Source organism: Echiichthys vipera (assembly GCF_963691815.1).
Source record: "Echiichthys vipera genome assembly, chromosome: 18".
NCBI lineage: Eukaryota > Metazoa > Chordata > Actinopteri > Perciformes > Trachinidae > Echiichthys > Echiichthys vipera.
Genome location: NC_139843.1, coordinates 8,727,393 through 8,849,765, shown reverse-complemented (window position 1 = coordinate 8,849,765; position 122,373 = coordinate 8,727,393). Strand labels below are relative to the sequence as shown.

Below are 122,373 nucleotides of genomic sequence, written 5' to 3'. Positions count from 1 at the left end.
CAAAAAAAACAAAAAACAGCCCCCTCTTACAAAATTGTAGAACACATTGGAGACATGTCGCAGGGAAGCCACTTTTCTTTTTTTTTTGTAGTGGTTTCAAGCCTCTTCAGATCGGCTCAAAGCTACTGTGGAGTGTGTTACCCTTCAAGAAAAACCCCACCGGGCTCCAAAATGTTTTCTCCGTTCTGATCTGTCATTGCACAATACTCTTTTTTCCCCCTAACCCTTCCTGTAGTTTACAGAACAAAACCATCATCTGATAACCCATTCTCATCCCGACTTGTCACGTATGGCCGCTTTGTCAGTGCCCCTTGGTGCCACTTGTTGACATATTGGGTGTGTGTCAAACTGTGACGCTCCATTATGGTCCTCCTATGGAACATGTTGTCAAAGTTGTGCATTCAAATCAAAACTAGCTGGCTAGGTTTAGGCAACAAAACCAGTTGGTTAGGGTCAGGGAAAGATCATGGATGGGGTTAAAATAAGTGTTTGTAATGTAACTACAGTGACACATGGGACGCAAACTGCATTCGCTTGGTTGAAAGTCCTGTGTTTGTTCAACCCATCCTTCACCCGACCTCCTCCCTACACTGACCTCGTCGGTCTTACTTCTGAAGTACTTGCTTTGAGCATCTAATAATGCCGCTGATGCGTTTGCGGTTGAAAGACTGGTGTGTCTCAAACACATAGGGCCGTGACAAAACGGCTGTATTTGACCACCTGGGACTGAGAATGGGCTGAAATTAAAGGGTTCCCTTCATTAAAACACATTTCATAAAAACATTTCTGCACTCAGAATTTCAGTCTCTGTCACTGTCCTTAATAGACCAGTTGATGAGAAAGAAAATTGTGAAACTGATGCAAACCACAAATTAAAAATTCTAAGTTGCTACTGTGTAGTGTAGTAAAAGTGTCTGGCACAGTGCACTGCGTGGCAATAAATACAGAATATAAATACTTTACATGTACCTGAGCTCAGACTCGTAGCACCATTCAGGGACAGAGCACCAAAGGGACACGGCAAATCTCCTGATCAAAAAATTCAAGAGAAGCCGCCATCTATTTAAGGTTTTCAGAGTTTTCATAGTGCAAATTCTTTAGTGTCTTATCACAACATTGTCCCTTTTGGCCAAAGTCTCAGCTGCTGTATTTGAAGTTGGCAATTATGCAAGGCTTTGGTAGTGTTGGAGGTTGTTTGGGACTGGGTCTGTAAGAGGGAGAAAAAGAGATACAAATATGTTAAAATAATCTCTCAGTTAGGACATTAGTGTTTTTACAAAAATCTGTTGAACTCACCGGTTGGGGTGTGGGACAGGGCGCAAAGGTCTGGATACAATGTGTATTGGTGCTGGGCCGCAAACAGTTGATGGCCCTTGGACAACAGAGGGACTTCGACCTAGACGGGAGCTCCTTGGATCGGCAGGAAGGGGTTTCTGAGGAGGACTGGGCTTCTCCAACTCCTGACAATGAACACACACACATACAAATAGCAACTGAGAATCTCCACCAGGTGGCAGTCACAGCTCAGGCCTGCATGCCGTGTCCTCCTCTTTCAGGCACCAGGGCAGCCCTGCCCATAGAACTTGCCATGAGAGGAGTCGTCATGTGGTTTCAATCTGCTGCAGACTGAGATCATGATAAAGGCCTGCTACCTAGCCCCCCATCTGGTCTCCATTCCCTTCCTCCTCTTCTCCTTGGTCGGAGAAAAGTCTCCTCAAACATCACAGGTTAAAGGAGCCAAACAACTGAACCTCAGACCTCACTCACCCATTGAATCAGGTTTGCAGATTCAAAACACCATTCCTATGTCAAATTCAAATATAATACCCTAATTTAAAGGTACCATATTATGCTAATATTAAGGTTCATTCTCGTATGTTAGGTTTCTACTTGGGCATGTTGTACATGCCTTCATGTATACAGTCTATCTCGATATACCTGAATACCTGAGTGATTTTCTCTTTGAACCCCCCTCCCGAAAAAGCCCAGCCTGCTCTGATTGGTCAGCATTTCCAGCTCTTCCACATCTGCACGCTCTCTCTTGCTCTTTCTCACTGTCTCTCTCTATCCACCGTCATTGCAGCCGGGGAATGCCTGTAATGGCACTGTAGCAGCACTTCCTACCTATATATAGTATAGTTGTGACATCACAACCATACAGAAGTCCTGAGGGCTCATTTAAAGGCACAGTTTCACTAGTTACATTCTCAGTATTTATAAAGCACTTGAAAAAAATCTCACTTTTTACAATATGGGACTTTTAATGTTTTCATTAAAACCTATATGCTGTCAGGGAAGTCTAATGCAGGATATGTCTCTGCTTTAAATCCATAAGGTCAAGTATCATATCTATTGGAATACTGTTGCTATTTCATCACAATGAGGGCCATTACTGTCATGCAATGGGGCCGACTTGAGCTCCATCCAAAAATATCAGAAGAGTACCAAATGCTAGTGATGTGAAATACAGGCAAATCAAAAGAGCATGTCTGATAAGGTGATTACACAAAATGTTACTTAGAATAACTAAAGTCACTAAATCAGGTGAAGCTCTCCCATTGGAGCGTTTCACTGTGGGAGGAAAAAGGCTCTGTCAATGTCTTGGAGCTGCCAAACAGCTGCTAAAGATACTGTCGGTGAAGCCTGCTGCCAACAGGCATCCCTTTCAGTTTCACACTTTGACATTAAATAGGAGCAGCTGAGAGGGAAAATCAACTTCATGAAGTCAAAACAGTGCCATGGGCTGCTGCACATTACCTGTTATACAGGTGTATGACAGCCAGGAGCTTTTGTAAAACTACATGGAGTTACTTCCTGAAGTGGCTCTGAAAAGTGTATATTCTGAGGCACTGAGCACTTAATATACTTTTTTTTAAAGAAGATCATTTTCATTTATGATGTATTCTGCTAAAATGTTACCGTGAATATTAATGTGCACTCTTCCTGGTAAATAAATAGTGTCAAAATATGTAAATGCAGTGATAGAACATTATGAAAACACATCAGTGAAAAATGAAGGAGTAATTATGTGAGGCTCTTTATGGAATGCTGATATTCCTTCAGATGCTGTCGTAACATTTATGAGATCCTCTGTGACCTCTCCATTAATCTGGACAAGACTATAAAGTCATTATCTGTTTAAGACACCTCTAATTGACACTGGCGTGGCATGGCTCTGACCTCAGCTCCCCTGTGTTATCATTTTCAGTACTGTCCTTAAAAGCTTTTTACACTCAACCCACGCCTGATTTTTCATCCACGTTCAGTCCTTCTCTTTTTACATATTCGCTAATTTGCACCTTCGTCTAGGGCTGCAATTATTTTCATTAGTGGTTCTTTTGTCGATCTATCAATAAAAATGTCTGAAAACTTAAAATTGCCTGAACAATTTCCCAAGGTGACATCTCCGGAGCTCTCTAAGACCAATTTACAGTGATACAAAGCACAAAAAGCAGAAAATCCACACATTTGAGAGCCTGGAACCACATTCAGATAGAAAAATTACTTAAAGGGCAAATATCATGCTACTTTGCAGGTCCATACTTGTACTTTGGGTTTCTATTAGAACACGTTTACATGCTTTAATGTCCAATAAAAAACATTTTTCTCATACTGTCTGTCTGAATATACCTGTGTTCACCCTCTGTCCTAATCGCCATTTTAGCACCTGTCTCTTTAAGCCCCCCTTCCAAGAAAGAACAGTCTGTCCTGATTGGCCAGCATTTTTTGGACTTCTGCATCTGTGCTTGAGTCATGTCTGCACTGTCATTGCAGCCGGGGAATGCACTTTCTACTTATATATTATATAGTTGTGACAACCGTACAGAAGTCATGGCGGCTTGTTTAAAGACACAGTATTGAATACAGCCTGTGTGCATTTCTCTCTGGATTGAATGTTTTGTTGTACATAGCACCTCCACCTGTTTTATCATAATTAAAAAAAGACATGAAAACGTCCCTTTTTACAATATGGGACCTTTATAGTAAAAATGAATTGATTATATTCTCCATTTCTCTCTTTGCCTCTTGATCACTTTGTCTCTCTGTCTTTTGGAGCGTCTCTCTCTCTCTTTGGATCTCTCTGTTTCACTCGCCCAAAGGGTACAACTCAAACCAGATTAAAGCGAATCACTGAGTGAGAGGGATTTAACACCGGGAACTTCTGCCTTTCTCTCCCCCTCAACTTTGACAGCCTGCAATGCCAGAACTAAACTCAATGGAAAACCAGTGGTAGCAAAATTACCACCCTGTGATATATGGACATATTTGCTCACTCCGGCTGCTGTTTCATCTTCTCTGTCTCCACCTTCTGCAAGTCTGCCTCCATTTTCATTATTTATGTGTTGGTTTGTATTGCAGAATTGGAGTCTCGCTTGGATGACGCCAACTCGATGGTTAACCTCATTATTTTATGAGACTGCCCATAACTGTCAACATGGATATACTTTAATAGGACACAAAAGAACCATGAAAACGGGGGACATGATCACCTGTCTAAAGGTGCAGAGAATAACATAATTTCCCTGGTTAGGTATTATGGGCAAGTAGTAGGGAGTAAAAGCTGCAAAAACCAAACGTAGAAATTACAGTGAGTAACATCATCAAATAAAATGTTTCCAAGCGAGGCAACTCACTCACCATGACCATCCTGCAGGAGTTATGGCGTGACACATTGCGAAACGACGCCCCCCTTGTTGCAACGTGGATATGAGGCGGAGGCAATGGGGGTCTCGGCAGTCCGGGGCCAGGGGAGAGGGACAGGGTAACAGAAAGAGGGACAGGGTGGCTGAGGTGAACCGGAGGGCACTGGGGCAGTCTGCGCAGGCCGTGGGAGGGGTAGGGGGCCGGTGTGAGAACCGCCTCTGGTCCCCGGTGAGGAGGCTGCAGGAAGATGAAAGACAGAACCAGAAGAGTCAAGAGTATGCTTTGTATGAAAGCAGACAGAAGAGAAACCGTCTGCTTCTTATCAGAAACAGTCATGTTAACCTCCTCCTCTTCCTCTGCCGTTCTTCCTGATGCTGTCAAAGATGAATAAATCAAACGCTTCTGCTCGCCTGCTCACTATTCCCCAAACTCCTCTTCAGGTAACCTATCAAAGAGAAAGACCAATGCTGGGCTTTAAGCACCCGCTTGGCCTCATTCAAAGGTGGACGAAGCTAAAGAGCCCACACACACTCCCATTGAGTCACAGAATAGAGCCAAAATATGAGTGTGCCTGGTATTTAGAGCTGGCCAGATGTGCACAACTCAAAAACACATAATATAACACACACAAATGCACACACACACACGCGGCGGTTAAACACAACTCCCGACATTTGGAAAATGACCTCACCTGCACTGTGCTGACATCAAACAGCCTTACATCCTTTCTCCTCTTACCGTTGACACCAAATGAAAAACACATGCTCCTAACTGAAAACACCAATCTCATGGTAATGCACAGCAGCTTGCCTCAGTCGTGTGCCACCCTGCAACACGAATGTCAATTGTGACACAACCCCTCTTATTTCAGCACCCCTGTCTCAATCGATCACATGTCCCTTCCCATTACAAAGCATGTCATGGCAATAATGGAGAAGTTAAGGCATACAGGGATGTGGACACTAGAGTCATTACTACAGAAAATCCAGCTCTGTCTTGCAATTATCAGTAACAGGATGATTTTTTATCTCAGGTAAGCCGCCGCATAAACAGTCTTCATGTGAGAAAGATGCAGATAAATCCGTTTCTCTCCTAACAGACAGCTGTTAATGACAGGAATTCTATTCAAGTGTTGTGAACAAGCTGCTCACCGCAGACTCCATTATCACTACCTCCTCCACATGTCCACATAGAGGAATGATTTAATTGAATTTGAATGAGCTGCCATTTGTGTGAAAACAACACGTCAATCCTTCTGAGAGTTTTTTTCTGCTAACGAAAGGGGAGGGATATTACAAAATATGCAAAAGATGTCTATCAGTGTGTTTGTAAAGGGCCTGTCAAGCAAAGGCGTGTGATTTAGTGACCTTGAAGATGGTGGCACTGTGTGGCAGAGGCGGGGCCGGTCGTGATGGAGACGACGTGCTCAATGATGGAGGCTGGTTCAGAGCTGATGGTCCGCTGATTGCAGCGTTTACTGATCTGGAATTTAAAGGTGCAATTATATATCTCTAGTTATACACTTATTTTTAATCATACGATAGTTACAATAGTAATGTTTTAAATGATGAACTCAAAACATTATACACATAAATCAGCTTCATATTGTGACCAATTGGCAGCATCTGTCACAGATGTTTTTTTTCTTAACCATTTGCAAAAGCTGCTACATCAAAAAGAAAGAGAAAAGATTGTGATATTTATTTTTGTATGTTCAGAAAAAGCACCTGAGCTTCTCAATTGGGTTCTTTTTACTGTTGAAGAGCAGGCCCAGTAGGGTTTTTCTTTTGATGCAGAGGATCAGACCAGCTCCCAGGACAGTGAGGAGAGCCACCAGGATGCCAACTGTCAGATTCCCATTGTCTGCTCAGAAACACACAAGGAAACACTAGGTAGTCTCCGAGACGGATGTCTTCTAGTACTGAAAACATACCGTACTATATCTGTCAACATTTCTGCAGTTTTTTAAAATCAATTTTTAATGGTCCCATTATGTGACAACTGAGATTTTCGTTATAAAGCAGGTCGCAGATCAGAGCAGATTGGTTTTTTTTTGGGAGGGGGGTCTTAAAGAGGTATATTCAGACAGACAGTATGATAAAAAAGTGGGTTCTTTGTACATTAAATCATATAAACATGTTCTAGTAGAAACCCAAAACACACATATGAAGCCTGAAAATAAGCAGAATATGGAACCTTTAATGTTTGTTATTTGAAATTATCTTCTTTAAATAAGACAGATGTCCGTCCTCCACAGAGCTGGGTCTGTCTGATGTTCCTGTCTGTAATAGGGAAGGTTTTCGTTGCAACCATACTCTACGGGGGCACTATAAATAAATAAAATTGAATTGAATTAAAGATTTTACACCAGCATTTTCCTACCACAAAACAATAAAAAAAACATAGTTTTGTGGTGAAAACTATAGTTTAGATGTGAAGTAATGGTCATTAATATATCACTGTTGAAATGCTCATACATTCCATGACCAAGACCTTTAACATAACATGACCCTAACCACGATAAATCAGCCATTTGATGTACTTGAGTTGCAACTTACTTGCTAATCTGATAGGGCCACTTTCCACACTCCCTCCGAAACCTGTCTTGTCACAGAAGGGAGGCGCCCAGTGAGCCTCGCAGTGACAGTTCTTATTGTTGTTGCACACCTGCAGTATATTAAAAGGACAATTAACCGTTAGATGAGCCCAAAATGCATCATCAGCATGTCTTTTCACGCTACATTTATTTGAGTATTTGCCCAACACCACACTCCTTTAATGTGCAGCTCCTGCACTCATCAGGCTACAGAGTGAAACATAATATAATATATGAGAAAAACAGCAAAACCTCACATCTGGAATCAGTAAATATTTGGGCTTTTTGCTCGATTATCAAAACTATTGTTAATTCATTTTCTGTCTCGGTTGTTTCGGCACTTGGTACCACAGTCAACGAACACTCACATGATGCAGATGCTCTTGGTGCTGAATACAACACAGACACAACTTCCAGCCAGCAATGTTATGGCTCCATATGGAAAAGATGTCTGATTTAAAAACCAGAGCAGACTTTTTGCATTATACCACTCTTATCTTCCTGTCTTGCAGAGTGGAGGAATGGAACCGTCTAAGAGGATTCCTCACCAGGGTAATAAGGAGCAGGTGAGGGCCTCTTTCCAAGGCAACATCTTGATCTAATCTGTCCATGTAGGGCTGCCCTGTCTCCTAGAGGAGCAACAGCCTTTTATTCCTGTGAGTAAAACAGAGCTTTATAGATATGTCTTAATTTGACCTAGACAAACAAATATGGCCGTATAATATCTGGAGATGTTTCATTTTATGAGGCAGTAAAAAGTGTTTCTTCTGTCGCTTTGATGAAACTTTACCAGTGATAATCAAAGCCTTTGAGACCTGCCTGTGAATTTAAGGGTAATACCACAAAGCCACATATTTCACCTCAAACAGGACCACCCATAGACAGACGTTTGATGGGTGGCATTTTAGAAAAATCCAATATCTATGTTCCACAGCTCAAAGTCAAACTGCGTGTCATTGCTCTTAGCATTTGGCCAAATAAAGCCTGGCCTTTAGATTTCAGTTTTTGGGACAAGGACGACTGCTTGAGAGTATGATGAATGGCGCTTAAAGCTGAGCATAAATGAAGCCATTATGTCTAATTGATTGAACCTTTCAGCATCCAGAATGATTGATTGCGAGGCATTGTAATGGCGCTCTACCCCCGTAAACTGGGCATTTTTAACATGTTACAGCCAAAACGAGCTTCTGTGTGAAGAAGAAATGGCCGATTAAAAAAAAACAACTCATCTGGGTGTGGGGACTGGTTTGAGATAGACAGCTATCACATCAGGTCCTCACATCACCGAAACGGCATGAAAGGTGCTTTACTCACCCCTCGACCGCTGCACTTGGACGAGCACTCATGCACACCAAAGACACTGACGTTCTGGCACTGACGGTTCAGACACATCTGAGGCAGACAAAGACATTAAAAATTGACAGTGAGAGCTCAAAGAGCAGATTCAGTAAAATTCCAAACCCTTTCATCTTTTAAAGGGGAAAGAGCAACAGATCCAGCTTTATATTTCTTTTAATTTGCCACTGACAAAATAAATATCAGCTATGAAACAGCATACCATGAAATATAATGAAGTAAACACTGGGATTTTTCAAGAACGTCTTAAAGCAGCTTATATAAAAAAAAAGTAATATGATGTGGACTTTGGCCTCCTTAACAGCACCACACCCAAATATATTCCGGATGAATGTGAGGATCTACTTGGCAGCACTGGGCACTGAGAGTAATGCCAAAACCCCTAAGAGATGAGGGCAGAGTCTGGATCCTCTTTAAGGGTGGAGGCTCATAGAGAAGTAATGTATATTAGGCTAAATGGAACCACTGTACTGTATCATTGAAGTGACCAATGTCTGATTTGATGACCACTGGATGATGCCAAATAGACTGAATAATGGTAAGTCGATTAAGTGTCTGAGGCTTTGCAAGTCTGAAATGACAAGATGACACACCCCGAAGAACCTCTTAGAAAGTCTTAGTCATGGCCTGTCACTCCACAGCACTTTTTTTTTCATTTTTATTACCCAGAATTTGGGCTTTATATCCATAGTGTGCTTTTACAGTCTTACAGAAAGCTATTGCTATTGAGAGGTATTCAAATAGTTCACTTAAAGGATAAGTTCACAGTTGTTCAAGCCTGTCTTAAAACAATGCTCGCATGCCCATACAGTATGTGTACTGAAACAGTTTTGGTTGCTGTAATGGGAAGATGGGGGACAACATCTGCAGTCCTCATTCTGTGCAAAATTGTATCCCAAAATATTCCATCTTTGTGGAAATAGCCCTGCACTGAAGCTCAACAAGGAATTACTGTCCAGGGAAACACAAAGAGGTACTAAAAAGACAATTAAAGGGATATTTCTTTCACCACCAGGCCATTAGACTTCTTAACTCATGAACATATATACTCAACATCCCATATCTAATCACCTACTGTCTGCACTTTTTACTGTAAACATAAAAATGCACTATTATCCTTTATCTAATTCATGTTTCTCATTACATTTGTGCGATACTGTTGGAAAGTGTCACTTTTCACTGTTAAATTACACTGAGCTGTTATTCCTGTGTGTATGTTAATCTACATACGACCAATTAAACTGAAACTTAAGTACAGGACTTGGATACATTTACTCTCTTCCTTTCCACCACTGCCAATGAGTCAGTGGATTGATTTGTGTGTTGCATGTGTATTTAACCGTCACAGGCCTCAGCTCTCACCAGTCCATCCCCACACTTTGTCCCCGTCAGGACCAGGCCGGGGTCGGGCATGTCATCACCCAAGTAGACATGCGTGCCTCGGCACAGAATCCTCCCCCCGTCCTGCATGGGGATGTTTGTCTCTATGGAAACAGCGTTGGTACCAATTACTGGGCGGTTAGCGCCCCCTTGACACTGGATTTTGCCACATTTAGCATCTCTGTAAACAGAATGAACAACAGGGAGAATAACAATGTGATAATTGAATAACATGGCATTGTTTTCCCAAATGTGTAGATATGCAATTATTTTCTATTTCTATTTATTTCTCTCACTCTTGCTGTCCAATTAAGGAAAGTGCAGAAGAGGCAGCTTGTTTGTGCTGTTTTCATTCGACAACCTGAGAGATTTTTTGTGCATCTCACCAAGTCACTCTCTAACCGTCAATTAGGGCTGCAACCAATAACTATTTCCTTGTTTAACGTGTCAGTTTTTCTTTTTTTTGATTAATAGTCGTTATAATGTAAAAATTACAGAAAATTATGAGAGAAGCACATTCTCAGTTCCCAGAACCCGTAATGTCTTCTAATTATTTATTTTATCTTATGAACAGTTATTCAAAATTATACAAAATCAGGGAAAATGGAGCAAATCTCAAATTTCAGAGGCTGGAGCCAATTTGGCATTTTTGCTTATTTAACAACCACTGAATCAACTGATTGTTTCCTCACTGGTCAATCACATCCAATCTAGTCTCTGTCATTGAACCAGTCCTGTCATGTAAGAGTGTTCAGTTATAGAGCAGGATAATTACAGTATATACCCTTGACTGCATTCCATGACTGACAATTAAATGCATCCATTGGTTTCTATAGGAACGTCACATCTTACCGTGTTTCACATTTTGCAAATGAGCCTTTGGAGTCCTTGCCACAGTTGCCATAGGGGTCCCCTGCTGAGTTGACCCTTTGAAAGCAGATGCCTGGAGCCGCCTTTGCTCCTACAAAACACAGAGACACATGAAAAAAGCTGGCGACCATCTCTGAACCATTCACAGAACAGTGTGAGCCAGCAAGGGGGCCCTGCATACCTTGGCCCCACAGTGTGATGCACTGCTGCTCGTGAGTCTGGCAGATGCCGTTGTAACAGTAGCCGTCTACATTGTGGCAGGCGTGGCCGTCATGCAGGTAGACGTTGGAGGGGCAGTGAGGGCTGGTGCCGGTGCAGAACTCGGGCAGATCACAAGAGTTACTGGATTCACGGCATGGAGTGCCCGCTGGCTTCAGCTACACTCAAATGTTGACAGCAAGCAACAGTCATTAAGACAAAGACCCAGAGTGAAGCTTAGACAAATATTTGGGGAGCTCTATGTCAAGTTACCCGTGAAAAAACAGCGTCACGGCTGGCTAATCATTCTAAATCCTACCTGACAGTCCTGGCAGCATTGTCCGTGTGCACAAACAGCATCCCCCTTCAGAGTGCAGGTAGTAGCATTGCAGCAGGGATTCATACATTCCTACAGATGGAAAATAATGGAAAAAGAAGGCAAGCATAGAAATGGGATGTAAGTGAGGGGGGACAAAAGTAAAGAAGAACTCAGCACAAAGCGATCATATTTCACCACAGAGCAAATACTCAGACATTTTTATCAGAGGGGATGCAGCCCCAGCAGGACTTTATTCTGCAGCAACTAAGAAACCTGACAAGGGAAACAGCCGGTTCTAGTTCTCAAAAAACAACATTTCCATCTGACAAGACTCACAAGCTTATTTAGACTGCTGGAACCATGAGATGAATGGTGAGGAAAATATAAAAGAGAGATGAAAAGAAGGACACAATGCAAAACAAATCCCTCCTACAAACAAGTAGCAACAAAAAAACTGCCAACGGGGTAATCCAGCCGTTACATCAGGCATTATCTGACCTTAAAACTAGACATCATTATTATTGTTATTTTAATATTTTATATCTTTTTATTTATTTGTTACATTAAAACCAAGTGTAATTTTAAAGGTCCCAGATTATAAAAATAAGATCTCCGTGTTTATTATGAAGCAGGTCGAGGTGCTATGTAAATACTGTGACAGTACTGAAACGCTCAATCCACAGAGAAATGCAAACAGCCTGTATTCAGAAAATTTGCCTATAAATGAGCCGTCAGGACTTCTATACTGTTGTGATGTCACAACTATTATATAGGTAGAAAGGACCGTTGAAGCGTACAGTGCTGTTACAGTCATGCCACGGCTGCAATGACGGTGCAGAGATGCGGATGACCCAGAAACCCTGACTTATTTAGAGACAGGCACTAAAATATAGTGTTTCAGACAGAGGGTGAATACAGATATATGCCAACAGACAGTACAAGAATATAAAAGTGTTTTTATGAATTAAAGCATGTTCTAGTCTAAATCCAAAATGTAAGTATAAATATAAGCTGAAAATAAAAGAGATCAAAAAAAGAGAAAGACAGTTGTACAGTTGCAACTGTACTATGCTGTATCTGTAACATTTCCCATCTCAGCATGGAGGCCTTTATCATGAGCCATGCCCCGCACCAATCAGCAACACTCTGTCTTCTGATACAGGTTGAAGCTCACATTCAAGCGAGCCTCAGCGTTTAAGATGTGCCTGCGTGTATGCTTGTGCATGTATGATCTCACACAAAGGCAGGCTGATTGGCCTATGGAGGGTCAGCTCTCTCCCTTTTTCCGCAACGGTCTGAGCATACTGTACAGCCGAGTGCAGTAAAAGTCAAGAGGAAGTAGATGGACCGCGCTGGCATGGGACACAGCTGACACGATGGGCCTCCCAGGACTTCTTTCAGCCTGAAAACCATTAAGGGCCTTTCCCATGGTCCCTGGGGCCAAAGAAGGCAGAGGAGTCCTACTGAAAAGTAGCAGCCTGTGATTGTGAGGAACAGGACCCAGGATTTTTAATGAGGCTTTTTAATGGTGGAGAGAGGTGCTGTCTGAGCGCTCTGATCTGGCCTTGGTTGGCATGATGCAGCTCAACTCTGTGGAGAGCTTTATTATCGCTGCTGGCTCAGGCCTGCAGGCTTATGCCAGTTCTTTGTTTTGAAGGACAAGGCCACTTTCAGCCTGACCCTGGTTGAAGCAAGAGGAGCTCACAAAAAGACTTGCTGGCATAAAGGTGTAAACAAACTGCGGGAGACAACAAGGCATTCTATCACGTAGGCTATTATATAATTCAAATAGCTTCCAAATCATAATTGATGTCGCCTGTATATTTCATAATTCTGTTTTTGTCAGCCTGCCTCTGCTGATTGTCAGCTGCATCGTGATTAACTGTTTTATCATCCCACAGTCGCAGCACTTAGCATCGTGTGCAACCATTACGTATGTGCATGCCAATGCAGCTTCATTTAAATAATTCACCGGCTGACAGGGTGAGGCTGTCAGCAATGTTTCCTCTCAGTGAATTGTATCACAATCAGACAACGCTCCTCCCAAACACATCTTCAGGGCACAGAATGAATAAATTCACACTCATGTCTCTGAGCATTTTCAGAAGACTGTTTGGATTACAAAAGCTCTGCGGCATTAGATTTGAAACTGAGGTGAACTGTTTGTTTTTACTTTTGGAAATGTTGGTTTGTGGCGTGCTACTGTCAGGAAAGCTACAGAAACCCTCCACTAGCGCTTCTGCTTGTTTCATTTCTCAAATGTGGGAAACGTTAACAATGATTTATGGGTGGCAGTTAAGACAGAGATCTCAATTTTGACAGCAAGAATGCTGGAGAATCATATGTCTATATTGCACACTCACCTCAAGTTCTCCACAGTCACACTCCTCTCCCTCCTCGACATAGCCGTTGCCACATTTTTGCCCACCGTAGAGCACCTTGACCTCAGGCATGTTGAAGAGACACATCCCGACGCCTTTTTCAAAACTGGCTGTGAGGTCCTTCTTGCTGCAGCTGCTGAACACTGTGGGGAACGGATACCTGGGAGTGAAAGAAATATTTTGTGCGTGACACAAATGAAGAGAGATAGGAGGAAGACAATTGAGATTCCCCACAAGGGTCCACTTCAGTCTGATGTAATCAGTGCTAATTGCTGCTAATCACAAAATCAATTAACCACTAGGGCTCAGCAGCCTCTCCAAAGATCCTTTAGCATGCGAACAGCACAGGGACCTGGTGACGTCTCCCTCCATGGAAATAGGGAGATCTGATAAGACATATTTTATGAGACAGGGGATCATAAAAACTCAGACCAGAAAGTGCTTCCTTCACAAGACTTGCAACACCTATAAATTTGGGAGAAAAAAAGGGATGGTGTGTTTTTTATATTGTTTTTGGAGCGGACAGAGAGGGTGGTCTGCTCTGTGGGGAAAGCACACAGCCCAGGGCTCTGCCTGCCAAAAGCTTTGTTACAGGCCTCATGTGGCTTTATTTCACTGATAATATAGTGTCTTAGATAACTCTGTGTGTGTACGTGTGTGTACGTGTGTGTACGTGTGTGTGTGTGTGAAGTGTGCAAGTGTGTGACTGTATCTCTGTCTTGATTTTAAAAGAAAGCACCATAAGAGGTTTTAATACCTCCAGCTACACCATGTAAGTCAGCCTAATAAGGTCAGAATAGGTGAACCTGTATGTAATATTCACACTAATCTCAGTGCTTATCTTTGTGCACACAGATGAGTGCATGTATTAGACAATATGTGGGAGATCCAGGTCATATACCATGCTTCCACCACATGGTACGGCCCTGCTTTACTCAATGCTGCATGCTTTTTTTCTTTTTGCTTTCCATTCACAAAGGTTGTGGATAGTGCCTGTGTTTTTTTAGTACCATATTGGTAGCAGATTCTAAAAGTTGGAGTTAAAACACTGCAGACCACTGATTGGTCACAGAAAGTCATCACTAGCGACACGAAAAGTGGCAACCCACGAAACTATGCATTCCAATATAACAAAGATTCTCTGAGTCTATACTAAAGATAGCCCATTTCCGGCATCGCCAATGGAATTAAATGGTAAACACTTCCTGTCTCCTAAATGGGCGTGGCCTCGTTTGAAAGTGTAGTAAACTTCATGTGGATGGATTAAAAGTAGCATAATTTATTTTGTTTGGCTTTATATTTACACAGCTAGCATTGAAATTTTAAATTACAAATTTGTTTTCTGACGCAGAAACAGTTCTCAGACAATCTCCTCCTGATCTGTAGGTCTGAAAAATAGCAATTCGGTGTCAGAATGTTTAGGAGATGTGGTTTGTGAAACAGAGGTTGAATATTTAACAACACATATGTGACTATGGGCTTAAAGCAATGGTCATGATCTATGTTAATCAATACACTCAGGACCTGCCACTAGTCTCCTAACGAGATGGGGCAGTGAAGGTACATGTGACACATAAAGGAAATAACCGGAAGTGCAGACGTTCCTCTGTTTGGTTGCTGATGAAAGGATTCAGCGAGCGTTACACTGAAGATGGTAGTTAGCCTGTGAAGTGTTTCTGGTCTAGAAAAATAGTAGCTATACAGAGTTTAGTGTTTAAATAGGACAGCAAACATTTCATTATAGCAGCACAGTTGCAAATCTTTCAAAAGTATATTTAAAGCTTGTGCTTTAGGGCCAATTCCTACACAGCCTGAGCTGCTGTGGCATCAGGGGTAACAGGGATAAGTCATATAACGGTCTTGGGCAGCCCGAAAAATGCAACTTAGAGTTTTCTGAGTGATACACCAGGTGTGGCGGAGCCGTCAATTTGTTTTCAACTACAGGATGAGGCTGAGCCTTGAAGTCAAAACCATTATGGACACAGAAGCTGTGAAATAATCACTTTCTCTCTGGAGTTTTTCATCTAGAGGTATTTCTATGTAGCTCAATGTCGACAAGACTCAATGTGAGTTTTTTCTCTGATTGAGTCTCACATCTAATATGGCTCTAAATGTGTCATGACACTGTTTTGACATGACCTCATTCTCGGCTTGCCTTTGATTTCCGTCATGTGTGGAGGTGGCTTACATCAACTCCTGCTGCTGACCCCCTCCCCAAACACTCAACCCGCTGCTCTCTAACGTCAACACTATCCAGAGGTTGTGTTAGGTGAAAGCTGGGTATACCTCGAAGCAGATCTCTGGACACTCTGAATTAAAGCAAAAGATCAGAGTGGATTTGTCACAACATGAAATAGAAAATAGGAAAGAGCCATGAGGAAAGCTGTAATAACAGCCATTATTGCGCCCTCTTTTTCCCTTCTTCCTAGCCGAGCACCTCAGGGGACCTTGCTATGATGAGCAGCTGTCAAGGTTGCAGCCCACTTCCTTAGCAACTGCTGTTGTTGATTTCCTCTTTGCCCCCAAAACCCGAGCCAAAATTGCTTGCTCATGTTGCACACCCTGTTTTTCTGCATTCATTCAATTTCCATGAACTCAGCCCTGTTCTTCAGTTACCAGCCCATGCAATCCATAACAAACACTCACAAGCCTGAGATACATGAGCAGCTCAGGATCCAGCTGTTCTTTATGAGAGGCAATACCGAAATAATTGCTCTACCCTGCAATGGTGCAGGGTTCGGAGGAGGAGGAGGAGGAGTAATGGCTGTGAAAAGGCAGATTCACCAATAGAATACAGTGGATGGCATGTAGCAGCTGCAGGCCCCAGGCCAAGTAAAGCTGTGCCAGGGCCAGTCATCGTGGGCACATCTGGGGCTCATGGCAAACTAAAGACATCCCATGGGAGTCTGGGCCTTCACCTAAAAAGACTAGACGCAGTATGACTCTGTGACCTTCAGGCTTGTTCTCATCCTGTTCTGGCATCATAAAGGATGAGCCGTTTTCAGCTCTGCCTGGTCTTCATAACTGCTCCTTGTTCGGCCTCATACTGCTGCATTGTTTTCCACCTGGTCATGCTCCAGTTCCATTATGTGATCAATGCTTCTCTGCTTTCCTTTGCTCATCTTTGACCTACAGTAAGTGTTTGACAGTTGGCTCCACAGCTTTAGAGGTATTGCAGTTGATTGTTGATAGAGTGCAATCGCAAAGCAATCGCTGTCTGCAACTAAGCTAAAGCCAGAGAAGGCTTTAATGGATCTGTGCAGGTGATAAGGATTCAATCCCAGATCCATTACAGACCTCTATGACCTGCCCCACACTATGATAATACTATAGTGCTGAAGGCTTTCAAACATCTCAAAGCCCTGCAGCTTCAACACGGGGGTTGATGAACTGTATCATAGTATCATGACTTAGAGAAGTCATCGGTGAAGGCATTCAAAAAATAATCGCAAACAAAACAGCATCCATTTCTTTTGCCGCTGTTCCTTTTGTTCTTTCTCTACTTTGCACTGACCTGCCTTTTCAATATAATTTTAAGACTCCAGACAAATAAAAAAAATCATTCAAGACAGAAATGCTTTGGCCAGAGATCCATGGAAGGAGCACAACTATTTTATCTCAACAGATTTGTTTAAACTTCCTGCATTGTTTGATGACACTGAAGTACAATTATGCGGCTGATTAACAAAGTTCAGTGTGGAACATGCATATCTAACAAGCTTTTACAGGTGCAGGAACAAAAAACTCAAATTGAAAGCAGAAATGAATAAAATGCGAGATCAAGAGGTTGCTCTACTAAATTAAATATATTTGGAGCAGTACCGTCAGTACGGTCTGACTTCAGTAATGAAGAAAATGACTCATTTCTTGGACCAACACATGGAGGTCATGCGTATGATGCTGACTATGATCGGAAATCCAACCCTATTTCACCAGTGATTATGATACGCTTAAGTCAAAGTAGCACATTAATACACATAGTCCTTTAACCTTAATTTAGCTGTCCTTGTGGTTCAGATCACACAGAACACCGGGAAACCTATCCAGCACATCCAGCACAGCCAGTTTATGTCACATCTTTTCAGCCATAAAAGACTTGATGGCTATGAATCAGAACTGCTGGCCGTTCCGATCTGCCACAACATTTTAGGCCATCCTTGAGAACATTTTTGGAGAAAATACAGTCCGTGCAAACACTGATTGTGAGCCTATCTTCATTCTGCTATCACAGATGCATTACATTTTGGAAGACCTTGATCTTCTGGCACACGTGCGACTAAAAGTTAATTCAAACCTGACTGTGACAACTGTAACTATAACATATATTTCATACTTGCTGAAGTAATTCAAAACCACAGTTGCTTAACTACACATTTAATATTAATTTTATGGTTTCCATTGAGCGTGTAGAAACTGCGCTCTGGGGGATGACATTAGGTGATGTGATCTGTTGTGGCCTTTGGTGCCTGGGTGTCTGGCCTACGTTGTAGATACTGAAGAGCATTTCCACTTTGATTTCCCTATGGATCCAATTAAACAAGGCATAGTAGAGAGTTCCTGTTCTTCAGTGGGGCATGGGTCACATTTCCATGGCATGCCTTCGACTCACTTTCTGTGATTCCTGATTATTTTATGACAAGAGAAATATATCAATTTCTCCCTGACGGTGATCACACTCTGGGCCTGACCCATGAGTGAATGAAACCTGACTTAATAATATATCTTGGAATCTATCTGTCGACTCTCTCAGTTTGTTTGACTGACTTAGATAGCAAGAGACTGTATGTATATTATAATAGGAACATAAACATATGATACATATATCATATATCATGGCATTTATATATTGTCTGCATACACCTGGAAACCATAATCCAGTTTTTCTAAAACCTTTGGTACAAATTTGTTTTAGCCAAATTGTGGTTCAGTCAGAATGCAATTTGTACCCTGACATGGAGAAGACTCATGTGCAACCTTTTCTCCCCTGGAAACCGAGGTAAACAGCCACACTTTAGTGATGAAAGAACTAAGCAAGAGACTTACCAAGAGACCAAGCACAGAACCCCGCAGAGTTCCTGTCTTAGTCTTTAATGGAGATTAATATCTTATGTATATGTTGGTGCACATATGTATGTTCCTTTGTCCATCCAGCAGCAACTTGGTTGATGTGTGTGTGTGCTCCTGTGCGTGTGTGTTTGTGGTTTAAGGAGTTATAATCTGAAAGGGCGGAGACACCAGCCTGTTCTCATTTAGAGCTAATGGGGACAGAGTGAGACGGATGGAGAGGGGGACGCGACAATTGGCCGTGACCAATCTGAGCAGGAAACAAGCAGTGCTCTGTGCAGATATGCAGCTGGCAGTGGGACAGTTTAACTGACCCCCACCACCTACCCCTAACCCCTCCACCCTCTCCACAGCATAATCATGATGAACTGGATCCTATTATCCTAAGCAGCAAGGCCAGCAGAGCTTGACAGGCATCTGTCTTTACATATCAGCGACAATGAAGACAGTCCCGTACTCTATTTGATTAAAATGAACAGCAAAAAAAAACAAAAACAAAACTCAAGGCACTCCTCACTGAGTGATAGGCAGGTGCTGTCAGAACTTTCAATTATTGGATGCAGGAGCTGGTAATCAGCGGGGCTTTTGTACCAACACATCCAAGTCCTGGCCTTGTGAAGAGGCATTCTGTATAATCACATTGTGTTTTGAAAAGAGCTGATCGCCTGCCTAGAAAAACATGGCAGTCAATGCCATAAACTAAAAACTGTAGCTACCGGATGATGAACAACATTCAAGTCATTGCAACAAAGCCCATGTGTGTGGCCACATGGTATTTCAAAGCATGGGGGCTTGAGGACTCATGGGAGGTTTAGTACTGCCTCAGGCAGAGAGTGTATGGTGCTGACATGGAACTAACTGAGGACGCAGATTGAGACAATACAGAGTTCCTGAACATCCTCATTTAAATGTATTGCTTCCTTAATCCTGGATTAAATGGCAGAGGCTTGATATGGTGCAATAAGAAGGTGCAGAGGGGATTATTTTGAAGCCAAGGGCTAGATCATTTCTTTGTTTTATCAGATTAAATGAACAAGCACAGTATAAGTAGAGAGCAGAACAAAAGCTGAATGTTGATGTCTTTTATATTTCTCACAAGTCTATGTTTGGTACAAACTTCATTCTTTCACATTTAGAGAGGTTCGTCACAGCTGTTTAAGACTTCAGATTGAGATATTTTAAGGCAGAGGTGATTTGCTCTACATAAAAATGTTACAATAGACAGTTTTAGAGGTATTTAACTATTTATTTGGAGAGGCAGAGACATTTTCCAATATTAAAGTTGCATGTATGTCAAAGAATAGAATCCCTCTAACTGGCTGTGAATAAGGAGGAAAAGGAGAGAGCCAGGGAGAGACTGACGGAGAAAGAAACGTAACAGTATTTCTTGCTCTTTTTTATTTGTTCATCTTCCTGCCAATTTTAGGATAAAGTCCTTGACCAGGGATACCCTCAATCAGGTTTAAATATAACGCTACATCATGCTGCTGTGTTGTTTTATGAGCCTATAATCAAGAATAGTGTTGCCCTGTTTTTCATGGGTCTGGTCCAAACCAAATAGAAAGGGATGTTTCCAGGATAAACAACAATCTGGTGCTCCCACAGACCACTAGACCTTGAGCTGGAACTGATGTCCAATGTTACAATCCATAGTGAGCAATTAGACTGTATAATAAGTACACCTCTGTCTTGATATGTTGTCAGATGCACAGTTAGACAATGAACACGTAGTTGATTGGAGATGAGATTATTTTTTGCCCATGCACTGCCACTGAACCATCGGCTTCCCATTCCCAATGAGTCATATTACCAAAGGGCATTAGCACAGCTGTTGAATCTGCCATAAACCCAACAGACCAGCAGTTCAACAGCATCATTTGCTTACTGCTCAATAGACAATAAATTACAAATGGAGAGCATGTGGAATAATGTTTACATATGATCACAATCTGGGCTCTTTTCAGGGACACTCACTAGATTTAATAAGTGACTGAATTAATGCAAACTTAATGATGGCATGACATCATGATGATGCATTTCAGATGGTTTTGGAGTTGGACGTCATTTGTAAAGCTGAACCAAATGTGGCCTTACCGGAGTCCACCGAAGCAGTGAATGATAGCATATGTCCTAAGGCTCATGAAGGCCGACGAGCTAAAATAAAACTCCTGCAATCTCGGACGTTTGCGGTACAGAGTAAGGACTCAGCTATCTTGAAGATCTATTGACTCTTACTGGTCAAGAAAGACACTATGACTCACCCAGTGGAGGGAGTCATGATGCAGCCTCCACGATCCACAGTCACCCTGCAGCCACACCCCCTCTCTGGGGTGTCGTGGTTCATTCCAAAGTTGTGTCCCAGTTCATGGGCCAGAGTGACTGCAGCGCCCAGGGGATTGTCCGAATGGTCCTGCAAAAAAAAAAAAGATAGATCATGTAAAAACTGAACTTGCCATTGCCTCTCACCAATATGTAATCTAAAACTGATTTACTTTATGAGTCTGATTTATCAAGTACATTTCTAGTCTAGACATGATGTTATAATTGACGTCTTGTGCAGTTCACAGCTCTGTTGCAGCAAACAATAGCTAATTAAAAACAGACCTTTCTGATTACATACTCTGAGGGAAATAACAAATAATAAGAAATGTAATGCTAGCCAAATTGTTGTTCCCCACGGGACCCACTGGAGAAACAGTATTCAAAACGAGTGAGTTTAATTGCATATTGCCAAGATTAAACAAACAATGCTGTTGGATCTGTGCTTATCAGAGCGTCTCCTCTCCTCGACGTGGCACTGAAATGAGAAATGAAACGGCAGACGGCGGGCTGTCACCTTCAGCTTGCTCGGCAAACTTTGACAGAGCCAGATGCGTTGCTTCATCCACACAAATAAATTAACTGTGAAAATAAATACCTTGCTCTGAGCAAAACTAGTAAATAGGCTGAGGAAAACTCTCAAAAGACAGCTTGAAAATCACACAGCCAGCAAATATAACAGACATTTAAAACAGACCAGTTCTAGAGGATGCACCGTGAAGTTGAAGCTACAACGACAGCTTTGTTCGCTGAGGCTCTAAGATTTCCTGCAAGGTGTGTAAAACATGAACACATGAAGAGGCTGGATAAATAATGTAACGGCGGCAGCTATCAGCTCCTGCGAATGCAGAGCTGTGCGTCGGAGCACCTTGCCTCTGGAGTCTTCCGACACTGTGCATTATTCAGTAGAGCTGTGCGAGTCGAGCTCAGACTGATGAACTGCTCTTCTGGGGGCTTTTGAAAGTAACGGTCATCAGTTGTCAGCGCTTGCCGCGATGCAAATGCGCAGCCCGGATTAATGCAAAGAAAACCCTCTGATTCTGTTTGCTGGAAGACACCTACCCTGACTGATGAGGCTGAAGTGCTCAAGAGGGTACTACATGCCACTGTCTGTGTTCTGTTTCACCACACCAATGAAATGGATGTAACATTTGAGGCGGGTAAATGAGCATTCCAGATGGTTTGAGAATGGATGTTTGAAATTTAACTGCCTAGAAAAATAACAATGAGACCCATAGGGGAAGATGGCTAATGAGTTCAAAGGTACTTTGTAAATGACGGGAGACAACTGAGACAACAGGGTCGAGATTTTCCCAACAGAAGAGTCTGTGGTTGGAGACAAATCCTTTATGTCCCTGACCTGATGTATGAGCATATGTAGAGCTCTATCATAATGACCAAGTCCCCACTTTACCATCTGGGAGGACTAGAGTGAAGAACCATCTGCAGACTAGCTGTAAAACCTGCCACCAGCCAGCCAGGCCACGAGACAGCCATTCAGGGGCACAGAGTATAAAATAATAGCATGACTTGCACTAATACAACATTACTTCTGCACATAGTATAGGGTTGCAGTTTTGTAATAGGGTGCTCATTTACAACATGCCCCTACGTTTTCATTCAGGCATGTATGTGGTACCCTTGAATTTACTCATTTGTTGCACCTCATTAAGAAGCAATGGTTTCCACTCGTGTAATCGATACACACTCTGATTTATCAGCACTAAGTGGAGGGTACTGTACTGCATACCAACTTGGCCTTCCTGGAAAAAAGACACAATGATGTGTGTGCCCTGAAGTTAATATCAACTCTGGAATCCTTAGCTCAACCCTTACACAAGAGTCTCAGGGGAGAAATATGAGAGTATTAAGTCAGACAGGAGGGAGGTGGAGAACCAGGCAAAGAGCGGAGAGGGCAGGAAGAGGGAAATGATAAAATAGGTCTGATCTCCTTTCTTGAAGCCAGACACACACATTATACATATTTATTCTTTGCTCCTTTTGCTTTAGGATGGATTAAAGGCATTGGAGTACATTCTGTGGCACATAGGCTGACGTACCATGACGATTCCTCCCGACTGCTCTGCTGTGCACATACTCATGATGGGTGCCATACCAATGGTGGTGCCCTGGAAATAAACCCCACTAAAGGGGAAAAAAAACAGAGGACACTACATCAACACTTCAACTGTCATAGTAAAGGTACCTGGGAGTGTTTTTGACCATTAGTGGTGCTGTAGAGCATTGTTTTGAGGACTGCAGAGGGTTGCAATGCAAATGTGTAGTGGATGCTAAGTTTCCTCTTAGTTTGACTGATTAAGAAGCTTCTACATCCTATATCCTACTGGTGTTATACTCCTTGAAACACTTAAAATTACTTTTTTTTAGGTTAGACATTGATAGATGGGTTGATTTTCACCATTCCAACTGCATTTGAAATGTCAATCTCCCTCTGATCTTTTGCATTTTGAACTGAAGATAGCCCTTGCCAATCTCTTACAAAGAAGACCCTGGGAACATATGGATAACACCCTGTCTTACATAGGCTGAAAACTTTTCATTGGTTACTGACTAGGCCTGCATGTCAAATCACCTTATGAAGTGCTCTGAGCTAAATGCTAACACATCTTAGTTTAGTGTCTTGGTGGATTGACTGACCGACTGGCAGACAAACTAATTCTAAAAACTCCTGCCCCATCTCCTTGAAAACCTCTGTAGCATTTGCTTCTGTACATGAATAGGTTCAGACAACAATCTGCCTTTTCTTAGCATTTCATTAAGGCTTAGGCGGCATGCAAATGGCCAAGACTTATTCAGAACGTACGAGGTAGGAAATCTAATTTGTTTTGGTGAAAAAAAAAAACAGCGTCTGCTGGTTATGAAAACTCCTCACTGCAGGGTGAGTCATACTACAAAACATCATATTCAATTTAGCTGGGAGTAAACACAACCCAGAAATCACTCCAAAACTACCAATTGCAATCCAAGTGCAATTCTCAACTTCTTTTCTGGAATAAAAGCATAAGTTACAAATAGTTACAATCAACTATTATATGCACATGCTACAACAGCAGATCTACCTGATTAGCTGGGCATTGTCGTGAGGCTTCTGAGGCAGCAGCTTGACTTTCCTCCAGTCTAGGAACTCATGCAAGGTGGTGAAGGGGTCCTGGGTGATGGGGCACTTGTCCACATCACTCCATACCTCCAGGCCCACGAGGGCCACGCGGATATTCAGAGCCCTGTAGAACTGAAGGTTGAGGGGAGAAGGTGGAGTTGGGAAAGAGATGCATTTCCTGTCACTCCTAATATTTCTCTTACTTACTCTCTTCACTGTATATAACCTATTAAACACAATGTGATACAATAGTTGCTTGAAAATTACAAGGGGCTCTGAACAAATCCTTAAACATTAATCAACGCATGACTTTCCATATGAATAAACCATGTTTCGCCTCTGTTTTATTACACTGCCACCCGCGGCACGCTTTATTACAGCGGCCTCGTCACAACATTTCTCAGCCGAGTTATAGAATTGATCATCCATTCATAATCCAATCAGCCTGTGCTCGCAGGTCGGTTAATTCTCAGCAGTCTTGGTGTGACCTCTAATAAATCACACGCCTATACCACATCCCCGCTGTTGATTTGATTGTTACCTTGTCCACGTAATTGGCGATCTCAGCCAGTCGCTGCTTGACCTTCTCCATGTCCTTGCCTTGCTTCTGAAACTGAACACAAGAAGGCAGAATAAAGCAAGGAGAAAAAGAGGGGAGCCGCCCTCCTGAATGTTTATCATCATCAAAGACATTATTTGGGACATATCAACACTGCGTCAGCTCTAGAAATGTTTCCACAGGGTATCATGTTAATTCCACTGGCGCTTCTGCTGCAGTTGTGATCATCAAAGAGCTCCGGCTAAAGAGGTAACCTCAGCCACATCGTCTTATAGCCAGATTTATTCAGTGGCTCTAAAGCGCATGACAATGTCAGCAGGAACACTTTCTTCGCTTTTTTTCCCCCTATAAGATCTTAAGTCTGAGATTTGAGATAATTCAGAGTGTACATAATGGAATAGTCTAATTTGTGAGTCAAAGTGGTCCCTAGAAAGACATAGCTGGAGCTGGACAGTGAAATGAACGAATCGGCGGCGAAAATAAGTAGTGGAGCCATTTTATCTATGTCTCAAGGGGGTGGAGGGGTAGCGAAGCATGTGACCTCTGAGCCCAGTGGGATCAGTGGGATCAAAAAGCGGAGGGTGAACAGGTCGGGACGGCGTGACCTCTGCGTACCTCTCGGTTGTCAGCAACAATGATCAGCTCCACGTACTTGGTCGTAGTCTGGACGTGGCGTTTATGCTGCAAGGGTTGGATACAAGGAGATGGTGGTGACGAAGTGAAGAGAAAGAGTAGAAAAAGAGCAGTATACGGGGGAGGGAATAGAGGGTGGAAATGACAAAGGGGTAAACAAAGAGATGGAGAGAGATGAGCGGGAGAGAGAAGAGAGAGGAGAAGGAGGCCATTAAAAAAAGACAAATGCAGCTTTCTGGAAAGGGCAGCATAAATTTAGCAGGTGGCCACTCAATATGGCTTTTCACCTGAACTACACTTAACACAGAGGGTGGCAGAAATGAGAATAAGCACAAAGCAATCAGCTTCACTTCACTCCTGACCCAATAAAAGCAGGTAAGGTCACACGTACCTCCGATAACACTCTAGAGGAACCAGCTCATTAACTAATACATCATTTTTTTGGACAATGCTGCCTGCACTATTGGCAGAACACAGTATAAAATACTGCCCCCCACTTTGCTTTCCAAAAATTCCAAGAGCATATGATATGCTCAGCGCTGATGGATGTGACAACTTCACAGTGACTCTATCAGCACACATAGAGAGAGGAGTACGGGCTAGTGAGCCAATGTCCAAACGGAGGCAAACAAAATTTGGAAGAAAAGTCATAATATCACCAAATATTCATCCTTTGGGGACCATGAACGTCAACAAACCGACTAACAAATTGACATACAGTACCATCCCTAGATCTATGCTGCTATCATGGCTAAAAGTGAGTACAATTTGAATAAATAATAATAAAACCGTAAAAAAACCAATAGAAACAATGTATAGGTTAAAAAAGGCTGGTCGTGGAGCAGATACTGCTCTCATGCTGCGTGTGGGCAGCAACCCGCTTTCACTGCATAAGCTAGGGTCTGTCTCACCTGCCCACACGCAAGCTTGGTCTTCACACACACACACACACACACACACACACACACACACACACACACACACACACACACACACACACACACACACACACACACACACACACACACACACACACACACACACACACACACACACACACACACACACACACACACACACACACACACACACACACACACACACACACACACACACACACACACAATCCTGCTGGCTAAGTGTTCTGCCTTCACATATGGCACACTTTCAACCAGCGCCTCTTTATCTGTGCTGTCCTGGCAGCCTGGATCCTCGCTGCCCTTATCTGCCTCCTCTCTAGATAAGCCAGGATGGGCCACAGTGCTCTAAATGCACTCTATGGTTATTAACAAACCTCTAGGAGCCCCCTGGAGAGGACACACACATATGCACACGATGTTAAATCAACACTGTGTAGAGCATCCCTGTTCTTGAATAGAATCCAATGAGTTAGAGGTATACGAGGTGAATTTACAACGCGTATTTCACAACGCATTTCTCTCTTTGGCTCTATAAAACTGAAACTACCTAACTTATATGGAAAATATTGTTTTTTGTGTCCAAGTCAGAAGATGTGTATACAATAAATTGTCTATCAATATATATTTTATTTTCAACAACCCCATAAACATTTAAAAGCTTCATCTTCACATAAATGGAAAACAAATCATTTTTCCTCTTCTTCCCTCAGTTCCTGTTTAACACACCACTGCCCCTTAAATATCAGAATACGGTAAATAAATAGGCTAGAATTATTTTACGATTTATATCGTGAAAATTATTTAAAAGTTCCATATTGTAAAAAGGGTCGAGTTGCTATGTAAACACTGTGAAAGTAGTAAAATGCTGACTTAGGTGTGAATGAAGATGAAACGTGTATAATGGAGCTATGTACTGTATGTGTAGTCCACTTTAGAAATGATCTGTTCTGCCCCAAAATTTGGTTTCACCTATGAAGACAAGGCATTCTCAAAACAGCATTACATGTTAAGGTTTTACGTCTTGGACGGCGATAGAGATTTGCAGGAACTCATGTTGTTGACGTGCAGTAGCATCATATCTCTCTTCCCTTCTCTTTCCCATCTGACTCTCCAGGGGTACCCTGCCAACTCATCTTCAGACCCTCAAGCAGGTTATTATTATTAATCCTCATTGCAGATTATCAAAGCAGCAGCAGCAGTTCACCTCTCCGCCTTTGTGTAACATCCTGAGTTCTGCTTTGCTTGTATGCCACGAAGTACAGCAAACCAAACTTTATATTCTCACTTTTTGCTGTACCTTCCTCTTGTTACAAGTGACACTTTTTGAAAATATCCTTCACTGTATTATCCCCTTTAACTTTTTTAAAATCACCTGTGGGATTACCGTGTTTGACCACGTCCCTTATAAACCGCATCTGTCTTCACTTAGAGATGTTTTCCCTTCTAAGTCAGGCATCTCTTGCTGTGTTAGGAGGGGTAGGGATGTACTTATTTTAAACAAATGAAAGAGGACATTGTGATCAGATAAGAACATATTAAAGTACACTGAAAAAAGCCTCTTATGAATAAGAACCAAACCACATTTTTCACACTGGTATAAAATATCAATATGAGCCTTCTTTGGTTATGTTGTGTTTGTTATTTTATTCCTCCCCTCTGTTTGTGAGTCAGGGACTGCATTGTGCTGTTGACAGGATTTCTTTACTTACTGTATGCTTCTTTGCAGCCCTCTCAACACTGAAGACAATGTTTGCTATTGAAGCAACTGAACAGATATCGGAAAACTACAGTAAAACCTCAGGAAAATCCCCATATTACTGCGTGAATTAATAAAAGCTAACAATGTGAAAGGGCACAATGTTTTAGCCAGCATACCCATGTGTTTGGCCTGCTTCCTGAAAACCAACTCAATCTCAATATACCCTTAATGAATTGATTAAACAACTGCTACAATAAAAATCAGATTTAAGAAAATGGAAAGTCCCTCACATTTATGCTGCATTACAATTATGGCATGCATGCTTACTCTCCTTGTGGGTCCTTGAACATCTGTTTCATCTTTTACACCACCTATCTGTGTGTCTTTTTGTATTGACCTGATGAATCAGCCGTGTTTGTCCATTCCCGTCATCCTTCACCAGTCAGATAGAGATCCCTGGAGTCTGTGTTTTTCGTTTATCAATGCACATCATCTCGAAAGCTCTCTGAATCCCGCTGAAGATAGACATTCCCTGTGACCATGGCCTTTATGAATCATCCGTCTGCTTAGTGGGGCAGAGTGTAGGGTGCTGGATAGGGTGGGGTCTCTAAAAGCAATCAGTTTAATTCTTGATGGACAGGTCCTGCTGATAGCATGATGTACAAGCCTACAGCCTGATCTCCCTTTCAGAGCAAATGGTGTCACTTAACAGCCAATGCACTTTCAACAGGCGTTTATCAACCCTGGCTCTCCTTCCAATCCAGATCACTAATGGACACCGTTAGATCAGATGGAAGGAATGAGTGAATAATTCAACAAGTAGTAGCTTCTAAAATATACAACAGGCCACTTACCAAAATCTACATTGCAAATGATCTTTTCAAAGAGGGTTAAGGTGAGCAATATGTTATATATTCTGCACAGTCGGAATCCGGGCTCCAATAAGAAACATCAGTAATACATTTTTCACCTTGACTGATTGATACCAGATTTTCTGTCTTCGAATCCCTCGCTGAGCACAATGTGATTAAAACACCAACTCAAACATTTGAGTGGCAAACACAAAGAAAGGCTGGATCAAAGGGCTCAATTAGTTTTAAATGCAGGGAATCTAGGGAAGCTGAAGGTGCTCGAGTCTAAAAAAAGTAGTAATTCAAAAAAAATAAAATCTAGCACTCTTATGTTGAGCAAAAAGAAAGGCATGTTGAAAGCCTTCATTTAGTCAGACAGCTTAATGGTTAAATAACACCAACCTCACAGGGTCCTCAGGGTTGTAATAAAAACAAACGTATTACACCTGGTTCACTATGGAGACAATCCACAGGAAGTAAACCTAATTTCGTCACATAATAAAATGATCACACATAGCAGAAAGAAGCGGTACCAACTGCTAACATACAACAAGATCAATCATCAACATCAGCCCCATCATTACATATAGCTATAAATAATGTTCTTTGAATATACTCGATAAAGGGTTTAGAAATACATGGTCTATCGATTCCCTTCCGGTGGACTGTCTATAGTGAACCAATTTGATCAATTTCAAAATTGAACCGTGTACAGTAAAGGCTTTAAAATATCTGTTCTACCCGGGAGTGCCTGGACAACATTGATTCTAAATGGCAAACTGGTGATTTGTTGCTGCAACTTCCTCAGTGACCAGGGTCCTGTGATGCATGTCATGGAGTTTTTGCCATCTCTTTACTCTCAAAAGATACTTGCAGAAAAGAAAAAAAGAAATCTTGAAGAAAGCTACTTTCTTTCTTTCAAATCACATTGTCAGTAAGACGGTAGCTGTAGAAATGCAGACAGTTTAATGATCCTTACCCTTGTGCTGAAAGCCCTGAACAGACTGCCGTCTGCATGTTCAATGGGGTAGGATATGTTAAAATCATGGCCACAGGTGCCAGGAGCAAAATTGAGGTGTTCAGCTGTGTAGATCCAGTGAGTCCCATCAGAGTGATCAGCAGCTGGTTCCAGTACATAGGATTTGCCTTCAACAGTTATGAAACCCCTGCAGAGAGGAAAGGTTAGACAAGGTGTCTCGTCAGGTTCTATTTCTTTTTTCAGAATTCAAATGCTGTAATTGCACTTCACCAAATCAGATATGCAGCAAATGAGTAATGGATAATGCCAGATGAGGTGTTCATCATTCAGAATGAATGGATAACAGGGAGGGCAGAACTGCCTGAAGTGCAGGTTGGCATTTTTTTTGACACCTTGAAGGGCATTGTCCCTCCTATTACATGGTCAGCTTCCAAAGAAAGAAAAAATGAGGATATTAATTTATATCTTTCATGCGTTTCGCAATGAAAAGTTTTTTTCAAACAGCAAATTAACCTGGTAAAACCTGAGGGTTTGAATAATACCTGAAAAAATCATTACCAGTTCAATGCAAATAAGCTTCATTGGCATGAATATTCAAGTCACATATTATTGAATTGATGTATATTGATAATGTAAACCTTGTTGGGCATTATCCATCACTGAATGGACAACCCTTAAAAATGATTCACCCAGACCATATGATAAACAATGTTAATCTGACCTGGCTGAAATAAAAGGGATCCCGATTTATGTGTGACATCTTAATGTTACCAGAAAATATGATACACCATCGGGATTACTGCACTAAAAAAAAGTTTCTTTTATTTTCTATTGTTTCCTCTTTCTCAAATGTTCTCATTTTTCAGCAGTAGCCTTTGTGATTCAAAGTGACATTCCCGTGCAGTGGGTCCGGATAAACTGTGAGATTCTCACAAACCTTGCACAATATTCTCAACCACATGAACTCACACTAACCCCGAACCCCCCCCCCCCCCCCCGACCCCCACCACCACCAACAAAAGCCTGAGCACTGCCAACCCTAACTAAGAACAATTTGTCTCCGTGAGCAAGGCAATGTGTAGCTCTTTGTCAAAAAGTGCTGTGCATCTGTTGTTGTGCAGAAAAACTAAAATAAAGAACAAAACTTAAGACTAAGGGCAACAGCAAGGGCTTAGGAATCAGGCGAATCACTCCGCAGAGGGTGTAGACTTTGGCTGGTTTGTGAAAACATTCCTGATGGTGTCCAATGATATTACTGCAATCATTACTCCTGTTTGACATCTGCAAACACAGTGAATTTCCAACACTGAAATTCCTCACTTGTTGAAAGTCTTACAATATGTCAAGTTTACTGCTTTTCAACAGTATATACACAGGGTGTCACTTCTCCGTATTAATGTAGCAAAATTCATTACTTACTGCGTTCTGTTGGCATGCCATTCCTCAGAGTTGTACACATGAGACTTATGACTTGGCCTCAAGTTAGACTTAAAGGATAATTCTTGTTTATTACAACCTGGATCTGATTTTCAGAGCTTTGATGGCCGTATAAATGGTGTGGAGACATTGTGCTCACCAGAATAATCGGTAAGGGGATCAGATCAGAGGTTGTGAAGAAGCCGACAGTTTAGCCAAATCACCTAAACCTATTTGAAGGTTAAGCTGAGAGTAAGAATCGAGATGGTCCTGTCTATGCAAATGTGTATAACAAGGTGCAGCGACGGCAAGGCTTTGGAAAATTAAAAGTGTCTGATACACTTACTTAATACCAGCACAGGTACTGAGGCTGACGTCCGAGTTGACGTGACCCTCCACCTCACCGTGGTAGTAGCAGTTTGTCTGAGGGAGCGAAGACAAAAAGACTTTAATATTTTAAATTCAAGATAGGTGGAATGGGACCAGTGTGATACTAAGCATGTCTTTAGGTTTAAGCACAGTTTAACAACAGCGAGTCCCAGCTGATCAAGGTAAAATATGAGAAAATGAACACTGGGGGAATCATCTTTTGCAGAGTTGGCAGCAGTCATTCACACTCATCACAACGGGATGATGATGGATAAAATCTGTGCAGTTTCACATTTCCCCAGCACAATCATAACGTGCTGCTGCATTCCCAGGTACCCGCTTTCCTGGACCACCTGTCAAGCTGCAGCAGGGAGTAACGAAAGTGAATTAAAACCATGTTTATTGAACCAGGCCTGGCAGCGAGAGGGTGTGGAGGAAATGTCTGGTTTAGAGGGAAAATAGCACTTCTGCTACAGTTAGACGGCCTCGCTCAGGTGAGGTCTGACCAACGGCCATTCTGCCACCCTGTTCTGGAAAATGAGGAAATGTGAGTTTTCCACCCCTCTTTGACTGCCTCTAAATATAGAGTGCAGGCAGTAAATTTCAATGTCCCGCCTCCTTCAATGTGGCTAACTTCGAGAGGCTGCTGATTTTGCATGTTCTGTGTCTGAATGACTTTCTGGTGTTAAAGGGGAGCCTTGCTTAGTCTTGCATCACAGCACTTATTCCACAGTAATTCTGCAATAAAACCATAATAATTCAATTAATGTTTTCTCACTAGCTAGCTTTGATTAATGGTGACTTCAAGGTTAGGGTTCAACAGCATTTTCTCAGATCGCTTAAGAAATCCCTTGCCAAATTAATTAGTGGGTAACAATTTATGAATAGTTCAGTATTTAAAGCTGCACCAATTAATATTTTTAAACTAAGAATGGATCAAATGACTATATGTCATGTTAAAAGGAGTGACGCAACGGCAGAGAATTATCATCCAACTGTGTGTTTTAGCATCGTTCCGGTTTCATTAGTTTTGGTTTTACGTACTGCAACTTTGCTTTTGTGGTTCAGTCACTGTAACCCATTCTCATACACTGCTCACCACATACTACGCTTTGTTAAGACCCCTTGGTGTCACTTTTTGACTCATTGTGTAGTCACACTCCATCGTCGCTCTTTGACAAACCTGGTTAACATTTAAGAAATTCAAACAAAAAACATTTTAGTGACTTTTAGGCAGAAAACCCACTTTGTTAGGTTTAGGAAAAGATCTAGGTTTCGGTTAAAATATGAACGTTTGTTACGTAACTGAAGTTTCACTTTCAAACGGGACATGTCTGGTGTGTGTACGACCCAACCATCCACCTCAACCTCTTCCCTAAGAGAAGTTTGGGGCTTGTTTTTGTGTTTCCCTTAACTTCTACAGCACTTCCTCTGAGCGTCTTATATTGACACAATAGTTTTACATGAAACGAGCATTTGTTCGAGACACCCGGTACGTCTCATACAAATGCTAAAGGGTGCCAAAAAAGTTTCACATCAACATATCTGTGGTTTGCGGAAACATACCGCATTTTTTTCTGGTGACTGGGGGGAAAGAAGAGTGATTGCTAGACCTACGTTCAAATGCCAGAAACATGACTCCAAAGGAATGCTAATGTTGCCCTGTGTCTGCTGGATGCGTGATCAGTTTGCGAATACATCTGCTACAACTCTTTACTGTGATAATGTCAATTCAAAAAAATCAATGTTGTGTTCACAGGTTATTCTGTCCCATATAATGTTTCAATACTACTAATAAAAGCAAATTGGACTGGGAAAAAAAATGGCACCATTAAAAGTAATCCACGCAGCACTTACATTTCTTCCCAAACGTATTTGGCAAAGCACTTAGATAGCATAAAAACATCATTTTTTGGAGACAAGGTTGAAAAAATGGATTTGGCTATTAGAACTCATACCTACCACCCAAAGGACAATATCTTATTCAGAGGACATTCAAAAAGTGGACCCAAGGCCTTTAAAGTCTTCATCTATTTGGCCACTTTCCATATCTCTACCTAGAGGTGTGCTGAAAAAGAACCATCCATTATCGTGAGGTAAAAAGGTGCAAAGAAAGGACAGCCCATTACATGAAATATGAAATTTTAGTGTAGCGAGGAGGAGCAGGGCTGGATTAAGTGCGCTGAGTTAATGCTACCACCTCATGTTTCTTTGATGAGATCATGACTGTGATGCATCGATAGAAAGGATATGAATAGACTTTTAGTTTCTAAGGTTTCTGCAGAAAGAAATGAGAAAGAAAAGTGCTTACGCGTTCATATTTGGAATAAGCAAGATTAATAACTAATACCCAGATTATAATGGGAGGCAACCCTGGGTGTGAACATTACATTGTTTATCATAACTACGCATGTATTATTCTAAGTTAACTCTTTAATATCCATGCTAGGGATTCATATTCCCAGTAGTATTTTGTTACAGCACATGGCACTCATTTATTGTACTGTGTGTGGACTTTAGTGAGAAAGGGAGAGGACGTAAAACAGACAGAGGGAACCGAGGGAGGACTGACTCAACCTCAAGTCACTCCCAGCAGTACCTTGCCTTTGACACATAACTGAACCCTCCAGATCCCTTGTCCAGATCAGTATATCAGCCTCCTCCCTGTCGGCAGGACAAATAAATTAACTAGGGATCAGTCTCAACAGATCGGGCCATTTCCAGTAAAAAAGACCTTCCCATGAAGAGCTGGCTGTGGTCACGAGAGAGGAATGAGAGGCGAGATGGAGGTCCAAAGATGTTTGTTATTTCCCAAGCTGGTGAGACACTGAGGCGGTAGATACAGGTTACTGGCAGTGATCCTTCAGGCCACTCATTCAATTTTTAATCCATGCATCTATCTATCAGGTGCAGAGAAGACGTTTTCTAATGTGAATGTCGGACAAGGTTTGGACATGTTTGGTTTAGGTGAGGGGTGGCATCTGGGCAGATTGTGCAGGCCACAGGACAATAAGCAGATTACACCGCAGTCATCTACTCAGTTCGAAATTTGGTTATAAACGGCCAAGTCTCTTGCCGTTCTTTGAATATGTCGATTTGAAGATTTTGGCTTCGGCCCTTACTGACAGAAGTTCCAGACTTTCATCATCTTGGGATGATTGTTTTCTTTCCGGTTGTGCACAAGCTGCATATTAGAAACGGCATCAACAAGCCGACTCGTTTGCTGTGGTTTGATTTCAGGTTCATGGGTAAAAAGGGATTTGGATGATTAATCAACTGTAGCACTTGACAGAAAATCACCAGGAAGTCATTCAATGCCAACATGATGCAAAAATGCCACCCGTTTGCTGGTTCAAGATTCTCTAATGTGAGGATTTGCTCCTTTCCAGTTTTAGATTCTTTTCATTTGAATGTTTTGAGCTGTTGAACGAACAAAACAAGCAGTATGAAGGCATCATCTTGGGCTTTGGGAAAACGTGGTGGCATATTTTATTGTCCTCATATTCTAAAGACTTAATGATTAATCAGTCTTGAAATTGAAAACAATCAGCCGCACAAGCCCCACATCCATTAATCCATGCATGCAAGGTGCCAGCTATCAAAGTCGTGGCCTCATAGTCTGCCCTGAGCTGACTCTCTACAACTCCCTTATTGTCTTTATGCTTTGGAATGGCAGCAATTCTGATGAGCTGGCCGAACCCAGCCAATGATGGTCCAGCTCCGGTCTCACATGAGTCTCAAGTGGAAAATATTGTTCATTTCACTGTGTGGGCTGGCCATTATTGAATTATATTAATCTCCTCTTTTGTGGATTTCAGCATAAGTAGGCCAGGCGTTTTGTAAACTGACATCACAGGATGTCTATTATTATGATGCCCGGGTATCTGAACAGGAATTAAATGTTTAATTGCTTTCCAAAAGAGCACATGATCGAATCACTGAAATCAGGCAAACAGGTGGAAGTTTTGAGGCACAGTGTTCCCCATCATACTCATTATAGTATAAAGTACAAGCAGTTTCCTAATAGTATTGCTGTTTCTGAACCTCCGAATAAAAATCCTTCAATCGAGGGATATTTTTGGATCCATGAAAGAGGGTTTTCAAAGACCCATTGTATTTGAAAGCAGAACATTTTCTCGGGGAAAAAAACAACTGAGCTTAATGAAGATTAGAAATATTTATTACAACACTGAAGAAAATCACAAGAAATTGCTAAAAGACCTACCTTGAACAGATGGAAAAGAAAATTACTGCTCAGTAAGTATAATTTGTGAGGTAATTAACTGCTAAGATTGTATTTTGTATTTTTAAGTTTTAAACTAACGAAAATGCACCCTATTGAGGCTGTGGTTGGAAAAAAGCAAGTATGAGGCTCATACATGCAATGACAGGTGCTGAATATTTTACAGTCAGTGTGACTTCTGAAGTGCACTTAGATGTTCACTATGCGTTACAAACCATTTTGGGATGGTTTGAAGTCTATCCATTATAAAAGACTTGAGCTGTTCCCTAAAACTGAATCTGTTCTCTGACCTCTGTTCACCTTTTGTTATTTCATCAAATATTAATCCGCTGGCAGAAAACCAAAGCGGTCCCGCTCACCTACGCAGGCTTCTTTATGCACATGGCTACCCGATTCCAGGCAGTTTAAAAGTGGATCTAGCTACGGCATCAACTTTTCCTTACTTCTTCGCTGACCCTAATAAAAGCATAATGAAGCAGAACCCGACAAGAAGATGAGTTCCACAGAGGCTTGACATCCACAAGAGCTTCTGGGTGGGTGATGGATAATTGTGTCAGCCTTAATAAAGAAATAAAAAATAAAAGGTTGTTAACATACCGTGAAGTTGTGAGAGCCCGTGACCGCAATGCCATCTTCCAGGTAATGGGTTTCTGTATAGTTACTCGCAAACAGCCCCCTAGAAAGGATAAACAAAGACAACAAACACTCAGAAGTGACCCTATGGGGCTTCATCCTGAAAAATCAATCACAATGTCTTAAGCCAGACTTGCGTGGAAGATAAACAGTGTGATGTGATTAAAATGTCCCTCTGCTTTATTGTACATTGAATTGAGCAGCTGTTGGCATCAAGAAAGAGAGACTTACACACCACATGTTCGCACCATGAAGAAGCATTCAATATCAATCCATAACTCATTCCATGTGACACGGTAGAACAGCAATTCGCTTACAAATTGCAGACAAAGGCAAGTAATGAGCAGGTGGGTATGATCTGATAAAAACCAGAATTGAAAGGTTGTGTTGAAAGAAAAATCATTTTTAGTTGCAGATGGGAATCCATGACACTATAAAGTGACTCTTTGAGGTTACCAAGTGATCCATTTACAGTTTATATCTAGAAAGCACAATAAATCAACACAGCGAATCACTGCTGCAGGCAAAAAGAGGCATTTTGCACAGCTCTCTCTCTCTCTTCCTTCTGTAAGAACTGATTAAAGAGCAGCATGAATTCAGAGGTCACACTGCCGTGTACTGTAGGGCTGGAAAGACTACTGCAATACCTTGTTAATGTGGCACATGCTTCCTACTGATTCATCTTCATCATAGGAAACTTAGTTTTGTGATCACTGCATCAAAATTTAAGCTCTTCACAAGCCAACCGCTGTGGCTTTTCTGTGACGCAACAGCTCCATTTTAGTGTGTGATGACTTCTAGGCACATAGACGTATGTCTTCTGTATGTAAAGATATTAAACTTTCAGCATTTTTTGTCAGAAAGGTTTTAAATATTGAAAGGAAGAATGATGAAGGAAGACATGGCCACAGTGAGCTTTATTTTAAATGTTGTCCGATGCAGTTACTCCACGCTCACAGTGGCTACGTTCCACCTTCAGTAAACTTCACAGAGAAACAACAATCGACTTGCTCTCTTTTAGTTTTTCATCAGCAGTTTTGGACTGCACCTGGTGCGTATTTTGTGCACCACCTTGGTCAAGGTTGCAAGCTAGCTGAGCCAATACTATAAGGTAACCATGGCCAAACGGAATCTACTGCAGCAGTTTTATCCAAGTGAACTACAGCTGCTGTCCTCTAAGAAGCAGCAAACCACAAACATTTCAGAGCCTAATGTAGACTTTTCAAGCCTATTATTTGACCCTCGAAAGATAGAGGTTTGGTTGAGCACACCACATAATCGCTGAACTGTGCTGAACTGTGCTGAACTGTTCTGATCTGTCACTGCAATTACAAAAAAAAAAAAGCTTTACCATCACAGCCATACTACAATAATGGATGCCTTTTTTTTCACCGACCAAGGTTACTAAGCACTGCTCCATTGTCTGGCGGAGGGAAGGCCACTCAGCAGGAGGGAAAAAGAATCAACAGCAGAAATAGATCAACAAATGAACTGAGAGCCAAAAGAGCAATGTGGACCCCTCCTGGGTTGATTATTACAGCATGTGTATTTGTGTTCATGATGAGGATAAGTGTCTATGTATTGTACAAGCAGCGAGTGCATGTACAGTATTACACTACAGGACACCAGCAGATGCTTGGCTGGTGCTAATCCACAGCAGAGGAACAAACCTCAGCAGGCAGCTGGATTCTCTTACTGACCTCACCGCTGACAACCCAGCTGGGAGTGTCAGCTGTAACAACCTGGGGAGGGGGGGTTATTTTGTTTGGGAGCTGTCAGCATGAGACACAATGCTTCCCCGCCCTCTACTCCTCCACAGAGCCAAAGAGCTGGTAATAATCATTGGATCAAAGCAGGCCTAAGCTAGAGAGAGCCAAATAAAATGATGTCTTTCTTCAGTCTTAATTAGGTCTGTGCTCTGGGTCGGAGACACAACCTCAACATCTGCCCACAACAGACAATCCAGTGTGGTGAGTCTGCATGTGACTGCCTTACTTCTTGCACTCTGGGAGAGTGTGGGTATAAAAAACATCCATGTGTCTGCAACATGGAACAAAGAAATGACACTTTAGTGGGTCTGCAACATGGAACCAGAAACCCTACCTTAGTTCACCTGAGCGAGGTGGGCTGAGAGCAGTGCAATGCATTCCATGTGCATATCATGATAATATCATTATTGCCATTCTTGCATTCTTAGCATCAGACAAAGAGAACTAATATGTCTTAACTTTTCTACTTGTAAGAGTGTTCTCCAATTTTCTGTGTACTGTACAGACATAAACCATTAGCCTCAGAAATTAGATAAGATAAGAGAGGCCAGTGGTGGTCCTGTGGTTCTAAATGAGAGGTTTCTCACGACCATTTTTTGGTTGGCCACATAAGCCCCTTTCACACATGCATCCCTCATACAAAGTCTGTGTACAACTGAGGCAAATGTGCGTATAGAGTAACTTGCCAGGGGACGTGTTGATAACATTTCTATCATGCTGCTTTTGCATAACTGCAAGAAAACAAACATCTGAAGATAATGAAGATGGTAATTTACACAATGAAACCAAATAGTCTTGACAGATGACAAGATTCCAGAAGTGCGGTCGGTAAAAGCTGACGCCAAAAAATTCAAATTCAAGTAATGGCCAGAGACTTGGTTGTTTAGGGCGAAATTTCGAACCGGCAACACAGCCATGTTATAATCCACGGCATGTCCTGCACACCCAGACATCACCCGTCACCTAAACTGGAATTGCAACTGACTTGGCTTTTCACTAGTATTCCTAAACGACATTAGTAGTTCTCTAGCGTGCCAAGATCAGATCAGGATTGCAATCTGCACTTCACTCATGCAACCAAAAAACACATAGGAGTGTGAATATTTCCATTATTGAGTTAACAAAGTGCAGAAACACAGATACACATTAACAGCAATCCTTCCAATGCAAGTCACCTGTAGGTTCATCTCATCCCAGCTGAGCGATAAACTGCCACATCATGTGTCTAATTCACCAAGCCGCCCATCCCCCATTGGAAGCAGCGGCTCACCGTGTATCAATTAGTGGGAATGTAATGAGACATAAAGGGAAGGGAGGGGATGGGGGGTCGCACCCCCTTTAAAAATGCATTACACACGAGGCAGGCCTCCAGCAGGGCTCTGTCTGCAGATGCTACTTTCTGGTTGTCAACCTGTCCCAAGTGTTGGCAACTTTACACAAAACAACCATGACAACACAATATAAGACTGACACACAGGAGACGAATATCACTGCGATCTGTGCTACTGCTGCAAGAACTTGAATAAATATTTGTTAACTTCCTTACATCCGTTGAACAGGTACAACGCATATAATTACAGCTAGTCTTGTCGTGCTGTCTCCAGGCTGAAAAAGACAAACTTTTTGAAAGAAAATATATTAGGTTAGGGGGAAGGAGTCAGATTTGCCTGTCAGTAGATTTGACAACACAGACAGAAAAGACAATGAAGTCACTTCAAGCTAATCCTGAATGCCTGCTGCAATTGCCACTTCTGTCCTGCATTAAATTATCTTTTCTTTCCTGATGTTTCTCTGCTCAACATTGTCAGCCCCTTCTGTCCGTCTTTGCATAGGGAAATAACACAGGATTTACGTAATATCTTATCTAAGTGGAATATATTCCCATACAGAAATAATTGTCAAGGCTTACAACTCATACTCCATCCCTGTTGTGAACATTCTAATTGAGAAACTACAACTACGCTGACCTCAGGAAATTACGCTCTTATGTGATTTCTCGTCAAATTCCATCATTCTTTTATATGTGGTTTACATCGTAAGGGTTTGTTCTGATTTTATTTGATGGTGTGTGAGATATATTAATCGCAACAGGCTTGATGAATTGGAGTTGGTGCCTAATCAATCAACAGCAAGCAGCAGGTCGCATTTGTAGGTAAGTGCTGCAAATGACCTAGAAAGGGAGGTCCTTTACAGCATATAAACAGCTTTTATATGCTAACGTGACATTGGTTTTCTATTGATTGTGACCCACAATTGTACATCTTGTCATTGTCGTCTCAAACTAAAAGCTTTGATGTGATCATGGAAATAAAGCACAGAAGCATCCAGACATACTGAGAGCTGAGCTAAAGTCACGTACAGGTCGTAAAAAGGCATTGTTAGTGGGGCAGAGGAGAGTTTATACTGCTCGGGACACTTTTGAACAAATCTTGGGGGAAAAACAAAATTCAATTATTTGACAGGCGCCAAGAGAAGAAAGAAAAACTGTGAGAACGACAGTGTTTCCTGCAAAACAGCTTGCCCATTTAAATATATATATATTTCCTGACATTTTGTAGTGTCAGAAGCCAATAAAGCCAATAAAGAAGAAAACAGCTTGCCCATGCGGCAGGCATCGTGGATCTGTTCTATTTGGCGGAATATAAAACAGCACATTTTTCAGTCAGTAGGCACAAATGGGTTTTTAACTTCAAGCTCTGTCGGACTCTCCCTTTCCCCTTGATAAGGTATCCAGCAGGGCTGTAAGAATAACTGAGCAGAGAAAAGATTTGCTTTTACACAATCTGTGATGATAATGAAAGGACAAAATTCCATTAACTTCATTTTTGGAAATACATACAGTGAATATCTTTAACTGACTTGCTATGACCCTGTACATTGACACCACGGCCTTGATTACCATTGTTGGGATACAAGCTGGATCAAGGCGCAGCGATTCCCCAGTCACACACTCTGATATGTCTCATTACACGCAGACAACCTAATCAGGGACTTCTGGACAAATCCTTCGGCTAATAATGATAAATGAGAAGCTATGCATTAGGCCTCTGGAGGGCAAGTTGCTCTAGCACTTGTCAGCCCTCTTCTGTAACGGAAAGTTATTTAGAACAGACGTAAATATAAACATTTAGAGCTGATGAAATCATCATCAAATAAATACGTTTCTTGTAAAACCTAATCTAGGAGCTCCAATTAGTACATTACATTCAACTGAGAGACCCATGAGGCAATGTGGTAGTAATAATGTCCCTTCGCTTTTATGTGGCAAGTGGCAAGAGCCCAGCTCCATGTGGAAAATGTGGGATCATGTGCATGAAAACCTACAATAGTGCAAACCCCCCCAAGCCAAAAAAAATTGTCTCAGTGTAAGTAACATTCTTTTTCCAGGCGCAAGGGAAGAGAGCCAGTCTTCCTGGCTGTGATCTGTCTGACATCAGGCAGTGTTGCAGGCCAGTGCCAAGTAGAGCAGAGAAGCAGAATTCCCCCTGCTTACCCTGAGCTCAATGCAACTCCCAGTCTTCACGAAGCATGTCATGAACAGAGCCGTTAGAGCATGCCAGCCAATGATTCCTGCTCAAGGAAGGGGGGGAGAAGGGAGGAAGAACAGAAAAAGTCAAGGCAGATGGTTTTGACTTTATAAGCTGCCATATTCAGTAGCAAGCTAACTTGGGGCTCAGTGGCGCCCTTGGCTCAAAGACCAACACGATAAGGCATGATAAGACATGACAAGTCATGACAAGATGTGACAAAAACACAAAAAATGTGGTCTTTGGCTTGTGTCAAGAAAGCCAACTGTGTTGAAAATGCCAAAAAGAAAACTTCTCATATTTGTTTGTCCCTCTTTTAGCTTATCATAACAGACTTATTATGATTCTTTACACCTGTGTGGCATCGTGTTGGGGGTTAATTGGTCAGTGAGATGATCAAGCAGAATAGCCATTAGTAGCAGTGGCACGCAATTATTGCAGTGACTGTCACCTAGAGATTGATGTAGTTAAGCCCAGGCATGCCCCGTGAAATCAATAAAGTGTCATCTCTGTGCAATGTCTGCATGATAGATGACTCCACAGGATCCCAATTACAGAGACTGGATGATGAATGCCACCCCAACAATGGATAAGATCATTGGAATTAGGACAGAAGTGCAACACTAATCTTTGATAAAGTGTGAACATAATGATGCAAACTATACTGAGATACAAAGGTGTGTTAGCCACTATCAACGACATCATAGTGTTCTAGTGTTTCAATCTTTTTAAAGAACAAGAAGCCTGGACTGTTCAGTCCAGTCTTGAGTCTTGACCAACCAAAAGCTCTGCTGTCGTATTTTGAAATAAAATAAGACTTGTATACAGTACTTCATATGCTGTTAGAAGCCAGCCATCCATTCATTTGCATCATCATCACTGCCTCAACTATGCAGCTAAAAAGGTTGAGTATGTACATCAAGTAAGGCAGTAACCCAGAGACTTGCTGTTAGCAACCGCACATCTCAGAGAATACAAATTCAAAGTCTGTCCTCATCAGAAAAACAATGGCATGGGTACTTAAAAAAATACCTATGTTAATGCTTTCCCACTAAGTGAGCTCTTGCGGCGGCGAGGATAATGATTCTTTATGCAAAAAAGGTGGAAAGTGGTGTGATACTGTTATACCACCACAAAAGCTGTCAGCCATGAGGTCAGAGTGGAAGATAACCGCAACCACAATATTACCCAAGCAGTTTCAGTTGCTTTAACTTAATGAGACCAACTGTAGTGGGGGCAGACCAAGAAACGCTCATTAATTGGTTTGGAAAGATCACATGGCTCATTTTTGTGACATTTAAGTATGGGGACATGCTTTCTTTCTGCTGTCACTCGACACATTTGCATCCCGTGTCACGTTGAGCACAGTTGCTGCTGCCTCTCCATATTATAGGAACACTTTGTCTGGTGCAGTTCAACATGAAATGACACATAGAACAGCCATTCTCGTCTGACAAGCACAATGAGAACTTCACAAAATAACAATGAAAACAAGCCATGTTTGTTTAACTTCTCACTGATTGTGTGGTTTTACAACTACGTATGGGTGTGTTCGAGTCAAGCAGTCTCCAACAGGATAACGACTGGAGAAGAGCGACTTTGGGTCGGATGTTTTTCCACATAATTGTCCGTTCCCTCCTTTGTTACTTCGCCAGTTCTCACTTGTTGACATGTAACATAAAGTCACATCTGGCCCTAATGTGTGTTGCTTACACCGCAGTGTTTGTCACCCAAGGAAGGCATGCACATGCCAAATGTGACAAATTGTGTCTACGTGAACCAAGCTAGTCATCACCTGCGCCTCCACGGTGCAGAGCAAGTCTCTTTCATTTCTTCAGTACATTTCTTCTAGACATTGATTTCACTTTATTACTGATGATATCACAACGCCCAAGTCCTCACATGTGACTAATCAAAGGCAGTTGTTCGGCACAGTATGGTCTCTTTATGCTTCACTTCAGGCCAAATGGAATATGAAGTTTTATAATAGGTCTTATACTTGCAATAAGACAATTGATAATAATTAAATCTAAAATGAGGGGAAACAAAAACTGAAAAATCTTGGCCATTTGTCCCAGGTGGCTGTTTCGCTTTCTTCGTTTTTTTCACAGCATGAGCTGGTGACATTGTTATCTGAAACTAATTTTACTGGGTGCCAAAGCAGCAGTCTCTCAAATCGCCTTTGTTGCTGTGGATCACTGGAGGGGAGATCCTTCATCCTGCTTTCTACTCCTATCTGCCCCTGAGGCTTCTGTTCTTCTGTGGCAGAGAGCGTGCCTCTGCTCTGCCTCTTCATCTCCCTCAGGACGAGCTCCGGTTGCCTTTCAGTTTGTGGGGGTGTGGGAGTGAGTGTGTCCCCACTTGTGTGCAGGAATCACCGAATGTGCTGGTAGCTCAGCTTGATTTATGTGCATCTGTGTGGGAGCATGTGTGTGCACTTGTACACATGCAGCCATCACTGCATGTGCGGTTTCCACATGGAGGATTGTGTTTGTGTTCCACACACATCAGGCTCATGGCTTATAGATCATGCAACACATTCTTTTCTTTCAACACTATCAGCAAACCACAACACTCCCTGCCTGGTTTCCTAAAGGACTTATTCAACCCCCAGTACATCCTGCATTGGAAAATCAGGAAAGCATTATAGAAATGTAATGCTTTCCTGAAGTTTTTTGTTTTTTTTACAAAACTTGAGGCCCAGTTCCAAAAAATTACAAACGATGAACAAAGTTCACTGCCGCTACTTTCTACCAAGGACATAGTTTCTATCTATAAAATGTGTTGACAATGAGGTCTGTGAATAATGAGGGCACAGTATCTGGAAAGAGATGCTGAATTTCAATGTTTGTTTGTTTTTTTTACAATATTGTTGGTCCAACAAATCTCCATTGTATTGGGGTGGAGGCAGGAATCCCGGAGATACCTCTTTTTGATATTCATGTCTGCTAGCCTGTAGCAAAAATCAGGAAAGATTGAAAGCCTGCAGATGGGAATTGACTAAATTGAATTCATATTCCTCTTTGTTGATACATTCCAAGTGGAAACAATAAGCTTTACGTGCAGTCTCAAAGCAAATAATTGCATCACATCTTCTCTGTCTGTTTTCAAATTTCTTTTTTTTGGCTTTGTTTTTTAAGATTATGAGGGTTCAGGCTGAAAACTGGAGGATGTACAGAGGAGGGGGTGAATGCAAAGTTATTTCCAGGATGGGTCAGGCTAATACAACAGCTTTGAGCTTTCCCATTAATTCAAATGGTTTGCAAAGCACTGGCCCAAGGCCCAAAGCTCATGCATCTATATTCATTGCAACCTCGTGCTTGAACTAATGAGCAGCTAGGGAACTTCAAACAATCAAGCCTATCATGCTTTTCACAAGGTAAATGCACATGAAAAAAAAAACCAATTCAATTAATTAAATCTGTCCATACTTGTACGCCCTCCCCCCTTTTTGCTGCCCTTCTCCCCCGTCTTGCACGCCCCTCAGGGAAATCAAACAATTAAGGATGGAATACAAATGTACTCTCCCTCCCTTCATGTCTTTCACTCCTCTGATTATGTCAGTGAGGGAGATGTCCCTGTTTCGAGTAAAAGTCTGTTTTTTATGTATTAGATGGGTTTGTTTATACACCCTGCCCCTGTGTTATTTTTGATTGGCAGGAGCGGATGGCCACAGTTGGAAGAGCAGAACGAAAACAGCTAAATTATTTAAAGAGAAATGAACTTTAGCATAACCTACAAGGTTAAAGTCCTTTTGCAACAGGTGTGGTCTGTACGAAGACAAGGGATTAAATGTGCAATTATTTAAGCAATATAATACATTTCCCAACCCCTGAGTTTTCATAAATCTCTCTCAGCTTTCATTAAAAACCATTTGCTGCAGTGAACGCTGACAAAAGATTCTGTTGTGTCATGCTTCTTTAAATCAGCTCTCAACATCAATTCACCCTATTTCTAAAGTTGTGGATTGATTTCCAAATAATGCACGACTAGCTCATCGATCATTCGCGGTCCATTGATCCCTGGAAGGAATATAGCTCTTGTTCAGCTGATGCACCCAGGAAGTGGAACATTATTGGCTTTCTCTAAGAGACTGTTTGTAAACATCACATCATATATCAGGGCGTGCAGATGGAGCACACAGCTGGGGCTCGATTATTATCACTGCAACAATGGCCCATCGAGCATAAAGAAAAGGTGAGAGGTGATTTGCATCAACATACATTTATTAATTTTCATCTTGCACTTTAAACAAAATCAATTGCAAGACTGGAGCCGAAGCCAGGATTGTAGAAATTCTAGAGGTCAGTTCTGCAAAACCCCCAAACCCCTTCAGAACATTGTGAACAAACACCAAATCGATGAGCCTTGAAACATTTTCAATTATTTGCATTTTTCATATTTTCACCATTGAATTAACTATTCAATTGAATTTAACAGGAGGTCTGAATGCTGTATCAAAGCCTTTTCCATTATCCTCCTTCGGGTAAATATCGAATGCACTGAAACATTGATTTACTGATTAATTTATCGACTAATTTAAATATACTGAGTCTAAAAGTACTGGAAAAAGCCAATCAAATATACCCTCATGAGACATTTGTAATAGTAAAATGTTATAAGTAATCAACCTTTTGTGTAATAATTTTTCTTGCTGAATGTCAGATGAGAAGATCAATACCACCCTCATACAATATGGAGCTGGTGCCAGCAGCTGTTTAGCTTAGCATAAAGACTGGTAACGGCTAGCATGGCTCTGTCCGAAGGTAACAAAATCTGCCTACAAGCACCTCTAAGGCGCAACAATTGACTCATTATATCTCTTTTGTTTCATAAAAGACTGAAGTGTAAAAACGTCATTGTATTGGGATTATGTGAGGGACTATTTCTTGATGTGACGACTTTCTGGAGTCTTAACTTGCGGTCTTGAAAGCTCACAGTGATGACAAGACTCCAGACCGCTGGCTCCAGCTTCAAAAATAAGGAGGACATGCCCTGAATCTACTCCTGCCAATTGAATATATGTCTTCTTGTTTTTCAAGAGGGACAACCTATAGCTTTTCTCTCAGCTCGTGTGTCAACAAACGCAGTTTCCTGCTTAACCCTCTGTGGATTTACAGCCTGCCCGTGACCCCTGTGCTCGGAAACTCTGTTGAGGATTTTTAAGGCATCTGTGTCATGGACTTGGGCCTCGATTCCACGGGGTCCCTGCACCCCGAAGTACTCCACAGCCTCTTTATCAAACCCTGGCAGCTCCTATTGTTGTTGGCAGCTCACTCCTGTCCCCGTTGCTGGAGGGATTAGGTGAGAGTGAGTGAGGAGGAATACATGGGGCCAACCAAAGGAGACCCTGCCGTGTCCCTTATCCCAACAGAGAGTTATTACAAGTTGCTGATGGCGAGAAAATATGTAAGGAGGGAGAGACATAGAGGCAAGTAGACAGAAGAGGAGGAGGTCTGCCTTCACACCTCATCTGACAAAGCAAAAACACCAGAAACCTCCAATCCAGTCATCACACATCCTCCCCCTGCCTCCATCTACTCCCTGTGTGTCCATCTCTCAGCACCGTGGGGCCTGAGACACATAAGCCTAACCTTAATTACTAGTGGGATGGGAAACCAAAAGCATCTGCTTTCTGCATGACATGGAGACAGAGGATGACTCCATGCTCCAGGTCCCTGCCATTCTATGCACCATTTCCTTTTATCACTAAACTAGATTAAGTGATGAAAGAGAGAGATGTGAACTCTAACTCCTTGGTTTCCATTGAGTTGTGTGTGGATCTGAAGTTTTAAATGAGTCAAAACCAGAAACACAAAAGGAAAAATAAATCAAGAGGTTCATCAGCAAAGATGCTACTTTTATGGGTAAGGAGGAGGAAACTGCAGCTGCTTGAGCTTTTTGCTGTGCTAGTCAACTGGAGCGGATGCTGTTTTTGCTTTCCATCCAGCATTCATTTTTCACAAGGACACTGCTCTGCGTGAGCATGTGTAAGGCAACAGAAGGGGGGGAAACTCCTAGATCAGCTGAAAGAGACAGGCTTCCTTCAGCCCAAATCTGACCGTCTGACTGATGACCACGCGTGGCTTTTTCTCTCAGTCAGTGACCCCACACGCAGGGAGTGCTGGTCATAGGAAGGTCAGTGGACTGTGAGAACGGACAGAACAGGATGGAGGACAAGTAGAGCGAGCATTCCCTCCCGGCTTAACTCACACTGTAACTCCGGCAGATCTATTTGTCTGTCTGTCAGAGGGAGGATGGAAGCCAGGACTGTGAGCCTGGACTGATTATCTTTATGGTCAGCAGCCACAGAGGTCAAAAACTTTGGCTGCTTTTGTTTATTCCCTTTGGCACACCAGAGCCTTGAGAAAATGAGATTTCACTACAATTTATGGAGAAGGTTTGCTTAAATAGGTGAAAGGGAGAGATTGTGAGCCAGAGAACAAGACAGAAAGACAAACAACCTAATGGAAAGGAAGATGAGGATTGAGGGCCTTGGCTGGCAGACGTAAAACTTTTGTACTCCAAAATCCTCAAGAACCTCAAATAAAGCCACATTTTCTGGCAATTCATATTCCAATAATTCTGCCTTTAACTTCTGCTACTGTTTATTGAGACAATACTAAATTAATACTTATGGGCATACAAGTAAAATATATAAAGACGGGATGTGTGTTTATGCTCTTCTTTCATCGCTGCATTACCAGAGCCCCAGAAGGTAGTTATTTTATTTTGCTTGTTTATTTCTCCCATGTCTATATACAGAATGGCCATGTCTATTTACAGACTAGCCATGACATTGTTGCAAGCATTTTGACAGCATAGTTACATGTTCCCAGCCTCAAAGTTTGATTGTTGCAGCTATATATTAACAGTGAAAAATCCACTGCACATTCAATTCACAGTACTTTGTTGATTTGTCTTTTTTCATTTTGAAATCTAAATGCTCACAAACAAAGCAGTGCACATGAGGACACACTAGGGGAATGTTATGTTTGCCCATTTATTTGTAGGATGGAAGTGTTCTCATTAAAAAGACAAATATCCCAAGTGTGTATGTGAATATCAAGTAATTAAACAATGTAATGTTACCGCAACCAGCCAATAAATGACGACATGTGCTTTTAATTGTGGTAACGTAAAAGGCAACAGCATTATAAGGGACCAGTGTTGTTGTGGAGTGATTGCATGACAGCATTTTGTATTCCTTTAAAAAAGCATTCAGAATCGTGTTTGGACAGAGACACAAAACGAAATAGAATTCCGTTAATTGTGTGTACTGTTCAGTAATGACACGTCTAAACAGCCTTCATCAATAACATGAGGTCATGCTGTTTTTCAAGATGCTTTTCTTAAGACATTCACAAGATGAGGGAGAGCTGGAGATAAAGGACATGATATGTGCTTACACATTATCAGCGGCCCGGAAAATGTTAAAAGGCTGTAAATAAATGCTCTGGTGGATAAAGCCTTGCATTATGCTCTATTAAATAATGCAAAAAAAGTTACATAAAGGTCTGAAAATGAAACACATTGCCCTAGTCTACCTTCAAAAAACCTTCATAACTCTTAATGTAATTGTATCTAAGTATAAGCGTAGGCTCCTGTTTTGAATTACAGAATGGCATTTACAGGTAAAATAAAGTGGGTTAATGTTCAGACTTTGAATAATTTTACTCACCAGGCTTTGTAATAATGCAAGAAAGGGCTCTTAAAAGATGACTCATACAGAAGATGAAAAATAACAGGATGAGGGCTGTCTGGTTGTCTCTCTGTTTGCCGTCATGTCTTCCATGAAGCAAAAACAGTCCAGTCTTTCTAGAATCCTGAGTACTATCTACATAGCGGCACCCAGTAAATCTCAGCTCCTGTGGCCTCTGACAGAGCCTAATGGTTAGAGAGACAAGTTTGGATCCCAGCTGTGGAAACAAATACCATTCCCTCTCCTCATCCGCTTGCATCAGGGTGCCTGTGAGCAAGGCACCAAACCTCCCAGCCACCTGAATTGAATAATTTAGAATAATTTGATTTTGGTTTTATTTTAGTATTGTTCTGATGGATTACTAAAACAGAAATATCATTAAGTGCCTTTCCATTTTTTAAACTGTAGTGTTTTGAATACATGCACATTCAGACTGCTAAACCCAGCCACTGCAAAAAGAGGGCATCTTTATCTGCAGGACCCTCCGGAAGCTCTTTGGTGAAGGTAAGTAGCGAGTGATGGCTCATCCCCTAGAGAGAAACTGCAGCTTACAGCAGATTTCAGTTGGCAGTTTTCTTTGTGGTGAAGGGCTGAGAAATAGATCCACCAGCTGCCGTCCTGAGACCCCCGTGGTCCGTCTGGTAAAAGGCTCAGAGTGAAGAGGGGAAGACCCCTATCACTGCATGAAATGTCTTTTTTAAAAAGCCATTGAGTCTGATACTCAGTCTCCATTTTCTTCAGTTTTATACTTAAAGTCCCCTTCCATTCAAACGATTGTGACTTTACTTGTTTGACCTTCACTGTGCATAGTAATGTATGTGTAGAATTGTACACTGGAAGGTTGTTTTCACATTATCTGCTGAAGAGGGAAAGTTTCTCTGTGCTCACCTTAAATAGTTTTTAAGGTGTGTATGCACGAAGCCAATCCTGGCACAATTTGCAACTTACACAAGAGTGATGTGGAAATATAAAGCCTAAAGTGCACACAAACACACTGAAAATGGATTGTTCAGCTAAGTAGAAGACATATTATGTCTAGAAGTGGATTTTCAATGACTTATTCAAAGTTTAGTCCTTTTCTTAAAGCATGTATGTAGTAAGATTTGAAAGAAGGCTTCTCAAATCACAAAATGCTACTTCATATACAGTATAACAGAAGAATTGAAGGGGCGAGTGGGGGAGAGGGTGACATCAGGTGAACAGGTTGTTTCTGGGCTTTGAAGTAAGTTTGAAGGTTGGGTTGGGATGGCAAGCTTCTAGACCAATAAAAACGTATTTTTACAGATGCACACAAAACAGAATATTATAAGGACACTGTGCATGTGCATGTTACTCTTCTTCATCCTGAAGGAAAGGACAAGCCATTCTAGGAGCTTTCCAGTGTTACTGGGTGCCTCCTAATTCATTATGAACATAGAGTGGGAGTCCACCTTATTAATTACTGCTCTAAGCTTGAAAATAATTGGAGCTTCTGAGAAGGCAATTCAAAAGAGAGAAGCTCCTTCCAAAAAATTCCCTTTTGAAGGAAGTAGTTAAAAGGTGCAGGCTCTGGACAGAGACGAGCCCATTTCCAAGGCTAGTCTTTGAAACTAATGAATTACAGTGTATCATGGCCTTGCAGCCGCAAGGCTAACAAGAAAGGTACAAAGGCTAGAGTTAACCTCAATGCATACTTCTACTCATGGAATTAAGGTTTAGAACATGGTGTGTGTATGTTTTTTTCAATTTTGCTGATGAGAGTGTTTGTGTGCAGAAGAGAGAGAATAAATGAGCATTGGCACAAGCTACAGTACAGTGTATCCAAGTTACATGGGAGTAGATCTGTTCATGATGATGGTTAGTGAGTGGTCTGGGCCGTCTGTGCCCTCTTCACAATTATTTTCACTGTAATTTGCAGCACACATCTGCCAACGACTCATTATCTATTGTCTGGTTTCTATTTCTCTGGGTATATTTGGCTAACAGGTCAAGGGACACCCTCATTACGCACTGACAGGGGATACAGATGTGTGCTGATAAGATTGTCAGGCTCTAATATAATGTCATGTCCACAGTGATTACAGATGCGTAGGAGGAAAAGCACATACAGTGTCTCAAGTTTCAATGCCTTGGTGGATGCAGACTTCAAATCACCAGTTCTTCTTCATCTTCACCTCTTCCCCTTCCTTAAAAACTTCTTCCTATTCTCCTTCCTTTCTCATTACTTGTCTTTGTCCACATGTTCAAACTCTACAATTAGGGGATGTAAGGCTACTGGGATGTGGCATGTAACTATGGGAACAAATTATGTAAAGGGATCTTAAGAGGAAGCTTTTAATCTCATCCAGTTAATGGTCAGATAATTGGAAACGAGTGTTCCTAAAGAAGAATGGCAATTATTAGGTTTTGATTATGTGGTAAAAATCGTATTAATGATTCATAAGAAGTGTTGAAAATTTAAAACTGAGATGGGAAAGTCTGGAATGCTTTGTGCTGTGTATTGCTGGCGTGTTTTACAACTTTGTAATACTGGTATAAAACATTCAGAACTTTCTGTTGTAATCTCTAAAACGGAAAATTAATATAATCGAAACACAATCCAGTCTGGCATGGTGAAGCAGTTATTACAGACATTGAAATCTGTAATAAACACATTTTAAACTGTTGAGTTTGAGTGAGCACAGTGGCCCAGACTTGGGGGAGGATTGGATACACCCCTTGTCTCACTCCCAGCTTAATGACAACAAGAAGGGTTTGATACACATGGGTCACACATTTGGTTTGACGTTCCTTAAACAATCTGTGTGTGGCTCAGGAGCCCAGGACAATAACTCTACAAAAGGAGCTCACAAGAGATGTCTTTTTGGATATTTGTGCAGTGTCTTTAGCCTTCTGTTTGTCCAGCTCCCCAGGAGAGGCTGTATCCTGTCCATGTGTTCAGTGAGACACAAGGACGTCTTCGTTGAGAGAAGCAACAGGTCACAGATCCAGCAGCAGTCTAGCCGGAGACATGGAGTTAGAAACCGTCCTTTAAACCAATATGCACACTGGGACAAATTGTGTCTAGATCCTGTCCAGGCTGAATTTTATTGTCCCTCCAAACACCAGAGGGATAGAAGAGGATCACAGCCAGAGCTTTTACTCAGGAAACATATCCTCTGCCTGCCCATTGTCCAGGGAAAAAGGCCAGATTAAAGTGTGTGTGTATTTGTCTGTTTGTCTCCCAGTATAACAGACTTGAAAATAGCCAAATCTCCAGGTCCCTTATGCTTAAGGCTAAACAACACGATGAGCACGGAGAAACCCCAAGTGCAGGCAACCAAGAACATCCTCCACTCAGTTGATGAGCCCCAGGCCTCCATTCAGTAATCCTGCAGTGCATTAGAAAGGGAAACACAGATGGAGAGCATGCTGCCTCAACAGCTTGGGACTCATCTTGATACGCCTGGAGGCCCTGGATTCAAAGCCACAAAGCAGCAAGAGCTGCCCTCAGAGCTTGGCCAGAAACGGTTCCATACCCAGTGGTCAAAGCTCAACACCTGTCCCCACTGGTCTAGATGTACAAGCTTCTGGCATGGGTTCAGAGACTTGTAATAAAGGACCTTAACATTCGGGTCATAAAGAACAGGGATGCTATTTGACAAAGCAAATGCCATGTGGAACTTCTGTTTAGTCATTGACTAACTAAATTGATCCAAGAAGATGAGATGCCTCAGAAACAGACTTGCTTGATCAATGACTTGATTTTTTTCAGTCAGGAACATTTTGAATGCTGCAAATCTAGAGCGAGAGCATGAGCGATACTTAATTTTCACCATCTGGACTTGGATTTTATCATCACTATGTTAATGTTCATAACATAATCATTATTACCTCTGATAATTAATGTCCTGGGTGAAAATCTGAACTTACTATGCCTGCAGAATGTGTTAAAGCCAGCTGTGGTTCAGTCAGGGAGTTTTATATGCCACCTTTTTATGGTACGGTGAGAGACGGTCACATCCTTAATCCTTGACAACATCTCCTGACACCAAATTTTAAGATTTACACTGTATGCTTGGCCTTCAACATTGGAATCAAACTACTCATTAAAGAAGTGCTGTAATATCAACATGCACTGCAGGGCTTTATTCACTGTTGGTTTTCCTGCATGAATGCTTATCCAACTCTAAGCACAGAGGACTACATTAGCGAATGATTAAAAATACATTGCTTATAAAAATACAGGCAGCTAAAAACAATACCGTCTGGAACACATGCTTTTCTCTTGTGGGTAATTTGTTGACTATTTCCCATGAGGCCCCAATTGATCATGATGATATTGAATTTGCCCTTGGTGTGTGCAAGTGTTCATGAGTCCATTTGTAGATGCCTTTCTTTATGCATGGAAAATGTCATCTTACTGAATGGAAGGAGTCTCTGTCTATCCGTCCTACATATTCATGAACGATCATCAAACCGACTTCAAATTTGGTTGGTGTGTTGTTGAGGACTCAATGAAATGAAGTCTTGAGTGCAAGCACTTGAGATCTACAGAACATATTTATTAGTAGTGTGTTATGTACACAGTGTGTAGTGTATTGAAAGGGGATTTCTATTAATTGCAGAACCGCATGTTGGGTACAGATGAAGGACCGATGAAGAAAGAGAGACCAAAGATGTTACAATGAAGCATCAACGACATAACTTTTAAACTTTCCCAAACAATGTTTCCGCAAACAATGACTATACCAAGGGACTCATCAGGAGCCAAGGACCCAACGAAGGGCAATGTGGACTAAAGTTGTTTGTATGAGCGGTTCCAGAGAAAGCTGCAAGCAGCAATACCAGGAACTTTTGAATGAGAACTGAACTAGTTTTACAAAAAAGGGCAAGCCTCATTAATTACAGGGTCACATAAAATAGTTACTTTGTTGTTGATAATCTAAAGAGATAAGATGACAGAACACAACAAATCAATAGTCTTACTTTTTTTTATTTGAAGATAGAGCAATACGTGGGTGCAGAAAATGGCAGAATTTCCACATGGAGAGGGCCTTGATCTTTCATGCAGACATCTTTTGAACCATCACTTGGAGCTCCATTTTGCACAGTTGACACGTTGCCCCAGGCAGTGTGTGCCCTTTCCATCCCGAAAACAGGCTGCTTTCAAAGGGTGTCCGGAAATGCAGGAATATCTGACGTCTATGTCTCCTGCTTTTGCAGTCCTTAATGCCAAAGAGCAGACACACCAAACAATGCTCATTATTGGCTCACAAACATACTAGCTTTGTACTTTCAAGAATAGTCCTTATCATGTTCCAAAGCCAGGCTTTCTAAATGTCATCAGTGCCACAGACACCACACAGCTCACCACCAGAGTAAGAAATAGTGCTTTATTACAAGCAGAAATCCAAAACAGCATAGATAAAAGATAAGGTACCGGTTACAATGGTATACCTAAATGGTCATTTTTTAACTGCACATTGTCACTGAGTGGATTCCACAGGGGAGTATGACCATTTGTCACCTACTAGAAACAAATATCGTAGTGAAAAATTACACATAAAGTCAATAGTGATCTCTTAAAGTCATCGATATATCATAAGTGGGCCGATGGTATGTGATGGCTCTGCATGCTGCTGGCGTCAAATGTCTTTGAAAGATGAGAATAGCTGATTTCTTTGTAAGAATATGAATAAAACTGCCTGATATTTGCTTTATGTAAGTTTCATACATCAAAGTTAATATAAAAGTCACAGAATGTATGATGAAACTTTTTGTTCTAAGTGTAGTTCACTGAGGAAAAAATTAATTCCCTACAGCTATTGACCTGGATTTCTAAAAAATAAACTTGGTCTATGGGGCCACCACTGTTACAACAGGGATCAATCACCAAGCCTAAGCAACATATTACCGAAACTTAAATGTACTGTGGATAACGATTACATGGATTAATGGGCGAGTGGGTTGTGACACAACTTAAAAATTGAGACCTTCACCGACTTTCTCTGTTGATGTCTCCAACGTCTCAATATTAACCAACATTACTACTTGATAGTAGGAAATAATCTGTGCTTTTTAGGGAGGGCAAACATTTTGTGGCAGAGTGAAAATAGCAGAAGATACAGCCCTATCACTTTTGCTAGGAAAGAAGAAACTTCTCCATATTTGTCTATTCATAAATAACTTCAACCTGCTTTATAATAAAAGCAAGACATGGAAATCTCTAAATATGGGACTTTTAGGAGATGTGTTTTAAATAGTTGGATTAGCTTTTTTTTATTGTTTCTGGCCTTTAGTTAAGCCATTTAATACAATGGGTTCAATAAGAGTGACAAAAATCTAATGGTTTCAAACTGTTTGTGATAAACTTTTCATGCACTCCTGCCTTCCTAGGCGACCTCTACTACCCTCTATTACACTGCAGGGGTGATGTGAGTTCAGACACACACTGAGCATGTTCTCCCCTCAATATAACAGAAATGATTGCGCTCTGCTGTGCAGCACACCTCATTCGTGTTTGGTTGCCAGCGCTATTTATTAACAAAGACCTGAGAAAACAAAAATAAATGCGGGGGCTTAAATCAAATCATTCAGTTCTGGACCACATTTATGTCCTACTCTACTGATGCCAGCTGTGTTTGAACAACTGGATTTCATCAGTGGAATGCAGCCAATCTGCCAGCAACCTCAGACAAAAAAAAACAAAAAAAACTCAATGTCAGCACAGCAGGTTCGGTTCTGGCTCTGGTGTACTGATCCGCAGAGCAAACTCACTCAATTACACATCCTCCTTAAGCCACGTCCTGTTTGTGATTTGTCTCGTTAAACATGCAGGGCATAAAGTTGCTTTGATTTTTTGAAGTAGTAGTTTTGACTTATCAGGACAGAAGGGTGGGAAATCTCCAGCTGATGAAAGTTCAACTTTGTCAGTAATTAAACCTTGTTATCCAGACTAGCTGTAAGTGTTGAGAGTAAGTTCTGACGGACTGGTGTTTGGAATGCATGGAGGTTTGTTTGAGTAAAGTCGTTCAATCACGCTCAAGCTCATTAGAAAGATCTAGATTGCACCTCTCCATCGTCTCTGTTTGTTCCTCTTGGCCCAGGGTTTGAGCTCAACCGCGGCTTTTACATTTAATACTATCGGACAACGATGACAGCCATGCTGGATGAGGATCATGTGGGCCGTACATGGGAACGTACGGTGGTTTTACACTGCAGCTGATCTCAGGGGAAAAGTTTGGTTCCCATTTTGAAAAGAAATGTTTTTACTGTAAGAGAAGGTAATTCCCTGCTATAAATGGGGCTGGTGAAAATTTGACAATCTGCAAGTCAGCTTTGCAAAATCCCCACCTGTGCAAAGTAGGAATGTGTGTGAGTGTCATATCAAAATATTTTCAAAGTAGGTAAGCCATAAAATTGCGGTCGCTGGTGTTGAAAGCTTTGTCCCACAGTCTGCAGGTGGAATTTACATATATTAAGTATGAAAAACAAGTGAGATTCATGGCTGACTGTGACATAAAATCCAATCCGTTCCCTCTCTCTTTGCTTCCCTCTCCCTTTTTCTCTCTATCACACAGACAGCTCTGCTTGTTCCTGGTTGCTCATGTGTGGCAGCAAAGCTGGATGGAAAACATATTGCTCTATCAATCACATCCCATTCTTCTCAGCAACACATTTGACTCAGAGGTTGTCGGAGACGGACGCCACGCTCAGTCAGCTCTTGTGTAAAAATGCGAAGATAACAAATACTCCTGTGAAACGATTCAGAGCTCTGTCAAACTGCTCCTATTCCGATAACTCGATCTGTTTCAAATGATGTTCCTCCTCCTTGCCACTAGTCCCTTGACTGACACTGTGTTGACAGTATCTTAATATACAGAGTGAGGAGTGTGTGCCGTGTTCAAACAAAGCCGCCTTCTCCCCCGTGTTATGCCAACAGATCAAATGAAAAGATAGCAGCAGAAGAAGGAGGAAGATGTCGGTTCTCATCAATGTCTGCGTGATGTATTCAGGAATTCCTGTCTTTCAAGTCTTTGTTTCAGTATACGAAAAGACCAAAGCTTCAGGATCGCTGCCATGCCTGCACTAGCAGTGCAAGAGAGAAAAATGTCTCCCTTCCTTTTGCCTGGCTGTTATGTGTGACATACAACTTGGCTACAGCCCCAGTTGTAGCCCCTGGGCAGTGCATATGTCACCCATTTGTACTGCAAAAAGCACTCGGATCCGAGCTAAGGCCAAGTTTGAATGGAGGGGACACTTACTCGTTTTTCTCCAGAGCCAAGAGCAGCTGCTCACCTTCCGCTTCAATCAGGAGCTTTAGTGATGCAGGGTGACTCTGAAGAGAAGACAGACAAGAGAGGGGATGAGAAAGATTGGTTATGGAGCCAGGCAGACAGCATTTTGATTGAAGAAAGATGGCTCTGATTCTTTAGTAGCAAGCATGGTTTAAATTTAAGAAAATAAATGAAATAGGTGCAACAGTATGTGTGGAAATAAATGAATAAAAAAGTGAATAGTTCTTAAAAATCTTGATTACAAGCCTGTTGAAACGTCGGCTAAGCCACCCAGCGGCTTGAGAAAACTTGTGAGAAGGCTGTTTTCAATAGAGAAATCCTTATGAAGAGATTTTGTATCTTAGAACAAGAGCTGAGAGGATTAGCTTTATGTTTCTATTCCATTTGACATTAATCCTGCAGAAAGCTACAAGTCTTCGCACCCCTGAGTTACAACAATGATAGACCGTGTGTCTCAGTTAGAGTCACATGAAGTGGCACCAAGTCGTACATCACTTCTGTCAGCCGTGCTGTGCACATGCCCACATACGCACACTCATCCACGTGTAAACTCATAACCCTCGTGTGCTGCACTCTAACTCAGGCACAGAAACACAAAAAAATCCTCTGTCTCACAGTCTACATCGCTTGGCAACCGCACACACAAACACATTTCACACACATAGTTCAATCTGGGTCAACTGTGGCAAAGAGCGCTGCTCTGGGTTAAGTCATCCATCACCCCCCGTGGAGAAGTATGTCTTGTGGATCAGAAGAGGATGTGGAAGCACAACACTTAAGGTTTTATGCAGAATCATTGCCCAAGCCATGTGGGACTAAACCTCCTGCTATTTTCTGTTCAGACGGCTTTCTATATGCGTGCTTTGACCTCCCTCACACTGTGTAATGTTTATGACAGCTGCCATTTTTAACTTCAGGAAAAACTTAGACAATACGCTGCATTTCTGGGCTTGTTATTAAGAGAGTAATATATTCTAATCAGCACTACATTTCAACGTCATTAAGAGTATCTTTAATTTGCTCATCTGTTCTGTTTTTACGGGTGATAACATCCCAAAGACACCTAGTGGCACCATGTCTGTTTGGTTAAGCCAGAACAAATTAATTCACAAATGAATTGACTCAATAACCCAACCTGGAAACTCAAGCTGTGTTTTTATATCTGTCTGGCAGTAATTTATTTTGTTCCTATAAAGTCTGGGATTATAACACTAAACAGAGCAGGGTCCCACATTTCATTAATGTTCCAGTGGGTTGTGTAGTGGTTTCTACCTTTCTACTTGCAGATATTGTGCAGATGTCTGCTTTAAAATGTACTGAACTGCACACAGAAGAGGCAATGGTTGCACTCTCTTCCTGACTGTATGATGGAGCCCTACACCCTTTGACTGAGCTGACTCTTGGTCCTGAAATGTAAGCACGATTCATTACATTAGGACTTCATCGTGTAGTTTAAGAATAGTCAAGACTTTGATGAGCCAAGGTTGTTATTTCAATTAGCATTCAATTTAAACAATACATACCACACTAAAATGATTCATTAAAACCACAAGCTGTGAAAACTGTTCATTTTTAGGCTGAATTCAATATGAGAGGGAATATAAAAACAACCTTTTCAAGACTGAAACCTTGTGATCGTCACGACAAAAGCTAAAATAGTAGCCACCAAGATAATTTACCACCGTTATAAAATCTTCTCTCAGAACATTATAAATATTCTGACAGAGGTCCTCGCAGGCCGTTTGAGACTCTGAGTCCAGACACACCAGGCAAGCAGACACCTTGACCTTTGAAGTTCAGTTGAAGAAATCAGTGCATAAAAAGAGAAATGGAAGTGAGGAAAGTAAACAAACCATTAAAGTCCAAAACAAAACTTGTGGTCCAAAGGTAAACTTGTTATATAAGGTTAAATCATTTTTTGAAGATTTTTTTTTCTTCTCTTTAGCAGAAACAGTTCATAATGGTCCGTGAATGTTCTCATTTGTCAAGGTCGTCATTATCCTCAAAGCAATTTCAGTCAAAGCAACTGGACTTGGTTATTTGTCTAGGAAGACGTTTCACATGACGTACATGAACTGATGAAGCCTCTTGGATGAGAGGTGAAGCGTCTTCCTAGACAACTAACCAAGTCCAGTTGCTTTTGACTGAAATTGCTTTGAGGAGTTCATAATAGTTTTTATTAGTGTTTGCTTGCACATGCTAAATAGCATTTGTTCTTTTATTTCAATATATATATATATATTTTTTATGCCTTTTCTTTAGTACAGCTGAAGATTGACAGGTTATTTGGGAAAGAGGGGGGATGACAGGCAGCAAAGGGTTTGAGTCGAACCCAGGCCGCTGCAGTGAGGACGTAGGCTTATATGTGGTGCACACTCTACCAGGTGAGCTCCTGGGTACCCCAGCATTTGTTCTTTCAACATCGGGTTGGGTTTTTAATGTGCTAGCTAGTGTCTTGAGCCGTCCTGTCGGTCTTCTGATTTCTAGTTTTGAATGACGAACACAGACCACCGCCACCTGTAGGTATGGAGAGTTATTCCCTCTCACGCAGGTGCAGAATGTACATACTACTGTTCAAGTGCAACCTTTTTGGGCGTGACACAGCTGTGAACAGTCAAATGTCATGTCACTTTCAATGACAGATATCTGGGCCGGTATAGGATGAAAAAAAAAAACAACAAAAAGTGTTTGTTTAATCAATTAAACTACTATTCTTCACCTGGGTTTTGAGCTGGCAGATTGGTTTCCAGTCATGTCCAACAAGCTGAAGAGGTACTGTAGTCCCATAGTGTTTCTTCTTTGCTGTTGGCCTGTGTTGAACAGTGGTGCTCAAAAGATCCCCTGTAAAAAAAAAATATAAACCATGTGAGAATACACAGAAAACTTCAAAGTGTTCCTCCTTTATTCTAAATTGTCTCAGCATCTGTAATAACCAGCCCATGTCCATCCTTGTGGATTGAGACAATGGGAACATTTTCTAAACTGATTTCCTACAAACAATACCAGTAATTAATTCCCTCCCCGCTATTAAAGGCCCGAGCCTGGTGTTCATTAACAACATCACGAGACAACCTGACGGTGCAGCTGCCTTGTAATATTAAGTGTCACTTAAAACAAACACAGTACTTGTATTTGATGGCTCTTCTGCATCATGGCACACAAACAACGCTCTCTCGAATGTTTTTGTTTTCCATAACTAACAATTATCTGCGCTGTCAAATTGCCATCTCCGATATGTCCTCGGCCTTCGTGAACATATGTTCACCTCCGTTTTATGGGCTGTCAGTCTCTCCTCAGCCATTAAGACGTGAATACAACAGGCCTAATCAGCACTCTCAGACATCAAGCAATGAGAGCCGAAGCCTGTGGTGAAACCGTAACCACCCCCTCTGCCATTCAAACTGCATAAATCTCCACAGTTCAGGCACGGAGAGTTTTGAGCGTGGAACTGGGGTTGCTGCTGCTGCTGAGATAACTCCTAACACAAGGCTAGTGTCCAGGATGCAGTGCAGGGATTAGACGTAGCTCTGGGGCATTGTTCCCAGCATGCTTTTATCTCCCCTCTCTATGTTCTGACAGGGTGTTAACTGAGCCTCCAAGTGACTACAATTCTCAGAGCTCTGCTGTGTTGCCAGTCATTTAAGAATATATCCGTCCCCAAATCCAATACTGACGTCTCCAAGTGTGCCGCCTGGAGAAAAGGTGACAGAAAAACTGCCAGTATCCCGAGGAAACCTACCACTTATAACAGACAGGAGCTGCAGTCCCTCTAAAATTTGCTCTATTTGGAGTCTAAATAATACATCATGAGCACACAGTGAGGCCGAATGCAATAGTGAACCACTGGAGGACATTGCTAACAGGGTTTCTGCAGTAATCAGCTCTCCACAGCGGGGAAGCTATTTCGAAGCTTGGGTCTCTTACTAAAACAGCAGGGGTTGCTAACTCCATTTGTTTCAGTGCAAACATCCTAAATCAAATGTTGGTTGTTTTTTTTGTTTTGTTTTTTCCCCCCACTGATGCTCCATCGAGCGTTTCCAAACAGCAGGGAAACAGATTTAGTTCGAGGGTGATGTCAATGGACTTGTGAGAAGTTATGCGTGTGGTCTGAGCATAATTTATGGTATGTTTTGAACTTCTTCTTAATTTTGAATCACATTTCAAACACACATAAACACACTCAAGGGGAAATGGATTATTATTATTACCAGCAGATTCAAGGCTCTTTCTTCGAGGTTCACATCACTTCTGTCTCTATAGGCATGACTCACCCAGCTAAATTGCTGAGTCTGCTTATTATCTGGCATTAATAACCCAGGTCAGGCGTAGCCTCCCCGCCCCCCAGCTGAGCTTTGTTCTGGTTCTCCTCTGAGGAAACCACCACTCTGGAGTTCATCACAGAGCCGCTCCAGCTGATAGCGGAGAGCCAGGGGTGACCAGCTCAGCAGTCCTCATCCAGTTCCAGCCTGATGATGAGAAGCAGGCTCCGGCAAGGAAGGGACGCCGTCACACACACAACTATGGGAGAATCATCCTACCCTCATTAGTCCTAGAAAACCACATTGTCTGGGGGAGGTGGCATGCTGAGTAAGGGAATGCATGTCAACCTCTGTGAAGAGTACGGAGGGATAAACACAACAGATGAGGGGGAAACAGAGAGACGTTTTGACAGTGAAAGGTCAAGTCCACATTGTGGTAAGCCGATCTATGAGGAAACGCACAGATGGAGCGGCCTTTTCTGTGGCATGCAGCATATCAACTTTGAAGATGAGGTTCGCAACCATACTGCATTTGGTTCCCCGACTTCAAAGTCTGGGAGTGAATGACCATTTTGTTAATGTGGTGTGCTATGAGGTTTAATTCCAGCTTATAAATGGCATTATATTAGTGGAAACAGTCTGCAGGCTTTTTTTCCCCCCTCAGTGTTTGGGACAGACATTTGGTAAAGTTGGAGCACAGCGAGTCTGTGGTGTGTGGAGTGTGTAAATGGCTTTTGTTAGCTAGAATGTCATAAGAGCCACTAGAAGCATTAAGGGAGTGGTAAAAGTGGCACCAGAACCCAAAGCCTTATTTATATGTTCAATAAAGAAGAGTGTAAACAGAGGTCTTAATAAAGTAGAGTTCTGGCCATGATCAGCTCCCTTTATGCTCCAGCGTACACAAGGAGAGTTTGTGCCATTTATATTGCCTCAATAAAGTCAATGCTAGGTGGGAGGATTGTGCGTCTGTGTACGTGGAAATGTGACTGTGTGTGTGTGTGTGTGTGTGTGTGTGTGTGTGTGTTCTCGTGTGGGTGAATGAAATGTGATACAGACCTATGACTGTGGAGTAATTAATTTGGCTTTCCCTAGCGGTGTTGTAAAGAAACAGTAACAGTATCTATTATGTACTCTGTATACACAGTCATTGTTTGGTTGTTTTAGTGGTGCAGGCACAGATTTAAGTGGGTTAAATTTGATTGCAAGTTTTTTAGGTCAGAGGTTACCAACCTGGGGACTGGGATATTCCAAGGACAGCCGCATTGTCGCGAGATCATTATCAAAATTGAAAAGAAGAATAAAAAACATTTCTGCTACATAGAAACCATGTTTTCCTGAGTTTTTTCCTTGTGAAATAGTTGAAACTTAACCTCTTCAAAACTAAAAACTACAATAACTAGAAGGACACTCGGAGGGTGCAGAACTCCATCAAGGCCACCATGCCTTATCTCTGAATGTTAACCAGAGTCAAAAATAATTTGTGTATCTGCCCAGTGATTCGGATCCACTCCTAAATTGAATGGGTTCTTTCCAGGTCAATGCTCCAACCTTCCTACAAGTTTCATTGGGCCGGTAGTTTTTCCATTATCGTGCTGACAGACAGACAAAGAGACTTGTGAGGAGGAGGTAGACATTGGTCATAAAGTGTTACAAGACAAAAGGATAGAAGCCTGTTGTCTAGGTCAGTGGTTGGCCTTTTAGTTTGTGACGCCTTAAAAAAAAAGCAAACTGGTTGCCCATAATCACTGGTTGCCCATAATCACTGGTTGCATATGTCTGCGGTAAGTATTTTTTAAAGGCATGAGCAAGTAAAATTTTCAAGTGATTCACGAGAAAAATTCGAGTTTGAGTTTTTAGACACCATGATGCCATGCCTATAATTCTTTAACTTTTAACCAAATTCCGTCCATAACCTTGATATCTAGCCATGTAGCTGGTACATTTACAGCTCTTAATGGTCTTTCACAGTGAATCTTTTACTTGTTTTATCAGCGCCCTCAAATGAATGCATTCTCCACAGCCTACAAGCTGCTGGTCCAAGGGAACACTTGACCTTCCTCAGTTCTTCTCAGATGTCAAGACGTCCTTTCTTACTGCCCTTTCACAACTCCAGGCCGTCTCTTTCTCCCTCAGTCTGTTCCACCAAAACAAATCAGCAACTGTTCGGCTTTATTAAACCCCAGAGACTGCTTTCTCGCAACCAACTGCAACTCACTCCTTGACAGGCAACCATGAAATAATATATTCATAACAATCTGCTTTTCCAACACAAATGGCACTCTGTTATTTCTATCTGCACATTTGATGAGGCCATGCTCCCCACGTGTACACAGGTCCCCACTGAAATGGGATACAGGTTACACTTACAGTATGTGCACACATCAATAAAAAGCACTCCTAATGACAGTCACCCTTGCCTGATGGCTGGTGCAGGAAAAGCACACAAGGACACAAGGACACACATTTCGAATGAAGCAATTCTCTTCATTCGATCTTGAGAATGTCAGTGGGATGGCACACTGACACATTTCCACTTGGTAATATTATTTCAATTTACACCATTTTTTAACAATCTGCATTTATCTCACCTCATTAGTTTTCTACCTGCAGGTTCATTTAATCTGAAGTCAACCACACCTAGACAATTAACATCACACAGTTGGTTTGATTTTGAACCTGTTCAATTAATTTTAACCCTGCGTTGTTTAAATTAACACTGTACGGTTACACAGGCAGGTATGTTATATTAATCTACATCAAGGTCAGAAACGGTAAACCACCGGTAAGGCGGATGTTTGTTTTCTACTGAAAAATGTTCACATGATAACGGTGCAAACAATCAGGGAAGGACAAGTCAGGACTGATAACACCCAATCAGGATTAAACGGTGGTGTCTGCGTTATTGTTTCCATGGGTCTACTACAAAAACGTAGCAGTAGCCTTCAATCCTGGAGACAAACCATTTGCTGCCACGTCACCTTGTGAGGGTTGTATTGAGTATGTTGTGTTGACATCTTAGACCCAGCGAAATTATGCCAAATACTTGGTTTTTGCATATATTTTGGTGGGTAAATAAAAACCCATGTTTTCATCTACAACACCTGTTATTTGTCCTTACTGTCTGGTCCCCAACAGTCAGATTGAAAATGAAAAGCAATGCCTTTGGCAGCTAGAATGACAATCTTTAACATGCAAAATCCCTGAATGGTACAAAAAAAAAACAACAAGTGCGGGGGAGAAACACTTTAGATGATTTCAGCATTGTTTGACATGAGTGGAAACTGTTTAGTTACTACTCAAACCTCTCGAAGGAAATGTGCTTGAAATAAGAGCATGTGGAACTAATTAGGGCAGAGTGATGAGTTCAAATTGGCCTGATTTAAGCAGAACCATTACACAACAAAGTTAAAAAAAAAAGTATAAAAATAAAAAAATAAAACCTCTCCTCCTTGGTTCCATATGGAAATGTGTTCCTGATAAAGCAAATCTAATAAAATGATCACTTTTTCTCCATCAAGAGTATCCACAGCCATTTTTAACCAGATTTGGTGGATGTTTTTAATCAGAGCACTGACTGGATTGAGGGGTTGCTGAGCAAAAAGTTGGCTATGACATCAGCCCATGGGAGGAAACTTGGTTAATGTTTATGGCTATTGTTCATTTAATAATGGGTGATTGACAGCCATACCACAAACTCAATTTATCCCCAATCAGAGTGGGAAAATTATGCTAATTCACACATAATGGTGATTGGGAATAGAATGATGAATGATACACTGAGAGGAAGCGGACGCTCTTTTATAAATGACCTTGGAGACAAAAGCCAAGAGCTTTCTCTCTTTCATCGGCTTCTCTTTGGCTGTGTGACAGATCACTTTTGTCATTATGGACTGCTATTATTCAATTTTTTTATTAATTGACGAATCCTTTATCCTATAAAATGTCAATAAAAAGAGTGAAAAATGCCCATCTCAGGTTCCAAGAGCGAGTTTGTTTTAATCATTCAACAATCCAAACATATTCAACTTAATTTTATTATTGCAGAAATAATTAGTAAAGCAATTTATTTTTTGAGTAATAGTGAACTAATCACAAACAAGTCATTTTTAAGGAAATGATAAATAAGATATTTGGCTGGTTCCAGCGTCTCAAATTGGAGCACTTGCTTTTTTTATTATATATTCACACATTTGTAAAAAGAATATCCTTGGGACTGGAAATCACACAAAACAAGCAATTTCAGCATTCACTGGGAACTGGTGATCAGCATTTATCACTATTATCTGACATTGAAAATGCTCAAATGAATTTCTGTTGAAAATAACTGTTATCAAGAGCCCTAAATGATATAAAGCCGCTCCTCATATTTGGGAAGCAGGACTCAAGGTTCTGTTCATCGCCTAGTCGACTTATCATCACCTTGCTCCCTGTAATTGATTATTCGAGGCACAGAGCAGGGTTCATGCGGATTACAGAGCAAAGGTGAAAAGTGCCTGGTAATTTTGCCTTGACTCCACAGCCAAACATCTGACCAATTTGGGGGACATTATGTCAACATCCTGAGGCTTGCACTCGGAAACATAGAAACCTGTGGGTGACATGGTAATATGAACCTGCACAAGCTAGGGGGGTTCTCCTTAATTCAAATCTAATAATGTTGCAGTGTGTCAAAAGTCACAGCAATGAGGGTTGTTAATGGTTGGATTTATAGGCGGATGCATATTTAGGGTCAAAATCAAGCTGTTTAACTCTCGGCTCCCTCTACTGGTAAATAGCTCTTTTGTGTGCTCTCTTCCAGTCTCTAATACTGAACTCATTTACTGTCACACTTGCATGATGTCAGCACATAATTACTCTATGGGAAATAGATGGTCCTGCAGCAAAAATTCCCCTTGGCTCAGCAGGAGGTTAATGTTGTCCAAGAACTGGCGCCGTAATGCCCCAGGCAGGTGACACTGTTCCGCATCTCCTGCTGCGAGGACTGTGCTCGCTGCCTGGCATGGATCCTATGTGCCTTAGCAACAAAGGTCGGAGATAGAGAGCTTCTGGTGCAGAGCTTTGTGAAAGCTTGCTAATATGATTGATTTCATTTAAAGTGCACTAGAACTCCTCTCTGTTATTGTACGCACATGTGTGGCACACATTCAAAGCACTGAAAAATTTAAAAACAGGACCTCAAACCAAAGGGGTGGGGGTGGGGTGGGGTGGCTGGGTCAGCTGCTATATCATAGATCCTCATGTCATTTTACAAAGTCATATAGGATTAAAGCAACAAAGATATAACTCGGACACAGGTACCCAGATAATCTATTAGTTGATCTTCAGAGTGTTATGCGACATTTATTTTTGATATTTCAGTTCTGTTCATTTAAGTCATTCAGCAAGCTATATTTATATTATTGTATATTAAATATCTTTGGTTTTTTAACATCTGGTCAAACTAAACAAGCAATTTAAAGACATCAGCTTGAGCTCTGGATGTTATTAATTACGTAATGCTATTTTCACTGGGTATTGGAAAACCTGAACATTTAACAATCTTAGACTGGTCAAGGTTCGCCGTGACAGTTTCATCTATATGTAGCTATTGGATGTGCTGCTTGCTATGCTTCACTTCAAAATAATTCACCCGTCTGCCTGTGGAACATAACTCAGACAGACACAGACAAAGCAACTGCTGCAACAGAACTTACTTTCGGCCAATTTGGAATGCTACCCAGATAGGAGGTGACCTCTCTTGTTCCTGCTTTTCCCCTCTCATTGAAGAATTGAGAGGCGAATTCAGACATATGCTGAATGCCAGTTTGGAAGATAGATGATCTGGAGCTAAGACATGAAAGTGTGTGTTTCAAATCTCAGTGGAAGACAATGACTTGACATTCATATGGAACCTAGTCAAACTGGGGAATGTTTCCCTTAGCACGTACAGTGTAGTATCTGGAATTGCAATTGATGCCTGCCCCTGATTCCCATCTCTGCTCTGGGATTAAAAAAAGGTTTGTATGGTTTGTATGATTTTCAAGCTGCAAATAAAATGTGAGAAGGGAAATCTTGTTTTCTTGTAAATTTAAAAAAGTGACACAGGGTGATCTGTTAAACCTGCTTGGATATTTATCATAATCAATTTTAATCAAAGAGGTGTTAAGGGGTAAATATTAAAAATAGAAGGTACACATAATAACTGTAAAGCTGACTTAAACGTATCCACCTGTGACATTCTGACAAAGTAAAGTCCTTTAGTTCAATATTTGTTTCACAAATGAAATGGTCATATGACTACATGTGATTTAAAAGGTGTCACAAACTTCATAAGATAACCCTTTATCAGTCTCACAGTTGGGGAATTGTTTTTTACAGCACATTTAGGCGACTGTACCCAGTAAAAGGTGTAGCTACATTCATTAAATGTAGGCCCACTGCTCAGCGCTAAATCACAGACAAAGTTAGCAACTGAGCTAGCTAACTTCAAGCTAATGAAAGGAGAGCAACGAGCTAACTTTTTAGCTCATTAACGTAGGATATTTTCAAACGGAACTTTTCTCAGGAGTAGGTGTAGAATAAAACCGGAAAAAAAACGAGAGTGAATGTTTGACTTACATTTGCCAGGTAGATAGAAACACAACTCCAACTGAATGCTAATGTTGCTCCATATATGCAATGGTTTCCTCCTCAAAACAAAACAACTTTTTTTTTTTAAAAAAAGGTGATAATGGACCTCTTTAAAAGCAAACATTTTGACTCGCCATAGCAGAAACAACTCAGGTGAAACCACATCCATGGGTAAAACTAATAACATTGGCTATGGCTCCGTTCCATCAAGTGTCCTATAGTACGTCAATCCAGTGAACCTAGAGAGAATCATGTTCCTGCAACAGAGGAAGTTGTATTTCTGGGGCCACATTTCTAGGACCCTAGAATGTAGTTACCCTAACCTTGTCTTTTAACTTAATCTTAACCCTTCGTAGCTAGTTAGCTGCCAATTTAAGCGTTGGCGCTTGCACAGTATGCCAGTTTCGTTCTGTAACTAGGGTCATAGAAATACAGTCATAGAAATGTAGTCCGATGACTGCGGTCCTGAAACTGCAGCTTCCTCTATTGCAAGAACAAAATAGTATAGGAACCAGCATGCAGAATAGCCAAACCCTGGAACTGCTAATCTAAATGTTATGCAATTATTCTTCTTGTAGCCAGAAAAAGAGCTATCACACATATATATAGCATATGTTAGTCATTATGCTACAGTACACCTAAAAGTGCTGCAATAAAGAACACAAGAACTGACCAGAACAGGCTTATAGGCTAAACAGTCTTTTTTTTTTTTTTTGCGAAACACTGATGGAGTGGAACTTGAACTAACCCAGATAGAGCTGACACTGACAAGAGATATCTGAGCCAACTGGACCCTCAGACCAGACAAGGGAGAAGACTCTCGGGGAGCTGTGTTGAGCTCAAGTCTGACCTAACTGGGTGTGAAAATCCAAAGAGAAAGTCCAGAGCCAGCATCAGGTTTCAGCTCGTGTGTTAAGCTTTTGTTGAAGGGGTCAAATGAGTCCAAAGATGCTTTAAAGAAATGAATGCAACACATGTAGGGTTAGTCCACATGAGCACAGTCCAGCTATTTCCCAATTGGTTTATCAGTCCGTCTTAACGCGCACCACATATCAGCCAACTGTTCTTACCTGCCTCCTGGGTGTATGCTGAACAACTCAAAATCTGAATCCATTCATACTGAAAAGATACTAAACGTCTCTGACTTGTGATGGTCACATCATGGTGATAATGTCTCTCTGGGGGAGGACACTATTTGCTGGAGGAATATTTTACTACAGTCCAAAAATATATTCTCAGCTCAACTTTCATTTGTCTGAGCGTACAGCAAGCAAGCTGCATGCAGCGCTCGAGGCAGACAGAGTCATGTTGGTTGAAGCAGTAAAGCTGGGTAGTAAATAGTGGCTGACACGAAGTCGCAGACAATCATTCACAAATGATCCCTGGCTAGGACAGAAACATGCATAAGACAGACGGGGAAAGGCAAACCAACAAGGAAGCTCAAGAGGTGGTGTCATGAAATATGTATGCAAAAATGACGCTGCATGGAGCTGAACTGCTCCATCTTCTCTCAGCAGCCTTGAATTCCTGACAGCAGAGACAAAGGTCTGCACAGCCGGAGACAGTGTAGAGATTCATAAAAGGGAACACACATGATTCCCACTCATTATGCTTTAACATGAAGTAAGCTGCAACTAATGAGTTCATTATTGAATAATCATTTTGTCTATAAATGGTCTTTCTTGTTTTGTCTGAGCAACAGTACAAAAGGTGTTCAGTTCAATTATATATTAAGATAGGGGAAAACAGCAAAATCCTCACATTTGAGTTGATTAAATCCAAATGGATTATTAAAAATGTGCTGATTGAGTTTTTGAACACCGGCTGATGGTTTCAGCACTTACACAAAGTCAGGCATTCCCCTTCATTTCACGGCATTTGATTCTTTTTGTCTTTTAAAAGTAACCCTATGCACTCGTACACACCACACCTTCCATCCATTTATCTCAATCAACCTGAATAACTGAATATTAGATCTTTCACAGTCACACATTGAACCCTTGAGAAGCCATCAAGGCCAACTTCTGATGACGACGAACTGTTGATGAATAAATGAACAACTTCCTTACGCTTTGATCCCAGTTTTAAACATTTGCCCTTGCTGGTATCCTAATTAATTCCCAGGATTCCACAGTAGTGAGCGTCAAGACTGGCAATCTGTTCAGATGTCAAACTTTTGTGTAGGCGCCAATGCTCAAGTGCAATTTTCTCCACTCCCCACTGTTGCACATGTAGTGTCTTTGTTGAATCTCACTATAGATGAGATGTCATGAGCCACAGCCCAAAGGGTTGAAATCTCAGTCTGAGACAAACACACTTGCATAGACACGTACACACTCTGATTTAGATATTTCCCCAGAGCTCTTAAGCAGCTATTTCTCATGTGCTGCTGGGATGTCATAAACATAATAAACAGTACAATTTACACGTTTTCTAAAAAAGCTACCTGACTTCTTAGCTTCAAACCAACAATGTGACTTTTATCTCGTTCGCTGCTAAAATAACCCTGGAATTCATCCATAATTGAAAAATTCAACTATGTTTGAAGTGCCTTGAAAAACTGAAGGTTGCTTGAAGCACCAGTGAAATGCCTCAAGTGCTACCAGTGATTACCAAAGAGAGTTTCAGCATCATCAATTATACAGCTTCTCTTATCCTCTGAGGTGCACACTGGGGTGGACTGCGAGCTAAAATTCTATGTTCTGCTTTTCACACACACAGATCTATTGGAGAGAATGAGAAAAAAAAAAAAGCCTTTAATTTTGAAAGCTTGTTTACACTGGAGATGGTTCATTCTGCCCAAACATGTGTTACAGATCTCCAAGTCTGGTGTAGCCTACTAACAAAGGCTTTCATAAAACAGGATGTACCCAAAACAGCCTAAGGGGAGACATGAATGAGGAATAGAACAGAGCTTTATAGAATAGACGTATGCATCATGACAGATACAGACAGGTTCATTTCTGGATACATATTAAAGTTCCTTCATGCTGGAAAGTCCCTTTGACCAACCAAGAAGTAAAAATCAATTAAGAAAAATCCACTTTTTTGCCTCTTACCTTCAGCAGATCTGGAGAGCCCACTGTCACACACCGAGATGGAGACAGATAAAGCCTGAAGTGCTGTTAAAATAAACTTCAGACTCCTGCTCCCGAGGTTCATGATGCCCGGCTGAAGCGTGGATGGGACTGGACCAAGTGTTTCACTGCAGCGCAACCATCATACACACGGACACGCGATCCGACAACAGCTGATGTGTGAGAGAGCCCACCCAAAAATAAAACCACTTCCTGAAATATGATCAAGTATATGCGCGGGTGCTTTAGGAAATCCCGAGGACAGCTGATTGAACTCCGTGCAGTTTCCCCCCTTTCCATTCACACACGTCCAAGTCCAAAGCTGTCTCGCGCCCAAAAAGTAGGGAAATGTGGAGCAAATGAAGAGCGAGCGGGTGAAAACATTAACAGTTACACAAGCCGCTGCTGTGTCAGTCGCCCACTGGAATGACATCAATTCCAGGGCAATTACTGTCGAGAAGTGTTGTCTTATGAGTGAAGACCATGTGCTTCAATGAAACGCTCCGCGAGGTCCTAGAGCCACCTCCTGCGCCCATTGGCTAAACGAGCGTCAAGCTGCCAGGAAGTACAATTTCTGCTCCCGGCTTTCAAAATAAAGACTTTTTCAATGATGTTTGTACGATAAGATTAGAAGAAATAATGCATTTAACGAATCTAGGCTAAACAAAAACACAAATTAAATGTAGTTTTTTGTTCATATTACATTATCATCCTCCCGTTTGACCATATTTGATTCGAGTTGATGTAATTAGTGACTTTAAACTTATTTAATCCCTCCGCTTCTCCATAATTCATTGTTAGTTAGTCAACAGCTTCCTCTGTAATTTTTTTATTTTTTATTTCTTTCTTATTAGTATTTTTTTTCAAAACTCAACCATTTTTTTTGTATCTTACAAATACATATATCTTAAAATGACATTACATAATACAATGCTTCTGGGATTAGGTATGAGATTTAAACAGGTGTTATGAAATAATTTTGAATCAAGCTCTACTTTTTTCCTGTGAGATTGTGAGATACAGTTGAAAGCCTGTTTAATATCATGTGTCACATTACTTAGTCAATGGACCTTGGATTGAGATTGTTTTGTCAAATTACAGATAGAGTTTTGTGTATGACCTTACATCATTTGCTCTGGCCTGAAAGCTGTGAACCTAGCATTTTATTTTGAAGGCAAACCACATCATTTCCGGCCATTCTCTTGGTATCCGTTGCTCAACTTGACTCTATACAGGTTCGATAGGTGCACACACATTGTAGCAGCCCACACTGAGAGTGAATTTAAATAATTTAGCCTACACAGCCCTCACTCACAGATGTCATGCAAACATGTTGTTATTCATCAGAGTCATTTGAAGGCAGAAGTGTGTGTGTGTGTGTGTGTGTGTGTGTGTGTGTGTGTGTGTGTGTGTGTGTGTGTGTGCATGTTGACTCATGCATGCAGTGCTTGGTTCCTCAGCAAAAATTGTCTGTGTGATACATGGAGCAACATATGCACATGGCCTATTCAAGCCCTATAGCTCACTCCAGTTATGCTCTTCAGGGTGCACTGTGCACTGCACCACATGATCATACACTTAAGGAGGGAATGCAAGCAGAAAAAAAAGTCAGGTGTCCACAGGCCTGGGCTCAGGCTGGGTTCCTGAAAGCTTTCTCTCTCCCCCCATGGAAGAAATGCTGAAAGTGCAGCATTTCAGTTGCAGCATCCTCTCAGCATGAAGACTTAAGTTAGTCACAGCAGCACGTTGTTGCCTTACACCGTTTGAAATAGGAACAACGTGGGGTGCAGCCTCGTGTCATGATGCTCAGAAACCTCAATTTCCCAAAGCTCTTCATTTAGGATCAAATATGAAATAAAAGACTACTGAGGAATATTTCTCTGCATGCTGATTTCGCTGTCACCCAGCGTTCAGTATAGGATGTTACGAAGAGCCGATTTTTTGCTCTTTTTAAGAACCAGGATGCTTGAAGGAAGATAAGGTGCAGAGAGGAGCAGGCGGTAAGATAGGGCTTTCATTTGTGTCAGATAATACTTAATAATAAATCCCAACGTCACGGAAATTATTCCATCTAACCTCTGTTAGTATGTTGAGGTAGATTTCCCCAGTGCTGAGAGACAAACGTTTTATAGTCACATTCGGAAGAATATGACACAACATGTAAACACATCTTAGCTACAAATTACATAATATCACATGAAAAATACCTAAAACTAAAGTTTAAAGAATTGCAAAACACAGTGAATAACCTTCTTCAAACAGCAGTCATGGTTCACAGTTATTGTATACTTTCTAAAATCACTCATTTAAAAAACAAACAACAAAACAAGTATGAACCGTGAGTGCTGTTATTAATGATCTCCCCTTGTCCAAATACACCCACACATGCATGTGCACTGACATGAAATGAGTTTCACAAAAGCAGTCAGTATCATCCGTCTTCTCCAAGACAGCGGTGCACACTTAGATGGATGGAACAGCTGGACTATGAAAGAACTCAGTCTTAAAGGCTAATGAGTAAAATAACGATTAAGACTAATGAAGAGTGTCTGTTCTGTTGTGTGTTATTTTCAAAATAAATATTCACACATCTCACTTTTGATTTATTTCCAGCTCCCTCATGATGTTGAGCAGTAGTCTGTGCACTTTGGCTTTGAATCACGCTAAATAAAAATCTGCAATAGTGCGCCTCAGTCCATCATGAGACAAAGACAGGGACAAAAGCTCCATTCAAATCAGCACTGTCCATTAACAGGGCATTTCCAGTGAGAAGAGGTCACATTCCTCCATCTTACAGCTAATGGCTGGCAATGACTGATGGCAGAGCCCACTTCAGGCTTAGTTCTGTTTATTGGTTGTATAATGAGGATGCCGGTTGAAGACTGTCCTGGAAGGGACTGTGAAGCACAATGACTGATTCTGTCTCCTATCGCTACTTCACATCACATGAGATCATGTGAAGTGGCTGCGTGGGACATCAGTGCTTTATCGTGCCGTGAGAGCTTACTCTGCATCCCATTACATGAAGTATTCTGGAGGAAAAAAAGGCAATTTGCAATCAAGTGAAAACAAGACACGCCGATAAAGAGAATACATTACTGGTTTATGTCTTACATCAGAAGGGTATCAGTCAGTGCATTTGTGTTGAGACACGACTTCAGACATTCATTCGTAATCACGTACCACAAGGGCAACTAGGACAGCTGATGCGCAGAGAAAATCATCTGTTTTTCTCAAAAGACAAATTTATGGCAATCATTCAAACACCCAGAAGGTCATATATCAACACTGAGTGCTGTTTTAAAGGAATTTCCAAAATTCGTAAGGGCTCTTTGCCCAAGTGCATCAAATATATTCTGTCCTCTACATAGATACACTATTGTTAACCAATTTAACCTGTCTGTTCAGTCTGTTCCTGTCTGTATACTGACAACCTGTTTATTTATCCAAAAAAAGAGTGATATACGTCATACTCCAAATGCCCTCCCAGCTCTACAACACTTTCTATCTATATATCGTATAGTTGTGACATCACAACCACCCAGAAGTCCTGACAGCTTGTTTAAAGGTAGTTTCTGAATACGAGCTGTTCTCCGTGGATTTAGTGTTTTAGTTATACTCTCACAGTTTTATATAGCACTTGGACCAGCTTTATTATCAAGAAAGACATGGAAATCTCACTTTTAACAATATGAGACCTTTAAAAGGTTTTCAGTATTTTGTTGGATAAGGAAAAACAATAGAGCCGTAATGAGGAAAACAGGTTGAAAGTATTTTTTATTGTGTATCAAAAAATATATAATACATACATATACTGTATATATTTATCCAGATGGGCAGAGGAGTCTTTAAAGGTTCTGGAAAAACCTTCAAAACAGCGGTACTGTAAGCGATGTTAAATGACCTTCTGGGCTTTTGAAAAATTGCCATGGATTTATCTTTCAGAAAAACAGATGTTACATTCTGTGACTTGAAAAACAAGTAATGGTAATACATGAAAGAGGGGAAAAAAGGAAACTAAAGGACAGCTAGAGGTATTTCGTGACCTACACTGATAGAGGAACTCATATTCAGCACTGTTCAAAGGGCAAAGCTCACTTCATCAGACTGTTATACAATGCCACAGTGCTCATGTCATGGTCATCTTCATCTGTCACTCAGCTGTTACTCCTTTGAAGAAGCTGATCCAACAGTTTCTGCAATAAGAAAACAAAATACTCAGATTACTTAAACAGTGGTTGATCAAAAGTCTAGTCCTCACAAAAACCATGTGGCCCTTTTTTTGTGATTCAGGCAGTCAAACACAAGCATTCTCTTCCAGCGTCAGATGGGAATCAAACAGTCCTGCACAGAAACAGGAGTGAAGCCTCCTTAATGGCGTCCTCTCACCCACACATTCAGGTTTCCAGCTCCTCTTTTAGGATCCTGCTTGATCTCTGGCATCACCCCTCTTCCCTGTGTTATCTCTGCCACAGCAGCAGTGTGGGTGGAGCAGCTGTGTGTGGGCACCCACACTGTCTGCAGCTCGGCTGAATGGTGGCACTGCACTGTAGCTCTCTCTGCCAGTGAAGGGCCTTTTGTTTCATGAGGAACACAGGCTTCATACACTCAGCACAATGAGACTGTTCACACTTTCTCTCCATAATGAGAGAAAGGGTGTGGAGTGCAGTGTGAAATAGAGCAACTACAATTCCTTCTGCAAATAAAACTATGTCCTGGGGGATCATTATTAACCATCCAATAAACAAAAAAGAAGTAATTATATCCATGGCACATGCAGATAATGCATCTGAAGCTAGTTTGATTAGCTTTTCTAATCAAACTCCTAGGAGAAGCAGGGAAATAGCAAAAGTTTGGCAGCAGTGGCCTCTAGTGGAATAATAAGCTCATTGTGCTGAAAGCAACGATGAGCTCAAGAAATCTTTCAAAGGCTTAAATATTCAATTATCAAGGGACTTGTTTAACAAATGAGCACACCTGACATTTACATATTGTTGTTCCAGCTCTTTGATGTGTGTTTTTTTAAAGAACTACATACAATCAGTACATCAAACAATTAGATCACGTCTAAGACAAATTGCCAATAATTCATACAATAAAATATAAATGCAAGTCTACAATAATTTCTCAGATCTTGGGAGATTTAATTACAAAGGAGTAACAGTAACTAAATACTTAGTATATACTATATACTATACTATAAAAATGACAATTCCCTTCTTCAGTGGCGTCATCAGAGCACTAAATGAAGGGGATAACTACCCTTATAAATCACTGTATGTCTGAGAATAAACATCAGGCTCTGTTTTTTGTAAAATATTTTTTCTTCAACCTCAAGTGTTCCACCCAAAGTCTTTTCAGTCAGCCGTGGACTTTGTAAGCCATTTAAAGCCATTCTCTTTTCAACAGCTGCACTGCTGTGAAGAGAGAAATAGCCATTGTTACTGACAGAGGTTTCACCTTTTGCCAGGTTTAACTGAGCTTGTAGGGGAGAGGTGTGTTATTGTACCTGCTTAATTGTCCGTGGGTCATATACACAATTAATGTTCTGTTCAGGCAAGTTGATGAAACCGCGTGTGAGCTGTTTTTAATGTTATTTACTTTATTCCCTTTTTTTTAGGGATGTGGTGATTCAGTACAACATTTTTACATCCCTCATCTCTCTCTCATCTTCGACAGCGTATCCGGGGTCGGGTCGCGGCCATTTTTACATACATATGCAAATATATAACAACTTCAGGCAGATCAAAAAATAAGCGGTCCCGGTGCTTAAACGTTAAGATATGACCTGGAGAACATAAGAATACTTTTGATTGTTTGCACTAATGTAAGTTCATCTTGTGTTTATTCAACCTCTTGATATGCAGTGTTTCTCCCTTATGTATGAAGGTATGAAAATTCTCTTAATTCACACTCTGTCAGAATCATACACTGTATATTATGTTAGGTTTTTCCAGCTCTTCTCTTGCTTTCTATGGCTGCAGCATTTTTTATTGTTCTATACACAAATCCAACCCCCCAAAATCATACAGATTTGGCCTCTTCACTGACCACTCATGAACTACGCTATCTCAGATCTGACACTGATCTTCATACTAGGAACATAGTTTGGCATTGTACATATTGCATATATACGGCACCTTATTTGCACGCAATTGTTATGTAGTTTTTTATAATTTGTACCTGCTGTGTTATCTTAGTCTTTTCTCGCAACTTTGTTTTGCGACTGCTGCACAGCAATTTCCCTCAGGATGAATAAAGTTTTGTCTTATCTACACAAGAATTAAAATAACACTGATTCATATTTAACTGCAGGTTAGTGCGGTTTAATGGGTTTTAATTTATCTGTGCTTTGACAAAGATATAGAGATTACCTTTTTGAAAAGTTCCACTCGCTGTCTGTTGCTCAAACACACCTCCCTCTTCTTTTCTTCCTCTTTTTTCTTCTTCACCTCTGCATGTGTACTGTAACACAATTAACATTTGGGGTCTTTTAGGATTGTTGGTAGAGTTGCTGATAAATGGCAGTTAAGAGTTTATCGTTAAAAAAATGCAATGATTATGTATAATCACAAAAAAAAATCCTTTATTATTAAATGCAAGTATTTTCTAATGGTGAAATACAGCCATTCACTTTCCATGCAACACTACTCATTGTCTGCAACACTAGATACTGAATAAATCACTGTCTAGTACAGGTGTCTCAGTATAAAATGTCTTCATAATCAATAGGTGGATCTGCCAGGAAGCAAAATAAATAAGTGAGTGAAAAAGGGGAAAACATAATTGGAGCAAGAGTTTTGGCATGGGAACAAAAGCAACATATTTTGTATGGAGATGTCACTGATTCAGACTCTGCCTTCACACGTGAAACTAATACCAGAGATAAGGATGCATTTGCCTACAAAAAAGCATCTGACAGTGAGCCGCGGAAGAGATTGAGATGGAACTCACCGCTTAGATCTCAGCTGAATCTCTTTCCCGATAATGGCTCTATCTCTGAGTTTCAAAAGGTTATCTGGAAATACAAGCATGTACGTACACACACACACACACACACACACACACACGCGCACACACGCACACACACACACACACACACACACACACACACACACACACACACACACACACACACACACACACACACACACACACACACACACACACACACACACACACACACACACACACACACACACACACACACACACACACACAATGCTGATTGAGTTGAAGGCTCAAAAGTATGACAGTAAATCACTCTAGCTTTTCTATGTGTTTGAAGAGACTCAAAGCCTCATCTTACAGAAAAAAATGGGTCTTATTGCGACCTCTTAAAAGACCTTCTCCTCTTGCTTCTCAAAACATTTTATGAAGTGTAATGTCACCATCATGCAAGAACTGTGAGTTCCCACACTCATTCATACATGAACACTAGAGAAAAACGAGATTTTACAGCTGTCATTGACCCACTGGTGTATTATTTTGCCAGTAGATGGCAGAGAGAGCTACAGAATCACTGTCCCAGATCTTTAAATTCTTTATTGTTTACTGTGAAGCGTGGCGCTCTCTAAACAAATCTCATCCGACAGAACACTGTGTCGAGAGCTTAATGACATTTGAAGGTCACAGAAATATTTTTACTGAAATCCAATGCTGGCAATCATTCTGAAACCTTCTTATTCAATAGAGGAGCACTTGCATAATCTATATCTGCAATAAAGCCATTTGTTTCATATCCTTCTTCAAATGCCTTTTATTGCATTTAGTCACAGCTTGGCCCCGTGCATCAGTTCTCTCTCTCTTTCTCTCCTTCAGTTGCCCTAAAAATACTTTAGATGATATATCGGGCTGAAAATGTTCTTTTATTACATTTCAGATACTGGCCTGTTATTTGATCATTTTCTTTGTATATTTTATTTATGTTTTATTTATTAATTTAGCTTTTCTCTGCAGTATCTGTACATTCATTCTTGTACTTAATAGTAGCACAGAATCTTAATGAGGGGTTTGCCTGTCATTGAGGAGCTGTTGTGGATCACCCTTTCTAAAATAACTGCTAATTCAGTATTCTGAGTTTCGATAGAGGATTTTAGTGGATTTAGCAACCCTTCAAGGAAAAATTAAATATGAATATTATGCACAATTGACCAAAATGTTACACATCAGCAGATTAAATACTAAATATTGCTCTGAGTCTTGAAAAACAACCCATACTGGCTGAAAACTACCCCCCCTTGCTCTTTGTTCTGTGTCTGTATGTGTACGATTATGATGTGGCATACTGCCACTGCAGCTGCAATAGGACAATGGGCAGTGTAGTGGATGAGAAAGGTTAGGGTGGCTGTTGGCACAGTACCATTCAGAGAGGTACATTGGGCACTGTGGGCTCTCCTCTGCCTGACAGCAACAGCCAACCGTGGGTCTACCGAATCCGCCAGATCCCTCCTCTCCTGTGCCTTGCGCTCCAACTCTTGCAGTCTGCCCAGGGAACGAGTGATGAAGTCTGGTCTGGACCTCTGCAGTGCGTCCTGCCAGAAACAGAGAGATATTGCTCTTCTTGACAAAACACTTAAGCCTGACTTCCCATTTCTAACTCTCCCTGCTCTAGAATATAGCTCTCGGGGACCCAACGAAAAACTCTAAAGCTGGTAACAATGTGTCATTCCCTTTCGCTGACATTGTGAGGAACTTGAGTGGATTGAAGTCAAAATGCCCAAAGGGGGTTAAGATAAACCTGAGGTGTCAGATAATTAACAACATAGGGATTTAAAAACAAAAAATATGCTTCATTTTTCCAACGCAATTCAAGAAAGGAATATCGTTCTTTACTTATACTGGTTGTAACTTATACTATAAATAGACATTTCATTGCTCTAAAGGGTCACACACATTTTTAAACATGCTTGACATCCTTATATGGAGAATCAAATCCCCAACCTTTGTTTCTCTGTTGTAATGGCTAAAACACCTCTGAACTTACCTGTAGAGAAATAGTTTGAGGTAACCTTTCAGGGTCAGGGCTCAGTGGAACAAATGCAGCATGAGGCTGGCTGTGGCGCTGGATTGTACTCTGATCTGGATGTGGTTTCAGACATTTCCCCTCATCTGTCACAACCAAGGCGGAGAAAAAAATCAAATTGTTTGCGTCTCATTTACACCTGCCTTGGCTTCACATGCCTAGGCGTAACGCACAATAGCCCTCTGGGTCTGCCGTGACATATTACTTCTTGGTATCAATCAAATAGGCCCATTGCTTAAAAGCCGAGGAATTTCCCTGGATCTGTATTGATCCAATCAAAGATGTAGCTCTGAAAGCTAAATGTTGAGCTTGCAACATTGATAATTGCAACAAAAATCAATGTTTTATAAGGTGAGAAATTATGATTACATATGGGAAGAGATGTGTAATAATACCAGTATTTTCCTGAGGTAACGCAGTGGAGTCCTTCCCGTAATTGCCATTCGGTGTTTTCTTCTTACTAAGTTGTCTTTGGAGTTTGATATTTGCTATGATGGCAGCTGCATTGAGGGCAAGCACTTCCTCTTCAGACTGATGTGAGTGGGGATCTGAAAGGCATGAGAACTTTGATGTAACTGAAGAGCATTAAAACAGTGACACCGGCTGCCGTGCACCACATGCAGATGTGAACACTATTTCATAATGTCCTGCCTCACGCCGAGGTTGACTATATCAAACGTTGAATTTAAATGATGTTACCTCAGGCCTCTGTAATTATTGATAACACTCTCAATGAATGTGATTAAGGAATAAGAATAATTTCACACAGAGAAAAGACATCATGAACGACGAAGCAACACACCTGATCAGCACAAAACCCCCTCAAAATACAGTATTTTTAATTTATCTGAATATTCAGCATTCCCAAACAATAGCTTAGCGGCCTGTTTCAGCCATTTTTACATAATCAGATGACGTCTTTGTCACTTGTGAGGATGTTGCACAAAAATACATCCATTCAGAACTGCAAACTTGAACCTTTCACTTGCGTCAGTGTTAAATCATAGAAATGAGGGCTTGAGGCTTGATGTCAGCAAAACACTCAAGTGCAAAAGGAATAAAAGATAAATTAGGTAGCATCAGCCAGGCTTTGTATGGCCCCACATCTTACATATTTGATTAGTTAGCTACAACATTGAAATAACTTGCATCTTGATGTGCAATTTACTTATAAAGTCTAAAAATAAACACTTAAAACAGAGCTGCATTAATTTGATGGAGGCTTTTCTTAATTTAACTAAAAAATAAGGTTTGACATTTTGGGAGGCATGTTTATTTACTTCCTTGATAGGAGTTATATGAGAAGATTGATACCACTCTAATAGTTGTACATTAAAGGGGAATTACCCCCATTTTCAGAACTCTCTCTCATATCCAAAAACTAGTGCGCAAGTGCTTAAACTACACAAATGAGAGCAGAAGAGACATTACCATTCAAATCAACATTTTTATGTGTACTGTTGCCATTGCAAAGAACTGTGATCGTTGCAGTGGGTTAACATCATTCTATTTCAATGGTTAGTGCACAGTGCTGAGCGACATTTTCTTTTGAACTACTCAAACGCCCATGGCAAACAGTTCAATGTCCATTTTACTCTCATTCTTTGTCTATGGTTAAAAGTGAAATTTTTACTGTCATCAAGTATAAAGTCTGGAACTGCTCCATATAAAGAATTGGGAAAGTCTGATAGTTACTTGAGAGACAATAGCTCATGTTCACAAATATTGTTTGTATCTTTCTAGGCAACGGAAATAACATATTGGAATTCTTAAGTTAGTTGGTGTTCCCCCTTTAAATACAAAGCTACAGCAAGGAGGCGATTAGCTCCGCCTAGCGTACGGACTTGAAGCAAGGGGGAAACTGTATAAATCCTGCCTCATCAATTAACATGTTTGATTGTGTAGCTGTCACCGTGAGGTTGCCAGGCAACTTGCAGAAGCTCAAAGAAGTTACTGCACCCGGCCAAAAAAGTACGTTACCCTGTGTAAAACCGCAAATACTCATGTTTTCATTTTGGATTTTTGTGAAATAGACAAGATATAATGTGAGTGAGTAGCTATCTGTTTCCCAGTTTCCGGTCTTTATGCTAAGCTAAGCTAAGCTAACTGTCTACTGGCTGTCATCCTATACTGAACAGACAGACATTGAGAGGTATTAAACACAACTCATTTACCTTCACCTCACTTCCCTAATTCAAACCATCACCAAAAACCCATCTAAAAGTAAATAGGTAGCTTTATGAGACTGTATTTTGAGACAGGAGTTTGACCTCCAGATGTCCCCACCACATGATTACTACAAAGAAACAGACTCAAATGTAATAGCTGTTGCAGGATCTAGATGCACAAATTGATTCTAACACATCCTAACAATTGGTTTTCACCATGTATAGCAGCTTGTGAAGTCTTTTCCTCCCCGGTGCTGTCAGTGAAAAGGGGGACTAGAGTAGATTAAACATGCAAAGAGATGTGTGGGAAAATGAAAGAAGGTGAAAATGAGAAAGCGTCTGTAGGTGCCAATGGTCCTTTGCGACTAGGAAATGCTATTTGACATTGGCAGAGATATGTGGTATGAGTGTCAATTACACGCAGGCAGCAGATAAATGAATCATCTGACTAGAATCTAATAACACCTATTAATAAGACAAGTATTAATAGGGAAAGACAATATAAAGGCTATGTGTTCAGCCCCAGAACGCTACAGTGTGTAGCTAGAACACACAAATGACACAAAGGAGGTGTATATTTAGAGATTGCCATCCTTTGAAAATGGAGATCATAGACAAAAGAGCCTGTGTGCTGACAGGAGGACTGACAGAGTGGGACAGAGAAACCTACCCGGGGCCTTGATGAGAGTTACACAGGGAGACGCTCTCCTCACTGCATTCTCTGGCGGCAATCTTTCTTTCTGCCCGTTGTTTGGTTTAAGTGTGTCTGCCACGAGCTGACCTGCTTCTTTCACCGCTGTTCGGCAGCCGATGAAACTACTGTCGGAGTTCACAGGATTGATATTGGTCTCTTGCGGAAGCCCGAAGCTCCATTTCCTGGCAGCAGGTTGTGTCACATTCTCCTTGCTTGGCTCCGTGTGTCCAAACATATTGCCATAGCAGCTCAGTGGTCTGTGCGGCCGGTCCGATCTCTGTCCAACAGCCTTTGGAGAAACCCCTGAGAGAGTGGGGGCTGCCATAGCAGGGGGGTTGCTCACAACAAGACTCAGTGTGGACCTGTGTAGTGTTCCATTGTTTTTATCTGGATCTGAAGTGGATGTATTTGGTGCTAAAGCAGAGTTTGCCCTTTCTGTGGAATCCACATGGTGAAGTGAAGGTGCTCCCTTGTGTTGTGAATGGTTTCCCTGACTCCACATGCTGTTTTCCTTGTACACTCCCTCTGTGTAGCTGTGTCTGTACTCTGGGTTACCTGCCTTGGTTGGACTGTAGCTCTCCCTTTGCTCTGTCACTTTGATGATGGTTGCCTTTCTTCTGTGGACCACTGTATCCAAAGCATGGCTAGTTGGTGGGGTCCCTGCCCGTTTTGTGCTTGGGGCAGGGCTGGACATCACCCTTTGCTCCGTCACTTTGACTATAGTGGCCTTCCTCTGCACTGTGACCTGCCTGGAGTTTGGGTCCATCGTGGACTGGTGGGCAAGTGTCTGAGAAGGGGATTCACTGGAGTTGGTACAGTGGTTGAAAGTGTAGGAGCCAGGCATGCTGTCTGATCTGTTAACTTTCCTAGAGGAGATAGTGATGGAGGAGAAGCCGGCTTTGTTCTGAGGGATGAGCGTAGTCACAGAGGAGTTTGTCTGTATGTGCTGTGAGTTTGTTGAACACAGCGGGGCTGTTGCCCTCATAGGCTGAACACTGCTTGTCCTATGCAAAGGCGTATGTGACTTGTCCATATCTGTGCTGTATGTCCCTGGGAGCATAGTGTGTGGTTTGCATGGATCAGCAGAAGTTGTTCGATACAAAGGCTTGAGGGGGTCTGTGCTGGTTGTTTTCATCAGAGTGGACTTCCTGTTGGGTTCGGAGCTGGTCCCTGTGGGGAGCTCATTGGAATGACTGCCTCCAGGGAAAGCTGACACCCTGTTGGTATTCCAGCCTCTCCTCAGAGCTTGCCAGCCTACAGGTCTGTCCCCTTCATTAGCAGGAAAACATAGTTTTTCAGGCACCTGTAGCATTTGGATAAAAGAGATTCTATGTGATAACGATCCTTAATTATGCATGGAAACCCCATCCCACCCTTCTGTTTTTGCAAACGTCTCCTGCTAAATGTTTTGCCATTAATCATTAACACACAACAAAACATATGCTGTATGCTCATCTTCCTACTCTGAGCTCCTGTGATCAAGTGGCAAATAGAAAAAATGGAGCATTAACTCCTTTAGTACGGATATTGACAATATGACATCTTTCTAATATTATATTTTAACAACGGGTCAGCTGTCTTGTCTTTCTTCAGGGCTTTGCTGTTTTTTCTTTAGTCAGATGACTCTCCCCATGCTTGACACAGTGAATGCCCCAGTAGCAGGAAGCAGCAGCAGGCAAAGTCAGCACACAGCGTGACTTATCCCTCACAGAATCACAATGAGACTCTATCCTCAATAGAAACTGAGAGGCAAAAAAAAAAAGAAGCACAGATTCTGGGAGAGAGGATTCTGATGGAGTTTTATGGAGCACAGAGTAATGCTGATATGTCCCTGTTGTAATCGCCAGCAGGTTTATGATGTGACATATGGCACTGATCCCTCATTTATTAATGCTGCATAAACCAAAGTACTAAACAAATGGTTTGAATAATCCATTTGTACTTCTGTTTGAGAAATTTCAACCTGTCGACAAAACCCTATTCCCCAAAGAGAGTAAACTGTCAAGAAAAAGCAGTACAAACTTAAGTCAACTGATATACTCCTCTTATTATGATCAATCTCATATGTACACTTTGAAACATGTTGGAATTATGGCAGTTAGACATTGGTAATTAAGGTTCCAGACAATTTAGTCCACTTAGACCTGTTAAATCTTGCAAGAGCCAACAATTAGACATTGTTTGTCATCTGTACAAAATGTCTAATTTGACATTGCCTTGGATAAGTGCTGCAGCTGTCAGACAGCACACAGACACTGACATCTGTGCTGATAATGGTCCATAAAGCAAAGAAGTCTGCCATCAGCTGGTTGCCTTTGTGTTGATCATAAGTCATTTTCTTTCAGTGTCTGTTCCGCATTCTGATGAGGCACTGACGCTTTAAACTGCTATATTTCTCTCTCTGATTTGTTAAACCCCTCTTTTAAATTCCTTATGTTATGTTGGAGGCGCTTTTACACACATAGTCAATGCAAAGACACGAATAGATGCGAACCTACAGTGGGCGGCATGAACGGCGCCAGTGATGCAAGACCAAACATGTAAAATTCGCATCATTCGCACAGGTCAAGTTGAAAGTTTCAACTTGTGCATGTACATGAAAGAAATGGTGCAAAGAGAATTCGAGCAGTCAGTGTGAACACATTAGGGAATCTTTCATTTCTCAAGGGGACATATTATGCTAAATTTCAGGGTCATGCTTGTATTTTGGTTTTCTACTAAAACATGTTAACATGCTTTAATATAAAAAATATATTTATATTATTATATATATACACTTTGTCTGAATATACCTTAACGATCTGTTTTAGCTCCTTTTTCTCTACGCCTCTTTATCGAAGATGCTCAAACCCTGCATTCACAAATGCCATGCATTGCGATTTCACCGTATCTTAAAGGACCTGAAGCTTTCAATTTAGATGCACATTTGTTTTAATTAATGCATTAATTATTGTTGGAGCTATGTAAAAACATTTCTACAGTGGGAACTCAACCCAGAACACCTCAGGGGTCCTGACCTCTAGACGACCTGGGACAACAGGACATGGACATCATGCTCCATGTTGAACTGATCCAACTCAACAGGAAGAAAGACATTTTCTTTATAAAGCTTTTTTCTGCAGATTCTTCCAACAGTCTGATCTGATTGGTCAGCATTTCTGGGTCTTCTCCATCTGTGTTCTCAGTATTTATATCGTACCTGGACTGGCTTTATAATAAAAAGACATGAAAATTTTACTTTAAACAATACAGGACCTTTAAGTTGCACAGTCTGAAAAGTATTTTTAAAATCTTTAATCCCATGGACTGCTCTAACATAAATTAATGTAATTTCCCTCAATTTCTAAAGAGGTAGCTTGTCAAAAAAGGGATTATTTTCTGCCATTTCTTCATGTAAAGGAAACTCTTGTGTAGGAGCCTAGGTGTCCAGGACGCAAGCTGAATTATAAAATAAATAAAATACAAGTTAAAAATAATAGTGTATTTAAATGTTGTCTTATAGTAGCAATGGATGTCGGCCTTTTTCAATACAGTGTTGCTAAATGAGGCCCTTGGTAGTCCAATATTATGAGTATCCTCCCAAGCAATACTGAAACATTTATCATTAGAAATTAAAGACACTGGCCAGAAAAAAAGCACAACACTATAGGAGACTTAATATGACAGGCATACTATGCATTCCCCAGCACACACAGAGGGAAAAACAATGATACCAATTATTTACCTGTTTAATATCAGGAGAGCCTTGATCGGATAGCTGCCATGTCTTCACACCCAAAGCATTCAGACTGGTGTTACTTCTCCCCAACTCTTCAGCTATGTATAAAGGCAAAACAAATGAGCCGCTGTCACATTCCTCACAAGACATGCTCCCCCCCTCACACACACAAACATACACACACACACACACACACACACACACACACACACACACATACACACACACACACACACACATACACACACATACACACACACACACACGCTCGCACGCATGCACACACACACACATGCATACACACACACACACAACTCAGGCCACTGTGTGCCAATGTTGACACTGTCAATAATGGACGTTGGCTCAGTAAAGTGAATCTAGCATCACCCAAGAGCCACTTCTCTGCTTCCTCAGGAGGCGTATACTTGACTGGTCTGCCTCTCAGCCCTGACTGATACTCTATTGCCACCCTGACTGCCTGTCTGGCTGCATTCCACCTGCTGCTGTTACCATGGCGACTGGCTCTCATTTTGGGATAACCCTTGAATACTAGAATATGTGGATAATCTGTGGTGTTTTTCCTTTTAAGGGTGAAAACAAGAAACAAGGTGAAAATTGCACCACTTTGCAAATGTGATTACACCACAAAGAATTGTGTCTTTAGAGGTGCGATGTTTCTGACACGTTATTCCAACTGCTGCCTTCACTATATGTCTCATTTTGTTCTTTATATAGGGCCCCACACCAACTTGTGCCCCCCGAAAGAGCTTCTCTCATTACCACCACTAGCTGAGCTCAAATAACCATTTCTTTCTGAATCAACAGCAGCTTAATATCCCAGAGGAAAATAAAGAAGCAAGGCCATATGGCAAATAGTCTCTGAGTCCCCACCCTCCCAATTTATTTCTCATTCCCAGTTTTATCTCAGTATACGTGCAGGGCGGAAAAGTGGCCAGCCTGTGTAAACACGAAGGCCCTTGGAGCACAAGATCCAATTTTATTATCATTTGGTCATTAACATCAGGCTAGTTTAAGCTTGTTAAATGTGACCGCGAGAGGTCACGTGTCTCCAATAATACCTCGGGTCTGATTAAGACTATATCTGCATGGGTTGTCAGCAACAACAGGAAAGAGACAAAAGGAATGAGAAAGAGATGGGGTAATTTGCTAGCTTGAGTGTAACCGAGTCAGTTCTTGTTGGAATAATTGTGACTGGAATTTCTGATTTCTTCATTTGGTTTTGGATGTGGATTTAAATATACTGACAGCTGAGGAAAAAAGCAACCAGTGTCGGAATAAGACATATACTTGAGTGCAGTCCTGCATAAAGATTCTTGTTTCTTGTTGATCATCTTCCTTCAACTCATTGCTGTGTTTGTTTTGTGCACCTGCACAGGAGTATTCACTGAGAAGTAACTGAAAATCTGAATATTTATGGCCCATTTGATTGACTATTGAGATTTCTAATAAATCTAAGAGCATCACTGGAGTAATTGTAATGCAAAAATAATGCAAGGCCACAAGTATTTTTTTCTTTAATTATTCTTTGATATGGGAAGGTTGAACGGAAGTCATTATGCTATACAGTATATGGCTCATAAGGCTTGGTGAAAACCCAATCTAACTCATGCTATAGACCATATGAGATTTACATGGTCTAACATGACATGATTATATTTGTCATTATGTCGACACAGCCTGAGCATGTAGCTTTAGCGTATGATCTCAATAAGGTCTATAGTACTCAGAACACTTGTAATTTCTATCAAAGTTCCTTGCCGCCATGGATTGCTTTGCTTTGATTTCTGCAAGCAGTCTGAGCCTTGTCAGGATAATCTATGTATAAACAAGAACAGGGCTGAAAGATCAAACCTCAGATCAAACCCAGCAAGTGTGGGGCTGCCATGTTCAAAGATTAACAGGGCTCCTTCTCCAATCAGTCTGCATCTCCCCTTATCTTTCTGCCACCTCACTCTCTCCTTCTCTTTTCATCACCTTTTCAAGCCTAATAGGGCCTTTTTCCTTTACCAGAATACTGTGGCACAACAGTCAGTACCAGTTGTACTTGAAATTGACTTTGTCTTAGGGAGGTGGCTTGTTTAAAATGTCGGTGCAGTCAGTCGGTGTAGAGCATTTAAAAGAGGACAGGGGCAACACCGCTGCAAGGAGCTGATTAGACGCAGGTAAACTGTGTAGCAAGTCAGCCCTGAAATAAGCTTTTGTTCTCCCTCTGGCTAACCCGGCCCCTGCAGTTACCCCATGGCCATATTTGTTCGAGCACTGATCAGGCAGTAAACATCCAATGAAACCGGACCTATGAGGATTTGGAGATTGTTTTCTGTTGTGCAAGAGAGTTCACGTTTTTAAATGTGGTTTTAATATATTGCTTTAAGGTACAAGTCTTACATAATGAGCATATTTGCATAACTGCGTTTTTGTTGAAATTATGGGAGTATTTCCCAAGCCTTTATTATAAAGGACAGATATGAAATGGGGTGAGAGAGAGGGGGGAGACATGCAGCAAAGGGTTTGGAGTTGGACCTTTAGTCTCGTTACATGGGGCTACTGCTCTAACCACTCAGCCACCGGCCGCCCTGAAATAATATATGTGTTTTTTGTACTACGCTCAATTGAAAACCCAGATATGTGATTTTAAACTGATTGCATGTCAGTAGCTACATACCCTGGTGCCTGTTGGCTGTTGCTTGAGTCTTCTGAAGTGTTGGAGTGATGGCTTGTTTCAATTTCACCTGTGAATTTCAAAGGCCAGTTGGAAGAATGAGAAGTTAATCACATACAAGGAAATGCTACCTTTGCATTAGTTCAATCTTGCACCTGATACATTTAAAATAATACTTTCATATTTTGGGAGAATTGCTAAGGCCTATTTGCTTTCTTGCTTGCTTTCTTGCTTACAGTTAGATGAGACGACTGATAGCAGGCTCTTGTTTGTATGGTAAATATGAAGCTAATGCTACCACCAGAAGCCGGTTAGCTTTAGCTTCTCACAAGGGTTGAAAATATGAATAAGCCTGGGAGAGCCTTGCTCTCTCAAAAGATAACAAAACATGCCAAACCTCTAAGTCTCAGTAATTTACATGTTAGTCTTGTTTGTTTAAACCATTACAAAAACTAGCTGTCTAGCCGATTCCATTTTTTCTCAGTCTTTGTGAAGCTAAGCTAACAGGCAGTTCAATATTTACTGTAGAGCCATGAGTGGTATCAATCTCAGAATGTCAGACTATTCCTTTAAGCATAATCCCTCAGAACAAGGGCTCATAAATAACAATTAAACACATTTTTATTTAAATTTTTCTAGTAAAAATCTCCACAGTGGCTTCACAGAGGCTAATTTATTTTTCCAGTGAGGAGTCACAAGGGAAGGGATGTGCCTTGTGTATTTGCTCAGGCGAATCTCTGGCACAGCACAGCAACTTATTGATTTCAAAGTCATATTATCAGTGCAGTGGGTAATACACACATTGAATTGTCTCTGTACATTGACTTGCATCCTCTCAGGGCACAGAGCTCAATCTCTGCCACCACAGCTCCAAATGACTCGTAAACCTTTCGAGAATACGTGACGTTCCTGCAGAGTAAGCTGTTTTCAAAAGATGCCTGAACTCTCCCTTCTCCCTGGGTAACTGAGACTTGACTACAAATGGCTCTCTGTGGCACTGTGTGTATTTCAGTCTGCCTTTCCAGGCACTATACGCACCATCGACTCCATTACACAGCATTTTACCTTCAGACTCACAGGGTTTACACTGTCTCAATAGCATGTCGGAATCACAGGCACACAGCCTGAGAGGATGTCAATGCCAAATCCAGGGTAAATCAGTCCTTTTGCAGAGTCCTGTTTTAAAAGGTTGGTGATACCCTAAAGCCCAGACACAAATGTTGCTCTATGAGGTGTCTCCAAGAGTATTCTCAATGGTACAAAATAAATCTCTTATAAAAGGGCCAAAACTGCCAAAATGAACTGGTTTGCTCACTTTCAAAGGCTGAAGGACGTTACTATTGTCTATTTTTCTCTAAATTCTTCAAATCTTGTTAAACTAAATGTAGGTTGAAGAACTACAGAAGCTTTAAAAAACTCTCTGAATATATGCTTGAGGATTTGATTGGTGTAATGTGTTTTACCTGGCTAGCAGCATGGTCCAAAAACTGGTTTTGATTGCAAGCATCATCCACCATAATTACTCTTCTTTGGATTGGCAGCCAACCAATTTTGACTGGAGCAAGACTACTGACTTGAGCCTGCTCCTTGCTTGGGGCCTGCATCATATGAGCTCTCTCCCAGCTTCCTCTGCGTTCTGGAGGAGAAAAAAACCCAGTTTGGAGGGACTCCTGGCTGCCCAGCGAACTCTCACACAGGCTGGGACTCCCACATGAAGATGAACCCCTGCTGAAAGAAGGAATCCCCGGCTGTCTCCAGGCACGTCCAGTTGCCTCTTTGTCGAGAGCAGGCATGGAAGTTGTCCGATCACTGAAAGCTGGAACCTGATCATGAATTGGGTCTCTGAGAAGTTCGCTCTCTATCCTCTGCAGGTGCTCCAGCCAGCCGTCCAGCTGGCGTCCTTCAATGGCACTCTGGGGCCGGGGTGCACGAGGGGGGTGAGACACACGGGGCAAAACCTCTCCCTCTGGTATTAATGTTTCCCAGTAGGACTCATCTCCTGATCTCCTCCAGCTCGGAGCTCTTCGTAGGTGGGCAGCTGGCCTGCGGAGAGCCATCCCTCCGGAGCTCAGGTAACTACACACAACTCTCAAGTTTCAACCTACAATGAAAGCCCTTTACAGTGATGGTATTAATGAGACTCCCCTGGCTCAACTGGACTTCTTACCATGAGGCATGCCCGAAATTCACTGCAAAGAATTTGTAGCTACCAAAATGCTGGAGCTCCTTGTTGTTACGAATCTGTTATGAGAAGGTATCAGAATACAGATAAGAATAAGAAATAGTTGCAAACTATTCTAGATAACCGGCTTTCATTACACTACTCATACTATAACTTACCAAAACATCCTTTTTCACTTGCTTCCAACTCCTCCGTTCTTGGTGTTTCTGAAGTAAACAATCTCTGTCTTGATATAGGCTAGGTACTAGTGGGTACTGTCTCTAGAGAGGCATGTAGCAATGTGAGTGATGCTCTGGTGAACAAAAGAGTTACTGAGCACAAGAGCTGAACATCCAATACAGAGAGGGAGATGGAGAGAGACAGAGGGGTGGGTGGGTTGAAAGAAAAAACAAACACTTGTTGATGCAATGCTTGATGAGACAAGATCTCTATTTGAACAAAGAACATCATTAACATTCAGGATTTGAATTATCAAACTGTCTAATTTGGGGGTTTCAGTCAGTCACACAAAGTTTAAAATGACTGAATGAATGTTTAAAAGAACGAATCAAACTACCTGACATTCAGACGCCCTTACAAATGATTGAGCATCACTAATGAGCAGATTATCTACGTTATTCCATGAGTCACTTCGCTCAGAAATCCTCTTTGTTGAATTCCCTGTTTCCACTCTTCCTTATGATCTCGTGGTTGGTGGCTGATGATGAGGCATTGCTATCCTCAAGCCTCAAGCGAGCCATGTGACGTTTGCAAGACTGTCTTGAAAATAGGCCTGTGTCCTCTTTTGGTAAGTAACTGTGATTCACATGATGTCCCACAATGCATGAGTTAAGGGTATTTACACAGACAGAGAAAACGTTCCTTGAACTGGAGGCCAGATTTTTATTTAGAGGCAGTTAAACGCAGATCTTCAAAGATACAACTTCTTCAGAAGATGAATGTGCGGTTGCTTAGATGTTTAATGAATTTTAGTGTTTCTCAGTGGATTAACAGTCCCCATGTCTTTCAAAGCAACTTCAGTCCCATTCAGTGGTATACCATTTTCCAAACATCTTTCAAAGACTGAGATAAGACAGATATATCTTAAATATCAATTGCTGGGACCTGCTTTAAGACATCTTATCAAGCTGAAAAGCTACACGCGGAAGGAATATACAATGCTGTAAAGCAATTAGCATCTTTTTGTCTGCTTTGCCTGGGAGATAACATCAAAACGAATCAAAAATTCAATTGAGTAAGGACAGATTTAAACAAGGTTCAAAAGAAGTAGGTTCTGGGATTTGAGTAAAAGTTTGAGAGCGACACTTCCCTCTGCTGGCAACAGTCCAAAATGACAAGTGGAGAAAGCAAGCAAGGGAGGTCATGAGGTCATAAATTTACAAGATGGGATGTAACTCTTGGAATGTAACATTTGTGCAAACAAGAGGAATAAAAATGAGTGGATTTAAATGTGTGCACGGGTGCACCCTGCCGATGTCTTTTATTTAGTGCCTGCAGCTCTGAGGAACAAGTCTGATTAGTTCAACACATTGCTGCTTAGAATAACAGGCTTGTTTTGGCTCCTGTAGCTTCACCATTAAGCACAAAGATGGGCGGGAATGGATAGAAAACAAAGTCTGATTATGTGGATGAACAATCTTTGTGTGTTTACCTTCAGGTAACTACATACAGGGAAATATCACCGTAGGATAAAAAGCTATTTACAGGAATACTTTAATGATCACCAATGATCACTTTATGATAGGATTGAAATAAATTGAAACTATATGCATGAAATTAGCTTCTTTTTATTTATTTCAAACTGAGTGAAGCAAGAAAATATATATTATTGACAACAGCTGTATTTTTAAGTTATAGTATGCATGTTAATTAGTTATATTATGCATGTAAAGAAAATAAAACATTTTGTCCAAATTGTACTTAATACACTACATTCAAATGCCACATTCATTTTTTTCTCATTTGACTTACACACTTATACAATGTCTCTTTCATATCTCTGTGTGTGTTTACTGTTGCTACTATTAGCAATAATGTAGCTTATTCGTTTCTTTTCTTTTTTAAATCAGCATATAAATGAATCCCATACTCTAACTTATCTGTGTTCATTGTTTTGGATATGTTTATTTTGTGTATTTTACAAATAACTAGGCTGTATATATAATAAAATCAAATCAACCCAAACTATTAGTTTTGAGCATAGATTGTTCTCCTTAAAAGAAAAGTGAAGATCTTAAAATTCACCTACAGTTTGATTTTCCTTCCGTTTATGTCACATTTATAACAATATGCTCCTACAGATTAATGTAGAATTTTGATTGACTGATTGAAATGTTTATCTCAAATATGGAAATAAAAAAATAAAAAAATAAAAACAGAAAACAAAACAAAAATAATAAGAATAATAAGCAATTAAAGCATTAAAGCAAAAATGAACACACCATTGCAGAGAGACAAAGAAATAAAACAAACAAACTAGAAAACACAATACAAATATAATTTAAGCAAGCAAAAAAAAATCTATTCACATATTTGAAAAGTAAGAAGAAGTATTATTTATTTAATCCCACCCCTTCTCCATAATTAGTCGTATTTAATCCTTTAAAGTATATATAAGAATTATATTATAATTTCATAATAATTTCAGCAATTTTTATTTTTTTTTACAATGTATTAATAACTACTTGTATTTACTTTATAACAATCAATTTACTTTGTAAATTGATTTCAGCACAATAAATTAAATTCAGCACAGTAAATAAACAGTAAATAGATGAATAAACATTAAATAAACAGTAAATAGATGAATAAACATTAAATAAACAGTAAATAGATAAATAAACATTAAATAAAGAGTAAATAGATAAATTAACATTAAATAAACAGTAAATTGATAAATTAACATTAAATAAACAGTAAATAGATAAATAAACATTAAATAAACAGTAAATAGATAAATTAACATTAAATAAAGAGTAAATAGATAAATTAACATTAAATAAACAGTAAATAGATAAATAAACAGTAAATAGATAAATAAACATTAAATAAAGAGTAAATAGATAAATAAACATTAAATAAACAGTAAATAGATAAATTAACATTAAATAAACAGTAAATAGATAAATAAACATTAAATAAACAGTAAATAGATAAATTAACATTAAATAAAGAGTAAATAGATGAATAAACATTAAATAAACAGTAAATAGATAAATTAACATTAAATAAACAGTAAATAGATAAATAAACAGTAAATAAAGAGTAAATAGATAAATAAACATTAAATAAACAGTACATGGATAAATTAACATTAAATAATCAGTAAATAGATAAATTAACATTAAATAAAGAGTAAATAGATTTAAAAAAACATTAAATAAACAGTAAATAGATAAATAAACATTAAATAAAGAGTAAATAGATAAAAAACATTAAATAAAGAGTAAATAGATAAATAAACATTAAATAAACAGTAAATAGATGAATAAACATTAAATAAACAGTAAATAGATAAATTAACATTAAATAAACAGTAAATAGATAAATTAACATTAAATAAACAGTAAATAGATAAATTAACATTAAATAAACAGTAATCTCCTGTGATAGTCAAACATATACTTAATTTCTGTACTTTGTGCATATATCCTCTCTTTACACAGAGTGATCTAGAGTGAACTAATCATTCATACAAAACTTTCCACCAGCTCTGGAGCAGTTTAACCAGCAGTGAAGGGTCGGGAGGGGGGGGTGTATATGGACTGTAATGAACGCCTACAGGGTGAAAAAGTTGTGTTCCCGTCCTCCCCCTTGCGGAGCGTCCTGTCACTGGTGGAAAATGGCTGCTCGGAGTGGCTCCCCAAAGCCCAGAGAAAAGTGAGAAAAAAGAAGTCCACATTAACAACAAGAGGTCACGACTGGACCTTTTCCTAACAGGCTACGCGACAACTCGGGGAGGACTCGACACTGACCATGTCTCGCTGGGTGCCCACTAAAAAGGAAAAGTATGGCGTTGGTACGTAAGGAAACTTTGCATGCTCCATCGTTAGCTCGTCCTAGCTCTCAGATTGCACAAGTTTAGGAGAGGATTGTGATTAGAAAGCGACTATTGTTTCTCATGTGCTGGGGTTTTAGGGGGGGTTAAATGTGCCTTTACTGTGTGAATGCAAATTCACACACACAGTGTCGGGATTTACCAGCTAGCTTTGCATGAAACGCAAAACAAGGAATGTGTGTCTATTGTGAGGAAGAGGACTGTGTGTATGTGTGTGTGTGTGTGGGGATTGGGAATTGTTAGAGGCGCGCCTAGTTGTAGCACTGTTTCCTGTGTTATGGGGCCTCCGCTACAAACTAACTAGCTAGTGACAGACTTTACGCACAACTTGTAACCTTTTGAGCTCGTGGCTTGTTTGTGTTTACGCCTTCGTCTCCCACACGGGGAGAGTCTTTGTTCTTTTGTGGTTCATAATTGTCACTTCCTCAAACGCTTTTAAAAGCAAGAGCCCTGACCCTGAGAACACTGTCCCGTTTAGCTTTCACTCTCCCCTGTATGTGGGCAAAACAGCACTCACAATGTAGCCTGCCATCAGAAAGTAGTCCTGTATTCTATGGAGGTAAATTTGGTGCATAACACATTTGTCGTTGTAGGAAACAGTCACACGTGTATCAGTAAACTTGTAGTTTTAGAGAAAAATGTTCCAGGAGTTGCAAACTTGTAGATTGTTTCCCCTCTCCCACGAACACAACACTACAGGTACACCTTCTCAAATACTGAATCACAGGTGCACACATCCTTTTCTACCATTCACAAATTATGAAAGTCATACACTGACATTTTCGTTAATTTTTTTGTTTTTTGCAGTGAATATGGTTTAAAACACCTTTACACACAAATATCCGATAGTTTTAAGTCATGGACAAAATGCGCACATCTGCAAATCAGTATGTGAATGTGGACAATGAGTGTTGCACACCTGTAGAATATTTTCCCATATATATATATATATATATATATATATATATAATTATTCTTGGATGTTTTTCTAGTACAAATGCAAGTATTAGCCCTACTGAGGTTAAATTGAATACTGACGTAGGGTTCAATAAGAAATGGGATGCCAACATATCTGTGTGTCACTGTAGAATGGATATTAACATTTAATTGTTAATCACTTGTCGTACTTTAATACAGTTATAGCGTGTTCCCATTTTTTCTGTTAAGCCTGCTAAGTAACCTCAAAAGCGTATTAGAAAAAAAATCCCCCCATTACCAGCACACCATCATTGGACTGGATATTATGGAAGCCTTCTTTCGCCAGTGTGAACAAATGAAAAGATCCTGCAAGTCATCATAATCAGTAACTTTCTCAAAAATAATGACTTGCTTTTCTCTAAATGACACAATTAAATGTTTTTCCCCCCACTATAACCAAGTACTTTTCTGCAGGCCCGATTAACCATTTCATCAAACTACAGCGTCTAATTTATTTAAATGTTGGCCTCAGGGACTACAAAGTGTGTTAGTACACTTGGCGTTAGATGTATGTTTTGAATACATTTCCCTTACGGTTTACGCAGCAGTTAATACGCATGTTTATAATTAATTGGAGACCAGGCGAGTTGCATGATTTGTTTTACTTTAATGGACTCGTAATGGGTAGTGAGAAATATGAGAGCAGCAGCTCACTGTGCTGTGCCTGAATGCCTGAAATAATAGTGTAATGGAACTAATCCTGATCTTTCTGGGGATCCCCTGGAACGTCCTGTTCAGTCAGCTCAGCACTGGAGCAAATAACACATTTTTTCCCAGACAAATCTAGTTTCAGGACAATGGGTTGCTATTTTTAGTATGTATACTATGTACATTGCATACTGAGTCCCTTTCAGTTATGTCCATTAGTGGGACTGAGGGCTTGCAGCTGTTTGAGGGATGCTGATGCAGATTGATGGATGAGTTCAGCAGGTTACACCAAAGCTCTGATTGGTAGACTACAGCTCCCAAATAAGCTCTGTTGTTTGGAGTCCACGCTATATGAGCCTGTGATCAATTTGTCTCTTGTCTTGAGCAGATATGGTTGGTTGTGATTTGGATTAGTGGGTGAGTTTCAAAAGTATATTATTCGGAGTCCAATGATTGCCTGGATATATTCTTAAATATCCATGAGATCTTGAAAGTGCAAGGTCTTCAAAAAAGAGAAAATTCTCAAATGGTTGCAAGAGTGGATGAGTCATTAGAAAGAAAGGCAGATGCCAACTCACTGCTGCAGAGGAGTGATGGGGAGAACTGCCATTGCACTTTTAATACTTCATGTGTTGACCAAGTCGCACTAATGAGCACTCTGCGAGACCTCTTATACTGGCAGCACTCTCACTGTGCACCGATTCCTGTTTCAGCACAACTTTTGTCATATACCATTACTACTACTCTCAAAATGGCCCCATGGCTTTATTAGTGTGTAGGAAAACCATCTCCTTAAGTCTTCTCACAGCGGTATAAATAATAAATGCTACTGTCTTCTTACATAGAGCCTAGCAGTGATAAGAAAGGACTTCAGCAGATTCAGTATTACACTATTTGGATGTTTGTCGAAGCAAGGCTTTACACAGTAGCTAGCTCCCAACACAGTACACGAATATTGGAAGTTGAACCTTATTAGATTTGTGTCACAGTAATAACTGCAAAAAAAAAAGAAATTCCATGAAATATTTGTGGTTTTGGAGGTCTCTTCTCTTTCTTCGCTGGGTCGTGAAGTTCTCAGCTGGTTGCTGTGCTCATGTGTGTGTGGCAGCCAAAGACCTCAGCAGCTCATTAGCTTCAGCAAGATCAGATGAAACCCAAATGATTGGTTGTAGGCAGAGCGGGGGGGATGGATGAGTTTTATATCAATGTTGTGACACAACAATAGATATCATCACAACATCACGATTAGGGCTGTTAACCACAGGTTATTTTCATTATCGATTATTCACCATGTTATTTTTCAGTTATATTTATAATTGTTTAGTCTATACATTGTTAGAAAATAGTGACAGATGCACCAAATGAATGCCGATACAAACCGGAAAATCTACACACTGAAAAAGCTTGAACAATTATTTAAATGGTTGAATAATCAATAATCATTTCAGCACCAGTTGTTTAATTAAACTGTGGTTGGTTAGCATAATTTCAAATAGCTTTTACCTGGGTGAGCTTAACACTGAAGGATTGTGTTTGGCGACCATGATAGAATTGATTTTAGTTATTAAATATATATCATGATATTTGATTTTAACAACTCTGCCGTCCCCCAGCTGCAGTGAGGAAGGACTAACTGCAGACTCTCCCCGTTCTTAGTATACAGCAGTAATGGTACTATAGTACTACTGGAGTTTTCTTGTACTTTGAGTCTCCATTATATGTTCTTTTATACTTCTACTTAACTACATTTCAGAGGGAAATATACCTTTTACTTAACAGTGAAAATGGGCTCCATCTCAACGAGCTGAATACAAATTTAGTAAGCTATAACAATACATCATTATCATTCACAAGGGCAATTCTTCTACATTATAAGTACTTGTACTCATGATAATTAAGGGACACTTTGCTGTTACCTCTGTACTACTACTCAAGTGGAATTTCCAATAGAGGGCTCTTACTCTGCTCTTACTCACATCGTTGTATTGGCACTTTTACTGATACACAGATGTCAGTTTGTGCTGTAAGACTTGTTTTTTATGTCAGCACCTAGACTTGATTTTGGAAACTCATGTTCTTAATGCATCTAGAATCCTCCTTATCCCATCAGAGGCAACACACTTTATTGCTTTTTACATTGTTTCTCGAGATAATTGTTACCCTGAGGCATTAGCTCCAATTCCTCCTCCAAACAATGTCTTCATTTCCACTGGCATGTTCAGAATGCCGCCTATCATCCTGGGTTTAACTCAGCTCGTCTATTGAATTGACAGAATTCGTTGGCATTTGTGATGAAGTTGCACACCAAAATAATTATTGGCTAACTTTAAATGGAAGATGAGGTTTTGGGCTCAGGGCCTCACTTCTTCCTCTGACCTGTATTCATACCATGAAAGAAGAGCAAGGCCGTTCATTTGTCAAAATACTATTTAGATCATATCTCTCTTGACCTTGAGCTAATTTCTCGACAGTTCTTCTCTTGTGAATGTCAGCCACCCTGGCATAAATCAAAGGGATCAGGCGTTCTGAAGCCTAGTTATTCTTGTGGCATCTCAAAAGTGATTTAACAGGGCCTCGGGGTAATGTTTTTTAGCTGTCTCCAGCTTCACTGATAAATGAACTAGAAATACTTTTTGATGCTAATTTCAACTGTTGTCTCATTAATTCTGTTTCATCAGGATGTTGCTGTTCCTTAAGAGAGACTTCAGAGGGTTGTGGTTCTCGAAAGAAAACCAGGGAACACTAAGCAGCAGGACTATTTACTGTATCTACACATCGCTGTTGAGACTTTAAATTACCTGTTTGCTGTCATGAGAAATGTTTTCCACCTTTCAGTGCATTTCACTTTGTAATTTAGCTTTAAGTAAAACATAATACCAGCTCAGAACAGAGAGAATGCTATGATTGTTCCATTTGGAGGTTTGTTTTCTGTCTTGCAGTTGCAGATTTGGACAGTAAGGAAATGCTGCTTCCTGTAGGTCAGATCAGAGACTGGCAGCTTATATAAGACGCCAATTGGACACATATACACACTGAGCTCTAAATGTTACACGCTCTGGTGTGGCTATGATTCATATGCAGACTGCAGACCAACAGGACTGACAACCCTAGACAGCTCTCATTTGGAACAGGTTAGCGGTGAGTGACACATTGGGAGCAGAAAATAGAGTCACTTAGTCTCTTGTAAGTAATATGTGAAGCTCCCGCCCTGCACCCGGCAAAACCATCTCTCACCCGCAAGTGCAGTAAATTAACAAATATGGTTGTTATTAAAACAGTCTCGGTTACTACATAAACTTTAACCATGTGTTTTAAACTCCCTGACTCGTATTTTTCTGCTTTGGCTGAGTGAAATTTGTGTCATTCCCTTGTCAGTTTACTTACTTTGTTTTCATATGCCAGGAGTTGATACCATTACATTTCATTCAGAAAAGGCCTTGTCTCACGCCTGCTTAACGCACAATAAATATGAAAGAGAAAAAGTATGGCTTTTGTCAGCGCTGCACTCCCTGCCAGATATCGCAGCTATTAATTTTGACATAACAAAGGATTCAACGATATTAACTACACAGTTGAGTGTTAGAGGAAGGCAGCTGATTTCTCTCAGCCTTAACTTTGTCCAAGGAAAAAAGCTGAGCTGGCAAAATCGGAGCCAGAGTGCTTTTACCAGAGTGAAATAAAGCTGCTGATTAATAGGAAGGAGCCAGGAGAAAGAAGGACGAGCTGCGGAGACGAGCAGAAGATGGGTGATTGTGTCTTTTCAGGAGGGAAACGAACACTTTCATCTTTGTTTGGTCTGTGTTACGGCCAGGTGGTGTTTATGATCAGCCACCTTTGCGCATTAATAAGACTTCACAAACAGAAATTGCTCGTCTTTTGCAACAGATGGAGGTGATAAAATTAAAGGATGCACAAAGCTACAACACATCCTTCCTTTGGTGTGGAAACCAATATGTGTGTGTGGTTATGTTTGGAAACAAAGTGTTTTTATTAAGCGCTGACTGTGAGAAGTATGCAACTCTCTTGAGTGATCACCTGGAGCCCGAAAGCTAAACTAACACCGTTATTTCCAGTTTTATGAGTTTGTGCATCATGGCATTGGATTATTTGTTTTTGTCGGCATGCAGGAGGCTGCATACAGCCACCACCTGGGAACACATCCTGCTCTAATTTATTCCTCACATTTAATACGACTGTGCTGCACATATTGAGCTGCCCTACAGATCTATAAACAAAACATCCAACTCTGCATAGACAACTTTACAACTTGATTTCCGACTTAGCTATATGTCACATGTTTGGTGTCAATAAGATCACAATGTGTGCTAAATCTTATGATCCATAGTCTAGTTGGGCTTTTGCAAAATCTGTGTATGATGTATGAACTGTCCAAAAACTTGAGGCAAGAGACTCGCTGGTGTCTCGCAGACACATTCCAGATATCTAGCAGGCTAAATATCTGGACCTGTCAGGCAGTCTGATGAGAACACAAGATACAGGTCAAAGATGTTGTCGCACCTATAGAACAAAGGCTATAAGATGTGTGTCTATTTAGTGAACACCTTTGCCATGACAACACCCCCTTCTTTTTTTTGTCTTCTTTGTGCTAACAGCTTGGAGGGCTTGTTTCTGGCAGACATTTCCCCATCACTTCTCGTGTGTGTTTTTTGTGACAAAACATAGTTTGGAGACCAGCCGTACACATAAGGGATTCCTCCTGGTGAAAGCTTTTGTGCAGTGTGTATGTGACCCCCTGTCAATCATGTTAAAACCACAACAACTTGCTGATGCTTTTGCATGATTCATTTTGGAGAAACTCCAGATCTGCTGATTAAATCCCCTAGAGTATTGTTCGACTAAAAAGTTCTTTAATCGAGGACAGCCCAAGACTTTAAGACTCCTAATTTGTAGACAGCGAGTTGTGTAGTGTGAACAGTACAGTGATGTGACGACTTTGAAAGTTGTGGATCGTGAACTTAGCTTAAGCTGTCTCTTAGTCAAAACTTTGGTCATCATCCTCCTCTTCTGTCTTTGGAGGTCAGTATGACTTTACTATTATTCATTCTGAAAGGGAATTATATATTAACTACGGGCCACACTGCTTGGTGAGGCAATTCTAATAGTACAGCTCCCAATGGCCTGCTGTGAGATGGTGGCTAAGACAAATGACAGCTGGCCTATTTAATCAGTGCATAGCTAAGTGGTTCCAGACTATTCTTTTTTGGCTCACCACCACTTAGACAAAGCCGGAACACTTTTACATCTTGTTTTAAGTGTCGCTGTCTTCCCAAAGGTTGAGGTGAGGGGGGGGGAAAGGGCATGAAGCAGTTGTGAACAAGTTAACCTCGGATTTACACAGGTGAAAGGTTTTTCAATTTGTTAACTGTAACTGTAGTTTTTTTTTAACAAAGCTACAATGTCTAACCTTTTGCCAACAAAATGTGGAGCAAAAAAATCCAATTAAATCTTGAGAGCGCTTAAAATGTAATGTTATGAATTAGAAATGAGTTAACTTCCTGTCAAATCATCATTTGTACCCTTTTGTAAGGACTTTTTTATCCCAGCTGTTTTTGTTCTTACTTTTAACTTCTGGAGAGGCTGGTTGGTGCCGACGAAGTGATTGGTTGCCTTTGGTGACAGTGGCAGACAGTGACACAATTTGATATTACAGACAATCTTTGTAGTGAAATGTGACACATGTAGGGGTAAGTGTCCTTGAAGTTCCATGACAATTACAGTGGACCGTGATGGACCTTCTTGGCAGCTTGTCAAAGCCAGCGAGACATGAAGAAGAAAGGACACACACACACACGCACACACACACACACACACACACACACACACACACACACACACACACACACACACACACACACACACACACACACACACACACACACACACACACACCTACACACCTACCTAGGTTGAGCATATATGATGACGCCATAGAGTTGAGTGACTGATAGGGGGCCCCCTATTGCTCGCACACTAGCAGGCGGTCTCCAGTACCCTGAGTATTGATTGTTGGACATGCCAAGCAGCTTGGGCATTGTCTGAAAAGAGTCCTGCTGTGCTGCTTTTGCTAGCTTGACAGATGGCTAATGGTGTGTAACACATCAATGTGAAACAAAGGTCACTGATGTAGATGTGTGTGTTATTACATATTTTGATTCAGTTGGATGAAATTAATATATAAGAGTAACCTTTTTAAGTGCCATATTGGATCAGATTGGCAGTAAACATGATTTTATGAAGTTGTAAATGGACTTGCATTTATAAAGTACAGTAGTCTCCAACCCTGCTCCTGGAGAGCTACTGCCCTGCATGTTTTAGGTATCTCCCCAACACTAGTTATTCTTATTAACTCCTCATCAAGCCCTTGACATGCTTCAGCTGCTTTATAATGAGCAGATCATTTGAATCCGAGTAGGGAGATACTTAAAACATGCAGGGCAGTAGCTCTCCAGGAGACCACTGAATAGTGCCTTTCTACTCTTCTGACTGCTCAAAGCGCTCTACACTACATACCCCATTTGCCTATAAACACACACATTCATACACTGATGGCAGAGGTAGCCACCTGCTCATCAGGAGTCTAATCTAACGCTTCACCCACCTTCAGGAGCAATTTGGGGTTCAGTTCCTTGCCCTTGGACACTTGGAGATGTGGGCCAGAGGAGCCAGGAATCACATCGCTTCCGCTTTACCTCTGAGCCATAGATTACCCACCTGGTTCATATTCATGAACCTCGGCTCAGTTTAACACAAGCTTACATTCATGAACTGAACCATCTGTCACAAAACGACTACTGGCGCAAATATGTAATCCCGTAAGATTAATAAAACAAAGCACCTTTCCTCCATGACACACAGATTATTTATAGTACCCTTTAATTTACCCCAATGCCTGCAAGCCAATATCTATTTTTAAATGTTCCTTTAAGATACTCAGCCACAAACATCAAGAAACATTTATTTCCTAATATTAGATTTTTCTTCACAGGAGACGCAGTCTTAATACAGAATAAGCAGTGCAGTTGCTTTATGGAAACAAAGTTTAATGTCTTGGAATAAAAGCTAGATGGAATAATTGGCAATGAATGTATGGCTGTAAACCCAGTCTGTACTTAGTATTCTCACCAACATCTAGCTGACCACTCTGGCCGAAGCTTTTTTCTACCAGAGTGATGAGCTTGCAGCTGAGCTGAAGATGTGCCAGGCTGTCAGGGGGGGATCTGACACTGGACGAACTATCTGTTTCTGTGGGTCAAGCATGGGCTAAAAGGGCTGGATCCCTGGGAGAACTCATTTCCCAAGTACCTTAGAAGACAGAGTCTAACAGTAAGCAGTTGGCAGGTATGATTTGCATGTATGCATAGCTTAAAGAAGAGTGCCAATGGCATCGACATGCAAGCTGTTATTAAAGTCCCATAAGCTGGAAGACATTCTCCACTGAACATATTTATTTTGCCTAAGTAAACTTCCCCACAGTTACGTTTTCCACTCATTATACTGTATTGGTTTTTGAGTCTTCTAATCCCACATGCTGAGATTTATGCGTAGAGCTCAACAACTATCAGACTATTCACGTTCTAAAAATGTCAAAATTGATATCAGCTGTAACCCATTTTATTGTTGCATTTGTCACCTTTTAAAATGTCCCATGGGTTGTTTTGGGGACTTGTAATGGAGGTGTCAGTCATTGATTGTGGTCACAGACAGGCTTGGGATTGCCACGTGCAGCAAGAGACAGCCTTTCAGCACGGCTGACATTTAATAAAATGGCCTTTTGTGTGTTTGTGTTTATGTGTGTGTCTCTGGCTAAATACTTGATAAAGTCAGAGGAGAGATGCAGCTCAGATTTTGGTGGCCCTGGAGGCAGTTATAGATTTCAGTGAGTGGTTGGTCTATTCTGTGATCAACCTTTAGGGATTTAGATGAAGTTGTCTGACTGCAGTCGCTGACACCTCCCAAGTCTCCCTTTTGTTTAAAAAAGACATGATCGAGACAAGGCCAGAAATCCAGATGGCAAATTGCATCACTTTGAACAGTCACAAAATAATTTGAAATGCTAAATTTTGGTAATGATTTAGGCCCAAACATGAAAAATGTTTTTTTTTGGTACATTATGAAAACAGTACACTCATGCTTTTGCACTTTTCAGAAGTGTTAGTTAAAAATATCTCGCCTGCGATTGAAACCAAACCGCTCAACAGTCATTCGTGAAACCACAAGTGTCAACTTAGCCACGTCACCTAATAGATACTGAAAGTAGACAAATGAATAAGGCCCTGCAAACACAACAACCGAAGAACCTAGCCTATAAATACATAATTAAATGCATACTGTTTGGTTTTGCTGCATGCTGCAAAATGTTTCCGAGCGCTCATGTCTGGCCTTTGCTACTCCAATTAAGTTATTAAATGAAACAATTGACGACTAAGTAAATCTGTTTTTCTTATTGAATTTAATTAAATGAGGAACCTATTATAACACCAACAGTTTTTTAATTGTATTTCTGTGCTCGTGCAATGATAGATAGAAATTACATCTAAACTGATTAAACTGTTGCTTTGTTTGAAAAGAGATTACAAGACCTATTTGACTTTATTGTTTATTCTGTATCAGCGTGATCAAACATGTTTTTTTTTTAAATTTCAATTATGTTGTGGGCTTATTGTGTATGCTGTTATATTGTTTTCCCTGTGGACTAAAGCGCTGGACAGTTTCTGGGATAATACATTTGATCTGAATCTAGTTTGCAGTAAGCTTATGGTCCAATTATCATTCATATAATTTGAAAGGCCCAATTGTGACGTTTCGAGTGGCTGGTAGCCTTGCACACTATGTACATACTTTTAATTCTTTGCAATCACAGCGATCGTAATTTAATTTCAACAGCTTAAGACATTAAGGCCACATTAATTGTTGGATCTTTGTTTTCTTTGGGTGACTGAACCAGTTTCTGTGGTGGCAACACGGTTCAGTGGATCTTTCTGGAAGGGAATTGCCTTCGTCTATTTCAGCAGCTGAACACAGGGCATTTTAGAAGTTTGCATGATCTGAATTAGAGGAGGAATACGTGGCTAATATGAAGATATATTTGATTCAGCTAAATTGGAGCGTTAATGTTGCAGTCTCTGCTGTATCCGCTTGTTCACGAGTTGTCTTCTGAATGTTCCTCACTGTGTAAGAATGCCTGTCTGGCTTTTAAGACTGCTTGACAAGTTTGATGTTGACAGTTCGAAGCAGTGGGTGACTGCGGGCAACCTTTTCTAACATTATCACTGATCTTCCCGACCTTCTTCTTTTCTGTAGGACATTTCAAAAGTATTGATGTCATGCTGCTCTCTCATCACTGACAGTGTGACTTCTGCTTCAGTAGAACACAGCATCAGCCTTGTGGTTATAAATAACAACGCGAAGAAAGGTCCGAGGCATTTCCCGTTGCATGTGGCTCTGTTTTTGCTCTACTTGCACTACAAGATGGAGCAAATAGCATCTGATGAAGGTCAAATGCTGCATCATATGCTTGTCAGTGTGAAGTCACATTTTTGTGCCACCATAGATGTTTCAAAGTAAACTTGCAGAGTTTCATCAAATATTTGAAGGTAATTATGATGAACTCATTAGCATGCCTATCACAAGAGATGTAACACAGGGCGGGAGATAATTAGGAACTTCTTGCCGTGCAAAAGGCTAATCTGTGTGGATTCTGCCAATTTTCTACTGTGTCTTGGGGTATGAGGCAGAAATATAACACCGAAAGATGCATTTATTGTGGTTAAAAAAATCTCGCCTAAGTCCTTTTTCAATTTTTATTTTCAATGATGTGCCTGCAGAGTCAACGAGTCATAGAGAAAGTGTTACAAATAATCGTATTCATTTTAAAGCTCATGACTTGAGATGTTTGTTTTATAGTGCAGACAGGTTTGCTTCGCAGGGCCAGTGCAGATACTTGTGTACCACCACAAATTTCACCAGAGACCACTGTGTGAGAAACTCAGTGCTCTGTAATGAGCAACGTTCTGCTCTCTCTCCCTGTTGTATTGGGAAGATGATTTTCAATTAAAGGCTCTGCAGAGGCATGGGGAGTTATCGGCCTGTGTTAGAGATTGTACCCTGAAGCCTGTGTTGGAGCTGGGCACATGGCAGGAACGTCTGCCAAAAGGAATTACTGCTGTTGGCATTCAGATCTGGCATGTTGTAGTTTCTGCACCTGCTCCCCCCTCAGCTGTACACTATTATATTTTTTTTTACAGTGCTTCTGTTTTTTTTTAAATGAGGTATTGTTAATCTTCCTGTAGCCATTAAAAGCATCAGTATTTCCTTCTGGCCTACTGGAAATGCCCAATCTATTGTGATACAGTAATAATCTCAAGTGGCATTTCCTGCTTGTTTCCAGTCAGAGGAAGGACTCGCGTTACCACTAAGCTAGAGAGAGACCTGAGGCTTTTCTATCTCTTAGCTCAGCTGATGTCGTATTCATTTCAGGTTAATTACAATAGCATTATCTCCAACTGCAGATAAAGCTAAATGGCTGTTATTTATAATTCGTTTAAGAGGATATTGGGTAGTTCTGTTGGCATTTATCCCAGGTTCACTGTCTGCATTTACTTCTAAATTTGAACCATCAGACGTCAGTCTGAATGCCTAAAGCCTCTTATTAGACCCTATTAGAGTAATTAATTATCATGTTTTTCCTGCCTTGTAGGTTGCTGAGAAAGCTCTTTCTTCTTTTACATCTTACTACATTGCTGTGTATTTTAATAACATTTGAGGCTTTAATTTCTTTTATACTGTTTTGAATGATAATCTCCTTGAGGGTAGAAGATAATTAAGAAAAAAATAGGAATTGTCCTTGTTAGACCCTTAGGGCGCACTCACACTTTGCCTAAGCACGTTTCATGGCTAAAGTCTAGTTCGTTTGACCAGTGTGAGGGCACACTCACACTGTCCTTCCTCACCGGGCCAAAATCGGTTTTTCGGCTAAGGCCTAGTGCGTTTGACCAGTGTGAGTTCAGCCGCTCCGCGCATGACTGCGGCCAGCGGGCCGTCCAAGGCCCGCCTGAGAGAGGTGTACTTTTGTAGAGCGTGTTTGCACATGTACGAGCACGAGCGTGTGCACGTGTACGAGCACGAGGCCTACGACGGTTCTGACGTAATTTATGTGCGCCTGTTCGGACATAGAAAATAGAAGGACGGACACCCAGGACAGTGTAAGTGCGCCCTGAGTGCAACCGTACCGCGCCTAGGCCCGTTTGGGAGAGGTGGGCTCTTGTAAAGCACGTTTGCACATGTACGAACACGAGCATGCGCACGTGTACGAGCACGAGGCCTATGGCGGTTCTAAAGTCATTTTATGTGCGCCTGTTCGGACATAGAAAAAAGAAGGACTGACCATGCGCGGACATTTAAAACAATGGCAGAGAAAAGTTCACGTTGGTGTAATGCGGAGGTGGAGTGTTTACTGCAGGGTGGGACAAGTACCCTAATGCACGGGCGCTTATTCTTACACTTATTTCTTTCTTTCTAAATAGCCTGCAAGCCAATCTGAGTGCTCTGTCCTTTTGTCTGTCCCAGTGTGATATCTCAGGAACCCCTGGAGGATTTTTCAAATGTGCCATAAATGTCCACCTTGTATCAAGAATCAACTGAGAAGATTTTGGAGGTCAAAGGTCAAGGTCAAGGTGACCTCGTGTGTGTCTGTCCTCTTCCTGTGAATGGGATACATCAGGAAACCCTGGAGGGAATGTCTTTAAATGGGACATCTTGTATAAAAAGTGTGCACACATGAAAAGGTTGAGTACGATAAAAAAGTGACATGAAAATGTGCGGGCCGTGCAGCAAACTCTTTTCTTGCTCTGTAACTTGGCAATTTCACAGTCCACCGACATGCATGTGTTAGGTTAATTGGTGACTCTAAATTGCCCGTAGGTGTGAATGTGAGTATGAATGGTTGTCTGTCTCTGTTTGTCTCCATGTGTCCTGCGATATACTGCCCTCATGTCTGGTGTGTATCCCGCCTCACGCACAATGTCAGCTGGGATTGGCTCCAACCCCCCTGCGACCCCGTTAGGGACAAGAGGTTGAAGATGGATGGATGGATGGATGGAAAAGGAAAATGGGCAGTGGCAGGCATATGCAAGGTTTTATGAATGCGAATATTTTTTGGCATAAGTAAATTTCCTCATTTGTACTTCCGGAATGTGGAATCCTGGCATAGTTTTTGCCCTCTCATCCCAAGCTGATGTTCCACCCGTTGCACTAACAGTACTTGGCCACATCCCAGAGGAATACCTGTCAGCTCTGCTGCAGAGCTCCCTTTAGGCCAGCCCCATCTCACCACCAGTAGGGCTCATCAGGAAAACACAGTAAACACCTGCAACAGCACCTCACTCAGCTCACATTGGTTCCATACAAATGACCTTGATGTCAGCCAGGGGTATGCTTGATTACTACTCCAGTCATGTCCTCGAAAGGCTTATTTAAAAACCTTTTCTCCTTTTGGACATGAAGTCCAGCCCCATATAGGAATTCATAGTATTAAAAAATCTTTCTGAGGTAATATTTTTTGCAAAAGACAGACTTATGTGACACTAATTTAGGGAACATTTTCAAAATCGAGCCTGACATAATGCATCGTCTGGATATTACCATCTTGCATCCAGAGAGGTAGGGGTGTGTGTGCGTGTGCGTGTGCGTGTGCGTGTGCGTGTGTGTGTGTGTGTGTGTGTGTGTGTGTGTGTGTGTGTGTGTGTGTGATCCCTCTCTGCTCACTTTGATTCAGTCTTGCTGCCTGGAAAAGGGAATTCTCAGTCAACTGTGTGCTTATTGACCTCCTCCTTACTTTATTTGTAGCACTGTGTTCAATTTTGACTCCTGAAAAATATTGTTTCACTATTTTCTCGCAGTCTGCGGTTCTTTCTCTTTGTCTCATACGTGATTGGCCTGTGTTGTCCACAGTCTTTGATTGCCCTTGCTCAAATAGACATGATTGGGTAGACACAAGAGCTTAATTCATTGTGTACCAAATAATCTACACATTATTATTCTCAGTTTTAAGTTCAGGTGACGTGTCATCTTATGTCAGGTGAGAATTGAAACGTGTCAACAGTTTTCAACTTTGCAGTATAAGTAGGACAGCATCCTCTTTTTTCAAAAAACAGAACCATGTAAAGCTACTTTTAGAAGCCAAGTAGACCTGAGGGCATCTCTGTGGTAGCTACATTCACAAGGTAGCCACGCCCTAAGGCATACCCTGCTTTATCTTCTGTTTTACTCTAGTCTGATTCAAAAGATATACAGTGCAATGACTCTCTATTTTGCAAGGGCACTGTCGCTGCATCCAGGGCATAGGACCTCCCAAGATGACTGTGGATGGTTTAAAGAAATACAATCAAGCAGAGTTTTTTTTTTTTACACTTTCCCAAAATGATAAAAGCTGTAGCCCGACCAGACTCTAGCACTGGCACAGTGCTGTGGAGAGGGCTAGGCGACATGGCCAAAATCTTCTGTCCCAGCATAAGTCATTTCATATCTCGATAACAATATACAGTATATCACGATATAGCATGTTTTCTGGAAAATTCAATAAATAGTCTGTGTAAAATAAACACATGGTAAAGCCTATCTTGGTATACACCTGCTATTGTTCACGCTGGTTATCTGTCACTAGAATACTTGAACTTATGTTACTTACACCTGTGCTTTCCCTACTACAACAAAAATCAAAAATGTCTGCTGTGAAAAAGGTCTGTTGAGAAGCGAGTACATCTTCCACAGGCTACAGAAGTGGTATTTGCATATACAAAAAAATCTCTGTAATGCTCCTTTTTAACATAGCAAAAGCAATTGACAATGTCTGCGGTGACAGGACCCTTGATGTCATCTACGTTCTGATTGACATTGCAGGATTTTCTGCCTTGTTGGTTCTTCAGAAGGCAAGCCCAACCAGACTGAGAGCTCCACTCTGTCTTTTCCTCCCAGAGCATCCTCCTGTCTGGGATTTCCTGGCTGGCTCTCTCTGTGGGCTCGCAGCCCACGGGTACTTTATGCAAACATCAAAAGGCTCAGTCTCTTTCCAATGAGCATTTTCTATGCACCTCTCTTTTCTCCTTTTTTCCCACCCCTCCTTCATCAGTATACTGTATTCTCATCTGAGTGTAATGATATGTTATACTGCGTGGATTAGTGCAGGTTATTAGTGAGCCCAAAGTGTAGAATTACAATCAATCCAATGTTTGTATGAGTCTGCTTATAATTGTGGAGAGGGCGTAGATGTGCGCCAGCTAAGTGGCTAGGTCTGTAATCTGATTTCTCACTCCTTTCCTCTGATGATAATGTTCTCTGAGTTTGCACAGGCGGCTTATGCAAGAGGTTATGTATGGCAATGAGCCCCCGGCAATTGATGCCGCTGTTTATCACGTTTCCAAAAAATAATTTCCATGCCATACTCCAGGGAAAATATGGTCTACTTCCTCATTCTCTTCGTCTTTTTCCTCTGATGGATTTTCTCTTCTTCACTGCTTCCAAATTGACATTAGTTTACTCTTGAGTATGCAAATACAGGGTTATGAGTAATCAGAGCTGTCATTCAACCCCCACGCGACAAGAATCACTTTCCTGTTCCTGTGTTAAATTGTGCCATCATTGCCTCACATGTCAGAGTTGTGTTTGATGGTTGTCATTTACTCAGCATCTTCCCAGGGTGTCATTTGTGTTAATTTTGTGTTTGCACCTCTTGCCCAGTTTGACACCCCCCCCTCCCATTTGTTAGACATGAGACCTAGTCTCATTTGAAGTGATCACAGGAGCAGTTTTTCATTTTCCATTTTCAGATGAAATATGATGCTTTATGTCTCCATCAGAGCTGCTTGTTTGGACTTTTCAGTACCTGCCATTTAGATAACATGCTGCATCAGCTAGACCTGTGACCCAGTTTCAAACAAACACACAGATGCAGCAGTTGATGGCTTTGCAGGCTTTTCTGGCCACTCTTAATGATGGTTTAATTGACTGCACCCCGCTGCACAGTGACTAGGCTGCTCCCTGTTGGCTGCTGCCAGATTAATCCCACCTCCCTTTTGATTGTTTTGTTGCTTTCTCCCCCTGTAGGTACCTTTTGTATCCCAGCGTGGTACCAATGAATTCATTTCCTGGGGTCTTTGTTCCATTGTCAGCCCATGGCTCGTGTTCTGGTGGATTCGCTGGGCTCATTGGATTGTTCTGGGGATCGCTATATGCATTGTGGACGTGCACGTGTATATGCACGTACACTTTGATAACAAAAGCACAGGGCTGAATGAAACAAGCCACACATGGTATTTCATGCAATCCATTAAATGGTGAAGTGGTTGGCTGCTTGAGTTATGCTTTACATGCTGCTGATCATCAGACACAGACTGTCAGAGGTATTATTATTATATAACTGCATGGCCAATTTTGAGGCTGCACTTTATGATGGTGTTAAGCAAACTTCCCATGAAATGTCTCTTAAGTCAGTGTGGGTCTACTTAACCACTGACCCGTCCTCCTCTTTGTGTTTTGCATAAGCTGCCATTATTTTTGTGATATTTCTTCTTGCCAAATAGAATTGTTTTACAGTATATATATATATATATATATAAGTGCTGAACCAGTCATTCAGCTCGTACTACTGTGGCTTCTTTTTATATTTTATACAAGTTGCTTTTTGCTGCTTTGGTTACTCAATTATAGTCTTACAAGGTTGTCGGTCAGAGCTGGCATGTACTGTACTAATTGGTATTCTCAGGCATCAGAGGAGCCTTTGTAACTGTGATGTGAAATTAGTTTGAGCCAAGTTTTTACTCTGTACTAATCAGAAATCCAAATTTCATTGAATTGATGAATTATTTGGACTTTGAAGAATCAAGAATATTAACAAATTCCCAGGACTTTTACATTTTGTTGACCAGTAGTTTAATAAAAAGTAGAACTTTAATAAATCAGTTGACTTCACTTACTTTCAGAGGATGTGTGACAGGAACACAGTGAACAATTTAACCCAAGTAGCAAAAGCAACAGAAACACAGTGTTGTAGATAATTGTCCAGAACAACTTAAGAGCTAAATGTCAAAAAAAAGTGCTGTGTGCCGCCTGATGTGGTAATGAAATATAATCATATCCTCTGATGGCAGGTGATTGTGGGAGAAAACGGGCGATTCACTTGATGTACCATTAGCAAGCTGGGAAGGCTCCAGTGCCTGCCGGCAGGGTTGTTTTTTAATTAAGTCGTCATTCACCTCTGGAAGCCTCTAATGAAGTGGCTCCGTATGCATTCCCTTGGTAGGACATGCATACACACACAGACACACACTTGTCATTCTTCTCTGCAGGTCTCCTCACAAAATGGGCACCGTTCTGTCTGTCTGTCAGTCTGTCTGTCTGTCTGTGTCTGTCTGTGTCTTTCTGTCTGTCTGTGTGTGTATGTATGTATGTATGTGTGTGTGTGTGTGTGTGTGTGTGTGTGTGCGTGGCCCTTGCAGGATTTCTCAAAGACAGGTGTCGGTCATAGCTGATTTGACACATCTTGTTCACCTATAACTGAATTAGAGAACAAGTGCCACCAGTCAGGATTTTATTGCCATTATAACATGTTGATGGAGCTCTGACAGTACATTGATATTAGCCTCCATTATATTGTTAGATCTACAAGAAAATGTTATCTGTACTGCGTGTAAAAGAAATGTTTTTTTATGTGCTACTGACTACCATTCGTAAAATAAAACGCAAATACATCCCACGTGTTCATAGTGTTTCCCTACTTCCCATGTTTTATTTCGTAGTGATAATTTCTATTTAGCCTACTTTTGCACCTAACCTTACCAATATCAGTCTAGTATTTCTTCTCTGACGGTCAAGATGCATCAAAGATGGTGCTCCTGTGCTTGTCAGGGGGTGTTGCTGCACCAACAGGAGAGCAAGACTAGCTACTCCCATTAGCAGCAGAGCTTTTAGCATCCTCGCCTCTGTGTTTAATGTTTAGGGTCAATGTCTTTCCATCGTTTTAGACCGCTGCATTACTGTTGTTGGGAAGCTTTTATTGCACATAACGTACCAAGTTACTGTCAAGTGTGTGAATTCGGTAAACCACCTGTTCATTTAGCAAACAAACAATGCAGACAAACATATGCTTTTGTAGTGTTCTCTAGAGAAACACGCATGTTATCATCTTCTTTTATCTGAGTACACTTTAGAAAGTTAGGAACACGGCAATATTTTATTATCTCGTTGTCTCCGTCCTTTAATTCTGAGAAAATCTTTTTTCTACCAGCATTATTGTTGTTTTGTCGTTCACCATCATTATTGGTTTCTTAGCAGTGGGCAGTAGAAGTGTGTTGATATTACTGGTGCCAGGCCTAACCACCACTGGGTGGGTGGACATCCTGTGGATGTGTGATGCCTCTACTACACATTGCAATGGCACACAATTAGCGCCACAAGGGACCCAAACACGTTATTGTCTTTTTCCTCCTCCTGTAATATAGCCTCCTCTTATATTGTCCTCTCTCATCTTTCTCCAGCAATCTATAACTACGATGCCCGGGGAGAGGAGGAGCTGTCGCTGCAGATTGGAGACACAGTGCACATACTTGAGACACATGAAGGTGAGAATAGGCTTGCTGATGACACGTATGATCAGAGCTGACACACCAATGTTTAACTGATTATTTACCCGTCATCTCTAGTTCCTATTTTGCTTTGTCAAATTTTTCTAAATATGATCAGTATAATATCTGTAAAGCAATGGCAATGATGTTAAATGAAGGCAGCAGCAGCAGCAGCAGCAGCAGCATCAGCAGCAGCAGCCCCACACTCTTCACTCTGTCTGCTAGTGTTTCATTGTAAAAGCATGTTACACATTGTTATTCTCAATATTTTTTTATTGGGAATTCATTAATAAAACAAATGACTTTGTCCCTGGAAAGTCCCTCTCAACTAAAAAGATATTTTTATTCTCCTTAAATGTCTGGTATTGACTTGTATCTGTGCAAAGTTTGTCACTACAGAAGTGTTTTCATATTCCTCATATTCATATTCCTCCTCTTCTGAAACTCAAACATAACCTGGAAAAGCTATAGTTGGCAAGTCACTTATCAATAAATAAGTCCCTGTCTATTATTGTACACACGATTTGACGGGGAAAACAAACACAGGTAAAGACACCTGAAACCTTCAGTGCAGAGTTGCTTATCATTACAGAGAGAAAACACACTGTCATCATACCTGTCAGCCACTGACAGCTACAAATTAACAAGCTAACAAACAACAGAAACTACTAAACTACACTACCATTCTGATACGTCTGCTAGGCACTGATTTTAGTACACAACAGAGTACAACAGGGTCTGACTGACACCAAAACTATAACTTGCGTATTGCTAACGTTAGCTCCATGGGCAGCCAGCTCAGGCTCTGTGTCTGTCCATCCACCCGCGGGGCTCAGCGAGTAGCACCCGCCATACCGTCAGATGGCCATCCACCCAAGATGCACCGCTGACTGCTGCCTGTAGGCCTATGGCTGATTCTCTCCGATTGGCTTAGTCCTCTTGATGGGCAGGTTGAATGCTTCTCTTTCCCCTTGGGCCTGCTCATCAACCTCAGATAAAGAGAAAAGAGTCTCAACTTATTGCAAGGGTGTGTCGGAAAATGCTAGTTGTAAGATCTAGCATTTCCCAATGAGGCAGAAAGAGTAGATGTGCTTCCAGGTCTTTTTCTGAGTTACTTTCTATGTGACAACCACATTAAACAAAATATTAATCATAGCAGAGTAGTTTTCACATACTCTAAAATGTGTCTGGAGTGGGACTTTAATCCAGAGTTGTATTCTTTTTGTGTGCTATGTATGGCAAACGCAGCTGACATGTAACCTAATTCTGTTCTCCATTAGACTGGTACAGAGGGCATAGACTGAGGAGAAAGTCCAAAAAGGTGAGTGGCGAGTAAACAAAGGTTCTATAGCCTCCATATCATTACTAAAAGGTTACTCCTGTAATGTTGTTTGCAATGTGATCTCTTCCCCTTCTAGGGCATATTTCCTGCTTGCTATATACAACTGAAAGAGGCCACAGTCGAGGGCAGTGGGTTAGTACTTTTTCACTTCCGCTTCTGAATGATGTGAATTTAGGATTTATTTCAAATAATTCACCAAATGCCTCTCGCTATAACATCACACAGATTCAGATAACAGAACCAACAACACTCAGATTTTGTTTCCAGCTCGGCTGCTCAGAGCAGATGATCCACTGTCTACTTGCTAACTGTAACTGTACCCTGGACGACATGGGGAAGTGTATATTCCATTGAAATTGGCTATTTAACCAAGATTTTGCGGCTTTGCTGAAACTGGTACCAGATAATGCGTACAAGGCTTGGTTTATTTTATGCAAGATGGAGCTCAATGCAGTGAAACCCCACATGCTCAGTGAGAAACACAAAACCACCATGAAAACCCGGAAACAAACGCCATGTGTTCCAAAGATGTAGGCCTACAATTTTGGTTATTTAAAAAAATCTGTCTTTAATTTAATTCTTAAAAGTCTTAAAACAATTGCCTTAAGAATCTAATTAGGGGGAATATTGCAATCCTAATAATTTTAGCTGAACAAAGATCAAATAGGATACAAAAAGTTTGTTCTTCCAACTTATTTGCTGACCTACTGAGAGGCTTGTTGGCCAGCCTCTGAGGTTGTGTCAGTGAAGAGGTGTGCATAAGATGTGGCATGTGGGTTTGTTGTTGCACAACTTCTGGCAACGTTTTGATTTGATCTTTGGTCTTCCTTGATTTCACTTGCACAACACAAAAAAGAAAAGGCCTCAAAGTCCTTGGATTGAGCTGAAAACCTTGAGGAACTGATATGTTTTTATAGTTATAATGAAGGGATTTGAACAAAGCTGTGAAATAAATGAATGTACCCGGATAACAGGCAACTTGTTTAATACTGGCAGCATCTCTGTGTGGAGAGTAAAGGACAGAATCACTTTCTGAAGTTTGTTCACTGTCCGCAGGCAAAAGGAGACGGTCATTCCCACTGAGCTGCCCCTGGTTCAGGAGGTCACCACCACACTACGGGAGTGGGCTACAATATGGAGGGACTTATATGTGGTAAGCAAGCCTGTCCAACCCCAAGTGAAAACGCTTATACACACACACACACACTCACACACACAACTCTCTGGATGCAAGATGGTAATATCCAAACATACACACGTGTACACACGTACAGTATAGTACAATAGTTTGATATTGACAATTCTTTTTGGGTTAAAAATATAAAATTATAAAATATTTTGTATATATGTTGTATGTGCATTTTTATTTATAGTTGCTATTTATAATGATATAATTATTAGTGAGATTGTGTGATCTTTGTTTATGAATTTGACAAAGTGTTCATATCTGATTGTGATCTTAACAATACTAAAAACGAGTGTTTAATCCTTTTCACACATATTTTATAGTTAAAGGTATTAGCCTTCAACATTCTGTACTGGTCAGGCTCTTTGCTCCTGGTAAAGTATTTTGCTGACTGTGGTGTAAATCCACTTGCTCTTAATAATTAAGACCTGTTCACCTACACTGTCCTGTACCTGCTGCTAATGAGATGTCTGACCTGCTAGCATGAACAAAGTCCTCTTTCCAATCACACACAAGAGCACTTGGATGTTCTTAATGTCCTCCTGTGCACATGTTCATCCGTCTGTTTCCTCTGTCAGGGGGATAAGCGTGAGATGTTCAACTCTGTCCGTGACATGATCTACGACCTCATCGAATGGCGTTCCCAGATCCTGTCCGGCACCCTACCACAGGATGAGCTTACCGAGCTCAAACAGAAAGTCACCTCCAAGATAGACTACGGCAACAAGTACGGATCCAGTCTTTAGAGGCTTTTAGCCTTGTCCTCCCCTCCCCACAGCGCATATCCCTTTATCCTCATATTTATCCGTAAATATGACTCTTGTTGGAATAGGTCAGCAGTGTCAGTCAATAGAAAATGACAGGTCATCCCTTAGCTTGAGGACAAACTGGAGGGATTTAGCTTTTAGCCAACCCTACTGTATTCCATCATGGGATGACATCTCTTGCAATGGGCCTAGAAAATCATTTGAACATTAGAATTGCGAAGCTCCATTCTCCTCCTGTGATGGAACTTTAAACCTTCGGCCAGATAGAGAAATGGCTTTTGCCTCCGCAGTAGCAGGGAGTGATGAGTTGATGAAATACATTGACTGCATGTTGGCAGCATGCTGTTGTCTGCGCTGAGTCCCTCTAAAGAAGAAAGAGTCGAACAAAGTAGGGGAGCTTCGAAAGGAAATGGTGGAGTTGAGGGAATGTTATGAGGGGGAAATGAGGCAAATGCAGTTACACATTCACAATATTTATCTTGTCTTTAGTATTTTATTGTATGTTTTCATCTTATTGGATTCTGGCACTCTTTAACTCTCTGCTGTTTTTATGCTAGGTACTTAGATCTCGATCTGGTGGTCAGAGACAAAGATGGAAACATCCTGGACCCAGAGATCACCAGCACCGTCAGCCTTTTCAGAGCACATGAAGCAGCCTCCAAACAAATCGAGGACCGGATTCAGGAGGAGAAGGTACAGATAAAGAGGACCAGGGGCCTCATTTATAAAGGTGGCGTATGCACAGAAGAGGACGTACGGCACTTTATAAGCAAACTTTAGGATTTCTAAAAAGCAGACGGGAGAATGCGCGGTCCTCCATACACACTCTGACCCAGGCGTACGCAAAGAAACAGGAGATATGAGAAATGGTGACACCGGCGGCATAAGGATGACACACGAGAAACAGTGTGAAACTGAGACCATGGTGTAAAACAAATCGAAATATTGCCTCTCATGATTCATATGAAGACTTCACAGAAGCCATTCTTACAATTAATACACAAACTCCTGTGTGATCGATTCCCTCTGCAGTGCAAAAAAACAACAATAAGATGTAGGATCGTACATTCAAATGAAGATATCTTTATAAAAAACCTCATTACTTATAAATATGTTCTGTAATTATTAAACTATACATGTTTTGGAGTTTATTCTCATGAATAATACAGCGAACAGGACAAATAATGTTTACACACTGAGGTTTTAACGATGCATCTGTTTGGCAGATAGGAGCATATAAATTAGATTCGATTTTTTTCCCACACCTGTAGCTTTTTAGACCAAACAAATCAAATGGCTGGATATAAAAAATCATGCCATCCACAGCGTAATGGCTTACACTCACCGATGACAAATGAAGAGGATCTGCTTATACCTGCACAGACTGCCGTCGTTTGTTTGGATCACTGGAAACGGGGAAATAAAAAAGCAGTTTGCTATAGTGTTGCTATAAGAGCCGTGAGTGAGAATGAAAATGCTTTCATTCACCTCTTTTTAATTTCGGCAACAGTCCAACCATCTGATGCTGCATTAACTGTGTCCGCAATATGTTGTCACTCTACGGTCATTTTATCATTATTAATGCCCAGAGTGTGACCTTCAAACAACATGTTTTTTTCTTTTTTTACGCCTCTCCAATAAGAACGTCAACTTCACATTAGTTGTTGTGTCCTTTTTTTTCCGTTTTCCTCTCTGTGTTTGTCATGACGTCAGTAGGAATGAATATTAATTTGGGGCGCTTCATTGACTATTTATAGGGCCGGACATGAAGCCACAAAAGCTGCGCCCCATTTAGAGTTGATTATGATTTATAAAGGGAAACTGGCGTAACACGTTTGCGCGCACTGTCCTAAGTTTTGTCCGTACACCACCTTTGACGTGAATCCTGCGCACAGTTTTATAAATGAGACCCCTGGTCCTGCCTCTTGGACTCTTGGAAATTTGTACACCTGCAACTAAACTTTTTATCCAAATAAGTAGAAGCACATAAGCACACAGTGAATGGACACAGTATACTGTGTCATCCGTATGTGGTCACACAATCAGAAAACCTTTAATGTCCCGCAGACGGGGAAATTTGATTGTCACAGCAGCAACAGAATATTACAAAGCAGAAACATATTACAAAATAAGATAAATAAATAGCAAAAATAAGCAATAAAGTTAAATTTAAAAGGGGAAGAAATAGAAATAGACATATATACATACATATTTGATGTATGTAAGTGCTGAAAAAGACCATGGAATGATTTTGCGTCGGAATTACACTATAAGCCATTTATGTGATTGCATAAACTATCAAGAGTGTGTTTTTTATTTGCTTTCAAAAAGGATAACTGGTTTCTGACTGACTCCGGTCAAACAAATGGACAAAGGTAACAAAAATGCATAGAAAATGCACAGAACCCATGTAGTTCAATCTAAAAATTGCATTTTGGCATTTGCACAACTTCAGTATAGAGGTGGGGAAATGAGCCTGCTTGTGGTACACAAATATGCTTGCCTGCTTCTTCAGAAAGTCAGGAACTCAGCCAGGTTCCCTGTCTAATTTACTTGGCATATCCGTGGCTTCCCTCACCTGAATGTCAGTTGGCAGTATGTAGAAGTGTCAGACGCTGAATGCCCTGCAGTTATGCGGTCTCATCTTACGTGACCTTCTCATCCAGAGGTCTTTATTGCATATGCATGGGCAATAAGAAAGTGTCCAGGTCAACGTGATGAATATTAATGATGTGGACGCAGCATATTTCTGAAGGGCACCCAAGGAATCAAACAATCAGTCCACCTTTTACTGCAGATGCATTTCTGGAACATCAAGAGAATGATAATGCCTTTTTATTCTGAGGAGGACAGAAGACATGAGTGAATTTTGATGCATTCATAGACATTGTTAAATCATGTTTCTTAACTTTTTAGAAAAACACAGAGGCAATGACTGACATTCTATACTCCAGTGTGCAGTTGTTAACCACACCCACGCAGAGTATCTCTTTCTTCATGGATTCTTTGGTCTTCTCCTATGCTCATTGTTTAAACTCCACAGGCCTGGAAGAATGACCTGTGGAAGAATGCCTGATATTGAATGCAATATCTCTGTCTCCCTCTGACAGTCTCAGAAGCAGAATATTGATCTGACCAGGCAAGCAAAGTTCGCCTCCACACCATCGTTTGCCCTCTTCGTTACTCTGAAGAATGTGGTGTGTAAGATTGGTGAGGACGCAGAGGTGCTCATGTCTCTCTACGACCCAGTGGAGTCCAAGTTCATCAGGTAAACCCATGGATGCATATTCATGCATGTCTTGCAGTATTTTAGCATTACCTTTTACCTCTACTGTTGAACCGACAATTCAATTCCAAGCCCCTGTCTGTTGCTACTGGGAAATTATAAATATGAACTACTTGTGCCTTGAGCCACTTGCTGAAATGTACACCTGTGTTCTTCTGTATACTGAAGGTTTTTTTCATAGCAATCTTGACATCGCATGTTCAAATATGTTTGCTATTTCTAAATCGAGTGGTCATGATGAGTTACTATGTGCCCTTC

At 41.0% G+C, this 122,373-nt stretch overlaps 3 protein-coding genes across 4 annotated transcripts in view; 1 reads left to right on the top strand and 2 right to left on the bottom strand.

The window, feature by feature from the left end:
- Positions 1-1,117: 1,117 nt before the first annotated feature.
- adam12a (ADAM metallopeptidase domain 12a) lies at positions 1,118-71,833 on the bottom strand (the record flags this gene model as incomplete). The annotated part of the gene is made up of 23 exons (XM_083933113.1): positions 1,118-1,207; positions 1,297-1,460; positions 4,639-4,881; positions 6,012-6,126; positions 6,372-6,507; positions 7,203-7,311; positions 8,555-8,632; positions 9,959-10,157; positions 10,829-10,937; positions 11,028-11,223; positions 11,364-11,453; positions 13,727-13,904; positions 21,070-21,218; positions 23,188-23,272; positions 24,208-24,377; positions 24,787-24,858; positions 25,420-25,485; positions 29,887-30,073; positions 31,649-31,725; positions 36,512-36,590; positions 57,771-57,844; positions 60,523-60,644; positions 71,731-71,833. The coding sequence occupies 23 exons, from the start codon at positions 71,831-71,833 to the stop codon at positions 1,138-1,140; spliced, it is 2,871 nt and encodes a 956-aa protein (XP_083789239.1). The 3' UTR covers positions 1,118-1,137.
- A 3,755-nt stretch (positions 71,834-75,588) lies between these two features.
- On the bottom strand, positions 75,589-84,479 carry cUnh10orf90 (chromosome Un C10orf90 homolog; the record flags this gene model as incomplete). The annotated part of the gene is made up of 7 exons (XM_083932201.1): positions 75,589-75,944; positions 78,123-78,213; positions 78,703-78,766; positions 80,111-80,282; positions 80,735-80,859; positions 81,169-81,321; positions 83,612-84,479. The coding sequence occupies 7 exons, from the start codon at positions 84,477-84,479 to the stop codon at positions 75,906-75,908; spliced, it is 1,512 nt and encodes a 503-aa protein (XP_083788327.1). The 3' UTR covers positions 75,589-75,905.
- An 11,577-nt stretch (positions 84,480-96,056) lies between these two features.
- dock1 (dedicator of cytokinesis 1) overlaps positions 96,057-122,373 on the top strand; it is a 178,449-nt gene continuing 152,132 nt past the window's right edge. For both annotated transcript variants that reach the window (XM_083932897.1, XM_083932896.1), the window contains exons 1-8: positions 96,057-96,233; positions 115,448-115,531; positions 116,815-116,855; positions 116,953-117,008; positions 117,933-118,029; positions 118,641-118,789; positions 119,387-119,522; positions 121,940-122,097. In XM_083932897.1, coding sequence (XP_083789023.1) covers positions 96,191-96,233; positions 115,448-115,531; positions 116,815-116,855; positions 116,953-117,008; positions 117,933-118,029; positions 118,641-118,789; positions 119,387-119,522; positions 121,940-122,097 — 764 coding nt within the window. In that variant the 5' untranslated portion in view covers positions 96,057-96,190. The remainder of the gene's footprint in view (positions 96,234-115,447; positions 115,532-116,814; positions 116,856-116,952; positions 117,009-117,932; positions 118,030-118,640; positions 118,790-119,386; positions 119,523-121,939; positions 122,098-122,373) is intronic.